This window comes from Athene noctua, chromosome 6 (genome assembly GCF_965140245.1).
Source record: "Athene noctua chromosome 6, bAthNoc1.hap1.1, whole genome shotgun sequence".
NCBI classification, from domain to species: domain Eukaryota; kingdom Metazoa; phylum Chordata; class Aves; order Strigiformes; family Strigidae; genus Athene; species Athene noctua.
In genome coordinates, this window is record NC_134042.1 from 39,620,972 (window position 1) to 39,741,566 (window position 120,595).

The 120,595-nt window shown below is 38.0% G+C and overlaps 3 protein-coding genes across 11 annotated transcripts; 2 read left to right on the forward strand and 1 right to left on the reverse strand.

Moving 5' to 3' along the window:
- The first annotated feature begins 217 nt into the window (after positions 1–217).
- Positions 218–21,801, forward strand: SLC25A47 (solute carrier family 25 member 47). 5 transcript variants are annotated; one of them, XM_074908673.1, is made up of 8 exons: positions 219–498; positions 6,394–6,437; positions 6,723–6,794; positions 7,060–7,242; positions 8,278–8,551; positions 15,048–15,092; positions 21,586–21,627; positions 21,697–21,801. In XM_074908673.1, exons 1-7 carry the CDS (start codon positions 471–473, stop codon positions 21,600–21,602), a joined length of 663 nt encoding a protein of 220 aa, XP_074764774.1. In that variant the 5' UTR covers positions 219–470; the 3' UTR covers positions 21,603–21,627; positions 21,697–21,801. The 5 variants fall into 5 exon arrangements, with proteins under 5 accessions (XP_074764771.1, XP_074764774.1, XP_074764772.1 ...); XM_074908670.1 differs by lacking the exons at positions 21,586–21,627; positions 21,697–21,801 and adding an exon at positions 19,926–20,553 and having other exon boundaries at positions 218–498; XM_074908671.1 differs by lacking the exon at positions 21,697–21,801 and having other exon boundaries at positions 21,586–21,686.
- WARS1 (tryptophanyl-tRNA synthetase 1) lies at positions 13,001–40,171 on the reverse strand. 2 transcript variants are annotated; one of them, XM_074908666.1, is made up of 11 exons: positions 40,063–40,171; positions 35,100–35,313; positions 33,813–34,020; positions 26,327–26,435; positions 25,302–25,421; positions 24,522–24,704; positions 23,161–23,261; positions 21,822–21,934; positions 20,571–20,744; positions 17,408–17,548; positions 13,001–15,650 (listed from the first exon to the last, which is right to left on the reverse strand). In XM_074908666.1, exons 2-11 carry the CDS (start codon positions 35,211–35,213, stop codon positions 15,492–15,494), a joined length of 1,422 nt encoding a protein of 473 aa, XP_074764767.1. In that variant the 5' UTR covers positions 35,214–35,313; positions 40,063–40,171; the 3' UTR covers positions 13,001–15,491. The 2 variants fall into 2 exon arrangements, with proteins under 2 accessions (XP_074764767.1, XP_074764768.1); XM_074908667.1 differs by lacking the exon at positions 40,063–40,171 and adding an exon at positions 38,623–38,757.
- Positions 40,172–40,428: 257 nt separating this feature from the next.
- Positions 40,429–110,017, forward strand: WDR25 (WD repeat domain 25). Of its 4 annotated transcripts, none has more exons than XM_074909289.1 (7): positions 40,429–40,446; positions 43,147–43,922; positions 78,455–78,602; positions 89,035–89,165; positions 105,920–106,090; positions 108,303–108,443; positions 108,830–110,017. In XM_074909289.1, the coding sequence occupies exons 2-7, from the start codon at positions 43,206–43,208 to the stop codon at positions 109,049–109,051; spliced, it is 1,530 nt and encodes a 509-aa protein (XP_074765390.1). In that variant the 5' UTR covers positions 40,429–40,446; positions 43,147–43,205; the 3' UTR covers positions 109,052–110,017. The 4 variants fall into 4 exon arrangements, with proteins under 4 accessions (XP_074765390.1, XP_074765391.1, XP_074765389.1 ...); XM_074909290.1 differs by lacking the exon at positions 40,429–40,446 and adding an exon at positions 40,465–40,488; XM_074909288.1 differs by lacking the exon at positions 40,429–40,446 and adding an exon at positions 41,297–41,603.
- Positions 110,018–120,595: the final 10,578 nt, after the last annotated feature.

The following is a 120,595-nucleotide window of genomic DNA, read 5'->3' on the forward strand; positions in this document are numbered from 1 at the left end:
GCATCTCATACACAGCCACCTGTGCCACTTTGCCATGGTGCAGGGCAAAACTGTCCTCTGGCAAACAAGTGTGCAAGGCTGTCTTTTGGGGTAAATAAGTACAACGGGGAATGGCCCCTTCACAGCCAGTGTTACCCTGCAAGGCACCACCCCTCGTGATTTTCCAAGCAGAAAGGCACTGGCAACAGCGGCTCTGGTGCAGCGTTGCAGGGCTTCACGGGATTACTTATTCACTGTGTTCTTGGAACAGCTCCAGGCTTCCCGTCTCTGCCTCCAGTGTACAAATTCATCAAGTATCCACAAGGCTCACAATCCCCAGAGGCAAGAGGAGACACTAGGAAGGTGATTCATATTGGAAATCACACTGTCTCTGAAGGACCTGCAGGGCTCTGGAAAGATCGAACTGATATCCTCCTTTCTTCTACTTTCCTAACGTTTAATCGGGGTATTTAAGGCAGCAGACTGTCTGGATGGATTTCATTGCCGGGGCCATTGGAGGTAAATATATAGCGTAGTTCTTGTTGATGAAAGCAGATCGCTGTGTTTCCTTCTTGTTCAGCTAATGGGCAGGACTCAACAGTAAAGTTGAGACTCTTTCGATGGAGGCTGCTTGTTAAAAGTGCATTCTTCTTTATTAAGTGGAAAATATCATCAGAGCAGGCTCACAGAGCTACTGGAAAGGGACCGCTGCAATCTGGTCAGCTGAGGTCATTGCCCTGGAATCTCCTCCAGTCTAATTGCAGTGGAACAGGGCAAAACTCTGATAGGAAGAGACAAAGTGGAATAAGTTGCATGAAGATACAAACTGGTGAGTAATGCCTGGACAGCAAAACCTCAAATGTCTGCTGCCTGGGGATCCTGGCAGGCTGTTGGGGCCGTGTGTCTGGGGGACTGAGGATGCCATTTGAGAGATGGGATGGGTGGAGACGTGCCTTTTCAAAGTGAAGGACATCTGAATGTATGACCGTTGTATTATGTTATGTTAAGATGGATTTACACTTGTGATGGTAATTTCAGTGCAGGTGTGCTACATAAGAGGCTTTGATCTGGGGGAAAGTGAGTTAGACATATATAAAAAAAGTAAAAGGCAAAAAGTGTGATTTCATTCTAGACGTTTTTAGAGAATGTACTGCTCAAACCCAGCTTTGTTTTAAACAACAAAAGTACATACTGGTCGCATTTCTTTTCTGAAATCTTGTCAGATTTAGTGGAGTATCAAATACCAAGACAATAGCCTTGGGATCACAGGTACCAGAAAGGCCAGGTAAACCTGCCAGATGGCTAAGATGCCCAGCCTAAGCCTGCATGTCAGATCTTACTTTGAGATCTGCTAAAATTTGGCAGTTTCCCTCAGCAGGAGCAGCCTGTGGGCCCGGTGCAGATGTGCGTTTCCTGGGAAGGGCCACAGTGAGTTTTCCTGCAGCCCCTTATTGCTCATCACCCACAATGTGCAAGTGGGGCAAGGTTTGACATCTCAGTAGCATCCAGCCCTGGAGATGCCTGTTGCTCAGGGTGTTGGCCTTCCCCTGGGTGCTGAGGGACCCTGCTTGGGAAGGACCCTTTATGGAAGGAGGGGATATAACCAACCCTTCCATGACAGCTTGCCTTTCTTATCCTCTTTACTTGCTGATTTTAAAGTACTCAGTGGGGATGGTAGCCCTGTGCTGAGGCTGGCAATGGGACATTAATCCTAGAAGGATTCACCAAACCTCCTCTGACACTTCCTGTTAATGACTGGGCTCAGCTCAGCAGGGCAGTGACAGTTGCGTTTGCTGCTTGGACTCCTTTGCTTTTGTTGGTACAGTTGTAGTCGAGCCCCTTAAGGATAAACTTCTCTTGCAGAGGAATGTGGATAGTTGAAAACACAGTTTCAAAGTGGCCATTTGCCTCGGTATTCTGCCCCTGCTCCTATGTGAGGCCATGATTTGTGTGGATTCTCCTGGTTCAGGTGCCAGCATCATGTGCCACCCGGCCATGAATCAAGCATCTCCCATGGGTGCTCTGGAAACGGGCTCAGCCTGGAAGGATGCAGGCTGTAGAGCTCCAGCTTGGATCAGAAATGTCTTTGTTTTAATGCACTTCACTGACCCCAAGGTGTCAGAGAGCAAGATTCTTCATTCTGTCATCTGTGTCCATCTGGGGGCTTTTCTAAGAGGGATAATGCACTTTTCACTGGCACACAGGGGTGTTTTCTGGCATGCTGTTCCCTGCTGAGAGCTTGTACATAGACGTGTGTGAGGTACCTGAGCAGGACTTCAGGGCTGCGGTCCCTAGGCTGACATGGGACAGCTTCCCTGTGAGAACTGGAATGGTTTTGGTGCTGAGCTTGTTTCATGGCTTGTGTTTGTTAGAGCTGAAGCAGTTTTCCTGTTCCCAAGAAGTCTACAAACCCAGCTGAAGTGCACCAAACAACTCAAGAGGCAACACAGATAATAACAGACCTTCTGTTTAGTAAATAACATTCTTGTGACCTTGATCGGTTTTCGGAGTGTTTTGGACAAAGCATGGCTTAAGCACCTCCAAAAACCAGCAGAGATGCTGCCCTTTTGAATCCCATGTAATGATCCAGCCTGGCTCAGGCACCTGCACAAATATTGTGCATCTCCTTTGAGCTATTGCTTCTGTGGCCATGGGACCAGCTCAGCATTTTCAGCTCAGGAAACAGTGACCTGCTGTGACTCCAGATGGAAAGAACGTAAGAGAAACATGACTGTGGAAACTTTTGGTAACCAACAAATGGGGCTGGATGTCCTCAAAAGCAGCTCATCTGTAAGGATGTCCTGCCTGGGCAATAAAGCTGAGTAGGAGGTTGGACTAGAGGCCTCCTGAGATTCCTTCCAACTTGAGTTTTCTTATGATCCCACGTGTGTTTTCTGGCCTTGCTACAGCAGCAGCCTGGGCCACGGCAGAGGATGGGTATTGAAGATTAGGACTACTGATGACTAGGGGATGACTTAACTCTTATGGCAGGAGTAAAGTTTTGGGAAGGGGAAGTGGAGGTTCACCAAGCAGTGGTCTGCATCATGCCTTGGGCTTCTCCACGTCTTGCTGCAAGGATACACAGCAGTCACATGAAGTCCAAGCCTAGATAGTACAATCCACCTACAGAGGGAACATGCTGTCTCCTTGTCCTTGCGGCTAAAGCAACCCCTGCTGGCCACTGCTGAGGTCATGTTACTGGATGGAGTCCACCTTGTTTAGGGTATGGGACATTTCTTATGTTCCCAGTTCTTCAGAAAGTACAGATCTTTAGAAGTTGCTGTCTACTCATCCAGTGCATGGACCATGATCCCTGCTTCTCCCTTGGGTGTCTCAGCCAGGGGTTTGCCAGCAACTCAGAGGTGTTGCAGGTTGGTGGACTCTGTATGGCTGCTGCTTGCTCTTTGCTGATTACCATTGCAGTGTCCACTCTGCCAGCATCCCTCCTTATTTGAATTTCTTGGTTGAAGTGGCCCGACTCATGAAGAGACTGTGTGTAATTCAGTTTTGTCTCTGCACTGTATATGTGTGTGTAGGGGATGTCGTAACCTCGGCACAATTCCTAAAAACGTGTCAGATAAATTAGGCATGAAAAATGGCCAACTACAACCCAGTGAAGATATTCACCTGGCTTTGTAATTTATTTTTGTCACAGCTGGTGCAGCGTTATTCAGCAGGAGTCCCACAGGATCCTTCTCCCATACGCATGCTATACATTGCTGGCCTTGTTTGATTCTACTGTGCAAACAGGGCATGTGTGGGTCATGCTATCTTTGTCCCAAGCTATTTATACTGCATGACGTTGTGCAGAGCACTTCTTCCTCAGCCTTTGGTGGACTTGGCTGAGCTCCTCAGCTCTGGCAACTTAACTGCCCTGAGTGTTTTGGCTCTTAAGGAGCAGAGTTCATGGCATGTAGTTGTTCAGAGGGTTGGGGTGGAAGCAGTGAAAAATTTACCCTTATGGTCTCCTCCCAAGTCAAGACATTTGGTACTTGCTGGACCTAATGAGAGCGGAAGCCCTTAAGAGTGAGAAACAATGGGAAATATGTTGTTTTGGGGCAAACCTGCTTTATTTTGCCTATGTTGCCGCTGTATTCTCACCTTAATGTGTGAACAGGATAATTTCTCCAGAAGGGAGGGCACTTCTTGTTGAACACTGACCCAAATCTTGTTGGATACTTGGTACCTGACATGCATGGGACATGGCTCCTACTTTCCTGAGCTGGTGGAGCAAGCCTGGGCATAGCTGTGCAAGGCACACAGTGCCCCTGACTCAGCAGTGTCTGGTCAGCCTGCATCTGCTGTCTCTAAGGTTCAGGAAGTCTGAAACTGATGCGATGCCAAATCCTCCCATCTGGGATGGGTTCTTGGGTCAGGGGACTGCACCTCTGAGGTCAGCACAGTCACGCTGACATTGACTTATTTGCTGCTCCTCCGTGGCTGGCGGGGTCCATGTTTGCAGTGCGCCTCTGGCCAGTGGCCGGGAATCTGGGAGAGTACAGGTGGCCCCGGGTGACTTTGTGCATTGCCACTCTGCTCAGAGCAGAGTCATTGCTCCTTTGAGCTGTATTACTCTGCCTGTGTACTCCCCCATCCCTGTCTCTCTTCCAGCCTGTTCTCATTTTCATTTTGAAATACAGAAGGTGGCTTCTTGGCCCATTTTTCAACTTCATTGTTCTTTATCTGGTGGCAGATATGATACAGATTTTTGCAGAACAAACCTCATTTTTCTGAAAGCGTGATGCTCTTGCTTGTTTTCTTCTCAGTAATGTGCTTTGGGATTGTCTCCCGGTGACTCACACTAGCAGCTGTTGCTTTTTTCCAAAACGTAGTAGAGCTTTCCAGAGCTCCCAAGCAGCCACATAATCACAGGTGAACATGCCTAGTGAAATGCCCACAGCAACTAATAAATTTTTAAGTATCTTTTTATAATTTTTTTTTAAAAGAAGGACTCAATGAGAGGCAGTTTCCAACCTGTGAGCCAACCACAGATGACTGCCTGGCTCCCTGAAGGGTTTATCCAGCACTTTTATGAACTAGATCTCTGTGTAAATAACTCAGATGCATACAGCTCTGTCATCTCCTAGACTGATTTCCTCTCAGATGACTTGGCAGCTGATGTACTGGGAGGAAGTCAGTTAGCTGGTCAGCCCATTTAGTGTCTGTTGTATCTGCCACAGATGTGTTTAGATCAGAGCTGAGAAATGCAGTGAGGTAAGGGCAGGGATGGTGGGTGATCGATTTTTCACCGCAACCAAGAGAAGTCCATGTTGGAGCTCTTTTACTTTTTGTATCTTCCATTAAGGCAGTAGCTTTGTCTCATAGGATTAATGTGTTTCCAACTCCAGTGGCTATTTTAAGGTCTGAAACAGAGCCCGAGTGCCGACTGAGGATTGACGAAGCGCCCCAGTATGCTGGACACACCGTCCCTGCTGCGGGCAGGCCGTCAGGCTCAGCTGGCGTGCAGGGTGTGCTCCTGGGCCTGCTGGGTTTGCGCTCACCCCGTGCTAATCCCTCACTGCTCCTTAATCCTGCTGAGCCCCGAGGGGTGGCGGGCAGGTGGTCTCACCGCAGAGCCACGCTGCCGGCTGGGCTGCACCCTGCCATCACACCAGCCTGTCAGGGCTCCAAGCCACCTTTGCTCTTGCTCCTTGCTCTGCTTTTGCAGCAGCATTCTGTGTACGTGGGAGACGCACTTCAGAGTCTTAGTCCAGGACGCTGCCGTGGACCTTAACGCCCAATGAATTCCTCACCCAGGGCTCTAGATGTGCTTTGTAATCTTCAGCCAGGACATGTCCAGTCCCTGGCATGCAGGAGGCAGCAGGAGTACCTCTGCTGTCTTCAAGACAGATTGTTGAGAACCTGTAATGTCTGAGGACCACCCCTCTTTTATAGACGTCCTTGTGATCACTGCTTTTATTCCTGAATATTTCCAAGTCAAGCATGGAGAACCAAAATTGCTCCAGAGATCCTCTTGTGTGAGTGGGGATGCTTTGTACCTCACATGAGGGTGCTTGGTCATAGTCCAAAGATGCTTTACTGCCTAAGCTGAGAGAGGGCAAAAAAGAAGTTTGGTATCATACAAGTCATCCCTTCAACCTTCTTGCAGCCATGCTCTCAGTGTTTCTCCCAGTCCTGGCTTATACCATGGTGTTATTCCTCCCGATATATTTCCCATGATACTCAGATTCCTCCTCTGAGCGTGCCTTGGTCATGCAGAGAAATCTGTGCATTTTGCTCTGTCATTCTTGGCTCAGACATTGTCTCTGGATCTTGAGAGAGATCTGGTGCCAAGCATGGCCAGGTTCTGAAGCAGCATTTTTCTGCTGTTCCCCTAATGCCTTCCTTCAATGGGGGAAAATGGTCAGTCACAACATGCACTGCTAACCATCTTCAATACACTCTCTGTTTCAGGTGGTCTAAGCACAGCAGTGGGTTATCCGCTGGACACAGTGAAGGTACCTGTTGGAGCTTTATTTCTTGACTGCAGACTGAAAACAAACAGGCCTTTTTGCTTTCCCCCTCCATTTTTAGAAAACTAGTCTCATGACAATGCTTTTATCTTTGTTACATCAACATATTTCACTTTATTTTGTTGTTTTTTCTCTTTAAAAGAAAAAAACCCTAAATTGTTTGGTGATGCTATTTTATGGCTAATTATCTGCTATGACATTTGTTGATTTTTTTTTTTGTTTGTTTTTTAATCTGATACCTGCATTGTAAAGTTGCCCCTGTATTCCTAGGTGAGAATTCAGACGGAGAGGAATTACAATGGGATTTGGCACTGCATTCGGGAAACATACAGGACAGAAAAAGTAGGTACTTCTCATCAGAGTTGCTGTTACCAGTTACAGATGCCTTGTTTCAGAGAGGCAGGGCTGCCTCTTGGTTTGGGGAGAATGGGCAGAAGTTATATAAAACCATTTCTTGTGAGAAGGGTCAGGAAGAAATTTGGCTCTGCCAATGAGCTGTAAAATGGGTGTAAGTTTGTCTCAGCAATGTATGGCCAGTGTTTTTGAGCAGATGCTTTCCCATGCCATTCTCTCTTAAAAGTGGTATTTTTCCTCTCTTTCCAACTAGGTTTGGGGATTTTACAAAGGTGTGTCTGCATCAGTGCTCACAGTATCGGTGATTTCTTCTGTTTCCTTTGGCACCTACAAAAACTTCCTTTGTACCATCTGCAAGCTGCGATACGGGGCTGCAGATGAGAAGCCATCCAAGCTGGATGTTTCTGTTGCTGGAGGCGCTGCTGGTGCTGTCCGGGTAGGTAAACAGCAGAAAGGGAAAGCACAAGAGATCTTGTTCACAAACACAGGAAGCTGGAAAAACAGTGAATGTTTTCTGTCCGGGAGGCCACAGGGGAGCCTGCAACAAGCCTGGTGGGTTTGTTTTGGCAGGGGGTCTCTCTCTGCCCGTGCTGCCCTCTTGCTGGTTGGCTCTGCAGTGTGACTGAGTCCTGCTGGGCGGCTCATGCTGGATTTGGCTTAAAGCATCAAAACACTTAAGAACATGCTATTAAGCATAACATGAATTTGGCAGCAAATGCAGAAAAAGGAAGAAAAACAACCTGGGCAGCAAACTTTCCAAGTGACTCCGATGGTATGTTTATGTAAGAAAGATGTAACTTGGTGTGGTAAAGCACAGGCCGGTGTTTTGACCGTCTTGTCAGGACTCAAAACTCAGCGGGGCATCACTGAGAAGTGATGCTGCCTGGCACACGTGCGTGATCCCAGAACAGGGAGGTGAGGCTGAATCCAGGAGCAGTTTCCCATAAGCAGATGGATTTCTGTCTGCAGGCACTGCGAATGTGGCAGAGCTCACCCCCGTGTCCTGATGGCATGCTGGGCAGAAGTGCGTGCCCGGTCACAGGCAATCCTCTTACAGAGCAGTCCAGATGGTTGGGTTTCTAAGGGTTTCCTAGCAGGCAATGACTCTACTCAACACAGGTTAATTTTTTTAGTCTTTATGGCCTTGGTTCCTAATACAGATACATACAAGAGCCCTGATGTGTGCTACCCTGCATCCCCTTTCCATGCCCATCTGGTTTATTAAGCTGTTACAGGTATTTAATATCCTCTGTTGATTTCTGCCTCACCTTCCACTCTGCGCAGTGAAGCTCACACACGTGTCCTGCTGCTGCTGGGTGGGATTTAGCACAGACAGTGAGGAGAAGGCTGGTACTTGCTGACTTCAGGTAATATTATTGCCTGAAAAGGTGGGAAACAAGGAATCTGCAGGAGGGGGATCAAAACACTGTTGAAATACAAAGGGTTAAAATACCATCCTCTGATGTTACAGGTTGTGCTGATGACCCCTAGTGAAGTGGCTAAGGTTCGCATGCAGACTCAGAGGAACCCACATCCTTCTGTCACATCTTCCCAGTCTGTTTCCAAGCCAAAGTACCGAGGGTCTCTGCACTGTCTGAAGGTGATTGCCAAGGAGGAAGGTTTTGGGGGTCTCTACAAGGGCTGCTCTGCATTACTCTGCAGGGATTGCTCTTCTTCTGCAATATATTTCCTTACCTATTCTGCTCTGTGTGAGTGGTTCACACCAGCTGGGAGAAATAAACCGGGTAAGTATCAGATAGCATCTGGTATTACCTGCAAAAGTGGCTTATTAAGCACCACACTAAGAGGGAAATCAGGCTCTCGGCAAACATCACCCAGTACCCATCACCCAGATCCGGTCCTCACAGGGGGTTGCTGTGTGTTTGCTTCCTGGCGCCACGGGGCTGTTTGTGCCCTCCTGCATCAGTGCCAGCAGCCTGTGTGTGAGGACTTCTGTGGCACGACCTTGTTCCTCAGCAGCTCATCCCTGCCCTGCGGGAGGGGTGTTTATGTTCTTGTGCCTTGTATGTGTGTATGAGATCCTCTTAATGCAGAAACAGGGTATGTAACTATAAATGAAACATGGACAAACCTCCCAGGGGCCATCATGGAACACAGATCAGAGTCAGTCCAGAGCTTGAAAATCAAGTCCAGGTGCAGAATGTAAAGACACTTAAGTTTCCTTGCTGTGATTTGGCTCCCCAAAACAACTATTCACTTTGAGAAAAGTTCAAATAGGTGACAAACAGCAAAGAACATCTTCCTGAGAATAATAAAGATAAGTACACCCAGCTGAAGAGGGTGTGAGTGCTCTCAGGATGCATTACATCTAGTTTGTATGGCGTTAAAATAGATACTGTCTCTGCATGAGCTGCTGTCACGTATTCAGAAATTAAGTATGCGGTGAAATTGAGAGGCCACACAGTTTGTGTGAGATTACTGGAAACCTACAACGGCAAGAGCTGGACAAAACAACTGCAGGAAAACATTAAACTTAACTAAGTTAGCTGACAAATCTGAGATGCTTGTAGTCATGAGTGCAAGGCTCAAGTTGCAGCGGCTCCTGCCTTCACTCTCTCCTGCAGGTTTTCTCGTTGTGCTGCTTTCTGGTGGTTTCGCTGGAGTCCTGGCCTGGGGATTAGCTACTCCCATGGATGTCATCAAATCACGGATGCAAACAGATGAATCGGACCAGCACAAGTACAAAGGCCTTGTCCACTGTGCTAGGGAAAGTGTGAGAAAGGAGGGTGCAAAAGTGCTTTTCAAAGGACTGGGTTTAAACTGCATTCGTGCCTTTCCTGTGAACATGGTGGTGTTTTTAACGTATGAAGCTGTACTGAGATTTACAGATCATTATACAAACAAAAAATAGCTTGTGCCTGTTTGTTCAGAGGTGTATTTTGTTTGGTTTGTTTATTTGTAACACAACATCCACAAAAGACTGCTGAATGCTGTCTCCTTTGATGGACAGCGTGAGAAGCATACAATTTCAGCAGAAAGCTGGATGACTGACAGCTTTGATCTATTCTTAAAGGATTATAAACTCATCAGGGAGTCTTGGATTTACATACAACCTCCCTTTTAGCTCATTAATGTATTTAGACTGTAGCCACTGCTTAGGCTCTTGAAATATTTGCAAATATTTATGTTCTAAAAAGCTGCTAGTCTTATCAGAGATTTTGGTAAAGGATTCATTTTGTTTTCTACTGGCACAGAAAATGGTCTTCACAACCAGGGCAAGAGCTGGAGGGAGTTTGTGTGAGGTTTAACACTATCCAGTATGTGCTCTTTACATGTCATGCTTTCATCGCATTCACTGAGTAACTTACATATTTGTGCTTCAGGCTGCAACTCTTCCTTCCCAGCTGTAATTTTCTCAAAGTAGTCTATAATTATACCCCTTTGGTAGCAGCTGCAGTATGAATCTCCTTGCCTTTTCCTGTTGTTATTTAATTAGTGGCAGACATTGTCTGTTTACATAATCGTGCTAATGGCCTCATTGAAAGTGAAACCAGGCATGGGTTCCCCTAAGCCACGTGATTTTCTCCCCGTGCAACCCTGCGCCCTACAGCATCCGTCCCCTCCCAGATCTGGGCTTATGGCACAGCAGCTCTTAGAGCTTGGCACAGCTTTGGAGACAATCTGTTCTCATCCTGGAAGGAGGGTGGGAATAGATGCAAAACCGATTTGCTTCTCACAGGAAAGGCTGCCATAAAATCTGTGTACTAGCAGTGTTAGGTAAGTTACAAGAGAACTGCAAAGTTGTAGAGTATAGTTAAGGTTTACAACTTTTTAAAAGTGCATATTCTTCTCCCTTTAAACTACATTGTTAGGAGCAGCCAAATGTTTTTTTTGTCAAAGGTAAATTTTGAAAGAATTTCTGACCTTCCTAACAATTATTTATTTTTCACAAAGGCATAAAGTTTCATCAACATGTCAGTTGAAAAAAACAACACCCACACTACTGCTTCAGAAGGAAAACCCTTAAACCCAGAAATACTTTAATTTGCTCACCCCACCTCAAGAGCAGCATGTAGGTTTTCTGTTTCAATCCCTGGATGACGGCACCTGGAGAGGACTGGATCCAGTGAGTTTTTTGGAGGAAAATGGGACGACGATATTTTTAAAGGAGTTCTCATATTCAGGGTTGATGCCCTTCTGGTCCACAGCCAGTTTTATCAGTTGATAGCATGGCTTTGACTATACTGACACTAATTTTGCAGCAGACAAGATTTGTCAGCTACCCTGGACATATAAAAAAGGATCTTGTACTAGAACATGTTTAAAAATTTCAGGTGCTACCAGGAAAGAATAAAGGGGACCTTCTCCACTCCAGACAGAGACTAATGAAAAGCTCCAGAACTGTCCTCCTGATATCTAAGACTTCAGCTGGCTTTTTAAACACTTTCAGAGCCATGCTATCAAACAATCATCGTAATTCTTGAGAGTCAACTCAGCTCTTGCAGCTGATCCAAGAGCAAGGTTAGAAGATGAGGCAGGTGCAGAGTAGGTCACCTTAAAGGGGAGTGAAATGAAAGACCCACTACTAAACCAGATCCTCTCCAAAAGTGCTTATGGCCTCAGCAACCTACCACCCCCAGTTACATCTTGGGGCATCAGCACCAAACTTCCTTTAGTCAGAAACTCCTTACAACAGAAGATTAAGTCCTCAAGATTTAGAATGCCTCTTAAGATGTCTTTTAAGAGTCCACTCCCCTCACCTCTTTCTACAAGGGATGCATTTAACTGAGTGCTTTCCCAGCTGGGTAGTGATTTATCCCAGTTCTGCCTGGATGTTTTCTGGAACCAAAATCCTTATACTGTGTTATTCTCAGCTGACCTTGTTAGCTGAGAAAATAAAAGAATGCCTGCAAATCAGCAGTGTTGATAATATCCATAGTCAGCCCAAAGTCTGAAACTAAAGCAGCTCAGCTTTCTTAATAGGGTCATGCATTCAGATGATTAGAATTGTCTTATCCTGTGGGTGTAACTGAAACAGTCGGTTTCAAGAAGCAGGAATTACAGATGAATTGTGAAAATGAGTGGGAACAACTGCATCATAAAAAAGCAGGTTCTCATGTGGCCTGAACAAATTGTATCTCCAGGCAGCTTGTTTCAGGAAGGTAACTGCTTTCTTTGCAATCCATCCCATTCACAAACCTTTACTGGAAAAAAATATATACACAGCATATGGGTGACAGAGCTCTAGCCTTAGAGCAAGAACTCATGGCTAATTCACCCTGATGCAAACTACCAGCAGGTACAGGAATTGACTAAGTACTGTAAACACAGGCACATAAATATTAACCAAATTCTGTTTAATGACATGGCACACTGTACGTATTATGTACTTCACTACATACACACCAAACTGGGTGTTTGCATTCTGGATTTCAGAACCTGACTGCTTTATTTTCTGCTTTCTTTGTATTACCTTGACCTTCAGCCACTCTGATAATCACAGAACTATTCATTCTGACAAATTAGCTAGCTGAAGGCCAGCTAACAGGATGAAGACACCACATTTGCTGTGCTGATACTGGGTTTACATTGCTATAGGGACTGGAGGTTGTTTATAGATTACTTCTATCAGTAACAAAGTTGGTAGCCTTGGAAAAAATAAAAGTTTCTTTAGAAGGCACGTTCTGCTTCATGTTTTCATGTCACTAGTAATTCCTGTTTTCTCTGACAATGTTTATGAATATCCAAGTAGGTTTCAGCATGCTTCTTGGTGACTGTCAAAGAGCTGCATGAAGCTATTCAGAATCTGTGCTCTTCAGACAACAGCAATTGTGGAGTATCATGTTTCCACTTAAGTGCCAGTCTTTATGCCAAACCTACTGAAGTGTCATTGTAAATGGGTCACAGTGACCTTCTATTTCTGAGCTGGCTGCTGTACACAGGAAGTACAACATTCAGTCTTGCTTGCCACCAGTTAATCTTTGGACAACTGACCCTTATTAGCTCATGCTGGGAGCAATCTGAAGACTACCTGGTAGGAATGGATAGAGGGGAGTATAAGGCACCCTATTTCACTACGTGAAAGGCACTGGACACCAAAACAAGGACCAGCTCCACCAGATGACTAAATCAACACCTAAAGGGGTAGGAAGAGAGATCAAAAATAGAGTAAGTGTAAATTAAGTCTTTTAAAAATTAAAAAAAAACCCAAATAAAATCAAAGAAGTTTGATACAGACTTTTATCGACATTTTTATTCCAGAGAGATGAACAAAATACGAGCATATTGAGGAAAATGTAATGAACACTGCCTGATAACATTCTTAGACACTTCAGACATGCTTTTGAAGACTGCCTTGTCTTGACTTAAATACCTCTGGGACATTGTAATTACAACAGTCTTAGGAATTTGCCAAGGCTCCTCTGAGAAACTGTATAATTTCAGAAGCATGTTTGTAAGAATTCATCAGAGTACTTGAGTAAGGTGCTTGCTGAGTAAACAGATACTAAGTAATTTTGCTATCGCTTTCCTTTCTAGAACTTTCAAACCAGATTTTAATTGCCATGTTAGGATTAATCCATATATTTAGTTAGAATAGAACACGCTATTGTTTCTCCTACAGCATTATTTCCCTTTCCTGAATAAATGAAATAAATCTTGCAGGACACATATGCATATAATATTTTAAAGAAGAAATTTGCATTATGAGTTTGTACAAGCCCTTTAAAATTCAACTTAAGTCTTATCTTTTATGTATAGCTTAAAGATGACAAAGAGTAGACTGCAAGAACAGGGAGGTCATAATTAAATTGTACTGTAACCAAGAATTAGTTGATTTACTACTGGATTTAAGAAGCTGTTTTTCTTTTCTAAGAATTGCTCCACCACTTTTTTTTTTTTTTTTTAAAGAAAGCTTCTCTACTGATTGTTGAACACTTATTAGCACTGAGATCCTACATCTGTGGGTTATAGAGAGACAGTTGCTGGCAAACATTTACTTTAATACATTAAAGTCAATAGCATTAGATTAGTGATGCCAGTGCACGTAACCTGTTAAGAAAAAGACAAAAGCTAAGGATCACTATTTTCAGCACAGGTTTGAAACACCTGCAAAAGGATTAAACTTGCTTTGCGCTTCAGTCTTTCCTTGGTTCGTTGCACAAATATAAACTAACAGGGGCACTTCATATACAACTTGGCACTCTGTTGGCACCATCTCAGAAAGGCCATGTCAGTGCTGGAGGACGTGGACGCTGCGGTACAGAACTACTCCTGGTGGGAAGGCAGCGGCACCAGCTTCAGGCAGCACAAATAGCCCAGCATGTTCCCATGTACCAACAGGCTGATCCCAGGTCTACTGAAGTCTCACCCCTGAAACTTCTACCTCAACCCAAGTGTAATCAGCCAACTTCAAAGGTTTACAGTCAAATTAAAAGCGTGTTTTTTTTTTTTTTTAATTTTATTTCCTTTTTTAAGAATGCTGCAGTTGATTTATGTCCACTAGGCCCCACAGTACAGAACCTGTTAAAGTTTAAAACTTTCACACCTCATTCAAGTGCTTTCCTTGGATTTTTATATGATTTGCAAATACCACACATCAATACCCACCTGTGTTATCAAAGGTATTTTTATTTGATGTAGATAAGGCTGTATCTGGGCTAGCAATTTTCTGTTCTATATAAATACAAGACAGATCTAACAGTTTGCATTCAGCACTGCACATATTAAAATAAATTAGCTAATAATTTGAATTTTTCTTCCATAAATCATAGCAAAGACATTAAAGTTCTTTTTAAGAAAGGAGATAATTAAATATTACATGAGGTATTTTAACAGAATATATTTTCTCTTAAAATCTTAAAATAAGTACCTCTAATTTAAATGACGTGGTGCAGTAAAACAGAAGAGGCTAGAAGTATCCCTGTGTTCAGCAGCGACTTCATTTTCACAGCATGATTTAACACTTGGTATTTTTTATAACTAGAAACTAAAATTTGCATTTCTATACTCCCTTCCGCCTGAGAATATGAAGGAACTTTACAACCTTGTGATAACCTCCACCCTCCAGAGCCAGTCAGACCAGTTAAATAGCTGCAGAAACAAAAGCACAGTGAGATTTCTGCAGCCTTCCCCAGGTCAGAGAGGAAGACGATAGCAAAATGAGCCTGATATTCTTTCTCCCATGTTCAACTCATGGGTCTCCATTCTTTCTGCACTGATCCCAGGCCTAAGTCACTATGTAAATCTATTTTGTAACATTCACTATCTTTTTGTGTGCAGCATGTTCCCAGGAGCCCGAGAGGACATGCAGTCTCCTAAACCAAGGTAGGTAGGAGAAAAGAAAATGGAGCTACTAATTATTAGTTTGAGATAGGACCTCCTAGCAACATATCTAAAACAATTTACAAGTTAGGTTTTATCATCAAAATGGAAGTTTTATTTATATTTTCAACATGAAATACAATAAAATACAGTGTTGTGCTGACAGACATGCTTTTCTGAAAGACTGGGCAATTCTGTCTTGTATATTCTGATTTTAAATAGATAGGAGTCCTATTTTAAACTTTTCCTGTACTCTGACGTTCACTGTCATTAACTCATTAAAAGCAGTATTTATAAAGCACTGATTTCAGGCTGTACATAACTAGGGAGTGATGACATACAACAGAAGACAACAATTACTCAGTTTTGGTTTATCAAGTGGTAAGTTGCATATGCATTTCTTCAAAATTCAAAAGCTAGCTTCCGTGGGGTCATGAATTGCTTCACCATTTCATCTGTGACCTGCTTCCGTCTCTCTTGATGAGCTGCTATCAAGGGCTGCAATGTTTCAATAAGAACCTTCTTCAGCTCCCCTGTGAGCAATTCCCCACTTGTGTATGCCTGTCAAGAAAGTGTTGATTGCTAAATATGGTGCTATATGGAAAAAGACTCAGTGACAAGTATTTCTTTAAAAGCCGGGCCCTAGCACATACAGATTTGGCTGTCTTAGAAATAAGCACATGCCTTAGAAGATCATGCAGTATCACTGAAAAATGTAACTTGCAAAATTGCTTTTTGCCTTTTAAAAAGATTAAGGCCGCTAGGAAATTTCATACGTGACAAATTATATGGACTGAATACATTCACAAGAATTTAACTGGGAAATCCTGTAATTATGTGCAGAAAATTGCATTCTCAGTATCCCAGTTCAAATAAACAGTCACCCTAAGCTATTTTTTGCAATAAGAGGTACAAATTCTGGTATTTTTCTCTCATTGCATTCGGGTAAAAGATTAGATGTGATGAAAGTATCCTTTTTACAGCAAAGACACTCAGAATCTATGTTCACACTAGTAGTCATATTCACAGTTGGTAATCTGTTCAGTCGCTCTGATACTGAAAATGCTTTAGCTAGAAGCCCAGGCGAACAGCTGACTGGTTCAGGCCTGGTTAGAAACCATGGCTGGGGCCACTCAGCCATGATTTGAAACGGCAATAAACACAGTAATCTTACCTCCCCTTGTCAACAAGTCATTTATAATACCAATTCAAGGTGTAACTATTGCTGATGCTCACTCGGCAACAGCAAAATATGTTAACAAGAATGAACCGAATTGTTGTAATTTCAGCGGTATTTTTTAGGGATAGATTTGAGTTTTTTTCTGTTATAAAAACACTGATATGGCTTTCTTTGAGTATCCACTTCTAAAAGCTTTTCCCTCTGGCAGCATAACTGAAACAGCTCCACTAACACCGCTATCATGTTCTCTAACCTGGTTCTGAGGCAGCACTGCAGCAAGCTGCTGGCTGTGGTTGAGGATTTGAGCTCTGTAGCAGAGCCATGCTGATATTCTTGCAGTGGTTGGAAACTAATGGAAAATTGCTCAGTATGTCAAATGTGCTCCTGATCTCCATAAGGAATTTAGAACAGTTTGCATGGGGATTAGTAGCTATCCAACTCTGCTCTTGTGTGGGAAAGTGTAGAGGGTTGGAGAAGAAACTGTAGCTCCTGACTTTCTTGCAGCTGTTTCCCGTAGGAGAAAGCAGATAAACTCATATGACGTGGGTACTATCAGCTACAGATACTGCCTTCCCGAGAAGGCATACTGCCTAGTAAGCATGATGATCATATAGCTGAAGGAAGTGAAATGTCCTGCTACCACCCCAGGGACAGAAGTCTGCCAGATAGGTTTAAGGAAAATGCAACTTATATGAAGCAGTTTTTACTTGCAATCAGTGAATCAATTCCTCACAGCTATTACATTTCTTGTGATAAGAAAAAACAAAGAAACCAGCAAGCTTTAGACACGAGCTTTTGTAATTCTGCAGAGTATTTAGGTACCTCGCACATAAGGACAGGCAGAGTGTATTATACAGTTAAAACAATCCTAAGGTGGCATCATTTGAAAGGTAGGGGAGATACTGTCCTACTCAGTGTCAGAGATCCTGATGAAAACACTAGGGACTCTTTTTTTTTAAGAAGAGCTAGATTGCAAACAAACAAATATGGAGGTCTTACTATGGAAACTTGTAAGGGATGGAGAGTGCAAGAATAACACCACAATTACCTTCCTGGAAAAAGTTCACAGGAGTATTTAGCTACAGCTTTGTCCTTACAATAAGCAATGAATAATATTATCTTCAACTTGGCTACTTACTTGCTTCAGTTGTTCAAGCCTGTCATCATCTTCTAGGAAGAAAGTCAGGTACATAAAAGATACATCAACATCACAGTTGCCTCCATACTTCCTGTGCTCTTCAATAGTATCTCTGCCTCCTGAGAAGGCATGCTTATTAATCTGAAACAACATAATGATTTTATGATATAATTGCTACTAAATTCTGGATTACTGTATTGTAAACGGAGGTGTATCATGATCCTCTAAATTGTACACCAAGGACTAGCTGAAGGGTGAGTGGGGAAAGCTAATGTAGAGCCTTGGGACTGAAGCAGGGAGGCAAAAGGACGTCATTAGAAGCCAGCAGGGAAAAATAGCTATATACATACTCCCCAGACTGCACAAGCAGACCAAAAATGAAGCAAAAATAAAAAATAATCCACCCAAGATTTAGTCAAAAAGGTTTTAAATCCCTTTTACTGAAGCTGGTGCCTGTTGGATAGAATTTGTGTTTACAGGAGATGTACTTTATGTAAGAAAAAATAAATTATTCACTTTGAGAAATTAATTTTGAAGGAAATGAAGAAGGCATGGAGAATTTTTGAAGAAATCCTAGAGGGATCCTAGTCCCCTCCTTTTCTCAGGGAAAAGGAAAACAAGAGAAAGCAAAGTTAAACATTATAAACCACTGGCTAGAATGAGTAAAATTAGACAAAAGTCCAATTTTTCAGTCTAAAAATGGAATACTTGCTGACTCTCACTGCCTTTTCTTAAGCATAGCTTCCTATGGGGAGGTGAATTCCAGTGGTGAATAGATCTATCTGCTAATCCCATTCCCAGTAAATCCAGAAAGCACTGGCCAATTTGAAAAATTTATACCTGTAGAATTCTCAGAGCATGCTAATTTTCCTACAAATTTAAAGAAAATAAATTGTTGGGAAGAAAAGTACTTCTCAACCATAAGTTGAGCTTTCATTTGGCTCTTGTACCTTTTCAGACACCATCATCAACCAGCCAAGAGACACACATGCATATGAAGTAGATTTTTAGGTTTGTTTTTAGCTCTAGTACCTAGGAACTGTTATGTATTTACAATTTCTGAACATTCTTATCTGTATGAGTGTTTAGTGTTTTTCTGAATCTTTCTAACCACCATGTTACAGATGATGTCTTGTGGCAATGAATTACATACAGAAATGATGCACTGATGAATATCTTAAGAAAATAAACTACCATCTGTCACATTACATCTATCTTATAGGACAGCCTGAATAGTGCTCTCAGTATCTTTAAAACTAAGTTTTTACATATTGTTTTGCACTTCTCCTAGCCTGTCTCCTTACTACATTTTCAAAATCTTTGTATGAAATTTTTTCTATGATGTCCCTCATCTCTATAGTTTGTCTTCTTACTAAGGTAAAAGGGACTAAATACAACATCTCAGGTGAAGGCACATCACTGTTTTATACAAAATGTTTCCTATATTAATCTCAAGTTCATTTTTTACATATTCTAGCACCTACTTGTTGACTGAAGGTTTCAATAATTTATCTACGGTGATGCACTGACTTTTTCCCTGAATTAGTACAGACAGAATCTAAATAACATTTTCTAGGAAAACAAGCAAATAATTGAGATGTAATTTGGTGCTGATAGGTGAAATAAGAACAGTTTATTGTAATGTTGCCATTCATCTCTAATTCCCAGAAGCATCTCAGCCTTTCCCAATATCCAGTAATTCATCTTCTATTACTGGTATGTTTTGAACCTCATTATTTAGCAATGTACTAGTGATCTGAAAAACGCTGTAAACAGTAGTTTTTTTTGTGCAGCAGTGGCACTCCCTTTTTAACATTCATCCATCACTGGAAGTCACCTCTCCTACTCTAATTTTTTATTTGTGGACCATAACAAAATTCGGTCTTTCACTCAAGTTCTACTTCCATAAAGACTTCTTTCTGATGGGGTTCAGGAGCTGAAATAGATCTCAGTTTATCCTCCATTACTCAATACTTTAAATTATGTTCAGAGTTTTCTCTTGAGAGCTTTTATATTCCAAGTAGCTAGAATTATTTAGTTAGTTTTCCACTAGTTTAAGGATAACAGAAATAGGACATTAACTGGACATAAGGCATCTTAGGTCTCTTTGAAGATTGTTACTTGCCAGGAAAAAAAGAAAAGAATATTACCCACATCACCACTAACCATGTATCCTCTATTCTGAAATAATAGGCTTTTCTAAAAAAGCAACTGCGTAATTGTGCATATAAACCGGAATGATTATAAACCAAACACATGAAGAATACCAATTCTTCAAAACAGTACTGTTTAATCAGTTTCTACATCTGATAATGAATCATTATGAGGCAGAAGAATCTGACCTATGTGTGGGTTTGTTAACCATTAGAGAATTAATCCAAGCACAACCAGCAGCAACAACATATACGTATTTTTTCATGTTTTGACAGAAAGTTATTTAATGTCTGGTTATCATGCTTATAAATCCTTTTACAAAGACTGATTTTCATTTTTTTTTTTTTTAAATACCACAACACAGGTGAACTTTTGCCAGCTAAATCATCTGATGCTGGATAAGAGGGATTTTCTTCTGATCTACAAGGGGCACTAGGAATATAGTCAGTAAAAGATAACTCTTCTAAAACTTAGGTGAAATTCAACATAACATTTATTTGTGAATTGGAGGGAGGAGTGCATGGCAGCAGCAGATCCCCAAGTAGCATGAAAATTCTGACCTGTGTTGTAACTGCCACTGTGCAACACCTGGTGCTCCCAGCATGGAGAGCCAGTCAAGAGAAAAAGCTGTTTATTTGATTTACATCACGGACTGTCAGATTTCAAATCTATGGCAACATAATATTTATTTTTAGAGCATGAGCCTCCACAGCTCTTATTCTTACACCACTGCTCGGCAGATATCAGATAAACAAACATGATGTTTTGTACATTATTCTAGCTAGTGTTTGTACTGTTAGACTTGTTGGCAAGGCAAAAGATTATATTTGATAGTCTAGCTAAATTTGTCTAACTTGGTCAGTTCCTGAAGATGCTTTGCAATAAAACATATGGGAAAAACGATTCAGATATGTTCAAAGAAAACATTAAAAGTTGTCACTGTAACTGTGAGGACCACAAATCCTTTCTGTTATAAAGCTCTGTGCTCTCAGATTTTGCAGGTCCTTACCTTTGTCTTGATTTGTTTAGGTGTATCAGTGAGGAAGATGGAGGAGTTGGGGTCACTAGCACTCATTTTTGTCTGTGCTCCTTGCAGAGCTGGGAAGAAGACTGAGTGCAGTAAGGCTGGTTTAGGCTGTCCAATTCTAGGTGCTACATCCCGGGTCATTCTAAAATAAGGATCCTAGAACCACCATCAAAAAAGCACAAAATAAAGGTGAAAAATGTGATTTAAAAGCAGATTAGTGCCGACTCATTCATGTCTTAACAGGCGGTCTCAAAAAAACCCCCAACCCCCTACCCCAAAAAACCCAAACCAAAGCATGAAATGTTCCAAAAACCTACTTCTAATCCAGTTCATCCACAAGAGCAAACAAGCAAAATCCCTTTTTTCATTTCCATAATTTTGCTGTACTCTCTGATTCCCTCAATTAATAGACATATGGACAAAGATTTACAATAGTTGTGAAAACTATGTTCAGTTCGCCTGGAGATGGATGCAGACTAAGATTCAAGTTTCCTCCTAAGTGTTTAACAACCAGCACAGAACCTGAACTAAATCAGTGATCAAACTGGGAGTGCTGTGCTGACTAATGATCTGACTTAACCAACTGCAGTAATATTACTACATAATATTGTGGCTGATAAATGCAATTACATCATCTTCCAGTGACTGTCCCTGTGACTAAAATAGGTAAAGATTCAGACAGCGCAGAATTTGATTCCTAGAAACAATTCCTATTTGAAGTAATGATGCTACTACTGTTATTTGTAGCCGATGCTCTTCCAACCTCTCTCTACAGATCTGAATTGTTAAGGGTCTGCAGCCCTTCTGACAAACTATTTCAATGCTTCTTTATTCTTACTGATATAAGGTTTTTCCCTATGGTTCAACGTAAATCTCTTGTGCTGCAAGTTGAGCTCATTACGTCTTGTCCCTTGTTACCATGGAGATGGCCAAAAGTTTCTTCCTACCTCCATGTTAGTATATTTTTGCATAGATTTTACTGTCTTTGCTTTCACAGATGTCAGCTCACAGTGAACTGGGTTGAGATGAAGACAGATCCGTAAGTGATTGTTGGGTTAAGCTTTCATCTTTCTCAGGACACAGCACAATATCCCTTTATCTCTTCCAGCTTCTGCTCCATAAAGGTGTTTGCAGGAATGTTTTACAGATGTTTCAATATACCACAATGAAGCTTGAATGGTACATTACAAAAAGAAATCCATGAAAACCAAATTAAGAGTACGACTTTCTTACTTGATCAATAGCACATGGGATAAGACACTGAATGTTCTCCTTGCCATTGAAGATCTGTGGAAATGATGAACTGAAGGATGGAGCAGCTTGAATAGCAGGAAAGCTGATCTTTCCTAGAAAACAACGTTTGGAAAAGCTAAGCAGCCAATATAAGCGATGTTAAATAGAGGGAACTTTTTTAAATATGTAAAATGCACAAATGAATCATTCAGATACTCAGTTGAAGACCAACATCTATCTTTATCAAGCAGTGTTGCCTTATCTGAGGAAACCTTTTTATCTTTACCATTTATGATGTCAACAAACCTTCAACTAACATAGAAACTAATGAAAAAAGGCAGGCTGGGATTATGAAGGTTTCAGAAAAGGTTCATCAGCACACACTATCTTTATCATTGAACTATCTACTTTTCCCAGAAATACAGTTGACTACACCACCACTCTGAGCTGCTCATTTTTTCTGTCTTTGTGAGAGAATGATCATAGAGCTACTTATCAGACAAGTTCCCCTCTAAGATCTTAGAATCAATGCTATATGGATGCTCGTGAAGCATCTCAGACATGTCCAATTTTCTTTTTTATACAGTGCTCAAACACCGGATGACCAACCTGCTCAGAAAGCAAATAGATTTTTCCAAACATGTCATGAAGTCATTATCACAATACCAACTTTTATTAGAGCACTGTTAAAACAAGTAGGAATCTGTTCCTTTGTTACAGTGAAGGCTGAAAAGCTGTCACTGGCCCAATTACTGGTCAAAGAATTATATTAGTGCTCAGGAACACCAAGGTTTTACTGTCATATTTGACACATTTTTTTTTTTTTGGCCAATGTGACAGAAACCTGCAATCACAGTGAAGTAAATGGAAGACAAAGTTACCTACCACCTTGATAATTAGGCTTCTGAGTGCTCCTTAACTTTTTTCATATATTATACGTATGTGCATGTGTGTATTAATACAACTTGTTCTAAAAAGAAAAGCTTCTATATAAATTTGGCATAGAAGTTTCTAGAAGGCATAATTGACTATAGTTGCAATCACTATAAAATAAATAAATAAGGTCTCTATCCTGGGCACTTCAGTGTTGGTGTTTTGTACTTCGCTGTTACTAAGGACAAAAAGGTAGATATCATGCTAGACATTTCACTGTACAATGTTTTCTATACTGAAGGAACCACGATATCACCCTTTTAGAATCAGCATAGAAACATGGATCTTCTTGGTTTTTCTATCCGTTTCATGAGTGGCAGATACTATTTTCTTTAAATTATTAGCTAAACATTGCCATAGAAAATGAAAGCAAGCATAATTTCTAGTAATGCATATTATTTCCTACCAATGCAGTCACTGTCTGTAAATCCAAAGATTCCTTTCACTTGGTTAAATGTAACATGTTTCTGAACTTTGACAATGTTTTTGTAGAATCCGGTACTTGTTCTGAGAGAAAGGAAGTTGAAAAATAAAATAAGAGCAGAAAAGTGTAGGTAGAAACTTTCACTACAAAACTCAGAATATCAAACAACCTGCAGGATTAAATCTCATCTTTTCAGACTTTTTGTGGCACATTGAGATTATAATTAGAGAATTACTTACAAACAAGAATTTTGTGCCTTGAAAGTTCAATTTATTCTTCCCCCACCCCAACAGTTACTGCAAACATTTTTTGTCACAATTAACTGTCTAAACCCAGAAATATTTTCGTTTGGAAATGGTGCCATAATTCCTCACGGAGCCTGAAGTTTATTTATCCTTATGCTTCTCTATGAACTCAGGCAACCTGAACACATCACGTCTTCTGTGTTGCTTGGTATCCCCAGTGTGTATCCCATACAGGACACTGCAGTTCACCAAAGGAATAGTGGCTCAAATCCTTCAAATTCTGATTTTCTACTGGCTAAGTTCCCTGGCTGGACTTTTTCTGTCACCAAATACAACAGCAGCAGCATTTTCAAATCAAAATTAGCTCAGCAACTTCTTCCTTTTTTATTTCTGCTGAAGAGCTGAAGCAAGAGAAACAGCAGTTTTGACCTGCCCTTGTTCAGCCACAGGCTAGGTCTGTGTTAGTGCAACTTGTGTAAGTGAAAGGAGGAAAAACTGCTTTGCAGGGTCCACATTCTTGGGGCTGTATGTTATACAGTTTATCTCTGAAACGTTCTCTCATCCAAGTCTTTATGAAAGCTCATCACCCTACATGAAAGAACAAAGCCCACAACTTCAGTTCTGAACTCTGCCATAAAACTTCTCCTTCTGAGAAGGAAGTTCCAATAGCAGTTACTTTTTCTTAAATCTTCTTTAAACTTTACTGAAAGTTCAAATAGTATTTCATGCTGTATGATTAAATTAATTGTCCACAAGGCTGAAATGCCTTTTGTTAACACAGCTGAAGTGTAAACAAAGATTTAGATATCTTAAACAAATCAATATGGAGGTTTCTTAGTGGTTTAGCTGGTTTAATATATTTTTCATAATTTAAATTTAAGCACTGCACGCACAAATATTTGTTCATCTATTATATAGGAGAATGACAATAGTGTATATATAAAATCTTAGCAGAAAAATTAGTTTCTATTTTACGTGTTGTAAAACTTGTAGCTTTCAAATTTAGATAAATTTATTAAAACATTGCTGACTGTCAAAGTTCAAGAGAAAATACACTTTTTTTTTTCATTACAATGCCCTAAAGAAATTTATACTTACCCTAAATAGTCTAAATCAGAAAATATAAAGGTTTTATTGACGTCAAAACCACATGCAATGATGTCTTTTGCATTTTCTCTAGCATACTCATATGACTTCTCAATTGTCAGGTCCTTCCAAAGGTATTTCTCATCATCAGTTAACTGCACAACTAAGGGAACATCAAATACTTCTTGCAGCCATCTAATAAAAGCAGAAAGATTTTATCTTGAAGTAAGTTAAAATGAAGATGTTACACAGCTAAAATATTTTTATACATTGGAATAAAAGCATATAAAGAGATTTGCTTCTCTTTTCTCTGGATGCATATGCAGTTACGTTTATGTGAGTGGAATAAACATTTTATACAGATTAAATGACAATTTACCTGGAAAAAAAGACTCATACTTATTGTTTCCTATACATGTGATAGCGGTCACTATTTGAAATGGAAACAGAATTCGAAGAGACTTTTAGCTCTGAGTCCAGTGTCTCTGTGTCCTGCTGCTGCAGGCACTGCATTACAGAATAATGTTACTGAGTCTCATCACAAACTCGTTTTTAAGAACAACAAAAATTCTAAGGAGTGCCACCAGGCTAAGGGCACAAGGGCTTTATGGTGATGCAGGGATTATGACCATTTTAGTGAAAAGGTAAGACAGCATTGTTTATGTTCATTAATATTCACCTCACATGCACAGAACTCCTTGCAATGTATCATTTTGGCAGTTCCATAAACCACACTCAACATTTCCTTAGAAAAAAAATGTTTTGATTAATAGAAATGTAGAAACAACTTACTTTGTGAATATAAATGGGATAAGATGACCAACATGCATTGCCTGAGAGGATGGCCCTCTGCCTGTATAAAGGTAAAAGGACTTCTTATTTTCATAAGCATCAAGGATTTGGTCCATATCTCTGAAGAAAAAACAGAAAAAACATGATGCAACTCTTTAGGAAGAAACATCCAGAGCAAAAAGCTTCTATTCAAAATCCAAGTGCTTTTAAAGCCAAACATAGTTGTAAATAAAATATAGTGTGTTAAGCATTCTAGAAATAAAAAAGTTTTGGTTGTTCATTTGTTTAATTTAAGAAAAGTATTAATTGTCTCCTTCAATCTCCATGAAAAAAAAAACGCAAAGAAAAATTAACCTAAAAATTAAAGTTAATATTTAAATTAAAATTTTAAAATACGCAACTTTTAAAATTACTTAATTGGATAATAATTTCTAAGGCCTAGTAAAACAGAGCTACGAATCATTTCCCAAATAGTTTCAAACACCAGCTTGGAATGATCTCTGGTGGAGGTTATGCCCTGAATCACACTCAGGCACTTATATGTAACGTGCTACCTGCCATAGGCCAAAAGCCCATGCATGCTAACAACTAAACAGTGGGGATGACTGGCAGGCTGGTGCTTAAGATTATTCCCTGAGCCCTTTTTATATAATAATACAGATGTATAGGTCCACAGGACATGTGGACCCTTGTTGAAATCAGCAGGACTTCACATGAGCCCTGGAGATCCCTGCTAGGCCAATGCCTTTCTCTGTCTGCACATGTAGAGTCAAAATGGAACACGTACAAAGCAAAGATTCTGTGCACTTTTCTTCAGTTTGGGATTAGTGAGGACATATCAGAAACTGATGCAATCAAGGTTTTCAAATGTTGCCAGAGAAAATCTGCAGTAGTTCCTAATTTCAAATGGCACAGTTGGTTTACCTTGGTATAAAAGAACACCGGTCTTTTGCTATTCATGGGTTTCTTCCAATTATGCTCACATAAAATCTACCTTTTTGAATTTTAAACCAAGAAAAACTCACCTGTGAGAAAAAAAGATTCCTCTACGTAGAAAGCGGTGAGGTTTTTGCCCAGTGGCTCTTTCTATTCGATTGATCAGATCTGTGTCAATTTTACTGCTGCCAAACCGTACTGTAATCATAAAATGTTAAAAAAAGAAATAAAATAAGCATTGCATAGCTACAACCAGATCTTGGATTACCAAAAACATACCAATGCAGCCTAGATTAAAAAGGACATCTTCAAGTCTCAGGTAAAATGACTAGATTTTCCTGATTCTTGCCTAAAGTCCCAGCAGTCATCTCTAGTACTAACTCTATGCTAGGATGCCCAGTCCATTCAAAACACACAGTATTGCTCCATCCCTGACTGATTATAATTGCAGTCTTCTTACAGCAGAAATATTGATATTCACAACAAAAAACATTCCAAAGAAACATATTTAGGTCAATAACTTGGCCTCTGTAAGCCATAGGATAAAAATGTCTGTGAGGCTCTGAATGTTCCTCTTGATGTCTAAGTTTTTTTCCTCGAGTAACATGGTTTTTCACTTTCCAACCCCAAATACTCAAAGACATATACCTGCCGCTCACTCAAACCAGGACATTAACAAACTTAATTCCTCTTTTATATGGATATAGGAGACACTGCTCCCCTCAAGAGGCTTGAAAAGGTAATGCATAATATTCTTCATGGTAATCAAGAAAGACATTACTCGGTGGTTTAGGAAATCAGCTGACTAATAAAACAACATATTCAGATGTAGTCATTTAATTCAAAAAAACGTTGCAATAGATTGAAATAGCAGTATTTTTCCTATTCCAAATCAAACCGAACTGTGGAAGTCTTTTGTTTCTTCAGTAAAGTTTCCTCTACTCCAGTCTGAATTCTTGGACCCTAGTAAGCAGGTCAATCTCCATAATATGGACTTGAACAAAAAAATCTAGACAAGAATCTACTCTTTGCTACTACTCTGCTCTACTTAACATTAGAACAACTTGCACTATTAATTATTTGGAATGCCAAAGTATTCAAAAGAACAAAACAGAGACTCTGGATGTAAAGATATTTTATATGTAGAAAATATCTAGATCCATCTATTACAACTATCTTACTAAAGAGACTACACTGTCCAATTCCATGGTTATAAGTCCACTTGGGAGAAGCACTTTGGGTTTTCCTAGCTGTAACAGAAAATATTTGTTCCACAGGAACATATTGCTGACACTTAACAATTTTCAAATATTTTGACAGTTTCCTAAGGAAACCAGATACAAATTAATTTTAAACCATTCATTATGCAGCTAGTAAACTATGACTTACATGACTATCATACTTTTGCCCTGTGGAAAACACAACAATCACTTTGAATGCCCCACACAGAATCAGGTTTACTTTAAATTCCCTCCTTACACACATTCCTGCTTCTAAATATTCAATTTATTTTTTAAGCCAAAAGCCAGTAGCATTAAAAGCCTTCCTACAGGAATATTGTAATTAACCAAAACGTCCTTCCAAAGACTACAACTTTCTACAGAGGAGGTAGGCTTCTAATGTTACACTCTAGCACACAGTCATGATCCCTAGCTGGACAGCATAACAATTTACACCACTGCACAACAGAGACTGATTCCAGCTGGAGGCAGAGCTCTCTACCTGTGCTGGTTACCCAGTGTACTGCCTTGGGTATGCAACTCATTTTACAAAGAAAATTAACCTGCAGGGACAGCAAGGAATATTAAGCACACTGGTGTTATTTGAAAAGCCAAATATTCAGGCACTCTGGGCTTATTATACTAGACTAGATGAATTTCTCCCCCAGAAAAGGGAAAGGAAAAGAGGCCTTCCATCCCTTTACAGCACAGGTTCTCGAAGCACAGCATGGAGGCTATTTTTAGTCCATCAAGGCTTTGCATACATCTCAAAAAAGACTATTTAAACCATGGCCATTCTAATAATTGAGACTGCAGTGTTCCCAAGGGATTTATGAGAGACAGAAGAGTCAGACCAACATGTACCCTGGAGCACCAGGATGCTGAGAAGCCCTACATACAGGGAGTTCCTCTCCTACACTCTGGCTGAAAATGGGGAAGTGTGTTCGCTGTGTGTTTTTTCATTTTGTTATATGAACTATTCACTGAAGAGCCTTTCACAAACAAAAATCAGGAAGCCCCACTAAAAGAAAGACTTAATCTTGATGGGAAAGAAGAGTGGTAATGTATCCAATTTGAGCATCAACTTGGAAGTAAGCATTTCTGCTGTTCCAGAACCTCTATATCCATTTCATTTTCTTCTAGAATTACTGGTTATGCACAGCATTACTATGAGGTTTTTGTATGTAGTCATTAAACTTGAAGTTAATAGAAATTAATTACTAAATGGGAGGAAAAACTAGGCATATTATCACAGAATCAGAGAATGGTTTGGTTTGGAATGGACTTTCAAAGGTCATCTAATTCAACCCCAGTGCCATGGGCAGGGACATCTTCAACTCGATCAGGTTGCTCAAAGCCCCGTCCAACCTGACCTTGAACGTTTCCAGGGATGGGGCATCTACCACCTCTCTGGGCAACCTGTTCTAGTGTTTCACCATGCTCATTGTAAAAATTTCTCCCTCATACCTAGTCTGAGTCTTTTAGTTTAAAACCATGACTCCTTGTTCTATCGCTACAAGACTTTCTAAAAAGTCTCTTCCCATCTATCTTACAAGATGCCTTTAAGTACTGAAAGGCTGCAATAGGGTGTCCCTAGAGCCTTCTCTTCTCTAGGCTCAACAACCCCAACTCTCTCAGCCTTTCCTCATAGGAGAGGTGTTCCAGCTCTCTGATCACTTTTGTGGTACTCCTCTGGACCCCCTCCAACTGTCTTACTTGTGCTGAGGACTCCAGAACTGGATGCAGCACCCCAGGTTGGGTTTCACCAGAGCGGAGTAGAGGGGCAGAATCACCTCCCTTGACGTGCTGGCCACACCTCCTTTGATGCAGCCCAGGATATGGTTGGCTTTCTGAGCTGCAACTGCACATTTCTGGCTCATGTCCAGCTCTTCATCCACCTGTACCCCCAAGTCCTTCTCTGCAGGGCTGCTCTCAATCCTTTCATCCCTGAGCCTGTACTGATATGAGGGGTTACCCCCATCCGTGTGTAGGACCTTGCACTTGCCCTTGTTGAACCTCATGAGGTTCACATGGGCCCACTTCTTGAACTTGTCTAAGTCCCTCTGGATGACATCCTGTCCCTCAGGCATGTCAACTGCACCACTTAGCTTGGTGTTTGCACCGTGGGAAACAAGTACCTGCTTACAACTGTCCATTCACTCCAGGTGAATCAAGTAGGGTTATCATACTAGGGAAGCACTGGGCCCATCCACTGACCCGTTAAATTAAGTACCACTAAAAGAGATGAATGCTGGTACAAGAGACAGCAACCACTGGCTTCAATGTGTGGTTTCCAAGTGTTATTGCATCTGCTTGTCGTAAACAAACCTTAATCACTGAATAAATTTCCTCCTAGCAAATAAAATGCATTTCAAAATGGCAAAGTAATTATAATCTGAATGGATGCTAAAAAGAGACCAAATGAACATGAAAATGTTTGATTCAGCAGAACAATAGCAACCGGTAAGAGGCTAATCTTACAGAAACAGAAAACATGAGAATGCTCCAGCTTAATTGGGGCTGGCCACCCTAGAAATATTTGTATGCTGTCAGGGAAAGTGATTAAAAGCTCTCTGATATATAGAGCACTGGAAATGCCTAAATATCTTTATTAAACATTCACAGACTGCACAACTCCCTTTTCTTTGTCCATCTTCACCTTTCTTGTCAAAAAATTGGGTAATTTTTCCCAATCTATTTCTTCTTATTCCTTTTATGTGGACATTCAAAACATTTTAGGCTATCGACAAAAATCTGCCTTCCTAAACAGCTTCTGACAAGGACAGAGTCTCCACTCCTTAAGAAGCTTTAAAAAAATTCCTAGTGTGCTTTTGATCTCCAGTGTCCTAGCTTTTACCAAAAGTCAGCTTTCACCTCACTGTAAATAAGATGTCCTGAGAGCTGGCATTTTCAAAAGCATATTTACATTTACTGAAAATTTATTGTGTACTTTTCCTCTTTGCCATTGCCATGCTATATTTACATACAGAAAACTAATAACCTATTTGTTATACAATAACTTTACTGACCAGGATGGTCTCAATAATCTTTAAACAGTCATGACAACTGGGGGAGGTTCCTGGGGGCTGGAAGAAAGCAAATACCACTCCTACCTTCAAGGAGGGCAAGAAGAAGGAACTGTGGAACTACAGGCTGCCAGCCTCAACCCAATCTCTGGGCATGTGATGGGACAAATAATTGTGGAAACCATTCCCAAACATTATTAAAAACATGAAGGTGACTGGCAGTAGTCAGCATGGACTTATGAATGGGAAATCATGCCAGACCAACTTAATAGCCTACTGTGATGATGACTAGCCTAATAGAGGAGGCAAGAACAGTGGATATTGTTTATCTCAACTTTAGTAAGACTTTTGACACCATCTCCCATCTCATTCTCACAGATAACTGATGAAGTCTGGACTAGCTAAGTGGACAGTATAAGGTGAACTGAAAACTGGTTGAACCATCAAGCTCAAAGGGTTGTGACCAGCAGCACAAAGTCCAGCTGGAGCCCAATATTTTTGTGTATTTGTGTAACCTGGGGGTTGATATTGGTGCCAATACTAACATCTTCATTAATGATGTGGATGGTGGGACAGAGTACACCCTCAGCACGTTTGCAGATGAAACAATACTGGGAGGGGTAGCTGATACAACATACGGTTGTGTTGCCATTCAGGAGGACCTCAGTAGGCTGGAGAAATGGGACTGACAAGTATCTCATGAAGTTCAACAAAAGTGAATGCAAAGTCCTGAATATGGGAAGGAATAACTCCATACACTGGGCAGGGGTCCAACTGGCTGGAAAGCAGCTTGGCAGACAAGGACCCTGGGGTGCCTACAAGGACCCTTGTCCTGGTAGACAAGGAATTGAACACAAGCCAGCAATTCACTTCTGTGGCACTTGAAGGTCAAAGGCCTATGGACTGCATTAGGAACAGCACTGCCAGAATGTCAAGGGAAGTGATCCTTCCCCTAGATGCAGCACTGATGAGACAAACCTGGAGCACTGGGCCCAGTTCTGGGCTCTAGCGTAAGAAGGACATACTAAAGTGAATCCAGCAAATGGCCATGAAGATGAAGGGCTTAGAGCTTCTGTCATACAAGGAAAGGTTGGGTTGAGAGAGCTGGGATTGTTGAGCTTGGGGAAGAGAAGGCTCAGGAGGAATCTCATCAATGTGTATAACTATGTGATTAGGGGAGGTGGCGGGAGAGTAAAGACGACAGTACCAGACTTTTCTCAGTGATGCCCAGTGAAAGGACAAGAGGCAGTGGACATAATTTGAAATAAAAGAGATTCCATTTAACCTTCATATTGTGCACATGGTCAAATACTCGAACAGGTTGCCCAGGAAGGTCATATGATCTCCATTCTTGGAAATAACAGAAATCCTGCTGGAAAAGGTCCTGAGCAACCTGCTCTATTTGACTCTACTTTGAGGAGGGGAGTTGACTAGACGATCTACAAAAATCCCTGACAACTTCAACCATTTTATATCACTTGCAATATTCAGCTCATCAAATTATCAGCATGGTTAGCATATAAAGCTCTTTCTCACTTAACCCTCTGCTCTTTGCTCATGCTCAAAAAAAATACAATATTCTAGGGATGTTCATGTCTAGTACTCGGCTAACAAACTTTTCTTCCCAGAATGTCTTCAGGCTTTTGTTACACTTTTGTTGTGTAACCATACACTTAAGTGCATGTCTAGGACAACTATTTGAGAAGAATATCCCTTTCAATTGCATAGTGCTTTTAGCACTTTCATTTCTTCTATATTTGAGTAAACACAAGCACACTGACAACTTTCTCTGGTACCACTAGTAAACAGATTATAGGTGCAACAAAAATTTCCTTAACAGTAAGAGCTATCAGATGTCAAGTTCTTGGACAATACTTTTTATTATTATTTTTGAAAAGTGAAGTAAGAAGAGGAAGTTTATCAATGATAAGCAGTAACCATCTCACTTCCTGAAGTGGCTAGGCTAGCACTCTTTGAAAAATTTCCAATACATCACTTAGAACAAGCAAAATTACTCATCTACCAAATTCCCCAATCTGCTAGTTGAGTAAATAAGTAAAAACCCTTTAGGCTAACCCATCACTCTATGATAGATCAAAAGGTCATACATACACACACATACATAAACAGCTACTGGAAAAAAGGGCATTGCTGTCAGGCTTTAACATGGCTTTAGAGAACTGATTTACAGTGAAGTCACGTTAGTCACCCTCAGAAAGACCTTGAGATTGGGCCAACGTAAGTATTCTACTCTTCCCACTTCTCTACCAACACCCCCAAGAAAACAAAAAACCTTCTCCATACCTCCTACACAACTAACAACATGATGAGAGATCTTATCCACTTCTAGATTCTAACAATTGTCTTTTTTCCTTCTCCCTCACTGAGGTATATTTTTCTTTGCACACTTCTCCCTTTCCAACTTTTTCTTTCTCCTATTACCTTCTGCAGACTAAGCCAATATGCACATACATTTGACATTATCTTACAATAACATCAGAGAGTTAAAAAAATGACGACACAAGCAACTGAGCTCCCAAAAGCAAATATATGATTATTCCCACATAAGAGTGTATATTCTATTGTGAGAAACAAGCTAGTATGCAGACACCAGCGATATACAACTGAGGTACTAAATATGATCTGAAGACTGACAATAATTATAAAAAGCAGAAATAACAAAAAATAATGAATATTTCTCTCACATGTTTCTAAGCTAGACTCAAAAAAGCTATTAAAATAGAGGACTGTAAAACAAATAAGGAAATAACCCCCTGTTTCTTAAATGAGAAAAACTTAGCAAGTTTTGTAACACCTCTGTCTAAAATAGTTCCCATTACATTGCACATTTTTCCAATGAGGTATATCTTCATCTCAACCAGAACCCGGCTGCTTGATAGCGTGTCTTCTGAAGAAGACACTACACTTAGAAATTTCTGTGTTAATTTTGTATCATCCCCGTTCTCCCTAATTCAGAAGTCAAAGCAGATATGGAGAGATGGTAGGAAGAATCCTACAGCCTGGCCAGAATGCTCCAGGCTCTAGCTGTTCTGCATCACAGCCACTAAAGATGCAGATACTCAGTCACGGTGTCTTTTTTAAATGGAAAAGTTCTTTGCAAAGTATTTAAGTCTTCCACAGGAAATCCCTGCCTGTGGAAATCAAGTCCTATGGCAAATTCTTTAGACAAGCGAATGCTAAGATTAGACATAAATTAAATGTTACCTACGATGGTTTTGATCAGGATTTGTTATGATCCCTTGCTGGTTTTGTGGTCATTAGGATCACTTTACATAAATTCCTTAGTAGCAGTAAATTAGGAGTTATACCTATGAGTTTGTCATAATCCACGCCTTTAGCATTTGATGTCTGCACAGTCCAGGGGTCCACAAAATCCTCATCCTCTTCTTTACTTGTACCATTGTTTATTAATACAAGATCTCTTGGAGGCAAACCTGCCTGGTAATCTTGTCCTGTTGTTGTTTTATATAACAGTTTTAATGATAATAGCATTCTCACTGCTGCTTCAATTTCATCCTGAATAAAGGAAAAAAATGTGTTTAATACACTTAAGATAAACGGTTACATTAATGTCCTGACCTTTCAAAATCCTGCATACATGCTTTGACTTGAATTGCATTATTCATAAACTCTAAGCCTTTATTTACACATTTGCAGCATCACTGCCAAAAAGCAGAAGAAAAGCAAATAGCACGTAATCATTTCCTAATCGTCAGAATTTAGAAAATCACCATTACCAAGATATTTAAAGCACCTCTCTCACTTATCAATTTCTGCCTGAGGAAAAAAAATGCTTGCCTGCTTTTCAGAGGTATAACAAGCTTAACATTTTAAGCACAAATTTCAAATATAATATAAATGATTACCTAATATACTTTAAAATGCTTTTAGTGGCTCACCTTAAAATAATTTATTCATTACAGTTCATTGACAGACTTGAAACTAGCACAAAAAATTCTTTACAATTTTTATGGTTATGACCTTTTTAATACAAAGCTATTGTAACATCTCATGCAAGCAATAAATAGATCAACATTTTATTCAACTCCATTTTCTAGGCTTACTCCTTAGAGGCACTACTCTAAGTGAACCCATATTAAAACTGAGCTCTCTGCCAACATAGCGATGACAGAATAGGGAATTTGAAATTAATGGCGAATTACTAAATTACTTAAAGGAGATTAAGCAGGGACTGTCAGTAAAGTTACAGGAAGACATATTTGCTAATGTGTACAATAATTAATGAAGAAAAATATTTTAAAGAAGCATCTAAAACCAGGGAAGAATGCAAGTGATATAAATTTTACTTGAAAACCAAATGCCTTGGATCTTGTCGCATAGCGTGGCAACTGGCTGAAGCAGACTTCTAAGCCTATGATTCTCTGTTCTTACTTCAGGAATGAAAAACTTTTCTCTTGCTGGTGACTACCTTGCTCCAGGTATGTCCACAGTTCACACAATGGACATAAATATTTTTTAACAAGACTTTTTTCTTTATGTAATACAAAATAGATCTCAGAACAATCATATTCTTTGGCACTGTTAAAGACAGACCTAACTTGAGAAAGGTCTTGCAAAACATGAAATAGAAATACCTTTGCTGCTTTTCCGGCTTTCAGTGCTCTGACTTTCTCTCCTTGTTCAGTTACTCTTTCGAACAGCTGAAGCGGACTCAGAGATTTCAAATCACAGTTTGGACTATCAGCCATTTTGTGAGACTTCAAAAGATCTGTTTATTTACAATCCAACTAAATTTAATGTCTTCTAATTCCTTGGCTTGTAGATTCAAAACAGCAGTAACACGGAGAACTGTAGGGCAAAAAATAGTGTTTTTATTCTTTTATGTATATCTTTAAGATTTGATGAACAGAATAAAAATATAGAAACTATACTGATCCCATACCTAATTCTATTCATATCAGATTGATAAATGTGGAGACATTAACACAATGAGCTTCAGTTTCATACAGAAATGGACTGAGACTGACAAGAGTACCAAATAAATTCAGAGATCACTCTTAATGTTTGTCTATGTATTTAACAGTAGAACACCTTTTCAAAGTCAAACTCCTGACAAAAGTAAAATTAATTAAATATATGTATGATTCAGAGCATCTCAGAACAGTTGGTAGAGGTTATCCCATTCCTGATTAATGCTTTTGCGCTACTTGATACCCTGTCAAATGCTGAATGAGATTTTAATAACTTTCATATGGAATTTTGTCTTAATATATGTAGCATAGTACTTCATCCCAAAGAAAGATATACAAGAGAAAAGCTTAGTCATCTTCTTTACTGCTTTCCTCCAGAGGCCACAAAACACACATGATTAGTGAGAAATGCTGCTTTCTGAAGAACAATCAATCCTTGGGTAAGTAATGCTATAAATTTAAGGAACTGTTTGTTTCTCAGCAGTGCGTAGGAAAAATAACCCTAGGAGACAGCTTAAGATGATGTAATAACAAGAGTAATACCAAGACCAAGGGTAATAACACAGCAGTCTTCCTATGTGCAACATACACCTTGATCACTGGAGTTTCCTAGCATGGAGCACACCCATGCTTCCACACACAGACCCCTCTCCCAGGCTAACATCTATAATGTTGCATATATTAACAATAACATCATCTGAAAGTTTCTTAGCAGTATATTAATTAACAACAACCAAGACTTTGGAAAACTACAACTGCATAGTTTATAGTATGCTAACACAGAAAGTACTGAAAGTTAAATAATGCTGTTAAAATGTTAAGTAAGCATAGAGTTTCTGTTATCAAATGCATTAAAATAATTTTCATTCTGCATTAGAAATATCTTAATCTTTGTCCCATCAGCATAATTGAAAATGTTATAAACCAGCTCTTCTGTACTTAATTTTAATGAATACATTGAACACCTCCTAGTAATTTCAAAGACAGGAAAATCCTGTAACATGGATTGCATTGAATTAACTCATACTTTACTACACATCCTTTCATAAAGGTGGCACAGCAATTCCTTCCTCTGATTTTTCTAAATTTGCTTGATAAATTGTCTTCTGATAATCTCTGATCTAAAACTAGAGTTTTATTTATGTCTAAGAAATCAGGTGAAACTCATCAACCTGCCATGAGTGAAAACCCATTTCAACTGCAAAGGCAGAAATTCTGTATTTTAAGAAACCCTTATTTTCAAAAAATTATTCATGCTCAGCTCTCTGAACAAAATTATGAGGTCTTTAGAACTACATATGCTCTGAATCTTTTTTTTTTTTTGGTAAAAATTCAAGCATCATGCTGTTTAAATATTCAGAACTGAAGATAAACAAGCATTAACTTGACATGGGAAGAGAGTTTTAAAACCATTATGGTTCTGGCTATAGTGAGCTTGCCATATTTACACAGAAGAAAATAAGTGTTAAAAATGGGTAAGGAGGACACCATCTGTTAGAAAAACAACATTGTAAGTGAAACTGCAACTATCTCAAATGAATCCATTTGGGATGAACATACTACTATAACAAGGTACACAGGGAAGCATATAGAGAATTAGAAAACAATTTCACAAAATCTGAGGCTGTTAAAATGAGATAACAGTGCAGATCCTAATGACAAAAGGGAACTGAGGGAAAAGAAAATTTTCCATTAAAACTATCATTACAACTTGGCCAGGGTTGTGAAGTGCTGCCTCACAATCAGATGTGGTTGACTTATGCAATCACCCCAAGCTATTGCATAGCTTCTTTACTTGAGGAAAGTGATGTCATCTTAATTCATAAACTGATGCTTATTTTACATGTACTATATTCAGATGTGACAGTGACAGTGACAAATTGAAAGAATAGATTAATTTCACAGAGTTGCAAACAGTGGTATGTTGGAAACACAGCATCTACCCTAGAGCATTCTCTGTCATGTCATACCCATAGCCATGAAGAAAGAACTCTGTGCCCATGTAAACTCCTACTGACTTGCACAGGATTATGTCTCTCTGGAGAGACTCCCTAGCACTTTACTGACTCATTGCTACACATGGAGCATGAATAGATTGAGTTTACAAGATACACATGTAACTGAAGTGAATCATAAAAGCTCTTAATAAAAATACACGCTCATTTGGCTCCCTTTTCCCAGAAATGAAAAAGAAGAAACAAAAGCATGTAATAGCTGCATTACCTGTTCAGTGCTATTTCAGAGCCTTCCTTCTAAAAACAATCATTGTAATCACACCCTTAGTTATATTTACATGTATATATTTAACCTGCCGCTGTAAAAAGCCTTCACTTGCCTAGAAAACTTAAGAAGGTTGATTTGGTAACTTGCTGGTTACCAAAACATTATTAAGGCTTTGTTTGTCAGACAGCTGCAATATTCCCAGATTTCAGCTTCAGCTGAATACCCAGAGAAAGCTGAAAGTATATACATCCACTTGCTAATTTAATTCGCTTAGTCTATAAACATTGATACCATACCTAGATTACACAATTGACTAAAATAAGATTTCTGCATTATCAGTAATACTTCAGTTTTTAACCTAAACTCAGTCCCTTAAAAACTTAAAAATTCCAACTGCAAATAAAGGGGTAATTTGAAACATATCAAACAATTATTTGACATATTCCTACAATTTACTTATATTCTTTTATTTGGATACTAGTGTTTTCCTCTTTTTTCATGGGCACAAGATATTTAACTCAGAAAGAAAGCATATAGAGTAAATTCAGATTAGAAAATATTTAAGAAGATTAACACACCCCCATTCTGTAGGAATATGCCAGCGATACTTACTGGCTTCAAATGTTACAAAATAGAAAAAGGTAAACAAGCATTATTCTTTGGTGTAAAACAAATTGTGACTTGGTGTTTTAGCTTAATTCCTGAACGTACATTCTTAATGATAGATTGCCTCCATTCAGAAAGGCTGAAATGTCACAGCTGAGACTGAGCACACATACTGGAAAGCAGTAAAACAGAAAGACTCTTTAAAAAGTTTGGAATATTATGGATTTCAGTTCAGCAAAGAATCCCAGATGAAGGTGCATTTTTGTTAAGTAGTGAAAGTAATTTAGTCACTGCAACAAGAGATGAGGATATTATGATCACAGAATGCAAAAGATATTGACTGCTACCTAAAACTTACCTCTATTTACCTCAGTACTGTCCTTATTTGCTGGTCAAATTCAAGCCAGCAATTCAGTAGTATGGAACACAGGTCTTTATCTTTTGAAATTCATAAATGAAGATGTAAATGGTTTAAAATAAATATCTGGATATTCTGCATTTTATCAGGACATTTTTTCTTGCTTTCTTATTGATATTATGAAAACTAACAATCCCAGACACATTAAATACCATATGCGAAAAGATTTGGAGGAAAAAAAGGATACATGGGAGCTTGAGAATGGACTACTAAGACATTTAGGACCAGACTCTAAGATGAACTGAAAAGTTTCAGTTTCACAGTGTGAACTTGAAAGCCAAGAATTGTGTGTCTTTTCTATCTATGAAATGCATACTAACTTGTAATGGGTATTGCTCTCGTGACTGTTTCAGAGTATTACATCATCATAAGACAAAGCTCAAAAATAATTCTTGGCACAGGTATCAGAAAACAATTGTACTCTCCTCTCTTCCCAGTCTGATGACAATCAGATCTATGATAATTTTCATTGTTTGCTATCTGATTTGGTAAGTTAGAGACCTGAAAATCAAAGAACAGGGTTTCACATTATGTTAAGAAGAGCTCTTCCATGACAAACATTGCATGAAGGTATATCAAGACTTCCAAACACAACAGTGATACAGAAGTCCCCCAGAAATGAATAAAAGAATGTGAATTTAAGTCTGACAGCACTTATGTTCCTGAGAGCTGTTTTGCCTCCTGGAAACAGAACAAAAAGTGAAATTAAAGCAGGTAGCATGCACACAGATGTCATGTAAAATATATCTTCTCCTCCCGCATAGGCTGCATTTTATAGTAGACTTGCCTCCCCAATCATGATAATCATCAATTTATGTATGAAATACAATTAAAATGTACAAGATGATTCCCTGAGATGATGACCACTCAACCACTCCCATCTGAAGAAAATCCAATATGAACCTTTACTGTACTACAGCTTTAAAGAGCTAAGCTCCTGTGCTGGAGTGCTTATACATAAAATTAACCAGCAAGCTACTGTTTTTAACACTGCTGCCCTGCAACAGTCCCCTACCACAGGCCTGCCTGGGCAAGGCAAAGGCTGGCAAGGCCAGCTCTGCCCTCCCTGGGCTGGGCCGCGTTTTCCAGAGTCCAGGACTCTCCCTCTCCCCCCGCCATTTCCCAAGGCAAAAGGCTTTTTCTCCTGACGCACTGGCGAAATAGCCAAGGGAGCTGCGGCCCCAGAGGCTGTGGAAGAAAAAGCCCTTAAGCAGCGCATCGACGTCTCGCTAAGGGAGGGATGAAGTGTGCCGAGCACAGACCCCCACCCCCAGCACCCCGCACCGGCCAGGGGAGCGGCAACAGCTCCCCGGCGAGCCCCTCACACGCCCGCCGGAGTCTTTCACCGAGGCCCCATCCCCTCTCCGGCCCGGCCCTCACCCGCTCGCCGAAGGCCGGCCCGACTCTGACCGGCCCAGCCTGACCCGGCTCGGCGCAGCTCTCTCACGGCTCCCCTGTCACTGCCATTGCATCACCCCCAGCCGGCACGGCGCTCACAACTCCCGGCTGGGAAACGCACACCCCCGGAACCCTGCTTCCCACTGCCCTCCCTTCCCCTACAGTCACCAGCCCAACGAAGCACCCTCCACATCACCCACAGCGGTGGGAGAAGGGCTCCTACGAGCCCAGCGCGCCGTGGTCTGGACCCTGCCCTTCCCAACACTTAGTCTTTGCGGGGGAGCTGTGACACACGGAACTGTTCGAGCATAGCGCCTTGTTTCCACCCGGCGCGCTTTTAAAGGCGGAGCCGCCGTAGGCTGGCCGGTGAGTTCCGGGCCGCGCTGCCGGTGGGGTTGTGCGGCGCAGGTACCCGCGGGGTGCCGCGGGCAGGCTCTGTGGGGGGAAGGCGGTAACGGCGGCGGTGCCGCGGTGGACGCGACCCCACTAATGGCCTTGGTGCCCGGGGGGTGGCGGGAGAGCGCGCGTGTATGGGGAGCGGCAACGGCTGCGGTGCCGGGGGAGAGGGGAAGGGAACGGCCTGGGGGCCAGGGTCCTCCGGAGACCGCCGTCCCGCTCCCTCGGCAGGGGCTGCTGCTGTGGAGGCTGCGGAGGGCCGCGCTGGCGGTCGGTTGGGTGTCGTGCTTCCCCCCTTGGGGGCCGTGGGGCACGAGGAGCGAGGGAGCCCCCGGAGAGGCGGCCGGGCCTCTCGCCTGACCGGGCCTGGGCCGCGGGGCTGACGCCGCCAAGTCCCGCCGTGAGGGGCCAGCAGTGCTGCCCTCAGCTTTTATGTCTTGTCCCTGTTAACGTTTGCGGTTGCTTAGCGGGCGTGTGGTGTTTTGCGTGCCATACTTTGGTTTAATACGCTTGGATAAATCAGTTGTGTGAAAAATGAAAGAAAATAAGAACTCTATGAATTTTCCTCTTAGCTTGTACATTGCAAATCATATTGTTAATAAAGCGTCTAGTTACAGTATGTTTCCAGTGAAGTATGCTGTGGTTTTTTTCACTGCATTTTTCTTTCGTTAGGGCAGCATAAGAAGTTTTGGGGTGCTGTTTCTTTAAAAACAGAAGATGAATGGGAAGTCTTAAGATGACAGACGATTTGCTTTTACAAAAATGCTAACATGTGGGTGATGTGTGTGATGGGATGGGTTTATGGTGCTGAAATATGGAATACTTTTTTTCTAATATCTCATAGGAAATGTTTTTAACCTGATGTGTGCAAGGCACTGTTTTTCACTTACCTCTGAATCTCAGCTTAAATTATTTTGTGTTAAAACATAGTAAAGTAACTTTGGAAGTCTAACCCTATCTGCTTGTGTATCTTCATTTATAGCTTTCAGCCAGAGGTCAACTTCTTACTGTGTTTGTTCTTTGAACATGATGCATTTTGGCTGAGGCCTGTTTTCAGCACTGCAATACAAATATAACCACTTGTTGCAGTTATTGAAGTGCGGTCCTTCAGAGTTACTATTTATTTGGTAAGAGGTTTCAATGTAGTGCTAAAATTTACTATTTTTGAATTGAATTGTTAGTTAATCTTTCTGGAAACATGGCCTTTTTCTTTAAACAGTACTTATTTTTTTTCCTTGACACTGTTGCTGTCACAGCTGTCATTAACTTCAGATAAAGACAAGATGTCCTCTAGAGGGAGATCTTGATGCTTTTATGTGCTAAAATATTAGTCACCTTGTTTCAGTTAAATGTCTTGTTTGCTTATCTTGGAAAGCCTATATGATGACAAAGGTGTATGTCTTAATAGGAACCTGTCTTCTGGATCTGTTCTTGGAAATTTCATTACAGAATACAGATCATTGCCTCTAATGTAACACTTCTGTAGGTTAAATGAAACATGCTTGTTATAGTTCAAATAGATCTAATTCTGAAGTTAAATGAGTAGCCTTTACAAGTTTCAGATTACTACTCCTGCAGTAGTATTTGTAGGTCCTACATTTGTGACATCAATTCTGCAAATGCTTACATAGATAATGAATTAATGTAGCATTCCCATTTTAGTCAGGTTGCTTTTGAGGGCAGTTTCTTTGCTGACTTTAACCTAGAATTCCAGCAGATGATGTGAAAGTGTTGTGGGTTAAATCACTTCAGCATAAGGAGTGCTAACAGCTGGGCAAGGAAACAAAGAAATAAAACATCCTATTCAATCAATCTTAGCAATTGAAGGATAGCAGTACTTTTTGATTATAAACAGCAGAGGCTGAAAAATTGTTTTTGCAGACACATCAGTTGTTTGAATTTAGTTAACCCTATGCTCCATCCAAATTATTGGAAGAAACTTGGTGAGATTGTTATGGTGGTGAGTTATTCAGCATGTTATGTACTTAGTCTCAGTGTGAGATTTCCTTCTTATAGATACTTTGAAAAAAATTATTCCACAGTAGGTGAAGCATTTATGCTCTTACTTTTCTGTGAGTAAATGCAAATAGTAAATTCGGTGTAGTTTCTGGTGTAAGTCTGTGCTGTAAAACTAAAGGCTGTGTGGAATTTGCTGTGTGGATGTAGTTGGAAAATTTCCTCATACTGCAAGGCTGCTGAATGGGTCAAAAATGTATTTACTTTTTTAGTTATCAGTGGACCCTCTTCATACTTCTTTCAAATCATCTGTTCTGTTAAGAAATAGATACTGTTAGCCTGACTCAAAAATAGCTGTAGTATTTGTATAAATGTACATACCACAACACTGTGTTGTGTGTGTTACTGCAAGTAAGGTTGAAGTGATTTTCAGTACTTGTGTTTCAAGTTTGTTTTCCTTTTCATACTTGTTTTCATTGTTTTATGGTATGCAAATGCATCTCTGCAGTGCATTAAAAATGTATGCAAAGTGCTTGGAGGCAAATGGTGTTGTGCAGTTGAATATACAGATGTGTTAGAGGAATACATTCCATTAATAAATGGGAACAAAAGTTACGGCTTTTTTGTTGAGAAAAGCATATTTATATGCTTAAGTTACTCAAATTGTAGACTCTGTAATAAATTCTGCTCTAAATAATTAATTCTTTATTGTAGATCATAATTTTGGAGGATTTCAGCACTCAGATTTCTGGAGTCTCCTGTGTCTAGCCGTAATGAGTTCATCACTGGTTGCTTATGATGATTCAGACTCTGAGACAGAAACTGGCAAGACTGAAGTCCCCAATACTTCTATCAGACAAACAAGCCATCCAAGTTCATCTGTGAATCGTGTTCAGTACTTTGCACCTGGTGGTTTGGGTACAAAATCTACATATGAAATGCAGCCTACTGAGAACACTGACAGCTCTGGCATGAGCACTGTTTGTGAAGATCCCCCTGAGCATTATGCACAGAATAATAACGCTGATTTGACATCTCCTTATTGTAGGAGACCATACTCTGGCTATACTGCATTATGTATGTCCTACAAAAACTATGAACAGACATCAAGCTCTTCAACAAAGTCTGGAAATGTTGTTTCCCAGAAGAGAATACATAAAGACAGTACTACTGCTATAAAAGGCATTAGACCATATATCCCTAAAAGATTGCGTCAGGAAAATTCCAGTATGCCTGAAAAAACAGAATCTGATCAGAGAGATAGCTCAGTTTGTGATGTTAAGCTAGGGTTATCAGGAGAGCAAACTTCGAGCAAGATCTCTGAATTAATTAAGCCATATTTGGGATCAAAATATAAGTTAACCGAAGTCCCCAAAAGCTTAATATTTTACATGTCTAAACACTGTGGCCCTGTTAATGAAATCCAGTGGTGTCCTGTACGAGAGCAAAGTCACATGCTTCTTTCAGCTTCTATGGATAAAACAATCAAGGTAATGTAAAACAAGATGCTTTGTAAACCAATCATCAAACTTAAAAATACTGTATTAAATAATGATCTTCTGGGAATAACATCTTTGCTTGTTGTGTGTGTTTAACATTTCCACTGTATTCAGAATTTGAGGAGATGCTTTGCAGTACAAGACCCTATTATAAACTTGCAGCTTAATCTTTCACTATACCTATAGTCAGTTCCATTATTTTAGAATGTGGATTTTTTTTTTTGGTGTTAGACATGTCAGTGTTTTAGATTTTAACTTAAGAAGTTAGATTTCTATAAGGTAATTTCTCATGATCTGTATTAACATTAGGTTTTCATTATTTCCTAATTTTTAATGTCACACTGGCCATAAGCACTATGGTCTGGATACAGATTCTGCATTAAGTTATTAAACAACTGACTGCCAACACTGGAATAGTATTTTGAGGAACTTTACCTTTTTCTGACAAGCCTAAGTGACTAATGATGGAGGAGGTATGTCAGGTCAGATGGATTTTCATCTGAACTCATGTGGCAGGCCTTGCATCCCTGAAAAGTGTCCTGTCATGGTCTAAGGAGTCTTATGTAAAGTTTGTTTCAAGGGTTAATTGCTCAATACTTAAAGTGTATTTTTCTTCTAGCTTTAGTGAAATTGGCTTCAGTTCTTTCTTAATTTAGTCACTCCAATGCGTCATACTTTAACAATGGTTAATAAAAATATTTTGTGTATGCTTTCCCAGATATAGGGCTAATGCCACCTCTGGGTTCAAATAATAATCTTCTGGAGTGGGTTTACACAGGAAAATAGTTTTGATAAGAGCACACAGAAAGCATGCTTTACTGTATCTAGCATATTTAACATAGTAGGTACAACTAGTTTAAAACTTGGTTCTAAAATTTAGGGCTTCAATTAAATCCTACTAAGTAACGAGGCAAGAACACCCTTTGTATTGGCATACTTATAGAACCAAAGAAGAGGAGAGAGATTTAAAAATGAATTTGAATTCTGATTTCATGTAGGAAAAAATCTTAAATTATTTTATTAAAATTGTGGGGTTTAAATTTTTTTCTCTTTGACTCTTTTGCTGTTTAATTTGTAGTGAAGAACTGAGTTTCATTTAGTTTGGCTTTTGTATGATTTTTCTTAGAATTTTTTTTCCTTTTCTCTCCTCCTTCTCCAGTTTTGCTATGGGCCTTTGAAATATGTGCTGCCTTTGCATCTTTGAAGCAGTGATGTTCTTGAATCTTGGACAGAGTTTTTGCTTTTTTCTCTTTAATGTCGTTAAAAGCACTGGTGCTCACAGAACAGAAAACTCCAGATCTATAGTGTGAATAGAAGTTACTCCTCTCAACTGCTTATCTTTCATTCTCTTGAGTTATAATAACTTCACTGGTTCTGTAGTCAGCATAACCTATCACACTGTCAAAGTCTGAATATTTTGAACTGTGAATAATTCCTCCTTCATCTGCTTTCCCAAGCTTTTTATATATCTTTGTCTTAAAGATTAAATAGAGGAAAAAAAAGTACCTTTGTTTTTCTTTGCAAGTGTTCTTTAATATATTGAATAAGTTAAATCTTGACTGCTACTTGAAGACCAGACTTAGAAGGAAAATATCAAGATATGCAGAAAGTGCTGATGGATGTTTTTGGTAAGCAGCAATTTAAATTTGGATTGTACAAAACTATATGCACCTCTGACTTCAAAAAGTCAAATTCAGACACATTGTCTTAAAGTGTCACACCATATGCTTCATGTTTGTTTACTATCCCAGAGCCTCATTTAACTGATGAGTGAAACTATGGATGTGTTATATTTGCTAAGCAGTCTAAAATCAAATTTGTTAATTGCAATGTAAAATTATTAAAAAAATGAAATAATAGCCTGTCTCGTCTTCTCAGCAGAAAGAAACATTATTTTTCTAAAGCAGTGTTACCACCCCTGATTGGATGTAGTCTTTAACAGTAAAGCTGGTTTTCGAAGAAATCTAATTAAGTGCCCAAACCATGGAAATTCTGTGTAAATAGAGTATGTTAATCTTGGCAATGCTTCAGAGCATGCGAGTCTTAAAACAATAAAGTAATAATGTAACTGTTACAAAGTATATTAAAACACACTTCCGTATTTTGGAATGTAACCTGTAGAGAAATACCTATGAATGCTTCTTATTGCTATTACTTAATAAAATGGTGTGAGCAGCAGCACCTTTCCTGTGCACCTCTGCACAAGTACCTTTCAGGCCAGCAGAGGGCACGGTTAGATAAGTATTGACTTCATGTTCTGAAACTAGTTTCACTAAATTTCTAGGGTCACGAGTCCATAAATCTCTAATGACTGTGATAGCGGTAGTTTATCTTCTGGGGATTTTTTTGCTGTCTACCACTGCCTCAAGTTCTGCATTTTCTGGTATAAGCACAAAACAACTGATTGAAAATGCAGGTGTAGATGTACTATTTTTTCCCTAATCTTGTACCTTCCAACATCTTACCTTTTGTGTTGTTTTGTTCCAGAATCACCTGCTTGGAATTACTAGTTTAAACCCAGGCAGTGGAAGCGTGTCCTCTTCCCCTTTAGTGGGAACATGCAGACACTCAGGATGTTTGCACTATTAACTTTGGACATTTGATTTGAATAAAACTCAAAGCACAGTTAGAAGCCCAAAATTCCTGTATGATCAGAGGGAGTAAGCAATCCAGAGCCTCAAACCGCTGTAGTTAGTTAGTCATATGAATACCTGTCGATGTTTTTATGTGTCAGTATCCTGGATTCAGTCCTTACATTCAGCCTATGAATTAAGGCGTTTGTGTTTTGAAGGGTCCAATATTAGAAATTTCTCAGAATTGACAGTTCTGTCTAACCAAATGTGACTGATGGTGGCAGTTTAAGTGGTGCTTAAATCAAAAGATATATAGGCATATGCATTTTTTGTCGTGTTTAGCCAAACAGTTTTTCATCTTTTATCTGTTCTTATGTGCTTAAATGTTTTCCTCAAATTTTTCGTAGCAAAGAATTTTTTTTTTTTTTCACAGAGAAGAAAGAAATACTTGGTTTAGTTATCTTAATTTAGTGATCTTAATTTCTTTGTTCCCATCTAAACTACCTTGATAAATCATCCATATCACACAAGTATATATCTCGAATTTGTATATGGAACTGATTACATGGTTTCTTACTTTTAAAGTGTGTTTATGTATCCTGTTTAAATCAGGCAAAAAGAACAGTCTTCCTTTCATGTTCTCCCAGATTTGCACTTTACCCTATCTTTATGAATCAGTGTCAGTCATACTAAAATTTTTGCAAAGAATGAGTTGATGTTTTCAGTTTGTGTTGACTGAAGAACAGCCTAGTGTCAGAAAAGGTCATCTGAAGCGGTTTGTATAAATATCTTGCATATTTAGGAAGGAATGCACTGTTTCACAGAATTTTATATTTTTCATTAAAAGTATTTGCTTTTCATTTTTTGTGTATGGCTGCATTTAAAAAAACTAAACAATTACCAAGTGGTACAGTTGAAAAAAAAATATCAGCTGTCAGCTGAGGGATGTAGTTCTCTAGAGTAATGCTTCTACCAGAAGATGGGGCTCCTCATCATCTTAGAATGGGATGGTAACTAAACTATGACTAAAGACTGGAGGACTAAACTGTGCCTCCATGTTGTGTGCTGAAAGACTAAAATTAAAAGTTCCTGCATATACTGAAAAATGTATAAGAAAACTTTGTAGAGACCTTGAAACTAAGGTAGGAGCTCATAGAGCAAGTGATATGTATAGCAGTGTACCCACAGTTCTTAAGATCTGGAGCATTAATAGAAGAATGCTAAATCTTAAATTTGTAAGGAATGGAAAAAACTGCCACCCTTAGATTTAGGCTTTGTCAAGTCTTTTTCTTAGGATTTTGAGCATGCCCTTGGGAAGCTGAAGCTGATAGTATTTCCAGCCTAGGTAGCTGGAGAAAGGGGCAGGAAACCTGATTCAAGTTAGGGAAAGTACTGCTGGGAGGTCTTACTGTGGCAGTCCTCTTCTACACTATTACATTCTAACTGGCTTATGTTTCTAGTTTAAGTATGTATTTTAAGGATTGTGAAACATGATTGAACTACTTAAATCTGTTTTCTTTGGATAATACTTCTTTACCTTCTGTTTGAAGAGCCGCTGTAAATTAAATTTAGGCTACTACTGCTATTTTTGGTTTTGCCTACTTAAACACTGAAATAGTGTTTGTGATTTTAATTCTCGCATTTTTTACGTAAATTTTGCACTGTTATTAAAGGTGCCTAGTTTCCATAGCATGGATATTCAACACTTTCTGAACATCAGATGTTGTTTAGGTATTTCTGGTTTAGAACTCCAAATATAGAATACTAAGACACAGGTTATCATTGAATACAGCTGTTTACCAGGGTAGATAAAAAGTTGTCTCTTGGAAGACATGTTTACCAGTTGCAGAAAACACTATACTGCATTCACATTGTCAGTGTCGTTTATTTGGGAGACCTCTAATTGCATAGAACCAGAGAGATGTAAACGTTTTCACTAGTTACTTATGCTGGACTTGGCTTTTTAACAATTATTGTCTTCAACCCTTCCATAACATTATTCTGGGTTTCCTGTTTAAAATTAACTCAAGGTAACATCTTTATATGATCATCTATAAACTTTTAATTCTGTATTCCTGGTCTTCTATTTAGAGCATCACAGCAGGTATTCTATTTGTTGCAAAGTATTTCTTTATTTTCAGCACTTTCATCCTCCACTGATGAGCAGGATCAAGGAAAGAAAGTACTGTGATTCTTCAGTATGCAAACTGTGTATTAATAGTACTTTGGGATGACTTAAGACATTGTTGGAAGTTTTTTCTTATGCATTTTGTTCCCTACTTGCCTAGTTAAACTGTATCTCCAATTAGTCACAGCTGAATCTATACAGGGAAAGTAGAAGTTTTTTTAAATTAGTTTAGTAATGTTGGCCTGTTGTAGAGAGGTGTTGTCTGCTTCTCTTGATTAAGAATACAGGAACAGACGTTCTGGTTCAGACTGAGGCTCTGTCTAGCCCAGTGGTCAGTCTCTAGTAGGGTCCATAAGTTGGATGTCTAGAGAAAAAGAACAGCTCAAAGGTATGTAGTACCTTAAAGGCCTCTTCAGGTCTCTGCTTGTTATCAAGCCAGGGGATTTCTGAGCTCCAAAGGAGCTTGTAACTTGATACCTCAAGAGATCTCTTCCAGATACTTCTACAGTCTTGCCAGACTCTCTTGTGATCATTAGATCTAGAGTGGTATATTGCTTATACTGGTCAAATTTAATGTACAGTTTTTGTTTCTTGGAGTATATCAAGTACTACAAGAAATACTATTTTTATTCATATTTTCAAATCCATTTATTCTTTTATGGTTGTGTGTTCCAGGAGACAGATAGCATAGTAGTATATTCCAGGAATTTGTTAGTCTTGATCCTGTTGTATCGGACTGAAAGTGATGGAACATGATAGCCTCCATTCATCCATATAATGTATGTAGCACTGGTGGCAGCAATACAGATTTCCTAGATACTGCCGTTACCCTGCCTCAGAGTAACAAACTTGTAACATTTCTGTTTTCAACCACTTGGCATACAATTCACTTGAAATAGGCAGTGTTTCTTGTTGTTCTGTCACAGGCATGTCTGTTTATGAAGGAATGAATTTAATCTGCCAGCATACTTCCTATAAACTCATGTGTATCTGTCAGATGGCTATAGCCCTGTCACTGCTAGGCTAGATTCAAGCTGTTTATGAAGCAGTATTAGGTATCGTGCCGCTAGTACCCCAAGTATAGCAATTCTTAGATTCATTTTTAAAATCTAGTTGTGGTAATACTTCTTTAACTAGCTGATGCATAAGATGAGAATTTGGGGAGTCATCCTATTTAATACATATATTCTGCTTTAATTGAAACCTTTTTAAAAAGATCTGTCTGATGTTGGTACACTTTTAATAATCTATTTTAAAAAGAACAAGAAGTTCTCCCTGTTATCTTGGATGTGGCAAAGAAACGCTCATATTCTGGATATGGTGTGTTGCTTATTGAGACTTGTGAAAATAGGATTGTCATTTTCTTGTTGAAGAGGGTACTGTTGAAGAGACTATTCAATAGGCTATACTGAAATACTGAAGCTGACTTTTCTTTGTGATGCCTTGTTCTGACCTTCTTCCCTTGTCTATTTAGAACTTCCAAGCACTTTAAGCTTGCTGATTATTAAGATGGAAGTACACTTCTATTTGATAGATATATGCATAGTAATAGAAGTTTCCTGAGTGCTGGAAGGGCTTCTTTGTATACCTTGATCTTTTTCTAACAAAATTATTTCATACACTTCAATGAGGAGTATTCTCCATAATGCTTATTTTGTAAGAAAAGGAACATCATGCAGGAAGGAATGTGCTTGACCATCAATAAATGCTTCTGACTGTGCTTATGCCTAGATGATAATACAGGTCAGGATGTAATAGCCAGCACTCACGCAATTGTTCTGCAAAAGCCATTAACACAAGTCAGAAAAGAACAGTTCATGAAGGTGGTGGATTTTGGTCTCTTTATCACAAAGGTATGTGTGGGTAAGGGTTGTTCTGCGTTTGGTATGTTAATACCTAGATATGTTTAGAGATGTATTTTTTAATTATTTTCTTGTTTCCAGCAATGCTGTTGTCAAGGAAACAGAAATCCTTGTAATGCCTTTGTTCACTTTCTCAGAATTCACAGCTGGAGATGACTTGTATAGTTTTATTATGTTCTTAGTAGTTGACACACTCTTGTACCTCAGAAGATTTTTTTCAAAGGAGTATGTTTGAGTATAAATAGCACCATCCTGGTCTCAATGCTGTTTGATAAGCCATTGTTTTCTTTCCTTCACTAACAAGAACTAAATTCAGTGCTACATTGGATTAGAATTTATCTTTACACTTGTGTGAAAGCTAACATTAAAAAAAAAAAAAAAAGCAGGGAGGGGTTCAAAAATGCAGTGAACCTTGAACCTCTCAGCTTCTGGGTTAGGTTTTTAGTTCTGTAAGTGCATTAGTTTTTCTTTACACTTGGAAACGTCTCCTGAATTATAATAGGATCTCCTTAAAGAATACTACAGTAGTACCCTGAGTGGTCTTGCAGCATTTTTGACTGCTTTATGGCTATGTTAGAGGATGTGGATACAGGGGAGAAGAGCGTGAGTATGTGGATATTTCATAGCACAGCTAATATGCTTGTGTTTCCCCCCAAAACTGGGAGCTATTTAAAGAAAAATTCAGAAAATATTGCTCTTCCAAGAGCAGTAGAAATGGAGCCTGACTGTATCTTGAAGCTGACTGGCTGTAGTTCCTCTTCAATTTCTCTCTTCTTTGGATCTGCTGCACTGTCTTTCCCTTTTATTCAGCTGCTTATCTTGATCTAATCTTGAGGCGAGTGTACTGAGACCTCTGTGAAATTTTGTTGACATTGACCAATAGGTGCAAAGTGGCCACAGGTGAGATGCACAGGGGGCATGGCTGTTTTGACAGTGTCATTCCACAAACCTTCCTGCAGAAATCCAGAAGGATGAGAGTGACTTTTGGATATCCTTAACACTGATGTGGAAGAAAGGATTCTGTTTCTTCATGTTACCTAGAAAGAGTTTTGGTTACTTGTGTCATTACTTGCAGAAATATCAAGAACATTAAGTGTTTATCTAACTTTTTTTTCTTAGAAACCCATCTGTCCTGAATGGTTGAGGTCTGCACTTCTTTTCTTCTGAGAACTCTTTCAGGTGTTTACTAAGTGTCTCTGAAGTAGCCTGTAGGAAAGAAGTAACCTTGTCCTCCACCCAACATAGCCAGCCTGCTAGGGAAGAAAAAGGGCTAGAGATGTCAATGGAGTAGTGTCTCTAATGAAACAATGGATAATGTCATAAATTAAGCCTTCCAATTATGTGTAGGATCTGTGTAGGCAGCTGCTGTGCAATCTTATGTCAGAATGTCACCTGAGATGGGAGAAATGTAGGATGGTGTTAGCCTCCCTTCTGGATGCTTCAGTAAGATTGCTGGTGAAAAAGTCAAGATTTTGGTCTTTGGAGAAAATTGAGCTAGAGTAGTTTTAAGTTCTTACGTGACTATAGTATATTATGGGAGTATCTCATTTTTTTTAACTGTTGAGAAATTCTGAATATTTTTGCTGTTTAAAAATATAAATAACACCAGTCTATCTTTGCTTGTTTTCTAGAAGTCAAGCTTTATAGATACATCTCTCATACTGCTTTTTTTTTTTTTTTATCTAACAAAGCTCCAAGACATCTTATGACTTTGATTCCTTACCTCTCTTGGTCTGTCAATGTTGTCAAGGAAACAAATTTTTGAGAAGCTTTGCTCTACTTTTTAATGTTCTATAGAGACATTACTTGTGTAGGATTTATCCAGCATCAGGAGTAGAAACAATTTGCCTGAAGTTTCTATTCTTTTCAGCATGTTCATGTCCTTGCTTTTTTTTAAAGCAGATTTTATTTTTAGCGCGTGAGAAATAGCTGCATCTTTAAGGTCATAACATCAGTGAATGTACCAAAGATTGTTAACACTTGATCTTTAGATGAAGCCTGATAGCAAAATGTCATTAAAGTTCTTTCTATATATTTATGCTATCAAGACAACTGTTAGTTATAGATTGCCTTTAATTTAAAGGGGAAAAATATTGAAAAAAAAACCCTTGTTCTTTAGAGAAGTTGCTTCACTATGATGAAACTAATGACTTACTGTCCTCTATCATATGTATCATGTTTCGTTGCAGTAATCATCCTTCTTCAAAGAAAAAAAAAATTTGTGGCTAGTCTGGAACTGCCTTTGATTTGTCTTCCAGTACATATGTGCTGGCTGACTGGCTGTTTAGGATATTATGGCTGAGCTTTACCTTCAGTGTGCTTGTGGAGGCTTTTTGTTTATTTAATTTTTTAATTTAAATAAAACCACTGTTGTATTTTTTTTTTTTTTCCCCTAGGACACATCTAAAAATGTAGTCATAGAAACTTCTACCATTCTTAAATGTTTCTGTTGGTTAATACATTAAAAATGCACATGAGAGATAGTAAAGTCTGCATGTGCTTGTGTATTATACATGTGCTAACTGTGTAACACCTTGTATTCTGAAGTCAGATTTTGGAATTTGTCCTGTTCTCTAGTCTTCTTGTCTTTTTCCAGATTATAATTTCCTTGTTAAAAGAATTTTTATCATTCTGAACATTGTGACTAGTGCCTGGAATTGTATATAGTTAAATACTGAGGAAGGGACACAGCTGGTTCTCCTTGGAAAGGCTGGCAGTTAGGGTGCAGGTGGTTAGGGATGATATAGTTATACAAACATGGTAAAGTTTGGCAGATATGTTAAAGCTAGCATTGTTAACAATGTAAAATAAATTAAAATTAATTAGGTACTTCAATCTTACTCTGCTTGCTAGTATTGAAATAGTTCTAGTTATGAATGTCCTTTTTGCCAGCAAAACACATAGCTTGACATAATTAATAGTTTATTTTCATAATTAGATACCTAGTTCTGCTCATGTTTAAGACTGGGTTATGTCACTGGCATCAGTGGGTTTAGGACTGCATTTATATTTTCCATATCCTACGTTGTTTTTTTTTTTTCCTCCAGTTATTAACATTCTCAATAGCCTTGGGAATAATACATAATTTATTTTTTAGTTGAAAGAATGAAGAATTTTAAACAAAATGTTACTTGCCCAAGCTCACTGATAAATGAATGCAAGATTCATTAAAGCTCATTTTCAGATAACTGTTCTAAATCACTGACTGTACACTGCCCCTCATGGTTAGATATTACTTCAAATCAGTGTGGGCAATAAGGCTGCAATAACTACTTCCTAAAATAAGAAAGTCACCTGGTTGATGTTGGGGATGGGACAGAATGTGCCCATAAATTTGGATTAGGTTATTTCTTACAGATAGGAATTTGTCCTTAAGTCCAACTCCTTACCATTATTTTTAGAACTGTTGTAGCAGTGTGTTACTTTGCGCTGTTGCACAAATACTGCCAGTCCTGCACCTGCTTACAGTGTATCTGGCTTGGTGGAGCTTGTCCATAGCTGTCGTCCCTGCTGTGTCAAGTTCTCCCAGTGGATAATGTGCAAGAATGAGACAGCTTAAATTGCTCCATTTTGTTGTGTTTGTGCTTATTTGTTTTATTGACTGTATGAATAGAAGAGATCGTTATCTGATTTTATATATGTACATATAAAAATATAAAGCTGTAAAGCACATGAGTGGCCTTAGCTGATTCACAATTTTTACATTAGAGTATAATAATATTGAAGTACAGTACAAATAGATATCTTCTGAGTTTTGATATCTACTGTTTACTGAAGCTTAAGGAAAAAAAACAACAAACAACTTAAAGTTGGTTAGTGTTGGTTTTCTCCCTCCTGTTTTCAGAAATAAATCTTAGGTCACCAGCAAACAGATAGAGTGTTTCAGAAGCAGTGGAATGCAGTTGCTAAGACTGTACTTATGTTCTGAGTAGAATAGTGTTTCTTACTTTAGTAGTGGATGTTCAAAATATGTGGAATATGGTTTTTGTGAATGTATCTATCCAGTCCTTAGTAACCTGTAGGAGTTGAGGATACTTAAGACAATTTGCCTCCAAAGTACTCTAAGTCTGGAATTGAGGTGTTTAACGCTTATGAGGAATCCCCACGTTTAATAGAGCATAAATGTATGTGACTCAATGAAGTGATTGATGCTAATGAATATGGTACACGGAGGTGAAGGGAAAATCAGATTATTTCAGAAATGGCTATAGTAATTTAGCTAATTATCTCCTGGGGAGTTATAACAGATTTGAAGTTGTGCTCCTTTGCCTGCTGGTAAGATATGGGTTGTTTAAGAGTCTTCTGGGCACAAATACTACTAGTAACCACTACCATGATTGTGCTTTTAGATGTTCTGAACATGTTTAAATCATTCTCAACACACTACTGTTACACTGTAAAATTGATCAGAAACTCCCAAATTTATGCCATGTTATTCTTTTCCTATATAGGTTCAGCAGTAGAAAATCTAGTGGGTTTAAAGTAAATCTTAATAACTACCTTTCTCTTGAATTATTTGAATATCTGTATCAAACTGCTCTGCTTTAACCATCCAAATATACCTAATATTGTATATGAAGTAGATAATTTATCTGAAATAAATTTTTTGTGTATGTAGTATACAACTGGGGTGGAGATTTCAGTATCTTTGCCATATTTGGCTTTGCCTTCTGCTAAAATTATTCAGGTTTTTCATATTGTACAACAAACCATAGTTTAAATCACTAACTGATTTATAAGTATATCGTAACTTCTTTTCATTTCTTCATTTTCCAGGAACTTGCTATCTGAGGTACATCCACAGGGTTAGCCATATTACAAGGATTAGTCACAAAACACTTAAAGGTTAACTGCAAAATAGGTGGGAATTCTTCCCTTTATTTTGGTGTGTGTGGGAAGTTGCTGTGCCCAGCATGAATGTACAATCGCAATTTTGTAGGTTCAAAAAAACCTAGTCACGCTCATAACTTTTAGCTGACTGAAAATGTGATCTGTATGAGCATCTTCCTTAGAGTCAGAGGTTTATAGAGAATTTGTGATCAGCTTTAGGTGTGATTATTGTGCAGAAAGATTCTGGGATAAAGAACATATTACATTAAAAGATGGCAATTGATGGCAGCAACACTTTGCTGTTGAGAAGCATAGAGTTGCTGATAACTGATGATTTTAAGTATCCTTTACTGGATATATATACTTATTTACAAATTGTTTTTTTGTGAGCTTTGCTTGTACTGTAAAGTTTGCCTGTCTTCAGAGTAAAAAATTATGTTTTTTTCCAATAGGTGGTTCGTTCTTTTTTTTTTTCTTTTTTTTTTTTCCCCCCTTCCCTTGGCAGCTTGCCTGTATTATTCAGCATTTGGTAAGCATACTTCTCTTGCAAATAGTGGGAATTAGTTAAAATGATTGGTACAGATGACTAAAATATCAGATGAAGTCTCTGATAGTATGAATCTTACTGTTTGGGCTGATTTGCCTCAAATGTTCTTGAAAATCTTATTTTGGCAAAGAATTTCTGATGTTTCATTTGCATTGCCTAATACATAGGGTGTTAAATCCTAGGCTCCTTTCGTACAAATCTCTGCAGTAGTTCAGAGAATACTTAATTTAGATTGTAAAAGAGTTCAAGAAAATAGCATGCATAATCTACATGTTGGGTTATGATGTATATGGTCTAATACCATCATGTTGTCTCCATAGAACAGATGAATTCAGTTGAAAAACATTTTAAAACGTTGTTTTCCCCCTTAATTTTCTGTAAATTCAGTGATAACCATCAGAAACATACACATTTATTCTCCTGAAATGTCAAAAGGCATTATCTTGTCATACTTTCATAGAAATAAAATAGGAGAACATAGTTTTGCTTCTTATTCATTCCTTCTGTTCCCTGGTTGTAGTGTTGTAAAAAGCAGTATCTCTTGGAGAGAGTGCTCAGCTGCCCTGGGGGGATTAAAATCTGCAGCAGCTTTGAGGACACATACTGTATCAGTTGACCTTCAATTAATGCCCATTTGGCAACGTGGCTTCTGTTAGGGCTAGCATTTTACATTCAGTAATGTTAGTGTAATGTAACGTCCCACTGCTCATTTTATTCTGTTGACCACTTTATATGGGAACAAAAGTAATTCTCGAAACTTTCCAAAAGTGACTTACTGAATTTTGACCGTAAGAAAGTGTTTCAACAGTACACAGAATAGAGGAACAAGAAAGATCTATACTAAGTTTTACTCCTCCACTGTATTTCTTTTTTTGGATAAGCCTGAGTAGGTTGTTTTTTTCTGAAACATGCTGTGAGTGCTTGTTGGAGAACTGCAGTTGTGATTTTATTGACTAGTTTGGCTGAAGATCACTTTTATCTGAACTTGTGTCTTTAGTAGGAGTACAGCAACACGGTCTTAATTCATCTCCAGAGACTTTGAATCATTGTCGTCTTGCTTTCTCAGTCCATTTACAGTTTAAGAAAAGCAGAAGGGAGACAACATGTGGATCTTTTGAGGAAGTTCTTCCCAAACCTGGAATTGGCAGTCTGAGATCTATGTGTTGTTTGAGATCAGGTACTGTCCTTTCACTGATGAGAAAAGGACCAATGCCTTCTTGAAGGATGACATCCTTCCAAGCAAAGTCAAGCTAGCTGCTGTTATAAGCAGGGTACAAACTTGGCGGTTAGTGACCTGCAGCATGGAATGTCTCATACCCTTCTCTGTTCTCTGGGCAGTTGGCATTGCTAGTGCTCGCGATGCAGCTTTGAAGCAGAACACTAAATGTGCACTTATACAGCTAGGCAGCAGCAGGAACTGTCTTTTAGACAAGGTCAGGAGTTTCATGACGCTACGCACTTTCAGAACATGTGATTTTTCTTTTTTTTTTTTTTTTTGAAAGGTTTCACCTTATTTTTCTCTCAAGACATAATTCTAGACAAAACTTTCATCAGGAGAGACTTCTCAGGTGTAGAATAAAACTGCTAGTCGAAGTGGGTTGAGAGATACAGACCAGTAGGATATTCTTATAGCATGTAATTATTCACACTGTTATTTTGACTGATTAAAAATCCTCTATGTCAAATAATTGGAGAGCAATAGAGTAAATGTAATGTATTGTACTTTAGAATGGTGCCTAAATGTTTCTTCTTCATCTTGGAGCACATTATTCATTAATCTCTTTTCTAGTGGAAAGAAGCTTCCTTTACTCTTAAAAGAATAAAGGATAAAATACCAAGCTATGACTGTTCTGACACCCTGTCCTTGGGGTCAATTTTTCCTATTTTCAGGGTTTATTTCTCCAAGAAGTCTTGATCAAAACTAAGATCAATGTTGATGATCAAAGCCTCCTTCCTTCTTTGAAGACAGTAATGGTTATAACCTTAGAAGATTCATGTCAATGCATTTTCTGATTTGTTACACTTTTACATTATACATTGTATTTCATCCCTGTAATTTGTTTGAATTCTTTTTGTAATGAGTTTGACTTAGCTGTAAACAAGATGGAAGAAAGTATACAACCCCATGCGGACAGTATACTTAGTATGCACGGTACTGGTACCCCTGGCTTGGTGAATACTTTCAAACAAGTATCCCTCATGTCAGTCTTGTGATCAGTTAAAGAAGTTCAGTCATTTTTGGTTTTGTTTTCATATGATGGTGTGAGGAATTTATTTTTAACTGTCTCTTCTGAGAAAACAATCAGAATTAGTGTTTTTTTTTCCCTCAGCTTTTGCCTGAAGGAAAGCTTCTTAACAAAAGCCATATACTTGCATTTGAACACATATCCCTATGTTTGCAGGTGAGCAAAGGTATCCAATTTTCCTGAGCAACAAAATACTTGATTACAGGTCTAATGATAGTTTAAGAGGTGTTTTCAGATGTGCTGAAATCAAGGACTTGAAGCAGATGAACTTAATTATCTTTGTGAATATTCACAATCACATTATGTGCTTTAAATGTCACATTTGGAAATAGTGCCTCATTGCTAGTTAATTAACAATAATTACTCAAGGTAGTACTTATGTTTCTGGAATTTCTTACCCACTGTGAAAAATGTACTTTGCTTCTCCAGATTTAGCAGTATAAAAACCAGATTTTACTTAACTCATTCTTGAAGTGTTACTGTTGCTTAAGCCCTCTGTACCTTTTTACTGCTGCATGGAGAATCAGTTATTTCATTCCATTTGCTCTGCTACATCTGGACAGTGTTCTTAACATCTGAACCATATGGTAAATAATATTTTTTCTTTTTTAAAAAAGCAAGGAGTTGATTTTTTTCTTTAGCAGACTAAGTGGCAGTAGCAAATTAGTCTGGCAGTCTAGATCCATCATGAGGTGTTATAAAGGTGTGTTGACATCTTCAGCTAAAGAAATATGGCTTATGATAATACCAGAAGGGTTTTTCCGGTCCTGGCACCTATACTCAGTATTTTTTTTCTCTCTATAAGGATGTTTTTTCTTGGCAAAGAGCATTATACAACCCAAGCTAGCTTATACTGCAACCAAAAAACCCCTCATAGGTCATAGAAAATCCTTCCTGTATTCTTTTCCAGTTTCCCTATTCCATGTTTTATCTCTGCCTTTCATGTAGAAACTTAATTGAAATGTCAAAGGATTCTCTTCAAGTTTTTTTTCCCTTAAAAAATAATTTTTTCTCTTCAGCAGTGATAGTTGCCTTGTCTGCAGCAGCACACTTTTTATATGTGCTTGTGTGTGTATGTGTATATATGTATTAGAATACATATATATATAAAGAGCTTTAACAGAAAACCTGTTGTCAATTACTTGTACTTACAAACTGGATATTCGCTTTGCCTGCATATTTCATTCACCTGTGTGAATGGGGTGTCCACTGAAATCCTGGTAATAATGTAGAATTTATATTTCATAGTCATCTTTTTCTGTAAAGTACATTAAATGCTTTACAACAAAGTTTTTAATTTGTAACAGCACTCACAACATGCTAAACAGACGTTTGGATTCTCAGACATCAATTTAAAGCTAATTTAGAGAACAGAAAGAAAAGCTGCTAAATTTTAGAAACACTCATGAAGATTAATTAAACTAATTATCTGTGCTTTGTGCAGTGGGAGTGGAGGTAACTGCAGATACATGAAAGCATAACCAAGGAAGTGATGAATATTGTCTGGAGTGGTAAAAGTATTTTGGTGATGGCAACAGAGATGGAGAAAAAGCTGAGTGGTAGGAAGCTGAAATAGTAGCATGAATGTGATTGTGGAAGGGTCTTCAAGGTGTTATGTGAAAACAGTGTTGGAAGTGGTCCGTATTTCATTGGGGAAATTTCCCAATAATATTTCAGTTGTGGAATCACTTGGAGAAAACAAGCTCTTCACAACTAACGGGTTTTGATTTTAAGTATTTGGAGAACATCATAGACCCATTCTAACTGAAAGGTTATGTTCTGAATGTCAGTAAGCTTTCACCTCTGTCTGCTATGTCAAATGGGTTGAAACAAAGTAACACACACTGCTTAATTTTTTTTCCTGCCGTTATGCATCTTCTCTTACTGTAAAGACTGACGAGAAATCTGCCTTTGGGTATCTCAGTACAGAGCCTGGCTTATCAAAAAAACTTGATGTGCAACTGCTGATGTGATATTTTTATTTTAGAAATTGATCATTCTTATGTGCTTAAATAAGAAGTAAATACTCTGGAAAAATATGTTAACTGGTCACTAATCTTAAATTTTTGCTAATATGCAGAAGCCTGTAATGCTTAAAACTTTTAATTTTTAAATTATTCATTCTGTAGTTCTATATAGTGATAGTGAAATAAATGCAATTAAATACTTCTAATAGTGAAGTAACTCTTACTTTAGGTGTGGCATATTGTAGTGAGAACTGGTGAACCAAATTCTACCTGAGGTGTGGCTGTTTTGCTTAAATGTTTATGTTGTAGTAGTGCCAAAGAGTCGAGCACTGTGGGACCTGTGGTGGAAGTTACTTTGGGTTTTTTATGTGTGTGTTTCAGTGCTGCATGGCATAAAGCAATCAAGCTAGCTTGGGTGCTAGAAGCTGCAGAGCAGGGGTGGTGTGGGCTAGGTTCCTGAGCTAGGTAGGTATTCCTTTGGGATGAGTTTAACAGTGGGTTGTCTCATGGTACCACTGCACTGATGTGATGATCGAGTAGGCTTGCACTATGTGAATGTAATCAGAGGCAGCCCCTACTGATAGAATAGAATAATTATGCATTATTGCTTGCTAAAATGAAGCGTATTCATCAGGCTTTAGGAAAAAAGTATGTGGGAGGGACACTGGTCTGTAATTTTATAAATATCTAAATATTATATTTGCTTATATAGTTAAAAATAATTATTTGGGTCCTATGTAAATGCCAGGCAGTGTTTGTAAGTGTTAGTATGTTCATATCTGCTCCTCAGTAACTCTACATTGCCACTGATTCATGGTTTCATGTCAATAACCAGAAAAGAAAGCTAGTTTTTTAACTTGGTTCTAGATTTTTTAGCATGGAGTATTATTTTCATTTCCAACTTCAAAGGTACGCTTTTATACGAGCTGTAAAATGAAAGTTAGTAATACTGTTATCTTAATATGACAAACACAATAATTATGCAATCTTTTTACTTTATTTCTAAACTATTACTATGGAGTAACAGAGGAGGTACTTTTTAACTTGTACAATTCTGAGTACAGATGCTTTCACCCACACTTTTACAACAGGACTTCTCACTTAAGCTGTAAAGTGTTAAGTTTAAATTAAAAAATATTAGTTACATCTGGCAAATAGCTTTGAAACATTTGAACTTCTGTAATAATAATGCCTCTTTAAGGCACAGCTTATTCTATCTTAAATTGCTGTCATTTTTCTTACCATGTGATGGCCAGGTTAATACACAGTTTTTAGATTCTTAGCAGCTTTAAGAACTAAAAGAATAATACTTTTTAAAAAAAAATTAATACTGAGGCTGTGTTTAATGTTGCTGAATCTATTATTGAAGTAAACAGCCTCTAATGTATTAATAAAGAAAAAGCTATTTACCAAAGTCTTTTGGAGAACATGAAAGAAATAGCTAGCACTTCTTTCAAGGTTATTTTTCAAATCTTAAAATTTGAAACTCTTCTGCTTTGTATTGATGAAAACTATGATCAGAGGTCTGCTGTTCAACTTCAGGTCAGCTGTATCACTGTACTACGTTACAGGAATATAAGAAAACATAGAAACCCCTCTCTGCTGACTAAATGTACATTAGGTTTGCAAATTACCTGCCAATGTCCTTTGGGATAAAGGCCTTCATAAAATCATTGTCAATAACTTACTGTTGGGTTGACTTATGTAATAGGTTGTTCAACATTTCACAGGAGAGAGATTAAATGTTATAAAGTACAGAAACTCCGTAGGGCAATCTAAATGATGTTGTAGGAACTGAACTATATTACGAAGAGGCATATTAAACACATTGGCAATCTTCTGTTGTTTGTCATAGGAATGTCAGGCCCCTTTTTGTCTAACGGATTGCATAGATATGCAAAAGTGAAATAACAAAAGCTAATCAGTTTTGTTTTATGTAAAGCTGTTAATAGGTAGATACTTGAGCTCCCTCAAAATCTGAGTATTTTAATGATGCATGTTGACGTTGTGTAAATTGCTTGGAGAAGAGGAGCTGCAGTAATCACTTCACTTGAAAAGTGAAGATACTTAAAAAGAAAACAGGATGACACAGCTGACGTTGTACATCTGCGCTAAAATTACTGTGAATTAGTCAAGTCTCAGTTAACCTGGAACAGTTGGAATAATGCTGGTGGGGGGCTTTACCAACTGGGGAAACAAATCAAAGTGGTACCCCTCTTTAGTGTAGAGACACAGGGATGTGAAGAGCAGGAATCAGTGCAATGGACCCAGCGTGCTGGAGATAAATGTGAAAGTTAAATATTTTTGTCTGTAACATGGGGGAAGCTGGAAAGGAAGGTGAGACTTCTCAGTCACGATAAGCTTCTTGGCATGCTTACCAACCCTGCAACTGTGCAGTGCCCCACCAGTGGGCCAAGGAATAGTTACGGTGATGGTTGCACTTAGTGAAGAAAACTAAGTTGTGTGTTTGGAGAGAAACGGAACAAAAAAAATATTTAAAAATGGGCAAGCTGTTTTACAACTGACTTGTTTCCTGGATAGCCACTGCAGAGCAGGATTGTCTCATTACATTTAAATGTCAGAAATACGCTGAGGGAATACACTGTGTGCTGCTGCACACATTAAAGAAAACCTAGGCTCTGTGGAAGACAGTTATCCCTATCTGTAGTGCAAACTTTCTTTGTGTCAGCAGATTTTATGGGAGGCACTGAATATCCAGGGAGCCAGATGTGAACCTCTTGAGAAATCCTGAGGTCTTTTGGGCATTTGCCTCTTGTATTTCCAGATACTAGAGACTGCCATTGTGAGTGTCCAGGAAATGCAAACATCCATAATATAATAATCACTTGTATCTCACCATGTTATTCATTACGTGATGTTCTTCAGCTTCCAGGATTTAACAGTATTTTTCATAGACTTCACTGTGGATAAAATGTGTCTTCAGCAATCCAGTGGAGACCCACCTGAGCAGGAATTCCAGTGGCAGAGAGGTTTGGACCTTGTGCTGCTCTCCCTTAGTTGAATTGTCAGAGAGGATTATGGAAGGTAGCTTTGTGCTTGGAGTTGTTGTCTGGAGGCTCTTTAATTTATGTAGGAAGTATACACTTCCAATTCACATGCAATAATTCAATGTGCTTGTTAGAAGGCATAATATTCACAGCATACATAGCACCTTGTTCCAGGGGAAGCAGGAGACCAAACCATGTAACCAGAGACCTTTGTCACTTGGACCATAAACTTCCTGTATGTCTTCCCCATTACTTTTTCCAGTTCTTAGAGACATGTAAAAATCATAATAGCTCAGTAATGGTACAAACAATTGTTATAAAGCAGGATGTTTTCCACAAGAAGCACAGGAAAGTTTCTCAGTCTAGGTGACCCTGCTATAATTTGAACAAGTGAAGGCTTCTATATTGTATATTCATCCTGCTAAATAACATTTTATGGGGAAAAAAATCTTGAAAAGACTTCAACCAAAGTTTATCCCTGTAGCCTTCAGGCTAGGTGTATTTTTCAGAGCAGTTAAAAAATGTCCTGTATGTTTTTAAATAAGCTATCACTATAAATTACCTTTTTTGGTACTCTCTTGTTGTCCTGGCTGAACTGATTCTTGTACAAAAGTTCTCTGCTACGGATAAGGTTTAGTCTTATCCTCAGTGTCACTTAAATAATCAAACTGCTTGTTGTGTTTCTCAGAGTGTATTCCACACTGGGAAATGAAAAGATCTGCTCCTCAAAACCTTTACTGCAAGAACTTAATCACACAGCGGGCTTGCAGCCATCTTTTCACCTGTTTTTGAACTCCTGCAGGATAAGGCTATTTCTGTGGAAACACATCAAGCTGTTAAAGCTGCCCAGCTGCCAAAGGTGGCTCTGATATTTCTTTCTCTGAAGGTAAAGATCACTCCAGCTTGTTTCTAATTGTGTAATACAGCTTCAGTAAAATGCTACTGTAAGCTGTGGTGGGCAGTCCTGAATTATTCATCTGGATATTAAAATATGTAGTCAAAATAAACTACCTTCAAATCCATGATAACCTTAATGTATGTTTAACTTTTTTGTAGTTCCCAATGTGCCTAGATTAGTATAGTTTTCAGAGGTTTCAGCTTCCCTGCCTTTTGGAGAGGTGAGCAAGTGCTATGTATAATGTGACCAATTCACTTGCCTTCCCTTGAGGGCTGGGTACGGCAGAGTTTACACTGAAACCAGCAGTGGAAGGAGCTATGTAGTACAGAGGGTGCTGAGCTGGTCTGAGGAGCGGGCATCTCCATCTAAGGGTATTTGCTGCCAGCTACACTGCTGTTCTGCAAGGGTCCTGCTGGCCTTTAAAGGGCTCTTAGCCAACAGGACTATGTTTAGAGTGGTCTGATATCAGTGAAGAGCAAAGTATTTTCCCAAATCGAAATAGAGGAAAGGGGAAGAAATGCTCCTCTTACCTCTGGCATCTCCATTGTTTTGAAATGTCTCCTTTTTAAGAACAAAGAACTGGAAAAACTCTAGCTGTCTGCCAAAATAAAACAAGGATCAGTGCACTTGGAGATCTTGATCTCATTATGTGAAAGATTTGTGCTGCAAATGGCTGCAGTTTTCTGGTGTCTTTTAAAATGATACATGTGATATAAAACATTCTAACAAACAACTGTGCTTTTGCAGAAGGAATCAATGTGTTTTGAAAGTCTGTTGGTGCAATTCCCCTGAAATTTTTAAATGAGCAGGCAAGATAAAATGGTTTCAGGAGAATTTTGTTAATAATGATGTTTTGGTTTCGAGGAAGGAAACTAGAACTGTGAAGATTACACTTGGCAACGTAGAAAAAATACATAAAAGTATCAAAAATAAACATGTCAGTTTTCTCTCAACTTTAATGCCATAAAGAAATGTAACCAATAAAAAATGCTAGCAACTGCACAATGATTCTGTTTCAAACAGATTTACAGCATGGGTTCTAACCAACATATGAATTAAAGCTCTGTTGTGTATTACCAGAAACTAAGTTGCTTTTTCACACCACTCTGTGTACCTGCCCACCTTGATTATAGTTCAAATAGATGACAAAATTTGATAGTTCTCTGGTGGTTTAATATGTCTCCTCAATTTTTAGTTTATATCCCCCTGACTGGGATATCATTCATACCTGTAGAGAAATTCAGATGATGTCTAAGGAACACTGAATTGTGTTAGTGCTTTTCTTTGTTGCCCACTTCCCTGGCAGTATTTTTAAAGAGCAAGATCATCTTACTGAGCTTGTTTTAATATTTTTTTTTTTTAATTTTTGTGGAGGTGGAGTCCGTGCTGCTAGTACTGTTCATTAAACAAGATACATAGGTCCTACTGCATTTAATTTGATTTTGTCACTTTTTAAATGTTGCCTTGTATTCCACTGTAATACTTAAAATAATACTAAAAATAAATGCATATTTGAAATTGTAGCCCTCAGCCCTGTTTAACAAACAAGCTTCTTTGTCACATACACTGTACATGAGTAAACTTTTGTGGCCCTGCAACTCAAAGTTTGATGCCATATCTTAACTGGATGTTTACTGGAAATGCTAGAAAACAGTGAACTCAAGTCAGATGGCCCATGACTGTGTTATAAAGCCCATTTAAAAAAACCCAAACTGAAACCACCAAAACCCCCTTTAAACAAGGATTTGTAGATTGGTTTTATTTTCAAGTGAATATGGGAGTACTCCAATATTTAAAAATGCTCTGAAGTTTCATTTTTAAAAGTCTTTAAAAAGACTACCTCAAATTTAAAAGCCTTTTGTTTAAATAGTGATCAAAGATGTTAAAGCAGATACTGATTCTCAAAGTATTAGGACACTTAAAAAAATGGAATGCTGCTTTACCTTGCTCTTTAATGTGGTATTTAACATCAGACGTGCAGCACATTATTGGGATACTTTCATTTGAAGAATCTAGATCTGTCTCTGCTATTTTATAGTACTGTTGGCACTATTCAAACTCGTAATTGATTTTAAGTGCGTAAGTGGTTCTAGTTATTCCAGATATTGCTTAAACAGTGTGTATATATAGGTGTTTAGTACCTTGATTCTGAAGCATGTATTTTATGTTGGCTGCGGAAAAATTTTTACTTTTAAATAGTGTAGAATATTTTATTCCTCAAGGAAGATGCATTGGTTCCAAATCTCACCCCCTTCCCACCTTCAGCCAGTAATTATCAGAGTTGAAAAATCAACTACTGTTGAAGTTAATCCATTTTCATTTATTTTGAGTGAGAGATTGAAAGCTGAAGTACCTTTATAATAAATGATAGGCCAGAGCTTGCACAGTACTGATCATACTTCAATAATTTAATGATACTCAAAAAATATCATTTAATAAGTAGTAGTATTGTCTTAAGTCTATGATTACTGGATCCCTGGGAACACAGATTACTTCTAAGGGATCCATGAAAGGTGATTGCATTGCTTGACAGTTGGTTTAAGGTAGCTGCATAGAAATCTACTGGGGGTTCCTTTCAGTTCTGGAAACAGAAATAGATTGCAATCCACTTTAGTTTTGCTTTTTTTGGAGATGCAGTTGATTTTCGCCACTTAATAGCACGTTCTCTAACAACACCCTTTAAAAAATATATTTAGTAACAAAAAGTCTGGTTATTGTTCCCCTGAGCCCCTCTCCCAAGCTGTGTCTGTGTTAGATTCTGCCCTGCTCATCGGCTAAAACATGTTCTGCTCCACATTCAGCAGCAAGTAACTTGAGTTGTGGCTGTGCTGGTGTGTGGAGAGAGGATGCTGCTCTGTAAGCGTTGTGAGTGCTCCGATGTCACAACACGCTGAGGCCCAGACAGGTCTCTGACATGTCTTCTGTCTTTGAAACTATTAATCAGTCACTTCACTGTGGCAGAGCCATGTCGGAATAACTTCTAGGTTAGATTAGCCTTGTAAGTGCATCTGCAATAACCCAAACCTTCTGCAGGGATGATTTACTCCAATTTTGAGGGAAATGTTCTTTATGGTGGAAAGTGAAGCAAAGGTTAGAGAATCTCTAGACTGAAAAGAGAAACTATCTTTAGTGTCTAAAGGTGAAGAATCACTACATATTTACTGAATGTAAAAGTAATTTTGCAATATTTTTCCAGACCCAGATGCTTTTCACGTCATATATTGTCTAATTGTCCTTAACTGCATAATTATGCAGTATATGTATGAAACCACTGATTGCTTAATCAGAAATTAAGTGTTGTTAATATTCCCTCAGTTAGGAGGGTAAGTTATAGTAGATGCTATAACATTGAGAGATTAAAATCGAAATTTTCAAATTCAAGCTAAAGTTTAAAGTTTATTAACCCTCCATTCTCAACTTCCATTGGCATTAATGACCTCTCAGTGCCAACACATCTGGAAATTGGACCACTTGGATCTTAATTCGTACATAAGCAAGCAGAAGGCTAACAAACTTTGAAATTACAAATAAAAGACACAAAATGAAGATGATGTATTATTGTGAATTAGAATGCCTCTTTTTTGTGAAAATTGCATTCCTCTCTAAAATGATGGTATGACTTGTAATGAAGTAGCTTTACTGTTGAAGTTAAACATTATAATGGTCTTTTAATGGCACCTTAATGGCCTCTCTGAGGACTTGCACTGAAATAAATTTACCTTTTCATAATTGCACTTCATAATGGACTGTAGCAGCACAATTTAAGGTTTCCTTAATTCTTTCATTTGTTTGTTAAATATAACAAGCCCTGTAAGTTACCTTTCTGTCAAATAAAGGAAGTATTCGGGTTTTTTTTTTGATTGTTGTATTAGGTGTATCTTCCACACACAGATATTTTGTCTGTCAGCAATAAAAGATAGTAACTGATTTTCATACAATTTTATCTGCATTGTGTAATAATAGTAATGTGTATAATGACTTGATTTGCCATCAAAGAGGAAAATTTCTCATGGTACACTATTTCATGCGTATGTGTGACTCAGAAGCTAGGTGTCATGAAGAAGTAGATTGTTACATATCCAGTGTTTATGTTATTCTGTGCAAATAGCCTGAAAGAAAGTGCCTGTTCAGTTATTTTTGTGAAGCCCAGGTGTTGAATGAAAATAGTTCACTATAAATCTGGCACAACTTCAGCTTCACAGGCACAGCTACAGATATGCCATAATGAAAAGAAAATTTTACAGTGAGTTGCTGTGTCATGAAAGCACTCAGATATAACTGCTATTGAATAACTTTGTGTTTTCATGTAAATAATGTGGCAGGCCAGGATTTCACCCTGAGCTTGTTCGTACTTTGACAGTTTTATTTCAGTTCTCATCAGGTATAAAGGTAAACATCCTTTATAAACGAACTAATTCTAATCTGTAGCTTCAGTTTTTAAAGCCAGCAGGGCCTATTTCTGAATAATTATGTAATACTTTAGCATTTATTAAATTGAGCGTTATTAGTATTCTGATGTTTCACGTTGCAACATCCATGCATACGTTATTTGTCAGTGTTTAGGAACATTTTATCTTGACACGAAATGTGTGTCTATGTGCTGTCCAAACAAATGGAAGGGAAGGCCTCCCTCTGAGAGGGTCACAAATTGCTGGAGGATTGAGCTTGCTTGTCTAGAAACTGCATGTAATTAACAGGGGAAGAATGCTGAAAACCACGAAATCAAAATAATGTCTTGTCCCAGCTGTCCTTCATGTCTGTCTTTTTGTAATTCCAGACATGAGTAACATCCAAGAAATAAGAATTCACTACTGTCATGTTTTCTTTACTTTTTCCATTTCTGAATCAAGGGCATGCAAAAAGTTATTTGCAGGTGAGATCAGTATGTCCTGAGAAAAATATAGCATGTAGGTTAAAACCTTAGCTTTTGATACAATGGCCATGTAGAATTTGCAAATCTTTTGATAGAAATATCTATGAAATGTTTATGTCAGTCTTGTTCAGTCTTTTACTATTACACTTTTTAAAAAATAATTTACATATTTCTTATGAGTTCTGTTTGCCAATTTTGACTTGAAAGGCTCCCATGGAGACTATGTTAAATATTTATATTGCAAAAAGCCAGACAATTCGTATATTTTAAAACTATTTATGTTTTTAGTTTTGATTGGTTGATTAGATTTTCCTTGTGCTACAAGTTAGTTTTTGAAATATGGAATCATTAGGTGTATTTCCAAGAGTAGATGGCCAACAAACAAGCTTAGGTTAAGCTTGTCTCATTATTAAAGCTTTACCAAGAGCATTCCCTTATTGTATACAATCAGATGGATAGCTCTTGACATCGTGGTGTGGGGTTTTTGTTTTTAGAGAATTCTATTTTACTTCTCTTGTGTCTCCCTTTGTCAGCTGAAAATGTTAGTGTTTTATTTTAGTACATTAGTGTTTTCTTAAAATCATTTTATAGGATGCTGGCAGCTCAAAGTATACTTTTGATTAGGTTTTTATTTTCTTGTTAATGGTAAAATGACCCAAATGAAACTTCACAATTAACAATTATGGAGCCTTCCTTGGAGAAAAGGCTGCTGAGTTTCTGTGGGAGGGAAGATTAAAATAAAACACACCAAATAATTGGAAATGTATTTCATAGGCAAGCTTAGTATGCCTATGTGCTGCCTCTTGAAGCTAAACGTAGTCCTTATACTTAACTCAGTCTTTGCTGGATTCACCAGGATTAAAGCTTGTTGACATGTTTGTAAATCAGTTTTCATATCACCAACTGGTTTCTAGTAGTAGTACTGCTAACTTGGTTATCAGTATGCTACCAGTATTATAAAATGCTTCTGCCTGGATAAAGCCCCCTACAAAATAAGAGCTATCTTAAAATCTAATGTACTGTTCTATTTTTTTTTTTTTTTTCAAAAGGGAAGATTTTCCATCTCATTGGTTTGATAAATGTACTTGAAACATGTTGATATTATGGTTTCTGGTAGAAAAAAAAAATGAAGTGAGACCTTATGCTGGCTGTCTCAGTTAATTGAATTTATTAGATTTTGCTACTTTCCATTCTCCTTCTTCTACAGTAATGAGGATAGTCTAGTAATATACTATCCAAATGTGAGTTCTCATTCAGGTATTAAAGCAATAATATAGTTGGCACTTTTTAATCAGTCACTAGTTCTGTGCTTTGGATTAGTAAGAAAATAGTGTTTTGAATTATGTCTGCTACAAGAAGAAAGTTAGTGGAAACTTGTAAGTGCTTGCTCAAATGGCAGCATTAATATATACTACTTACACCATGTCTAGATTAGGAAGATGGATGTCATTTAAAATATGTTCCCTAGCACACTCTTACACATTCCTGGAGCAAGTGTTGAACACATCTGAAAATGTGTTAGCTTTATCTAGCTTCACAGAATCCTGTTAAAAAACTTTTCTGGAACATGAGATTAACAAATTAAGCTGGTATGGCCAAAATGTCATCAATCGTTGTCTATATAACAATCTGAACATCTATTTACATCTTTCATAATTGTATGAAAATAAGTTTATTAACACTTAGAGGTTATACACTAGGCTAGACCTTAGCTCGTATTTTTTCCTGGACCTTAGTTCTTAGTTTAACTGCATGTTTAGACAAAAGAGTACAAAGACAGTGATGCATTCTATAATTCTTTCAGCAAATTTTACCTTCTAGTAAAACTATAGTATTGAGCTCATTGTTTTAAGAAGACGCTAATTTAAACAACAATGAAACATTCTAAATCTTCCTGCAGTTACTATAGGAATTTATACATACTATGTTACATGCCTGTTCAAGATCAGATTTTTTTTCAGTCATGCAATGGCTGGAGAGGCCTACCTAGGCACACCTACCAATTCTAATGCTTGGCTATTTATTGCTTTTCAGCTATTTGCCACTTTTTTCCTCTCTTTCTCTTGCCTCAGTTCTGTGAACAAAAGAATGTACATGTTTATGGGAGTGACTTCTTGTCTTTACTGCCATTGGTTAGAGATATCCAAGAGGCACTTTTAAGTCTTGCAATCCTCATCCAGGTGGGGAATCTGAAGAAGCAGCAGCAAATACCTTTTTGTAATTTTTCCATGGGACTACTTCTGCCCTCTGGCACATTGACTTTTGAAGAACCTTTTCAAATACAGTTTTGAGCCTGATTTGCAAACTAGAAAAGACATGATTTTCTGTAGATAGTGTAGGACTTCCTTTTTTACTGTATTTATTAGAAATTGCAGTATTTAGATATTGATGAGATCAGAAAAGCAGTATGGTTCAGAGAGTACCATTCTCTTGAATCTATGCACGTTAGCAGATATGACATGTTCAAATTTCAGAGACAAATTCAGTTCTGCAGTTAAAAAAAGAAAATTTTTTTTTCTTTTCTCCTTGAGACACATCAGGGAGAATGTTATTCCAAAAAGGGAAAGGAGAGGGTCATGTCTCTTTAGCTTCACAAGTCTGTGGAGCAATCTCAGCATGTGTTGGAAGGGAGCAGAATATGTTCTAGTCAAAAGCACAGTAGTAATTCTTCATGCTTCCTGTAACTCAGTACTCTCCTACATCATCATTGAACAGGGCTGTTTCTTAAATGCCATCTTTGTATTTAGATTAATCAAGAAGTTTGAAACGATTTCTTGCTGTTGTTCATGTAGTAGGAGCCATTGACAGAGGAAGTTGGTATTTACGGAAGAACGGCACAACTTGGTTAAATTGAGGGGGAAGAGTTCTGTTATTTTAGTATGGATGTTATGCTGAAATTAAGTTGAATTGATCCATTTAAAAATTTTTCAATTTTGTTATGCATCCTCCAGAAATTAATTTCTTGTTTAGTATTCTTGATTGGCTCTGCTGTAGTTCCTTTATGCATGCAAATTCAAAATGCATACAACTTAATTCCTGATACTTTCTTCCAACCTCTAATTTATCACAATTGAATCATTGTTCTTGGGTTCACTGTGCAATTAGTGACTGTTTGAATAGATGCACCTTTCTCTTTCTAAAAGTAAGTCTGCTATATTTTCTTTTCTGCAGTCTAATTTGCTTGGAGGCAAGCACATTACAGATTATCATAGAATGACAATAGAAGAGACATTCTCAATTCCTAATTTATCAGTCTTCATATGCTTGATGAATTCTCACATTACTTTGGTTACTCTGCTGTCACTTTTTTTTTTTTTTCCTAGGAATGAATACCTAGTTTTGATGGTCAGTTAGATAAAAGTCTTTATTTTGTATCCTGTGAGCTGGTTGATAGCATAGCAGACCCCTGAATAGTCTACTGTGGTTGCTATTTACTTGAGTATCAAGTGCTTACTCTCTTCTGTTTTCTTTTGTGACTTACCAAGAGAGTTTTTATTATCTTCAACCCAAAGTACTTTATTTTCAGGGGCTGTTCTCCTGAAAGCTTTCAGTCAGAAAATAGCATCTGGAAACATATAATCTATAATAAATTTCATCTGTTACATTGTTTAGTTGCTTATCTGATTTGTGAACTTTTGATCCTGAGGTTGAGGAGATCTGGTTATGTTATCTAAAATGCTGATTAACAGTATTTTCACAATGTTCCTAAGCTATACAGGAAAGCAAGGAACTTCTGAAGCCATTTTTAGTTCCAAATATTATGAAAGATGTGAAAGAGCAATTGAATTACAACATGCCTCAGAGAAAGTAAAAGAAAATTGCTTTTGTAAAGAAATGTCTAGTAATTTTGTCACTTGGCTGTTTGTAACTGCCATTTTGGCCCCATATATTAATCCTAGGAGATAACTATGTAATCACCGTACTTTCTATAATATGAGAAGAAATGAAATGAAAGCAGTTAATGGAAAAGAAATGGAAAGGCAATGTTATAAATAGTAAAGTACAGAAGACGAAGAACTAGTAATGTAATATGAACCAGCTTGACACATTAAAGGCAATTTTAATAAAACTGGAAAAAATGCAATTAAAGTGTTCACGATATCTTAATGCCAGAAAGGCACTGAAGAAAATCTTTGAAAATAACTAGCTAATTTCAAAGCTTTGAGTCTTGGCTGTTTATTTATTTCAAATATTGGAAAATTCATTAGTTTATAATTGTAGATTTAGGGAAGTAATACAGTAATACGTGCCTTTTCCCTAATAACCGTTGCAGATTTCATTGTTTTTGGGATGCTTTATAAGAGGAAAGGATGGACTGGTTACTGTTTATAATGTAAAACATTGCTTGAATATGTGGCAATAAGCAGTATATTCAGAGTAGCAGGCTGAAGTGTTTGCTTTTAACTTTTTAGCTCAGCAATTAAAATCACATCTGACAACACAAGATAAAAGAGCAACCTCAGGTTTAATGAGAATTTAGTATTTCATCAAGAAATAATACTGAGTTCTTGTAAGAGTTGAATTCATGCAATAAAACTTTAAACAGCTGATCTCTTGGTAAAAATATTTGACTATAAATCTGTCTTCCTTTGACAGATGCATGATAGCATCTAGTCCTATAATACTTGATGCACATGTTTAAATACCTATGAAGGAAGATATATCTCAGCCTGTGTATTTTTTAATGAACTGTTCCCCCTGCCCAAGTAATTTATTATGTACTAAATATGTAAGCCTTTATTCCACGTAAATCTATTATTTTATTTTATAAACCTTTATTTTAAAGGTATTTATTGCCAGATATGCTTAAAGTTCAGCCTTTGGTATTTAAAATAAAACTTTCTAAATAGTTCTAAGGCACTTAATTTCTTAAAAACACTTACTTTGAAACTAAAATTGTAACGTGGTTGTTAACAACCATGACTTTTTAAATTACAGCGTTGTGGCCTTTGCCTTCAGCATTATGCAAATCCTTTTTCTGAGCTCCTATGTAGATGCCACTCAGAAGAATGAGTTTGGGATCCTTCTTTGGTAAAGGGTCTGTAATTCATCTTCCTTTTTAGCAGAGAAGGCATGATCAACAACTTCACTCACTTGAAATAGGAAGTTTTTAATGGCCCTAATTCCTAGGGGAGTCTCTTGTCCCATTTAGTACCAGGCCCTGTAAAAATTTTCTTTTGAGACTGAAGTCCGGTGGCTGTATAGTAAAATAGTTCTATATTGCTTGCAGAGTTGCCATGCTCTAAAACGGTTTAGTGTCTGTTTATTATTGACCTTGGTGAATTAGGGAACATGCTTCTGGGTTCAGGCATCATGTTGGATGTTTTTTTGGGATGCAAATCATTTCATCATCTCCGCTGGTTATGCCCATGCAGTCTTTCAGGTTTATTGTTCCATCCTGGTTTGAGCCAGCATATCCAGCATAAAAGTAAAGAAAGAAAGACTAGAAAAAAACAGTTTCCAGACAAGTTATTCTTGAAGAACTCCACTATCTCAGTTGACAGAAAAACCCTGAAGTGCCTTTCATCCTGGAGAAACTGTTAATCTGACATCTCAGTGTTAGGCAGAGAAGCACACTTACTTGCAAAGGACTCATCCCTTTACAGACTCTCTCCTTTTTTAATGACAGTGGCTGCCTGTACAGAGTAAGCACCAGCTACTGAGTAGACATTAATCTCAGTCTTTGGATAGAATATGTTGGAACTCTCCCTCTAGCCACTTTTTCTCCTTATTATTAAGCGTAGAAATACACAGTAATAGGGAACTACTTAAGAGACTCTCTAAGAAAATGCAGACTTGATGGTGGCTTTGCAATGATTCTCTGATCGGATTTGAAGCATTTTTCCTTGGTAATGACATATAGTAATTCTCCATTTGTGGGTGTAATATGGTTAACATCTCTCTCACTTCTAGACACAGAATGGTTTTTGTAACTTGGGGCAGACATTGTGTTACAGCTGAGCTTTCACAGCTCCCACCTGTTCATAATTTCTTATTTGTACAGAAGGTGCATAGCTTGTTCTTTAATTGTCTTATTTTCAGTTCTGCACGCCCTTTTTTGTTTCTTGATATGCAATGGCTCACCTTTATATGACTCTCTGTGGGCATGGCTGCATCTCTTTAAGTGATTGCTGAAGAGCTAACTATAAATATCAAAAACCACTTCTTGCAAATAGTAAGTAGAGCTTCCCTTTTCCTCTGGACGATGAATATCGAAACTTAAAACTCTGAATTGTTCGCCAGGGGATGCACTGCACCGTATCCTCATTGCAGCAGGGCACACACTAATGTATCAAAATTACACTGAGCTAAATTCACCAGGTATGAGACTTGAAGGAAAATCCTGGGCAGGTAATATGGAACCATACCTAGGATTGGATGTGCCCAAATGAAGCTTGCAGGGCCTTGCCACTGCACAGCAGGACAGAGTCTGCCATCTTCTGCTGCCTTGTTTGACGTTTCTTTCTGCTGTGAAGCCACAGCAGATGTGGCACCTCTCAGCATTATTTAAAAAGCACATTTGTAGCCTCCAGTGAATTTGCATTGGACCACATCTTGATGGAGGTCTGTCCTAACTCTTCTGTCTGAACTGACAGCTTGTACTGGGCATTAACTGTGAGGTTTGGTAGCAGGGGCTGCAGGGGTGGCCTGTGTGGGAGGAGGTTGTGAGCTGCCCTGTGCTGCTGCAGCTGGTTCCGGCTTGCTCAGAAATGGATGAAAACAGTTCACTGTGGGCCAAAACTTCAGAGGAGCGTGTGGTGCCTCTGTTCACACATATTGAAGAAAGGGGAAAGCCACAAGAATACATCTGCAGAAACATGAGGACACACACAAGGCAATGGGAGGAGATAGGGGAAGAGATGTGCGCTTGGAGAGAGGGAGCAGAGGAGCAGTAAGAAGCAAAGAGTAGCAGGTGAGAAAGAGTAAGGTGCAAGGAGAGGCAACAAGAAACCTCTAGGCCCTGACCCCTGCCTCCTGCAATGGCTGTTGTCTCACTGAAGGGATGTGGAAGGGACCAAGAATAACACCCAGTGAAAAAAGGTGAAACTTGTATGAGAATAGGGGAGGAGAAGCGCTGCACTTAAGGGGGCCTAGGGAGGGAAGGTGCTGCCCTAAGTGCTTGTATACCTCTTGATCTTGTTTCCTCAATACCTGAAGCTGTAATTAAAAGTTTAAGTTAATTGGCAATAAACTAAGAGAATTTCCTCAGTCAAGACTGCCTTGCCCATGCAGCTGTAACTCCCGAAGGCATTGCAGCACTGCCATTACCTGAGCAAAAAGAGCTGATGGAAGGCGTAACAGTGGAGAGAAATGTGATCTTCGGTAACTTGTCCCTTGTGCGTGGTCAGTGGTCTCTTCCACGAGAGTTGATTGTTTGTTCCATTTCATATAATGGAGAGAAATTTGCAGCTTTAGACGTGTGCTTTTCCTTTTATACAGCTTTTTTTAATCAAATGGGAACTCAGAAGTGCTGTTGAACTTGCTTTACTTCATCCTTCTTGTGAAAATTGAGTTTTCATACTTAATCAGTAAAACATGACAGAAAAATATCTGAAGCATGTACTACCTGGTTTTCCTTTCATCTTGATTCATTCATTAGCTTCCTCATATTAAAAGCCCTCTAAGACACAGTTAACCCTTTTTTAATACTGTGAAGCTTGAAATGATCATTAAAACTCATTAAAGCAGAGAAACTTAATTTCAAAAGCAGTTCAATATTAGAATTTTCCTGATTTCTCTTCTTGTGCATAGGGTAGAATACTTAGGGTATGGCCATCACGGTTCCAGTCTTAACTGACTATTCAAGTAATTAATGGTAATTGGTTGCTTTGCATTGCAGAACTATGCTCTGTTCTAGAAGATAGTCTGATGAAATAATTTTCTATAATGGAATGTTGTCTTCTGAGTGTGGACTATATAATAATGATATTGTCAGTGAGTCCTTTTTGTCCAGTAAGAAGAAAATAGAGTTGAAGATAAAAATACATTACCAAAAGTCTTGCTTTTTTCTCCCCTTTACATTCTCCTGTATTGGGAATTGTGCTGTTGCCACAAGAAAGCAAACATCTACTTATCTTTTCTGATTTACCAAGTTGTTTTGTTTTTAACATCCTTTAATATGCACAAACATACACTCAGTTTTATTTTGGTACTATGTTCAGTGCTCTTATGGTGACATACATGAAGGTTTAATTTGATCTCACCTTAAAAAAGTCATTTTTTTGTATTCTGTTAATTGCCTGGTCTGTTCCCAACATTAGATAAACAATCTTACAATTGAGAAATTGATTAAAATAGAAAAAAAATCAGGATAACCTTCTAAGCTCATAGGCAGTGTTGTTTTCATCCTGCAGATTTTTGCACGCTGAAAATGACACATCTCAAAGAGAAGTACCATGTAGTAAAATAGTGACTTTACAGCAATGAACTGCCTTGGGTTTACTGAAACTGCCATGAAACTATCATGAAACTATCATGAAACACTATCAAAGTGTTGATTTATTTGTACGCTAATATTAGAAGTAATAAATGTAGGATTTACTGGTATGGTTATAGCATTTGTTACGCATTTTGTTAGACAACTCAACAGGTATTTTATTGTATAATCATAAAGCTAGATTATAAAATATCTTTACTGAAGCAGAATATTCATAGGAAAATAATTTTGATGCTTAGGCTTCTCTTACGTAAGTAAGTAGACTGGATCTTTATATGTGTCATTTGTTGCTAAACTTCTAATTTTATCTTAAAACTATGACAAAAGGAGCACCATGAAAGGATGTGGTTTTGATTATTGTGAAATATTTTTGTTAACTGAAATTGTAATTCAAACTATTTCTATTTTCTAAAATATTTTATTTGGAAGCAATTACCTTTCTCTTTAAAAATGATTTAAAAAATATGAGCAGAACTACTTATGTTCTGAAAATATTAGTTGTTATATACGTTAAAAAAAATTGGATAACCAGTAGAATAGGATTTTTAGAAGTGCTCAGCATCAATCTAATTCTGTCTAGAAGAAACTGAAAAATGAGAGGACTTAGACCAGTCCTTAGAAATCTCTGTGTAGCTGCATGATGATATTCTTATCTTTCTCCTCAGTGAAGTTAAGGTAAAATTCTACTTAAATTACAAACTGAGTGAGAAATATGATAATAGCCTATCTATAGGCATATGTGAAAGCTGTAATCTGCTAGTATTCCTCTTACTTGATGGAAAGCAAGATATGATAGAGACAAAAATTTGGAAAAAAAATTATTTAAAGGGAAAACTTATCTTGATACATCCCTGCAGAGAGGTAGGACAGCATTATGAATGGCAAAGTGTAACATTAATTGCCACTGAGGACAATGTAGACATTTCAAGAAAGAATACAAGTCATAAAAATGTATTACTGATTTTTACCTTGTTAATAAAATGCCCTAATTCTAATCAACCATGCAATTATTTCAAACAGATTTTTACAACTTAGCAGATACAACTTCAGAATGCAAAGCTTTCTCAGCCACAATGATTTGCTACAGCTGCTTATCAGTACCCTGAAAAATGTACTGTGATTCTTTACAAGTTGTCCTTATCTTTCTTTTCAAGGTATGGGATGCTGTAGATACGGGGTGCTGTTTAAAAACTTACTCCTGTCACTCCTGTGCTGTTCGAGCTGCCTGTTGGTCATCTTGTGGAAGAAGGATCCTCAGTGGAGGCTTTGATTCCATGCTGCATTTAACAGATGTAGAAACAGGTAAAGGTCATGTAAAGGTGCATTATAGTCCTATCTTTATCGAGTACAGATAACTTTGGATCTTGTTAGCTCTATTCTTTCTTCTAAAAATATAGATAAAATCTATAGATCAATGTCAGAATTCTTGAAATGTGTTTTCACTAAAAAAAAAATAATCTCAGCAATTAAGGGTAGTTGGAGATATTTAAGAGAACTGAAATATCTTTAACTTCATGATCACATGTAATTTCTGTTGTCAGACACTGCACAGATGAATAGAATGAAATGTGTATTTTTTTGTGCTCTGTCATCACTCATTAAAACGTTTGAAGAGCCTCTTAAGGCTGTGACATTTATACATATGGTTAATTTAAACAGGCTTGTACCTCATTCTCAGTTGGGTTGGTTTTAAGTTTGTGTTTAAAGTTAATTAGGTTTGTTTTTTTTTTTCTTCTGAACATGACCTTAATTAGGAGTATAGGAACTTAAATTCTGGTATGAAACCTTGAGACTGAACCTGTGTTGCTTTGATGCAGTTGTGAATTTGATTTGGGGTTTGATTGTTATGACCTTAACAACTAATTTCCTGGATGCTTTCTCTCCTCATGTCTCCTTCACAAACTAAAATACTTCTAGCAGCTATATTTCTTCTCTCCTTTACGTAAGTTATCAGCATTCATGCAGCAGCATTCACTGGGGCTGTGCATAATAGGACACCTCAGTGTGTGTATAAATGAAGGATTAGGCCTAAAATAGTACCTTGTCAAATAAAGAGATGCAGTTTAATTTTTCCACTTAATTTATTTTTAAATGTTTAAATCCTGTAAAGTTGCAGGTTTTTTTGTAAGTCTACAAAGGAAATCCTTATACAAATTAGAAGCGGTTCTTGTCTAGGGGGGGTTTCTCTTACGTAAAAGTATGAAGAACATTGTATGTGAATATCTGAAGAGCAGAAGTCCTATTCAGATGAACTGGGAAAGTGGCCAAGGAAATTTGTGAATATTGTTCACATGAAAGGAAGATTCTTTTCCATGCTCTAAGAATTTATTTTTCTCAGCATTTGTCATACCAGAAATATTTAAATTCAGTGATGGCTGGAAGGGAACTGTTGTAGTTTGGGGATGGAAAACATGTGACACAGTTATAGAATATTGATGTTTAAAGAATATTTGGGTTTTGTAATGGGGAAAAGAGCTTTATATATCTGATGTACGAGCAGTACATTAGGTTAATATAGCTAGTCATTAATTTGTTAGACTTCTTGTCTTTTTTATTATTTATTTTCAATCTCATTGCAACAACCTTCTCATTTCTAGTCTCATATATACCTGAATTTTACTAATCCAAGTAGATTTAATTTTGACTATAATGCTTTCAAATTCTAAATAGAATAGCTGCTTTCTCTTACGGAGGCTCTCAAATATACAAACAGTAACCTAAAATTAAAAATTTATCATCAACATAATTAACTAGCTCTCTACAACCATTCAACAGCAGATTTGAATGCCCGTGAGAGGACAAAATACTGCTTCCTAGAGTTTAACATCAACCCAGAACGCTCTGTCACAGAACAACCTAGGGTTTAATGACGACCCAAAATGATCTATCACTCACGTAACAAGTGAGGACTCTCAGCCTCGAGTAACTTCTCCGGGCAGCGTCCTGACTCAAGTAACCTCAAAGAGTTTCACTGTGCAGCATCCTGACCCAAGGGGAGAGTCTTTGATCACAATGTGCTGCTCCTGGGCGGACCAGTGCAAAATGGCTCCCCTAAGGGCCTCCATTTATACCCAGGATGAATCTGATCCGTGGTCAGTAGCAGCTCCCATTGGCCCAATGTCCCAGCTACTGTGAAGCCCTGGAAACAAGGGCATGGAAAAAGGAAATCAATAGCTGCTCCACTTCAGCAGCTGAGAAGCCCTATTTTCATCAGGGGTGGGGTGTGTGCCTGCTACACCTTCTTAATGGGATTCATAGCAGTAGAATAGATTTTATATGTCTGAGTCATTTGAAGGGACCACTGTGGGGAAATTAATTTTATAAAATTGTATAACAAATTCCAAAGATATGTGATTTTAATCATATACTTTAATTTCTAACATGTTTTTGATTTAACTGTCCAGTAATGGGATAATAGTCTAGATTAAGTTGACTGTAGTGGTTCATCTGAAAAAAAAAAAAAAGCATTTCTAGTGTTTTAGGCAATGGCAACAATAACAAATTATATTTACTTATTTTTCAAAGCAGATAAGCTTATAAATGATTCTTTCTCTACTGACGTGTGAGTTACGTAGTTTTTCTAACTACTTAAATAAGCTGTATATGTAAAGTCAAAAGGGATGCTTATAATCCTCAAAAATACCAGATATTCATTATTACCTTATTTCAAGGACACAGGATTCCTTGTAGCTCTTGTGAACTGTGGTTGTAATGTGGATGTTTGGACCCGACTTTATATGTGTATTATATACACATATAATTTGGAAAAGTATTATATGAGTGATTGGAAATTTATTCTGATTTCCTACCTATGCAGGCCAGTTTCTGATTTCCTTCGTTGTAAAGTTACTCTTTTTTTTTTTTTTTAATACATTTCAGTCAATTATTTTCAGAGAAACAGGGCAAGCAGTTTGCCTCTGGAATCCAAATCAATGTGATATAAAAAGCCTCATTTCCATTTGAAAAACACTAAGGCAGCTATAAGATTTTGATTTACATTAGTTCACTGAATCATTCATTCCCCCTCACTCTTCATCAGTGCTGAGATGATTTCTTCTTTGATTAACTTCAGATAGATGTTAGAACTGTTCCTTCACAGAGAACTTTTAGATACTTTTTTGGACTTTGGTCTTAATTACTTTCCATTGCTAGACTGAACTACCAGTGTATTTCAGTGCAGTAAATGCATGCTGGTGGGATTTCTAAGTAATAATGCTGTCTTTAAGGCTCTATGCTCTTGTGTATGTTGTTCTAGTTTAGCATTTTTCTAGTCACGTTTACTAAAGTCTAATCTTTCTTTGTTTTCAATATAGATTTTATATATTACATCTGTGTTATAAAAATTGCTACATGGCCTTCACCGAAAGAAACCTAACTTTGAAGAGAATTGCTTTTAAAAGTCTAGGAAAGGTTGAAAATACAGCTTGGTACATTCAGGGAATTGGGCTGCTCAGTTGGGAGTGTTTTGTCATTTTGTGTTATTTTTCTGTTAGGAACATAGATTCTGCCCTGTTAAATCAAATTTGTAGTGTGTAGACCCAGCTAATTATTTGTTCTGGGTCTGATGACAGCTAGTTATGAGATTCTTTGAAGGAATGTGCCAGTATTGTGGTAACAAACAGTGCTAGAATAAATTCTCCAGGAAATTTTGTTTCTAAGATTGGATTATACTAAGTTTGGGGATCCCTTGTCCTAGGATATGGCATTTTTCTGGAGTGATTTCCTTTTTTTTTTTTTTTTTTTTTTTTTTAATATTTGTGGTCTGAACAACATCAGAATAGACACAAACACTGAAATCTCAATCACAATGCAGAATTTTTGGTGGTTTTAGGATAGAAATCCTGATTCAAGGGTGGAAGACATCCATGACATCTTATTCTGCAGTTTTACACCATCAAACCTCTTCCCCTTGTCAAGTGTATTTAATTGAAGTTCTTATATATAAGAAGATCTAAGGTGCTGCAAGAAGGAAGAGTGGGCTGATTGGGTCATCATAAAGTTCAACAAGGTGCAAAGTCCTGCATCTGGAATGGAGTAATCCTGTGCAGCAAAACAGGCTGGTGTTAAACTCTGTAGAAAGCAACTTTGCAGAAAAATACCCAGAGGTCTTGGTGCTGAATGTGAATCAGCAGTGTTCTCTTGCAGCATAGGTGATCAACTTCTTCAACTTCATCCTGGGCCAGATTAGCAAGTGTTTACCTAGTACACTGAGAAGATGATTCCAGGCTCTTCTCAGAGATGAGAGGCAAAGGAGAAATGTAGGAACACAGGAAGCTTTTTGGCTCAACTCAGGGGTCACCAAACACTAAAACAGGCTGTCCAGAGAGGCTTTGAAGTGTCTATGTTTGGAGATACTCAGAACTTCAGTGGACAGACCCCAAAGTAACCTGCTGCAGCTGGACCTGCTTTGAGTAGGGGTTTGGACTGGATGACCCCTGGAGGTACAACCTACATGATTTGTTCATGCTATGATGAACAGGGAAAGAGAAAAATTCAAATTATTGAGGTACAAGGAATTCACTTGTCCTGGTTTGGTGAAAACAGATGCTGTTGCACAAGTCTTCTTTTTCTAAATTAATTTTTTATAGATCATAATTTATTATCTTAAATGGTCATCTGTTGTCCTAACACCAGCATGTCAAGCTGAGACTGTCCACAAATGTGGTTTTCTTGAGAACTGCTGTATGTATTCAGAGTATGGCTCTGATCCAAAGTATGCATCACCAAAAATGTTTAAGGAACTCATGTTTATTCATGCATCATTCACCTGAGTGATTCTGTAGTTACAGTTTGCATGAGGCAAGTTCAGTACTGCAGTGTGGGGTTTCATAAATATTAGTATATCCAAAATTTGCAGCTTAGCTGCCTGTAAAGATTATTGCTTAATATTTTTTTTATTGTCCTATTTTATACACATTATTTCTTCATAAAAATAAAGCTTTTTGAAACTTTTCCCAAATGTGATAATAATGCAGCAGTCTGAACTTGTGACACTCCCTGTTTTTGTTCATGTCTACTAACGCCACACTTGCAGTCATTTTCTACTAGTGATAGTTCAGACATTTTGTTACTTACAGAGTAGTAAGTAGTGCTATATTCACAGAGCACTGAAAAAAAAAATGCTTTTAAAACAATTCCAGGTCAAGTACATTTGACATTTAACTTCTGTTATATCTAGATGTAGTGGAGATGCTCTACCACTTTCAGAAGGGTAACTATTTAAAAAATTTATTTATAGCTATTTTATTTTTGGAATATATGTTACATTCATCAGTGGATTCTTCATTAGTCACAAATGAATTGGTACAATAGCATAGGCAGAACATTGGCTGGGTTAATACTATTTGCATATTGTAGATACTTTTAATTTCTTTAATATTATGACAGAGGGAATGTTCCAAGAAATTTTGGCACATTTCCTGTGTTGCCAAATGCTGCAGTTGTATTTTAGTTTATGGATTGAACTTGATTTCAACTATAACTTCCTCAGAGTTATAATGGGGAATTTAAAGTTTTCACATTACCATGGCCAGGACACTGAAATTAGGCTGTTGTTTTTGAAGAAAAGTTCAGATTATATATAATGTAGACACTTAAATGTGTGTTTGGTGGTTGTTTTTTTTTCTTTAACCTGTTTTATTTTACATAATTTTGAGAGTTTCTTAATGCAACGTTTTGTACCTCCAAGAGAATGGTCCAAATTTTCTTTATTTTCTTTTGTATTTTAATTTGTTAGTCTTATAGATAGTCCTGTTAACATTATTATTATATATTAATATAATGTTATATTTTCCTATATATAAGGTATATCCTATTAACATTATTGTTAATGTAATTGTATTTGTTCACGTAAGTTTTAGTACTCATACATAAACATCACCTCAGGAGAGCTGTGATTTTCTTTTCCTATTCCTCCCCTTCTCACCCAGTGTTATGTAGTTTTAATATGCATGAAAGTTTTATACAACACCTCAGAAAAAAGCCCAGTTGATCAATTTTTCTTTTTTTTAATCTATTTTATTTTTTTCTTTTGAATGCATACAGGCATCTTTGATGTGAGGTCAAAGGTTCCCCCAAAATTCAGTGGTTTTAAGTAATGTATTGAACATAGTATAGTGGTCACTCTTCAGCTAGAAGCTAACAGCATTTTACTTTGTATACTCACTAATGTAAAGAATTTGCAAGAAGAAGAGAGAAAAATATATATTTGGGGACATTTTAAAGGGTAAAAGATAAAATTATTTAATATTTCAAGCACCTTTATATGCCAGAAACTTGTGACTATGTAGGGGAAAGAATTAAGAAACACATATAGTCAGTGTAACTTTAGTTCTTGGAAAAATAATAAAGCAATTTGTAAACACACCAAGATACAGTGAATAAATAACAGTCAACATTGATTTGTTAGAACAAATTTTGTCTGATCAATCTAATGTTCTTCTCACTATTGTGCATGAGAGAGTGTGTGACAGTAATAAGACTTTTTTGATATATTATCTCATGTCTTTCTGTAAACACAGTAGGGAAATCTGTTCTGCTTAGCAAGATTACTCTCATGTCCTTGTAAGTGTTAGGCTTCACTTTACAGATTAGTGTAAGAGGTGAATGGTGGTTTTGGATTATGCAGATAAGGGTGTGAATCTGAGGACCACTAAACACAGTTACAGAATCATCCCGTTTCAGTAACTGTGCTGATGTTCTGTGAAAAATTCACAATGTTAAATAGCCTTTAAAATATCTGATTTCATAGTTGAGCAGTTTCACCGTAGGCTGCAGCATAAAGTAGCTGAAACATATGTTCAAGATATTTTTAAAGGTTTTTTTTCATGCTGTGTATGTTACTGGTGGGCCTTTAATGAATGAAGAATTGAATTAACGCACTTTAAGAATATAAAACACTGCAAAGATGTAGTAGATACTGTTACTGAAATGGTGAAAATTAAAGATTGAGAGAAATACTTACTTTCTGCTTTGGAATAACAACCTCTCATATAGGAAAATTATATGTGGTATGGATTTTCTCTCAATTATGCAAATAGATTTTCAGAAGATGTAATTTTCTACAGTCTATGAGTTGGTTGAATCTTTGTTATGCTGCCTTTAGGAACTAAAATGCAATAAATATATACACAAGGAAGGTATATACAAGCTTGCTGAATTACACATGTTGTATTCTGTTATGGATAAGAGAGTCTTCTCAAAGGGCATCTTTTGCAATATATAAAATAAGGCCCCCAAAAGTTGAATAATGTTAATGAACTGAATAATTGTAGAGAAAAATATGCATAACTGTAAATACCAGCTTCCAGAGAAGTGAAGCAGGGTCTCCAGCAAACACCGAAGCTTGATTTCTCAAACTATGGGGCTAGGTTCCAACACAGCATATTTACATCCTGGAAAGCAGCAAATTCTGCTCATAGTAATAAAACACCCTAAAGTTTGTACAGAAAAGGACTAAGAGTTGATTGCATTGTTCTAAAATACTGAATTGCATCAGCTACTTTGCCCCATACCATCTTTCACAGTGATCTGTTCCATCTCTCAGATGGATATTTTTCCTCAGTTTCTGAAGTTCTGAAAGATAGAGGTTTCACAATAGAGGTTTTCATAATAGTGATAAAGGTTTCATAACTGTGTGGAGAATGTGCCTCAACACTTCAGCCCTGCAGGCCTAATACCTAAAAGGGAAGGGTTTAAGGGGTGGATGTTAGGAAAGTTCACTTTGCTGGGTTCAGGGCTGTTTATATGACAAGCAGTCAGACTTAGATTCTGTGTATTGTGCATAAATTTCAGTTCTAGCAATTGGAGAGTTTCCTTTCTGTAATGTTGTGATCCTCTCTTTTTGAATATGTTGTCTGCTGCTGCTTTGCTCTTCTACATTCCAGCCTTTTTCTCATTTTCTCTGACATGCCAGTAGAATTAAATTAATATATACAACTAATAATGCCAGACTCTTCAGAACACTGTTTACTGAGTTTCCAAAAAGAGAAATTTGATTGAATTTCACTTTGGGGTGTGAGAGAATGAGAGAGTTGTATTTCAAATTGTATTAATTGGAAAGCCTGAGCTTTTAAGATTAGTGTATTGTGATTGCTCCTCAGGCCAGTCAAAAAGCTAGCATGGTTAATATCTGCATCAAATGGCAATGTAACAGCTTAAAATAGGAAAAAGAAGGATGTTAAAAAGTATAGAGGTGAATAAGCTGCCCAGGTGGTTTGAATGAATTTTATTTGTTTTTACACTGTAATGTAGAAATCATCACACTGCGTAATCATTATGGCGTAATTCTATTAGTGACTCTCACTGAAAGCTTTTGGATAAATAATGGCCTCTAGAAGACAAGAAAAGGGCAAAACCAGTGCCCAATTCTCTTTAAAACAGGAGAGAGAGTAGGAAATTAGAGAATTTTAGTTTCTGGAGAAAATACCAAGCAAATGGTTGAATTCCTTGCAAGTAGTTGGGGATGAGATTGAAAGGTAATTAATAACAAATTATGTTAAATTAATCTTTCTGTGGAAAAGGTAACAGATCTTGTAGTTAGCTGAAATGCACCTTGAATTTAGTGCACATCTCTTTTGGTTGTTTCTTACGACTTTCTCAAGTCTTAGGCTAGAGAGCATGACAGCAAGAAAAATGTATGCATTATAGAAAAAGCAGTTTTCAGAAGTTTTGTGGAGATAAAGCATATTTTAGTAAAACCAGTTAAACAATTAATGTTTGTCAGAAGGTTAGACGATGAGTTCCACTGGATAACTTATGTATATGTCTAATGTCATTTGGACAACACGTTTTATGGAGAATAGTGACTGCTTGATGCATCCTTTATAAATCTGTTTGACGGGATCAGTGCAGGTAGGCTGCAGTTTTGCTAATTTGTGGTTGCAGTACCATTGAAAACTCGTTGATTATACTCCCAGAGTGTTTATTAAACTAGGTACTGGTAGGAATCAAATTCCTTTGGGAGCAAAGTGCTGTTAAACTGACTAGTGAGCCTCCATGGGGAAATTCAGCATTTTTTCCAGTGCTGTGGATGAGAATAAGATGCATGTGTATGTGGCTTTTGTAAAGCCTGCAAATGATGCCTGGTAGTGGTGCACATGAGAGCAATATCTTGTGGCTCCTATCGTATAAGTGATGATTTTAATACTTTCTTCCTTCCCTGTGAGTCTTTTCTTTTTTTTCTTCTGTAGCTTTTGGGGTACTGAAAGCTCCCATAGTAAGAGATGGTCACTGTTGCATATGACTTGTAGAGAGAACCTGTGCTGCTCTTGTGACTTTTTTTTCTCTTTTTGGGAAGGAACTTATGTACTGAGTCAAGTCTTTCACACAGGAGTGATAGAGTGGCCCTTTAGATCTTGCCTGGGTAATTGATAGAGAATCTTTTTAAAAAGAACAAAAGACCCCTACAAAAGAACCAGTATTCATGTAAGGCAACACTCACCCCTATCTTACACTCCCTGCAATCTATTTTCCCTGCCCCTGCTAGTTTGAAGAACACATGCGATGAAGTAAAATCTCTCTTCTCTTCTTTAAAACGAATAAATAAATATTTTGATAAGTCTTAGCCTCTTGACTGTGTAAGTTGAGTTCAGTAGATGAAGAAAATGGAACTGATGATAAAATCGATGTGGCTCCAACTCATGAAATAAGCATAAAAAACCCTTATATGAATGATTTTCAGTATTGTTCACCAAACAGTATTTACATCCATCACTAATGTTTTTAGCTCAGAGTATTGTCAGTTAAGAAAGCCTGTCGTAAAACAACTTGCACTTGCTGAAAATGTAGATTAATAAATATTTTAAGAAGCTTTTGTCATAGTTGTGGTTTGGTTTTTGTTTTTTTTTTTCTTTTGCGGTACCTTTTTCACTGTGGCTTAAAGCAGTAACTTTATTTAATTTAGGTCTTTATATGTGATATGTAGATTATAAAGCACAGTTGAAATAGTGAAACTGAGCAAATGTATTTATCTTGGTCCATGCTGCAGTTCCAAAAACTGTATTTCAGTGAATGTACATTAATATCATGAATTTTTTAGGATGAAAGGAAGCAGCGGACTGTGGAGAAGTCCTATAAATTAACCTAGCTGAATTTTGTTGCCTTCTAAAGTGTCGACAATTCAATTGATACTAACCACAGGATCCTGCAGAGATTAGTGTACACAATTAAATGTTGGGAACAGTGTATCCATGGGAACAGCTATTGCCTTTATATGATGGTGTGCAAATTATTTCCTACTTTCAAGATGAAGTTTCACTCCTACCTTCACAGAAAGTTAAGTAAACAACTCAAGAGTTGTAGTATAGTTTGGGATGTGGTATTTCTGTACAGATAATATTTTGTTCTAGTTATTTTTATCCCACTGTAAAAAAGACTATGGCTTCTCTGTAGGGAAACATCCAACCATTAGATTCATAGATTTAGTCCTGCATGTTGACTGAATGAGACCTCAGAGGAGCTCTGCTCCTTAATGTAGGAAACCACTCATTCTCTCTTTTCAGTAGGAAGGAGTCAGTGGTGCAGAGTCCCATGAGCAGGAGCAATTTCATGTGGATAGAATTTGGTGAGTTCAGTCCTGTGTTTTCAGGAAATCGGAGTAGCACTATATTCTTGAAATGTGTTAATATAACAGATTCACCTTTGACAACCCTGATATTTTTGAAACTAGGTTGAAATGAATGACATATTTCATTTTCTGCTCAAATTTTAATCTCCATTTCTCACTTTATTTTAGGGAAGCAGATATTTAGTAGCAAAAATGAATTTAGGATCAGCGCGCTGAAGTTCCACCCTACAGAGTCAAATATATTCATTTGTGGAGGGTTCAGCTCAGAAGTTAAAGCTTGGGATATAAGGACTTCTAAGGTAATGGAAGTCTTCTATCTCCTTCTCTTCTGGAATGTTTCTAGATTGAATGTGCTGTGCATTACTAAGCAGCTAGATGCACTGGTCTTTCAATGAAATGTTATTCTGAGGTATTTTGCATTTGTCATTGATTGTGTTGCTATTTGTTGATATGAACCTCTGTAATGTTTTTCAAGCATGAAGAGGAACACTGTACATAAAAATACTAATTTTTGGTTTATGTAAATATGAGTAACATATAGTTGAATTAAATAAAGCAAATAGCTCACTTGAGGATTTTGAAAAGTGGTTGTGTACTAGGAAGCAGTACAGCTAACTTGCTCTTCAAGCTGTTACATGTGGGTCAAGATTCGAATGCCCGTACCTTTTGTTGAAAAGCCTGGAGTAATTTTTACATTCATGAAGGGCCACAGAGAGGCATGTATATCCTCTGCCTTTACTTTATTGTGAATTGTGAAGAACAGCATGCTCCCAGCTGCCATTCAGAGCTCTGGTAAGACCAGTGCTATATTCTGCCAGTGGAAGTATAAAGCAAACCAACATCCTCATGCACAGAGCAGCTCAAAGAGCAATAGTGACTGTAAAGTGAATAGTTCTTTGTTTTCCTTTGAATTTCTATGTGGGTGGATCCTACTCATCGTAGTTAGCCATCTGTTTGCTCTTGAGGGTGTCAGAAGGGATCTGAAAAAGATAAGATTGCTTATCCAAACTTTGTCTCTGACTTTGATGTACTAATAATAATAGGTGAGAGATCTAGGCTGATGCATTTCAGGTATGAGGGCTCTTAACAGAACAGCTCTGAAATAGTTATGGGAGTTGTTCTGTTGAGGAAACACAATATTGTGCAATTAACAATCTAGTTCCTGTGCTGCAGTTTTTCCTTTGGATTTGTCACTGATGTTTGAGAAAATAATTTAATTGTGTAGGATATATACCATAGGCTTCCCTCACATGAATAAATTCTTAAAAGAAAAACATTAGTAAGTACATATTGAGACTGCCAAATCTGAGGCTACTCAGAAAATAAATTTACTGTGCGTTTGAGTTACAGTGTCAGTGTGAAAACCTTTGTAAAAGTGATGAGATTTATTTCATCCATCATGCTTGCGTGATGACTAGTTTTCTTTGATAAGGATATGAAGAGATACTCAACGCACAGTTCTGTGAAGGAAGATGATTCTAGTTTTAGATTGCAAAAATAGTAAGTACTTATGATAAAAAAATACCTATTTATTTTTTTAAAATTAGGAGATTTTCCATAGTAACTCATCCCTTCTTTCCCCTGCCTTGCACTGATATACAATATTCTGGTGTTGTCAATAGTAAGTGATGTTGTGTCTTTAGCATAGGCAACTTATAGAACCTGAAAATACAGATCACACAAGTGGGAAACAGTACTGGTTCAAAGGGTGTTCATTCCAGATGATCAGAGGTCACCTGTAAATTTACTGTAGAACAAGAACGTTATTTTTTTTCTGGCAGGGGACGGAAGAAGAAAGACTAATGGAAGTCTTATTTCCTTGAACAGCAGGGTCAGTGGTTTCAAAGCATGCAAATGAAGTAGGGAGTACAATAGTTCTTTCTTGAGATTCTCATAACAGTAGGCCTTAATTGTGGGGAGGAGATGCAGTCTGTAATTGAACACTTAGCTGTCCTTTTTAACATAGAGAAGCCATTGTATGTCATGGTAGGCTGAACTTCCTTTAAAAAGTACTTCAGGAACTAAATGGGTATCATCTTTTTAAGGCTTAAAGATTGTTGACTATAGTGTCAAATTTGAGATATTTGATCCTAGACAAGGAGAAAATGGCAGATGTAGGTGACAAAACATTCTTTCTGAGATTTTCTGACATGGTGCAATAAGATCTCTTGTAAATGATATTGTAGTTATACACAAAGTCAATCAATAGTCTAGCTGTGTACAAAGCCAGAGGCATTCTTTCGTCCCCTGTAGTTTCTTTATGATGGATTTTATGCCTGTGTATATCTTTGAATGACTATCTCCGAAAATCCTGTGAAGGTGGTTTTTCTCTCGATTTGAAATCAGCTGTGATTGATGAGCATGTTCATGCCAAAAATGGCAATACCACCAGCTTGCAAGTCCAAGGTACCCAGTCTCTGCAGATGAAAAATGGTAATTAATTCTGTTCTATAGTAACCAGTGACCAGTGGCATGCAGCAAAAATGTGCCTGCCTTAACAGTAACTCATATTGGATATGGTTATGGAGGAATATGGTTAGAAATCTTTCATAGACAATAGGAGACAATCTCAAATATTGATAATGGGGAAGGCATTTCAGTGTCAAGGAAACAGAAGATTCCTTTACAACGGATATTTTCATTTTAAGGGTTATGCTTGAATATTTTTTTTTCAGCAATTCTGATACCAGAGTTTGTGATGACAAGACCCGAGGACTATGCAAAATTGGCATTGATCCAAATAGAGTTAAGGGGCTAAATAACAGATATTAATGCTTGTGTTAGATAAGTTAGTTCTGAGTCATCTCCTGAGTCGGTATCTCTGCCAATCACTGGTATTTCGGTTTTATCTTTGAATGGTGTTATGGTGTCACCAAGACAAATGTCTTGAAAAATGCTGTTCTTGGTCCTTTTTACCCCTTGTGAAATGTCAGTTTCAGTAGTGCTTTCCCTTGGTACCAGACGAGGTATCGAGCCATATTTTATTCCAAGCAATGAAGACAATAAATATGTTAATCTCTTAAGGCATCTCCTTCCTTTTAGGTTCTAAATTCTGATGGTATCTCAGCTCAACTACAGCCAAAGTGTCACTTTATAGGTCTGGACAACCTGACTGTAGTACAGGCCTACATAAACATAGATTCACAAACCAGTTTTTTGTGGACAGGAGCAGGTATGGGACTACACATTCTTCTTAACCTGGACAGAGGCTTCAAAGCAGCATGTGCATCCCAGGCTGTGATTACCAAATATTGCCAATCATTTTAGCTTGCTGTTCCACAGAAGATGCCCCCTACAAAAATACATGCATCTCCATGCTATAAGACTGGAGTTTGCTGATTGACAAGGTGTAGTTTGACTGTCTTGGAAAGTCTTCTAGGTGAAACTGTCCCTGAAAAGCAGAAGTAGAGAGGAAACACATGTCCTTCACCAATGAACAGTGTTGCTGGAAGAGGTATAGAAGGCAAGTAGAGAGGTATAGAATATAGTTTACATGAAGCATTACTGCAGTATGGAGCAGACAAATGTGTTGAGATGGAGGTTGCAGTAGAAGATGAAAAGATAAGGGGCAGTGTGCAATTTGTGAGGTATTTGCCTTTGTAAAAGCATTGTAAGAAGGCAAAGAAGAAAACCCATACTGATAAACATTAGTCTTTAATAGCCCACCCATTCATACCTTCTGTAATTCTGACTACCAGTAGCCTGGCTTGAGATGATGTTCTGATATAGTAACTTTTGTGTAAACTACATGTCTGGCAAAATTGCAGATGAAAACTGCGGTTTTCAGTACTTTACAATGGCACAGTTATAAGAAACAATAGTTATGTTTGGGATCACCTTTGTGTGGGTTGCAGGTGATGATATCTAAGCTCTGTGTGTGTCTGCATGCAGAGCCAGTAGTTCATGCTTTAGATGACAACGTCTGTGATTCATTTCCAGAGGACAGACACTGTAAAAACCACTGATATCTCCATAAAACAGGAACATGAATTCTTAACATGTTATTAATTTGACTACATACACAGTCTAAAACAGCCCTCAAGTTTTCTACTAGTTAGGGAATATATTATCTTCATGAGATTCAAACAGTATTTTATTGTAACTTTATGCTTTACTGACCAACTGTGGCTTTTTGTCCCCTTGCTTACTGCTCTGGGTACAATGGTGTATTTGTCTTTCCATGGGCCATTCCCAGTCCGCTTTTGATACTGTTGCTGAAGTAGATGGTACTCATGATTGCTACATTGTGAATTTTTTCTTTTTTACTGAGAGTATTGCTGTTGTGTGCAGTATGTCACAACATTACATGCTCTGACATCCTTTTATCTTATGACATGATTTCTCAAAAGGCAGTACATTCTGTGTCCAGGATACTATATACAGCAAAAATGAGACTAGCAGAATAATGCATTTTTATCTCAGTGACTAACCATACACTCATTTTTGCAATGTTGAAGCTCCAGCCTTGGAACCTGCCTTGAAGAGCCATTGATCACTGAGGAATGCACACAGTGGTTGTCTCTGTACTTGCAGAACCCTCCAGTGCTTAAAAGATTTTGTGTAACTCTATTTCAGTAATCTGATGCTAATGAAGAGATAAGGGAAGCATCCCACTCTACTACAAGGAAATAATTTAGTTTCCGAGAGAATAAATAAGTGAATGAATGTGTATTCTGACAGGTAAGATAGGAAAGGTTTTAGTCTTAGTAAAACAAAAACCCCAGCCTGTTTCTTTTGTACAGATCCTGCACTGGGTTCTCTCTGGAAGTTTTTATAAGCTGTTACCTGCTTTGTTCATTAGGAAACAATTGTATTAATGTAGAACTTCACCAGTTGGAAAAAAGTTCATGAGGAATATTAGTTTTAATAATAAGCAGTTTCTAATCACCTTAGAAAGTGGAAGGCTTGGGTTTAACCTGGTATCTGTTACCAGATTTTTTTGTTTGATATATTTCATAGAATTACAAAATCATTCACGTTGGAAAAGACCCTTGGGATCATCGAGTCCAACCATCAGCCCTACTCTACAAAGTTCTCCCCTACACCATATCCCCAACATCTCATCCAAACAACCCTTAAACACATCCAGGGATGGTGACTCCACCACCTCTCTGGGCAGCCTATTCCACTGTCTGACCACTCTTTCTGTGAAAATTTTTTTCCTGATGTCTAGTCTGAATCTTTCCTGTTGGAGTTTAAAGCCATTCCCTCTTGTTCTATCACTAATCACCTGTGAGAAGAGACCAGCACCAGCCTCTCTACGATGTCCTTTCAGGTAGCAAAAAAACCCACCAAACCATAATTTTGATGGTACTGTGATTATCTGAATTGTACTGTGATTGTCTAAATAAGTGTGGTTTACTCTCTTGCTCCGAAACATTTCCAAAAGGGGGAGAAACCTTCTATTATCCTTTGATATTTTTTTTTTCTGTCCGAGGTAGCTGTAGGTCAGTAATATTTGTAGACTGTTAGACACCTACATTTGTATTGGATTTAAAATTTGAAGAACAGTTCTGTGTGTACTGAGTGAATATGGAAGTTCACAACTGAGTGGAGAAAAGGGAAAAAATTAAACTCTGATTTGATTGTTTATGGTTTCTTCTTGCAGAATGGCAAGTATCACCCATACATTGTTACTGCAAAATAATGTAGTTACATTTCAAATTCTCAGCTATAGAACAGTATGTTGGCTAGGTATGAATCATCAATATCATCCATATCTCATGTCTGCTTTTCCCTAGTTTGGGGAATTTCAATGGATTTTTTGGGTATTCTTGCTTTCAGTTCATATTGTTGTCTTTATTCACAAAATAAAACCAGCATGCTTTCTGTCTCTTCCATATTACACCCTTATGGCCATATTCAAGATGGGATAAAGTATCCTGGCCAATATTTTGAAATTTATCCTGTTCCAAAATGTGCCATTTACTCTTAATTGAAATAGATGTGAGGCCTCTGCCACTTCATTTCAGTTTTGATGCAAACAACCTTAATGTTTTTAACGTGCTTTCATCCTAATTCATGACAAGATTTTTGTGTTTTACCTGTTCTTTCAAGTGTGCTAACCTGTCATTTAGTTTGGACCGATGTGTGGGTGAACTAATGTTTCTTCTTGTTCCCATCATCCTATTCCTGCTAGCCTTTTCAGGCTTTGCAGCATGTTTTGTCAATAGAGTGAGCACCCTAAATCAAGAGCTTGAATCTTGTTATGCATTGCACATTGAAAACTCAATTTCAGCATTCACTGGTAATTCAATTTCAGAGGTCATTCTTTAGCATGCTCTCCTGTGTTTTAACAGGCTATCCGCTTGCACATCTAAAATTTAACTATGTGAGGCAAAATGATAACTGTATATCAGGAAATGTATATTAGGAAATGATTTTTGGTGGAAATTCAGAGTAAAGCATTAAGCATCACAGAGATAGAGAGGATGACTAATAACAAAAATATTGTCCAATTACACGTCCATGCAGTGGTTGAAATGTGCTGCTTTATGACAGTGTGCCACACTGGTGCTTTCTGCTGATGAAAAATGACATAGAACAGCTGATAGTGGTATTTTTCCAAATTAGTACTTCTGAAATCTCTTTGATTTTGATGGGCAACTAATTTCTAACAGGAGCATAAATTTATGAGCACAAATTACTAATATTTATTCATGTACTGAATGTGGTATAAAAATTGGATTTCTAAGTCCCAGAGAAAATATATGGAGATAGATTTGAGGCAGCCTTTCAGCTACTCAAACATTGAGAAATATACAGTAGGCTATTAATCAGAAAGGCAGATATCAAAAAAAAAAAAAAAAAGAATGTTGAAAGACATTTATTGCAATCCCTGTTCTGTTGAGCAAACAGGCAAAATTATTTCAAAAGTAGCACTGGGTATTAAGTAAGATAAAGAGTGAAAGAACAATAAGGGAGTTAAAAGCTTCAAGATACTAAGCAATATATACTTCGGAGAAATGAATGGATGGAACAACTTGTTAACTGCTCAGTGAAATGTAAAGTATACGGGCATCTCAGAATTACAGAGACAAGTAATCAAAGCCTGAAAAAAAAAAAAAAAGAATAAAAGAGGCAGTTGAATAGCATGTAGAGATTTATTTTAGTGGTATTTCTTTCTGTTTGTGATAAACCCAGTTTTGTGTCTCTGGTGAAGAGATTATTCTGGAGATCTTATATTGCTGTATAACAGATTGATGAAATTTATGAAACATTTGGAGAATGTTTATAGTATGAAAAGACCAGAAAACTTGGAAGTAGGCTGGTATGTTTAAAAAAAATAATTAAAAGATCTCTGCATTTTCGACCAAGGAAAGAGCATCATATTGAAGAGCCTCCATGGGATCTTTGGATCTCCGAGCTGAACCTAGAAAAATCCTTTAAAACGCCCCGTAAAAAGGATTGTGCAATAACACCGAGACCTAGAAGTAGTTATGTATTTTAGAAGTATTTCGTTCTCTGAGCTGTGGAAGGATTTCTTAAGATGTTCAGCACAAGCCAGTTCAATTACACAGTCACTCTCGATTGTGGCTGATCTGCATTAGCTTGTTGTACAGGAGACAATATATATATATTCCAACCACTTATTCTACCTGGAATTTTAATATTCCTTGAAATACCAAAGAGAACAAAGGGTTGAGACTTGCATCCTTCAGCTCAGCAATAAGGACTTTATTGTGTTCACAAGAGAAAATATGACTACAGATTTTTTTTTTTTCTTTTTAATTTGGGTTTCTAAGCTTACACAGATGTAATGTCAGAACAAGGCTACAGTTGTAACTGCCCTGTACTGATAATACTTTTAAAGGAGCTAAAGTTCCTTATATCATTAGTGAATCATCAATCTGAATTGAAAAGATTTATTTACACATGTCAGCAAGGTTTGCATAGTGTAAAGCGCGGATGCTATTAGCTCTGCTGAAAGGACATACAGCACTCAAGAACTTGCATCTGAATGTATTCATTTAAATTTTCTAAATGTATCCATATAATTACTCGAGTTTTGCATATTTTACCTTTTATTTGCATTCTGCTTTGATGAAACTTAACATTTTGTAAGCGTTCAGGAACTGTTTTTTTATCACACGCATGCAAAAATGCAAGGAACTCTGAAGGCAGGGAGGTCACATTTTCTTGGACTCTCTTAAAAATAGAAGAATAATCGATGGATGTACTCTGTTTTTGATCTCTTGTCTGTTGATGTTCACGTGTTCTGTCTCATAAATCACTGAAGCCCATTGGAGTTTTGGCAAGAGCAACCTGCTACAGCTGTCAGAACAGCAAGTCCTGACGCAGCAGCATGCAGTAATCTGGAGAGGGAATAAGTGGAAGGCAACAGGGCTGTGGCTCTGATCTTTAAGCAATATTTGAAGCTCTCAGACCTCCATAAATGCAAATCCACTGCTTATGTTAAAGAAGGAGGGAAAGAGAGGAAGGGCGTCAGGCAGTGGAGACCCAGTGGTATGACCTGACAGAACCACAGAACAGACTAGTTACAGATATAGGAATATATGAAATTATGAAAAATAAAAAAGTAGTTAAGTGAAGATTGATTGTATGAAGCTTACTTGATGTCACTCTATGATTTTGGACTTTAATAGAGCAATTAGAGGAGCTGTAGAAGTCAGGGACGTAGGTAATTGTAAAGTGGGAAAACTAGCTAAAGGGGAGATCTCAAGAAAGGAAACTGCCTGGGAGGAATTCAGTGAAGTGCTTTAGGCACGGCTCCAAATGGAATTATTTATTATTGTGTATTTGGAAAATGTTTGTTACAGAAAGTATTGTGTTTGCACAATTAATTAAAAAAAAAGGAGTAGAATGTCATGCAGGAAAAATAGCAATGACTTATTAGAAATGGGAAGAGTACAAATGAATAAAAAGGTCCAGATTTTGGGATTAATAATAAAGGTTTCAAAAAAAATGAATACAAAGTCATTCTGTTGGAGTGATAGAAAAATTTAAGGAAAGATTAGATTTGAAGATTTACACAAAATTCCCATTTTTGAAATTGAGGTCTTCATAAGCTGTAGAACAAATTAACTAGAAAAATGGTGGAAGCAGATATTTTGAGCTTTTAAAATTAGTCTAGAAATGCACTGCAGAATTTTTAACAGAGGCCAAGGCAGAGTAACAACAGGTTTGGGGTTTTTTTTCCCCATTTTGGTTTGTTATTCTGGATTGAACATTGTTTAGCTACAAAATTGCAACTATGATCTATAGCTTTATGCTTAAAAAGAAAAAAATGAACGAGATGGTCTTTATGTGGTTGAGCTATTTCTCCGTACTTGAGTTTATAAAGAAATAAGCCCAAGTCATTAAAGCATAGTTAAAAAATTAATAAATTTAGAGTGTAAGTGCAGTGCATTTGTTTCCTTGGAAACATTCTATTGCAATTTTTTTCAGATGAGATGCAGTCATTTTAAGTAGCATGTATTTAGGAGACCTAATGAATTTGTCTCTGGATAGCATATAAATATGAAAAAGGGCTGTAGAAATTGGTGGAGCTACTTGCACTTCTGGTTTCTATAGAAACAGCCAATACATTGTCATGTACTGGTGGTATTTGAAAGAACAATGTAATTAGAATAAGATGATTTATTCAGTGCTTTAGAAAACTGAAGTTATTCTCACACTCAGAGAAATCCTTGCCATGGACCTGAAGTTCAGAGAGAAATGGTGAGGTACATTTGTACTTGCATAATGGTATTTGGTTTTAAATGTTAACATTCAAAGGTTCTTTCTGAGTGTGAAGGCACATTTTATGTGGCTGTTTCAGATACGTGAGCAGTCCTGCTGTGTCTATTTGGAAACCTCATACGAAGGTATGACAGATGAGAATGGTAGACCTGTCTATACATACAGTCTCTCCTGGAGAGACTGAAATGGGCCAGGAACAAAACATGCCTCCCTCCAGAGTGTGAGTATTCAAGTGAGAAGCTGCCAGGGAATAGCCGTTTCTGGTTTCAGCCCATTTCTAGACAAATTTTACACTCCTAGCAGTGACCAGTATGCTTTTAAAAAACAAGAATATGAAAGCAAAGTAAACTTCTTTGTCCCAATTCCCAGCAATGGTTACTAAGGCCTTTCTGACTTACAGTTTGGGGACTTCCTGCACCACAGATAGTGTCTTTATCTTTCATGGCTCTCTTTGAGTTTTCATGCTGTGGAATTGGTTGTTCTTGTTGTTTTGGGTTTTTTTGGGTTTTTTTAAGTCTACAACATCCTGTAGCAAGGAATTCAAATATGTATTGACTGAAGAAGCATCTCATTCTGTGTTTGAATGTGTTTCATTTTGAAGCTGCATTCTGCTAGTCTGGAGTCTTAAGTTCTAATAATGGAAGAAACCGTTCACCTTTTCCATGCCGCTCAGACTTTATTTCCCATTCTTGCACATTCCTCTCGGCCATCTCAGATGTTCCTTGTCTGTTTTCTATATACAGATTTCCCTTCTTTATCCTATCTGAGATGGGGAGATCCTTTTAAATAAGAAATCCAATGGGATTTTTTTTTTAATTTAATAAATGGTTGACACTTTCCATCACAAGATTCTTATGCCTTCTCAAGCAATCTGAAAGTGACTTTAAAAAGAACAGTATACATTGTTCATACCTAAAGTCTTATAGATTAATACCAGATTAAGCTGAACTACTTCTTCATTTTAATCAGTCTTCATTTCCTTTTAATTATTTTCAAGACCCCTTGATAATCTTGAGATGTGTCTGAAAACAGAGCAGTTACAAACAGGAAAAAACTTAAATAGAAAAGCAAAATATTTTTTTTTCATTTACATAAAGAGAAACACAGCAGTCTTATTTTAAAAGAGTTTAAAAGAATGTAAGAGTGGAGCATGGTTGATCTTCCTGTCTACAATATTGTAATGCATTTTGATTAAAATTGCCATTGTAACTTTCAGGTGGAGATCAGAGACATAAATTAGATTCATGCAGTTGTGGTTTTGTTGTGAACATACAGCTAAAAAGCAAATAGCAGTTAGCTGCCTCCACACCTTGCTCTCTAGATCATGGCTTGCACTGCAGTAGATAACTTGCTTTGCACAAAAGCTTTTTTTTCTTTTAAGTTAAAATGCCCTTTTTATTACTAGTAATTGTGTAGTACTGTTTCACAGAGACTTATATCAGTCCCCCATTGCATTAATTGCCCAACATGCCAGTAGGAAGAGGCAGTTTCTAGCTAAAGCACTCAATCTAAAAAGATAGGACAAGAATTGGAAGAAAAAATACGGCAATTTTTACAGGTTGGAAGCCATGGCACTGCCCGATTAAGGGCTTTTTTCATGACCATCCGGATTGCCTGTAGTCCTTTTAGATTTGTTTTGAGACCTTATCTCCTGATGCTCAGGGCAGTGACTATAAAAGCACGTTTCTTTCTCATCACTTCCATAAAGCTTGAGGGGATTTTAGGAAAGTGCAGTGCACGTAGGTTACAGGTGACCAGGACAGAGCAGGAGCGAGCAGCAGCCTTCTGAATTACTTGTGTGGAAGATTTGAGCTTTCCTGACAAACAAAATACCAGGCATTGCATGTGCTTTATGAAGAGAAGGATTATCGAACACCCATCTGAAATATATACCTTGAATTCAGCTTCACAGCATGCTTTTCAAATCACCAGAACCGTAAGAATCTGTTTGAAACTGATTTAATTTGCTTAAATTACCTTTCCTGTCGACTGCCTGCAGCCATGAGCTCTTGAAGTTTATTATTATGTTGGGTCATGTTGACACCAGAAATTATCAGGCCTTCCTCTGAAATGATTTCTTTTATGTCCAGAAAATGCTTAGATTGAAGAAGTGGACTGTGGTTTTCCAATGCTTATGAGTGATAAATCTGCAAATAGAGAAAGAGCTAAAGCTGTTATTAAACTAAAGCCAGCAGGGTAGGGAAACTGGTGCTTTCCCCAGGCAAGTTCCTCAGGCATGACATGAGTTAATTGTCTAAGGTAGAACAAAGCAAGTTTAATTATGAGTACTTTTCTGAGCAGGGGTGTTGCAATTAGTTATTTCTGAAAGCTATCTTTGTGGGGGAATTTAAATACTATGTATATCAAGTTCCCAGCTGCTATTCAAAGTGTTAATTTATTGTTCTCTGAGTCAGTTCTTACTATGTAATTTGAAGATTAAACAGCATAGTTTTTCTGAGGTTTGTATAGAACATACAGAAGATGGTCTTTTGTACTAAGTTTTAGACATTTTCCTGTTGCAGAGCTAAGATACATAGGTAATTTGGTTAGATGTCCTGTTAACAGACAAGCAAATATAATGATTAGCAGTGAAAATGTTTAAATTGATAGTGGCAGTTTTTGTAAGAGCCCAACAGGATTTCAGCAAAAATTAAAAGTATCTGTGCATTACAAACTTCACAATCTCTTCTTTTTCCTTACTGAGAGATGTCTGTTGCTCCAAAAACTGTTAAAAACAAGTCCCAAACCAAAAACCTAACCCCTTAACAGTGCTGAACACAGTGTATGTATGAATACATTACTACATACATTTCACAAGGGGTTTTTTAGAAGACAAAGACCCAAATGGTATGCCTGAATTTTTCATCTTTAAAATAAGAAAATATTAAAGAATTACTACTGTGAATCACCATTTGGGACTTTATTACCATTTATTGCTCTATATCATTCTTCATTTCCCAGCACAAATCAGCCTTTGTTTCTGCCTTCCTGTCCCACTTTCTCCATGTTTGTGCTGCTCTGCGTTCTGCTGACTCTTCAGTCCCAGTTGGGACTTGTCACTTTTGTGAAGGTGCCTGCTGATTTGTGAAGCTGCCTCCTTCAGTTTGTTGGGGTGGTAGAGCCTTTTGTGTCCATTCCTCTCAATGTAACTTTATTTCAGTTCTACAGTTCATACAGCTGTCAAGTTTCTGTATGGTTTTCCATTTCTCATTCCAGGCAGCTATTATATTTTGTGGGGGTTTTTTTAGTTTGTGGTTTTGTGTTTGGTTTTTTTTTTAATTTTTGCTCCTACAAAATAGCTTAATTTTCTACTTTACTAATGAACTATGGACTTCCTTTTATAACTCTGTGAAGAACTAGCTATGCATGGTGATTTCTCCATAGAGAAAGTGGAGGCTATAAATATGCAAATATCACTTTTTGACTTTACAAAGTTTAATTGCTTTGTATATTATGCAGATTCCTAGGCTGAAAAATCTGATGAGAGCAAGGAAAACATTTGTATAGTCACTATCTTAAAAATGCAGGCAGATTGCTGAAAAGTGTGCCAGTTTTTTTGAGTCTGCAGGTTTACATCTTGTTGATGTTATTACAGGGTGTATAGGGTGCTTGCATGACTGAGGTTCTTCACTGAATGCAAACATCGTGTTTCTAAACTGTACATTTCTCAGAGCCTGTGAAAAGCAGTTGGAGCAGCTGCTGCTGCCATCCTTCTACATGATGAGATCACAGGAAGCAGAGCTGGAAGGGACCTCAGGAGGTCATCTAGTATATCTCTACCCTAAAGCAGGATCAGGGAGTTCTGAACATTTCCAAATAGTCATAGATTTTTGAATTTGAGGCAAGAAATCAAGAAGTTTTCAGGTTGTGTTTGATATTTGAAATTATTTTTGTTGGTTAAAGTATAAAACAGAGGTATAATCCATGATATTTTACTGTGACACCTGAAAATTATTTTTTTTAAATGTATATGCTTACAGTATCTGTAAAAGGTTTGGACTCTGAAAGTCAGTAGTCATGTGCTGTTAGGGGCATAAGGTAGGCACTGAAATGCCTCACAAAGTTGGGAACCGTTTCAGTGTAATACTTCAAGCACTCTCTCCTCTGTTGGTTTTTCTAGTGATGTTAGAAGAAGGACCAACCTCTGAACACCCTGTTGGAAGTGCAGGCTGCTGGTTTAGTTATCTTGGAGAGAGAGAGATATTTGGATATTAATAATTAGGAGTCTTCTAGTGTTCTAGTTTTAAGTATCACCATATTCAGAGAGACAGATTGCTTTGATCTGGCCACTTGCCTTGAGGTTTCTCTTCACTGGAGGCAAATCAGAGAAAAAGAAAGCAAAAGTGTTGTTTTGCAAAATTCAAAGTAGGCAACATAGATGCAGAATTTCATGAAGAAAGGTGGAAAGAAAGGACGTTGAAATTGTTCATATATGGCTTAGAATGGTTGAAAATCTCTCTTTAAGATCCAGCTCACAGGCTGTTAAAATATTCAGAGTCCTGTAGCTGAGGACCTATTTCTGCATGGATCAGACCCACTTTGGTATAAGTCCTGAAAGAGGATCTATCTAAATTTGAGAACTTGGGTGCTTTTGATTTGGGAAGATTTGAGAACTTTGTTATTTCCTTTTACATCACAAAATTCTTTAGAGATTGTTTATATGCATTAATTACATGATGGGAACTAGTGGTTGAGCCACATTATTGACTCTTGAGCCCAGACATGCTTTGAAGTATTGACGACTCTTTCTTTCCCTGCTGCCCTGCATTTTCAACAGAGTGACAGAAAAAGCCTCTGCTTCAGCAGAAACAGCAGAGACTGCCTCTTGCCAGGACAGTCATATGAGGTGGGAGGTGTGGGACTGAATCCCTATAGACCAAGGCAGGATCCTGGCTGAGTCCTTAAAGCACCGTTTGACAGCAGCGCTTCTGTCACTTCCATCTTTCCCTCTCTGGCTGCACTTTAAAAAAGCAAACTGCTTGGGTTTCTTTTTCCAGGAGATGGTGTCAGACCAAGTCCTTAATGGGACTGAGGTATCTTCTGCAGGGTGAATAGTGTACCTTTCTGCTGAGTGTGTCCATGTTGACCTTGTAGGCAGTTTCTGACTGAGCATGCAAGCTTTGCTTTCTTGCCGTAACGTCCTGACGCTGTGGTCTCACCACTTGAAAGTTAAGCAATGACACATAGCAGCATGTGACTGGGAGAGCCTTGAGTCATCAAGTTTATACATCCCCAGTCATAAACAGTGATCTATTAAGTCCTGAATGATCAAGAAGAATATTCACTTCTTGCTGTGTCCTTTTCATTACCTGTAAGTTCCAAATCCCTACTAACCTAATTACTTTCCTTTCCCTGGCTGTATAACTAGCTGAAGGTTTTGAGAACAAAAAGACCAAAAACTTACACTTCTGAAGTTTTCTGGAGGGAGGAAGGAGAGATCCTCAGAGTGCTCCAAGTTCAATCATAGAATCATGGAATACGAGGTTGGAAGAGACCTCAAGGATCTTCTGGTCCAACCTTTCTTCACAAAAGCATGGTCTAGGCATGATGGCCCAGCACCTTGTCCAGCTGAATCTTAGAAGTGTCCAATGTTGGGGAATCCACCACTTCCCTGGGGAGATTATTCCAATGGCTGATTGTTCTTATTGTGGAAAATTTTCCTCCTGTGTCCAATCAGAATCTCCCCAGGAGTAACTTGTACCTACTACCCCTTGTCTTTTCTATGTGACTTCTTGTAAAAAGGGAGTCTCCATCTTCTTTGTAGCCACCCTTTCAAATACTGGAACATGGTGATAAGGTCTCCCCTAAGCCTTCTCTAGGCTGAACAAACCCAGTTCTCTCAGCCTTTCCACACATGGCAGGCTGCCCAGTCCTTTGATCATCTTTGTGACTCTTCTCTGGACCCACTCCAGCCTGTCCACATCTTTTTTTATATAGTGGGGACCAAAACTGAACACAGTATTCCAGCTGTGGCCTGACAAGTACTGAGTAGAGTGGGATAATGACTTCTTTATCTCTGTTGGTGATACTCATGTTGATGCAACCCAACATCCTGTTGACTTTCTTTGCTGCAGCAGCACACCATTCATATTGAGCTTCTTGTCTACCAGGACCCTCAGGTCCCTTTCCACAGAGCTGTTCCCCGGCTGGGTAGATCCCAGCCAGTGCTGCACTTCTGGATTATGTTTTCCTAGGTGCAAGACCTTACATTTGTCATTGTTGAACTTCATAAGGTTCTTGCTAGCACGCTCTTCCAGCCTATCCATGTCTTCCTGCAGAGTGGCTTACCCTTCCGAAATGTTCCCCACTCAGTTTGGTATCATCACATCATTTGCTCTATTGTTCTTCCAACAAATGTCTGGGTAGCTGAAGTCACCCATAAGAACCAGGTTCTGTTGACCTGAAGCTTGCTTAAGTGTCATAAATACTGCTTTTTTTTCCTTATTGTCTTGGTTTGGGGGTCAGTAGCAGATGCCTACTGTAAGATTCCCCCTTGGAGATGACCCCTCTGATCTTGACCCATAGGCATTCAATAGAACTTCCACAATTGTTGTAGCTGAGTTCTATACATTCAAGGCTCTTTTTAACATAGAGTGTGACTCTACCATCTCTTCTTCACTGCCTGTCTTTACAGAACAGCCTATAGCCATCCATCATGATCTTTCAGTCATGTGAGTTGTCCCCATTTTTTTCTATGATATCATAACTACCTGACTGGGCACGGGTCTCCAGTTCCTTATGTTTGTTCCCCAGGCTGCATGCTTTGGTGCACATACACATATACTTGCGATGGTTGCTCTTCAGATTCTCATCTTGGGAGACAGCTAAGAAATATTTGTTGCTGCTCTGGTTGACCTGGCTTATTCCCCAGTTGGTTGCAATGGCATTGGATTGCCACTTTGGACCCTGTCCCCTGAGTCCTTCAGTTTAAAGCCTGCCTCACCCAAGTTGGCCAGCCTGTTGCCAAAGATTCCCTGCCTCTTCTAGGGAATCCAGAAGAGTTCATAAAATAGAAGGGAGTTTATGTAGACCAAGCACCACAACATTGTGTTGTCTAAAGCTCTTTCTGGAACTAACTCTTAATTCCTTGGGAATTTATAACAGAATCTTATCTATATATAAATATAATATATGAATTGTACAAACTCATGCTTTCCTTTATCTCATTTAATTTTCCTGTGTGTGGACTCTTTACGTGCTTTAACAATATTTAAAAATTAGTTACTTTTCCACATTTTAAAATATTATTTAATTTGTTGGAGATAGTTCTTAATGCAAAGAGTGTTCTTAATACAAAGGTTATCATGTTCTTTTAACCTGTCAAAAAATAACAAACTTTTTTATCCACTAGCTATTAAGAGTGTACAAAGCTGCAGTACAACAGACATTGGATATACTCTTTCTCCCCGAAGGAAGAGAATTTCTTACAAGCACAGATGCAGTAAGCCGGGACTCAGCTGATCGTACCATTATTGCTTGGGACTTTCAAAGTGCTGCGAAAATCTCCAATCAGATTTTTCATGTAAGATTAACAATTAGTATTGTTTGGGTCATGATTTAGTATTTCATGTTTGTTAGCACTGTAAAAAAAAAAAAGGTTTTGATTTTCTCTAAGATCATTGTGTGATGTATAAAATGCTCTTAATGTAAGCTGAGGGCTTTCTTCATTTTTATATTTTAAAAACACCTACTTATTCTTAAAAAATGACCTTGAAGACTGATAGGTCTCCTTGTGTTAAAAATATTTACATTTCAGTGCTTGTGCACTGACATCTAAGCTATATTTAGGCAAGGCCACTGCAGTGTCATTCTAGCTTGCCAATGGTGCATGGCAGTAGTTGCTATAGCGCTACGTTTCTTTTCTCACACTTTTTCATACATTTTTCATCAGCTGCATTGAGGGCTTATTGACAAATTTAGTTTAATATTCACATAGTAACAGCAACCTGATACATGCATATAGATATCTAGTACAGCATAATCACAGGGGCAAAATTTACTTCTATCAGTGCAGGTTCAGTGTTTTTCTCAGTAATCTACCCAGGTAAGATATTTAATAGACTATAAATTGTCTAGAAAGGCTGAGAGCTTCAAATGAGATTATCAAGGAACTTAATAGATAATTCCAACTCCCTGGGTCTTTTTTTGAAAACCCAAGTCTAATATCCTGTGTATATACTTGCTTTTTGGCTGAAATGAACAGTTCTCTACTGACAAGGACATGTACATGATGATCTAATGAGCTTGTTTTGTTTTTAATTTCCAGTTATGTCTTTATCCAATACTGGATCTATCAACATCTTGGACAGGCAATAGGAAAATAACCCAACAAACTGTGAATATCTAAAGTACAGACTAGTCACGTTCAGTATCAAGGAGTAAACACCAAACAGCTTCTCTTTATCCCTTGCCAAACAACCAACTAACCCCATCCTGCTGCTTAACATTCTCGCAACTGCAGCATCTCTGAAATGGACTGTTTTCCCCCTTTTCTGCACTGTGATGGTTTTGGAAACTCTGTTTCAATTTTCTGAATTTCACCTTTGAACCCTTCAAGGTGGGAGAGAACCCCTGAGCTCTCCAGATTAGATCTCAACAGGACTTGATCTATTGCTTGTCTGCATTAACAAATGAATAGTTAAGACCTCTAAAATAACACATTGCTACAGTATACCCAACACAACAGCACAGTGCTCCTGCAGATTGTGTTGTGCTTTCTGATTCCTTATTGTTAGACTCAGTTTCTCTGTTAGACCCAGAAGCCGGCAGTGATTTGCCACAGAGCACACTTCTAACCAGCCATGCTGCCTAACCCTGTTTTGGCTTCCGTACCAATACCCAGAACTTCCTTCCCAGTTCATCACTTCCAAACCACACTGTCAGTCTGGTGTCCTTCACATGCAGATGCATCCTACAGCCAAAGATCTCTTAATTTGTATTCATGACATCAAAATTCAGCACCGTGTCTTTAGGTTAGGCTGAAACCTAAGGTTTGGACCTGGGTGAAACCTTGTGAGAGCCATTGATTTCTGATGCAGTCACTACAGAGTTTTGAAAGTAATTTTAATTCAGCCTTAAATAGGAACACTAGAGTAAAGATAAGTGTTACTAATTTTTGTAGATATTTATGAATTTACAGCCCACAGCAGTCTACTTGGCAAATCACTGTCATAAGGAACTTCTGATTTAGTAGGCTAACAATGATCCCTTTTTTAAAAAAATTATTTTTTATAATAGTGGGGTGGGGAATTGTGTCTGTTTAAATGGCATGATTTCTATTCCTGTCAGTGTGGCCAGAACTGAGAGAATGAAGGATTTTGAGAGCTGCTAAAAGGTAGCATGGAAGGCACAGTATGACTGTGGAGGAAGGGATAAGAGGATTCACTTCACATTAAAACTTCAGTTTTCCTTGAGCGGGAAGAGGATGACTTGAGTAGCATCAGGTTGGAGTTACCTTTCTGCAGCTGTTCTGCAATATAATTATGGTTGAGAGGGAGATGGGACTTTGGTCAGTATCTAGGAAATTAAAGCAGAGATTTGATTTGATATTTTTCTTGGTGTAAGACTTTCAGTGGATTGTAATGAGTTAAGTATCTTTATATAATATATACTATGAAGATGACTTATGTATACCTTGCCTTCTATGGTCTTTCAAATATGTCATTAGATAACCTGAGTCATTTGAACAAATCCTTTTTTTCATACAAGAAAACTTTCTTTAAAATTATTTTCAGGAGCGTTACACTTGCCCAAGCCTGACTCTGCACCCAAAAGAGTCTATGTTTGTTGCTCAGACGAACGGGAACTACATGGCTTTGTTTTCTACCCAGCGACCTTACCGAATCAACAAGAAGAAAAGATACGAAGGACATAAGGTATCCTTCTTCACTGGGAACTTAGTATCCAAGTCAGAAAGGAAGATAGATAGCTAAGTACCTGCGCTTTTTAATGTGTCTGCTAATAGTGTTTGATTATAAATCAGTGATAGATACTAATTGGCTTCATTTGCTTTCCCATGTGCGAGTCTATTTTGAATCATATGCACTCTGAAGAAAATAGCTATTAGAAGACTTTATGAATACTTAATAGCTTGATTAAATAAGTTTGTGTTATAGCTGTGCGTTAATAAACACCTGGAGAAGTCCTTAGTGTATATTTATTTAAAGATAAAATTATTTTTTCATCCTATATTCATTTTCAGTATATTACAATGAACTGTTCTAATCATCATCAGGAGTTACACTGTTACTGATTTTCACAGGTGGAAGGATTTGCAGTGGGCTGTGAATTTTCTCCAGATGGAACACTTTTGGTGACAGGAAGTTCAGATGGCAAAGTGTTTTTCTACAACTATCATACTGCTAGGATTATTCGCACTTTGTCTGCACATAAAGAAGCTTGTGTGAGTGCAATATTTCACCCAGTCTTGCCATCGCTCCTTGCAACATGTGATTGGGCTGGAGAAATCAAGATCTGGCAATAACAAGCAGAGTTAGTTTTTAGGATGTCTCTTGTTAGTCTGTCAAAGGTGTAGGAAATAAACCATGGTATGCAATGTGAAATTCTGTTGTGATGTGTTGTAAGCAGGAGAGACTGTTGTCTTCTATGACCTTTAAGTCTATGCTTTCATAATGGAGTTAAAATGGTTTTGTGATTAATTGCTGAGCAAATAATTGGTCTTACTCCCTCCCTCAGCCCTGGTGACAGATTTTTGCTCCTTTTGTGTCAATCTTCTGGTGCTCATCCAGCCCCACCCTGGTTCAAGTAACTACATTTAAGAAAATAATTGTTCTTTTTATGTAGCTTTTCAACGCAGGTTTCTTGAATCAGGTTTTATCATAGAATCATAGAATCATTTAAGTTGGAAAAGACCTTTAAGATTGTCGAGTCCAAATATAAACCTAACACTGCCAAGTCCACCACTAAACCATGTCCCTAAGTGCCACATCTACACATCCTCCAGGGAAGGTGACTCAACCGCTTCTCTGGGCACCCTGTTCCAATGCTTGACAGTCTTTTTGGTGAAGAAATTTTTCCTAACATCCAATCTAAACCTCCCTAGTGCAACGTTTCGTCTCATCCTCACCAAAAGTTGGAGAGGACATACTATTTAACAGAGGATGATGTTCAGATCAATTAATGCCTATTTTATCTTCCTGGGATTTTTTTTTTTCCCACTACTTTATACTATTTTTCACTTGTTCAGCTCCCTAACATAGCCACTGAAGGGTTAGACAAGCAAGTATAGTTCAAGGCAAAACAGCTCCTACGCACAAGAAAGGGGAATATTGCAGGGCAGGTGGGACTACTTTTGGAAATGATTAGCTGTTACTAGCTCAATTTATTGTAAAATGCCTGAAGCTAATTTTTGAAGTTAATAAATTTGTGTTGAAATCCTGGTGTTTAAACTTGGGTTTTAAACTTACATTTATGACTGTACATAAGGAAAGGAATACTACGTGTAAATATTTTTCGTGAAAAAATAAACATTTTTTTATACATGGTGTCTGTATGTCGCTATTTTACTCCTGTTATTCTTGGCAAGTTAGTACTCAGGACAATCATGGAATTGATACTTGGGGGAAAAACAATTAATATACTACCCTAATTTATTGTGAACACGCATGCATTTCTCCATACTTCTTGATCTCACTTAGACACAGAAAATTGCCTTCATGCTTTTCAGTGTAGGGGATGTTCTTTGACATTCAGACAAAGAGCTGAGCTATTCTGCAGCAAATAGAAAATTCATTAGGCCAGAACTCTGTATTTACATATGCACAGATTGCTTGTAAATGTATTTTAAATTTGCATTCCCTGCGCCTGTATTGCTTGGTTCTAGAAGTTATTTTTCATTTTATACCTCTCTGTGTGTCACTGAAAAAATATGTTTATATCTAAACCATAGATATTCCCAGCCTTGACTCCATATAAATATGTGCTACCTTGCAGTGAGTGCTATAAGCTTGTCTTCTGTTTGGTCTGATTAGTCTATAAAGGTATTTTAGCATACACGGGATAATTTTGTAGAGTAAATTGTCATGCAATCCAGAAATCATGTCTAATATCAGCTGTCCTCTGTAGCATCTTTTTGTTCTTTTATTTTTTTCTTATTGGCATAGATACAAAGGGTTTTTATCTAGTTTTCACATTCTCAGTTAAAACAGCTTTTTCAGAGAAAATTCTTCAGAATACTGTTGCAAATGGACGATTTTAATTAACTAAAGTACTCCATTGTTTTTTAGTTTGGGTTCCATATAGCTTTTAGTAAGAAATAAGCCTGTACCAAGACTGTGGATCCATGGTTATATTGTTTGGAGGTTGGATCAAGATATTGTGGCTCTGTGTAGTTTCAATCATCTTATCAACAGTTATGACGGGTTTTAACAAAGGGCATTAAATTTTAGTGAACCATGCAATGTAGCGCAAGTAACTTTTTTTTTTTTTTTTTCTTCCCCTCCAGACTGTTCTTAATTTCTTGCTTCCTTGTTTGGCATATACATGTTTGGCGGGAGCCTGAATTTTGCACTTCTCTTGACTGTGCCTTTAGCATACAAGCCACCTGGACCCTCAACTGATTTGGTGATTTGATGAGTTACTCCTGATTCAAACTGTGGGATCTTCATAAATATCAGGAGTTCAGCTGAAAGTAAAGTAGTAGCCTATCACTGGGCAGGCTGAATCAAACTGCATGGCATTTTCTCAGAGGGTGGCTCTGTGTCCTTCCCTCCAAATTCAAAATGTGCTATTGCCACTTTAAAACCTCTGGCAACCAGTTGTGTCTGTATGAAGGATGGGCAGCACTGTAGTCGTGCAGTGCATCCTATTATCTCCAGAAGAGATTATCTGTCTGTTATTTTATTAAACACACTGTTGAGAAAGGCCTCTGAAATCAATGTGAGGTCATGGTAGAAATGCCTTCTTGGATGACGCCCCATCTTACGTGAAGACTGCTCTATATCTGAATGCACTCTCAGCCTGTTCAGCCTCAGCTGAGAGCACCTCTGGATAGATTGGAAGGTCCAAGAGAGGAGTCTTCAGGAATCATTGCACATGCTGCGTAGAAAAATAACTGCGTTTTGTAATATTACCCATGTTGTTACTTAAGTTATGTCCTGAGGTGGCTTCTGGTGTCTTGCATTTGTCCCTCCTGAAATTATCTTGCAAGTATAGATCTTAGACTATTCAGAGGCGGGTGGAAGAAAAAGCTTAAATTTGATTAAAGGTAGTAGAGAAAAATAAAAGAAACTTGAAAGTGTATAATCTTAAAGAACATTAAAATTAGAACTGCATTTGTGTCAGATTTCTAAGATGGCTGGAGTTTTAATTACTTATGAGATCCAGCCAATGGTTTTGTAATGCAATGAAATTATGTTCACAGCATTATCTTGTTAAAATCTCTTTCTAATATAAAACTGATTAAGACACAGACTGAAATTTAATCATTGGAAATATTTTAGAATAGTGGTGTCAATTAAGTTTTCATTATGATTCAAAGACAAATTCTTCCTTGTAATCTTATGTAATGAACTGTAATCAAAAAATATCCACATTGCTCCATCATTCTGTAATTACCAAATAACGTTTGGGCTGCAAACAAGGACTATTATGGTCAGATGAAGCTTTTAGAATGTAATGAATTGTTGGTTAATTAATTTTATTCATAAAAGTGTAATCTAGAAATTTTTGAATCTTGCTTTAGGAGCAGTTCTAGCTTTATATAGAGTTCTCTAGGGCATCAGGCAGAGATCTTCAGCATTTTGAAATGGTCTAGGCTGCATAGATAAGCAAGCCAGATTCACTTTACTCTGTTTTGTACTGTACCAAAAAGTAATAATGCCAATCTCTACCACTTTATTATTTGCTACTGGAGCATTATTAATTTGGGGTGCCAGAGGATGCAAGCTATTCAACTGTCTTTATCTCAAAAACCTGCTAATTAGCAGACAGTTACTAGAATCATTGTGTTCACTCAGCTGAAATACTGTTGGTGAGTCACTCTGTATTTCAACTATAGGTCTAATCACAAAAATAAGGTATGGTATTACAATGGGATGACTCTTCCCGTAGGGAACAGGCAAATGTAAAGCTACAAGGCTGTGGCAGAAGGGAACAAACCAGGAAGATCAAAAAATCATGTGATCTCAAATTTCCCATTTTCCTGATAAATGGGTTTGGACTGAATTCAACTGAAAATATTTGCTCTGCTTTCTTTGGTTAACCTTCATCTTGTCCTCTTAATCCCAGCTCCTCCTAGCTGTGGCTCACATCCTCACCATTTAATTTTCAGTTTTTCTGTCCTTGCTTCAGCAACTTGTCCTCTTCATTTAAATTAATCTTCAATAAATTTCATTTGGCTGTGCTCTGACTTGTGGTTTTCAGGCTTTCATTACAGCTGTCATTAGAAAGGTAGCCAGAAATCCCAGAGCACTTTGCATTCTGTTCTTGCTTTTCTCTGTTTTCCAGTTTTAATGAGGCTTATTACTTTTGGAGATTCTCTCTTCCTTCTTAGCCTCTCTTCTGTCCATTTCTCTTTCTACCTTTGATTACTGCTTTACTGTCTTGTAGATCCTTTCTATTATAGCTGCTCCTGCAAGTTGTACCTACATTAGTGCTTCAGACTGACAGGAGTGCACATTTTGGGAAAAAATAATAATAAAAAAAATCTCCCAGTTACTGCCTCTTACAATGCTTTGGTTCACAGAGTGTACAAACTGCATTTCTTTCAAATGAACCTAAATGAGGAGATATGCTCCAAGAGCATATTTAACATGTCTCAGCTGGTGGGACTAGACTGGAGATAGCTCAGAATATCTTCTACACACACACAGTGCATGTAGGTTAGATGCTGCATTTTCAGAACTGAGACAAACTCTACAAATTTACTCTTGTTGGGCCTTACTACTTGCTAATGTAAACGTAGCCTCAGGAGTTTCAAAGAATCTTTGCACTTTCCCCTTTGATACCTTTCTCGCCTATCTCTTCATGACTCACCACTCTGTGCAAAGTGGTCATAATCTGTTGTCTTCATGCTTCAGAGACTGGAAATTCAGGAAATTAATTTATGAAGGGAAAAGAAAGCAATTTTAGGAGCACTTGATCTCCAATGCTAGTAAGACAAGCTTGTCCCTGCCCAGAGCTTGATGAATTCTGCCACATGTGTGGAATGACTCTTTAGTTGGGACAGAGCAGCCTAGTCTATAATGGAAATGGTGGATCTCCAGGTGGGAGTAGGGCTCCTCTTGCTGCCTTTAGGTGGAGGTTTAAAGGAATTTAGCTTATTCACCTCCCTTTCCCAGTCCCGGGATCTTATTCTCCACAAGTTTATTGAGAAGCCTACCAGAAGATACCTAGATATTGCACATAAATTATAAAGCTTCACCCAGATGTAATTCTCACTACAATTTCACCATTTTGGATAAGTGCCTCTTAAAATCAACCTAAAAACTCTTGCAGGAACTCCTTGGAGGAGGCTGAAGTTCGCCAAGGTTGAAAATGCCTGAAGTTACAGTCCAGACAGCTTCACATAGATCTATTTGTCTCTGTTTTCCATCATCTGAGCCACAAAACTCAGGTATCATTCCTAAGATTTATACTAACGAATTGTTTGAAGTGTGTCCTTAAAAGACCAATTTCTATAACAAGTTATGCATAAGTGTACCATCCCTGGTACAGACCGGGTTACCTTGAGAGAGCAATTTTCTTGGGTTCAGTTTGTTACCACTCTCTTATAAGCAAGTAGCAAAGAATTGCCTCAGAGTATCATCTAGATATATCTTCACATGTGAACTGTGTTATTTTTCATGTTTTAGTGTATAACCACCTCCTTTGTTACCTTGCCATTAAATGATATAAGTAAAATCCAGAGCCCTTCCACCTCACAGTGCCTAGGAAGTGATTTAAGTTGAATATTAGGTAAAGAATGTCATACCTTGTAAAGCATATGAGTTATTTTGATTCTTTCTTTCCCTTTTCTTGCTTAATTTATCCTTGCTCGGGCAAGCTCTTCTTGTTTCTGAAGAGAATTTCTTATAAGTAAAGATAAAAGATCCATTAGCCCCAGCCAGTATCAATGGTTAATTTGCACATCTTTGCTATTTGTTTTAATACATACAATTACTTGAAATGCAGAAACCTTTTCAAATCATGTACTCTTTGTAGTATAAAAATAAAATGCTTATTATAGCATTAATATAAAACATGCAATCTGTGAACTGTAGACATGACATGGACTAATATTTCTTTGTTGCAACCTCAAACAGATAATATTTTGACCAGATATGTGTCCTCTGAACCTGGGCAAAAGCAATGAAGTGAAATCTTAATTACATCCAAAAACTCATCTACAGATCTTTGCTTTTCTCAAACATCAAACATATGAAATTTTTTTGAAAAAAATCGTAGGAGATTTTAATACTCGTGAGGGAGAAAGACATGGGGTTCCTTCTACAAGTACAAGGGAAGTAACATCTCTGTTCAGTTCACTGGTGCTAATCTCAAACTCTCTTCAGTTTGGGTTCTCCTAATTTTTAATGCCTCAGAAACTAAATGGGTGTTGGTGAGTACTCATGTGAATCACACCTTAATGTAAAAAGATATCTGAGTCATTTCATGCTCTCCATAGAATATGTGGTATGTACAGATCTGAATATATACAGAAATTCCTCTTTTTTTTTAATTTTTAAATCAGGCACCATTTTTATATCACAGGTCACAAAACAAAGACTAATACCAAGCCCCCCAAATCCTATAGTCCAAGACTCAATTCTGCAATACCTTTATGTAGCACTTACATTGAGCATGTGCATGACTTCCTTCAGAGACGCCCACCTGGAGCGGGAGGGAGGGAGGGGTGGCAGCACGTAGTAAGAAGCACAAACTGTGAAGGCTTTGCAGAATAGGAGATTAGAAGGAGAAGGGAGAATGTACTTGAAGGAGGAACAACAATGTCCGGTGAAAAATAGCATAAGAGAAGATAAGAAGAGAAAGGTGAGATGAGAGCAGAGAAGAATGGATGGCGCTAATCGCAGAACATGAGAAGGAGGTGTGAAGAGTTTAGCACTGTCCACGGAAATGTACACAGCACGGCTGTATCAGGGAAAGGAGTGGGCCTGGCTGTGAAAGTGAGGGCAAATACCAGCAGGATGGTCTAGTTCTGGGAAAACCTTCAGCTTTCACAAAGTGTCTGCTAGTGAAAGACCTGTTGTGCCCTTGGCCAAGAGGGTGACTGTTGGGAAAGCTTGAGCAGGCTGGGCCTGTGCAATCTGAAGCTGGGCAAGTGTGTGCCAGCTGAGCACTGCCTGCTGGCGGGAGTGCAGAGCGGCCTGAGCTACTATGGCTAGGGGTAACCACAGTCCTTTTCAGATGGACAAACCTTCCTGCACTCGTGCTACGACCTTGCTAGAGCTGTGGAGCTGCAGTAGACTGGTGAAAGCCTCTAGCTAATAAATCCGCCCCTCAGCTGGTGTTGCTTGCTCAGGCTGCATTGCCATGCTAGCCAGAGCCGAGAGTTTTCTTTGGCCCATACTGCACCTCTATCTATAAAAGAGAAATTTGCCGTAGGTTTGTGGCTGTGCTTGCAGGACAAGCCTGCAGCACGTTAGTTTGCAATTAGTAAACTCTGACACTGCTATAGCATTCTGGTCATGGCTGCTTCAACACCAGGTAAATTTCAAAATTCACCTGAGAAACTGTGTGCTTCCTTGGGTAATTGGCCTTTGGAGAGTTTTACAGAGAAGGCAGTGGAGACATTGTATCATTATTAAAATAAAGACAGTGCTCTTGGGATTCCAGCATCTGATATAATTTACATTTGGACCTCTGGTCTCTACTTCAGAAGTGCAATTTTTAATAATCTTTTTAATAATGATGTATATATAATGTTTTCATTGTTTTTCAACCTACTAGCTGAACTACCACATTAATTATTCACCTTTAGGGACTTTTGCTATTTGGTCCATTTTGAATGCCTTTCAGAGAGAGAGAGGCTGCAAAGTCTGACAAGGTTTCTCTGTGGGAATCGACAATTTCTCCTCTTTTGCAATTGCTTATATTAAGTTGAATGCTCTTTTTGGTGCAGATGAACTAAATGACACTGGAATAACAAAAAAATGTAGCCTTTTTTGCAAAATAAAAATGTTACCAGGACCTGGGCAAAACACAATCCTTGTCTTAAACGCTTGCATTTTGGCCAGTACTTATGGGTCATTAATAAAATAATCCTTTGTGAAAATTTGGATGTGCTCATACAAATACTTGACTTGCAAAGTGGCCTTTGGAACTGGTGTTCCACCAGGTGAAAACTCCTACTCTCCTGTTGCAATATGACTGTTTGGTGGGTCTGGTCCTTGTCATTTTCTCTTCTGTTGCTCCTCTGTTCACATTATGTTGCTGCAGGAAGAAATAGCAGGTAGCCCTGAGATGACTTCCTTTCCTTTCCCTTTTCTCTACCCTCCCATTTTTCATGCATTTTAAAGGTTGCTTAAACATTCCCATGGGGACTGAAGTAAAAAAAAAAAAGAAAAAAAAATTGACCTTTTCACCTTTTCATTGTGTTTTGAACTGCCTTTTACTTAGGTATCTGTCAAGGGAGATCTTTGAGAGAAATCTTATTCTTCACACTCTGCACCGAGATCTGATGGTAGCATTTTTATTCAAGTTAGGAAGCCTCTCTGTACTTAACTTTCCAACTAAACTCCTCTAGTTTAATAAATTATCATTAGTATTGCATTAATTATTCCTGAACCTGAGATCTTGGAAGGTGGTAACTGTATGAGGGAATACAAAATAGTTTCCCTAAGAGAACTTGTTGGAATATTTTGGCAGTAATTTGAGTAAATGATGGCAAAAATATCAATTGACTCTTCAGATATTTTCTAGAGGGATGCTATTTTTCTTCATAATGTAAGGACTCATCATTTACTCCTGAAATTAATAGCTCTGTTTTTATTTTTAGCCTTCAGAGTTAGATATTAATTTGCTCTCTGAATGCTTACATTTCAAATTCAACAATCATTCCCTTTTGAGCAAGTACGACTAAATCTCTGTGAGAAAAATTAATGGCAATTAAGTACATTTGAAGTGTTACTATGTTATCTGGGTGATTTATTTTTATGTTCACATGGGGCACCATCCCAGCCATGCTGAAGTTGCTGTCATAGATGACTCAACAGGAATTCCAATACAGGCTTCCATGCAACGTCACTGTGCAGGTCTAACCCTCACAAGCTCCTACACAAACCTTTCTGCTTTTAAACATCTGCCAAATATCTCATGAATTGTTTTAAATTGCCCCGTGTTGTCTTGCTATTTTTTCCCTCTGCTTCTGTTATTTCTCTGCTTGTTGGTCCTTGTCCTGGTTAGGAACATTTTCTTGTGTTACAGCATGGGAAACCAGTGCGATGATAAAGCTTGGTTTCTCTTTAATACCTCTTTGATAGATGATAGGCTTGAACCTCTTCTGCTTTCTCCCTGTAACAGGTTGTAAAGGTAAAAAACATGTTCTTTTTATTAGATTGTTATAGAACAGGAGGTCCTGAAGTCTTGCTTGCAGAGGACCACTTCACATGAGAAGGCATCAGAGTGTGAAATGCATAATGCGCTTGCCACTTCTAACTTCCTAGGAGACCCCCAACTGTGGGATTTCATTTCAAGTCCCTTGTGCTGGAATGCTGTGTGCCAAAGCAGTGTCCTCTTAACAGCAGAGACCCAGCTCTGAGCAATGTGTCATCCCTGGAACAGACAGTTCTTGCATGCCTCTTTGCTGTTGTGCAGAGCCCTGTGGAGGGAAGGGGGAACCAGAGACTGGAAGGTGCAGTGGACATGATTTTTGCTCCAAAAAGCCTGATACCTTTAAGTGCTCAGCACTCCCCTGCATCCTCAGGCAGCTGGAATATCCTTGTAGCTGCTACAGGGGAAGCAGTCTCCACCGGGCTGGTTGAAGGTGTTTATAATTGAAAGTCTCTCTGCTGTATTTATGTAGGAGTTCTCAAACTGTACTTTGGAAATTGCTCTTACAGGGTTTTGAAGGATTTGGTAGCAGATATTTTCAAAGGATGCACAGGCCCTGGACTAAACATTTGGCACGTATGCATGTGCAGTTGCAGAGAGGTCTTGCTGGCATTGGTAATCCCCATTAGTCATGTAGTCTACAGGATCCCAAAGCACAGGCATGCAGTGAGGGATTTACTTACAACACTGTCCTGGGTTTGAGTAAGTGCCAGGGGTTTTTATTGGTAGCAGGGGAGGGGGCTACAGCAGTGGCCCCTGTGAGAAATTTCTTGAAGCTCCCTCGGCTCCAAGTCGGACCCTCCTTTGCACCAAGGCCGAGCCAATTAGCTGCGCCTCTGTGATAGCATATTTAAGAAGGGGAAGCCGGGAAGAGCTGTGGGAGTTGTGAGGAGAAGTTGTGAGAACATCTATGCAAACACCAAGGTGAGTGGAAGACCGGAGGAGGAAGGGTGGGAGGTGAGCAGACACTCCCCTGTATCCTGTGGTGAGATGACAGGGCCGCCCTCTCCCACCTGTGGAGGTCACTGCTGGAGCAGATGCCGATTTGTGGCATGTGGGGGGCCCCATGCTGACTCAAATGGCTGTGCTCAAAGAAGGCTGGGACCCTCTGGGAAGAAGCCCCTGCTGTTGCAGCTCAGCGCTGGGAGGACTGCAGCACACAGGGTGACCCACACACCCCTCGGAGGGACTCATGTCGGAGCTGGTTTGTGGAGGACTGTCTCCTGTGAGAGGGGGACTGCGCTGGAACAGGGGAGGAATGCCAGGAATCTCCCCCCACTGAGGTGGAAGAAGCAGCAGGACTGACTGCACCCCCCATTCCCTGCCCCCTGTGCTGCTGGGGGGACAGGAGGTAGAGATATCGGGGGCAAAGCTGGGCCTGGGAAGAAGGGAGGGATAGGGGAAGGAGTTTTCAAAATGTGGTAATGCTTCTCATGGTCCTATTCTGTCACACGTTTTTGTTGTTAGTGTCCGTATTAAATTTTATATTCTTTTTTCTTTCCCTAATGAGTCTGGTTTTTGCCCATGCTTTAAAGGGTGCTGTCATCCCTCCCTGTCCTTATCTCAGTTTCACGGATCTTTGGGTTTCCTCCTTCCCAGCACTATGGGGGAAGGAGGGAGGGAGTGTCTGCATGGTGCTCAGTTGTCCTCTGAGCTCAAACCACGACAAATACCTTTAACCAAGAGGTTGATCTTTGGCCCATCTAAGCCTGTGACAAAACTGTCCCTTTGCAGAAATGCTGGGAAACAGAAAAAAGCTAGTATTTGGAGAATGAAAGCAAACTGCTATGCACTTTTGTATTGTACTACAATTTTCAGGAAGTGTTTTGAACACTTTAGTGCAATAAATAAAAGAAGTAGAGCTACCAGGTTGTCTTGCACCTCTATTAAGAAGAGGGAAATAATCAGTAGATCCCATGCTCCAGGAGGCTGAAGCCATCAGATGTCAGCCTGACATAAAAAAATCTCTGCTGTGGGCTGCACAAGAGCCACTCCGTAACTGGCAGCCATCTCAGGTAGGAGTGCCCTCTGCGAGGAGAGTGTTTTAGGGGAATGAATTCCTCATCTTTCAAGGAATTACACTGCTTAACTGACACATTTGTTCCTCACTGTAATGTTATTGTACAGTTTTCCATACTGTTTATTTTCTGTCTTTAAATTAGGCTTTTTGTGTGTTAGGGGCCTGTATTTAATGTGTCTTCTGTGGCCGGGGTAAGAAATGTACATTTAGTTTTTATAATGCAGCCAATTTGCTTCTCAGGTTTCAGATCAAATGCTCTTGTTGTAAGGCTGAAACTCATCTAAATTATTAATAGAAAGTTTTTAACGGTAAGGAAACTGTCATAATTTAAATACTGGGAATAACATGTGCAAATTTGCAAGATTTATGGTAGAAAGTAACTTCCCCCTAATCAGGATGTGGGTATACACAAGAAGATAAATGAGCAGCCCAGAAAAAATCTGCTATTTTTCTAGGCAAACAATACAATACAGCAGTCAAATGGAAATTTGTTTGTTA

Excerpts from the sequence above, each read along its gene's own strand:
- WARS1 (XM_074908666.1), bottom strand. The coding sequence starts at position 35,213 with ATGGCTGATAGTCCAAACTGTGATTTGAAATCTCTGAGTCCGCTTCAG. Across the intron at positions 23,262-24,521 it reads TCTGATTTAGACTATTTAGG|AACAAGTACCGGATTCTACA; the intron begins GTAAGTATAAAT and ends CCTTTCTCTCAG. Across the intron at positions 15,651-17,407 it reads GGCTTGAACAACTGAAGCAA|GCATACACAAGTGGGGAATT; the intron begins GTAAGTAGCCAA and ends CTTTCTTGACAG.
- SLC25A47 (XM_074908668.1), top strand. The coding sequence starts at position 471 with ATGGATTTCATTGCCGGGGCCATTGGAG. Across the intron at positions 6,438-6,722 it reads ATCCGCTGGACACAGTGAAG|GTGAGAATTCAGACGGAGAG; the intron begins GTACCTGTTGGA and ends CTGTATTCCTAG. Across the intron at positions 8,552-9,391 it reads AGCTGGGAGAAATAAACCGG|GTTTTCTCGTTGTGCTGCTT; the intron begins GTAAGTATCAGA and ends TCTCTCCTGCAG.
- WDR25 (XM_074909289.1), top strand. The coding sequence starts at position 43,206 with ATGAGTTCATCACTGGTTGCTTATGATGATTCAGACTCTGAGACAGAA. Across the intron at positions 89,166-105,919 it reads GGGATATAAGGACTTCTAAG|CTATTAAGAGTGTACAAAGC; the intron begins GTAATGGAAGTC and ends TTTATCCACTAG. Across the intron at positions 106,091-108,302 it reads TCTCCAATCAGATTTTTCAT|GAGCGTTACACTTGCCCAAG; the intron begins GTAAGATTAACA and ends AATTATTTTCAG.